We start from the raw sequence: 143,838 nt of genomic DNA on the forward strand, positions 1-143,838 counted from the left end.
ATTGGTGACAGTGAGCAAAAACTGTTGGGAAATCATTCAGGAAAGGAAGATAAAAGCTCAGTAACTGGCATCTTAAAAGCATTTTTCCAGCCTGAATTTGCAGACAGCATAACCTAAGCCTCAGGCTGTTTCTGCGAGGTAAAAAAGTGCAATTATGCTTATTTTATAGATAAGGAAACTGGTAATACTGATTTGGCCTAAGGGAACAGGAGGCAGAACTAGGAGAACAACGTCCTTTGCCTGCCTCATGGCTTTGTTTTTAAGTTACCCTGTTCTTACAGGAACCTTTCTGTGAGGCTAATGGCTTTTCACTGCCAACAGGTATAAAAATATACTTTCAACATCACGTATTTGAAATCCTCTGGCACAAGTTGTATTCACATGCAAAGTCAGTGACTGGGAGACTAGGTGTCCAGCTAAATCTAAATCTGTGCTAGGCCATTTAACAGAGTAGGCACACAACCACTAAGATTTACGTCTGGACAATTTTTTAATATGTTGGCCTGTCTTCAAGGCAACTTCCTACTGGGTTGTTTGTGGGCTTCCAATTGTTACATGGAATGTTTGTTGTTGCAACAGCCTTATAGTAAAGACTCCCATTTCTTGTAAACTGAAAGAATAGGCTTGGCAGGATGACCACTGTGCTTCTAAAGAAACTTCCCATTAACTCTGGCAAGTGGACACTCCTGTGGCTCCTGAACAAATAAGGCAGGTGATAAGTGAGACTGTGCACTTCCTATGATACTCAGAGCCTGGTACTGTTAGTACTGGTGCCTGAGTATTCTTTGTTAGGGTTGAGAGTGCTCCTGAAAAAAGCTATGGAAACTTCTGGCTTAGATTTTAATTTTTCTCCTGGTTGGGCCAATGGAAAAAGTCAGGTTAATGTTGGTAGCATAGGACTGAACACTTGCTGCTGAAATGGGTCTGTATATGCACTGGGACAGTGCACACTGCTTGCAAAGATTGGTGGCAGAGATCCCTGAATTAGTATTGATCAAGTTAGGATGGGTATCAGAGGCTGTTTGCCCCCTCGTCACCACCAACAGCGTGGAGTTCTTCTTCAGCATCAAACTTGCTTTGTAGCAGTATTTTTAAGGGACATACTTTGCTTTTCAGTTGTTTTCTATTTCTGCGAGATAAAATTCCTTTGTATATATCCCCTCTCAACATAAGCTCATAATAATGCTGGCATTTAGAAAAAGTTCTCTTTTCTGAACTCTTTGGTGCCAGGTTTTTCAGTTAAGTAACTCTTTCCCATGTGACTTTAGCAGCTGATCTCAAAGTCCCAGACAATAATGCCTTCTAGTTCTAGAGCTGAGTTTTCTTTCTTATTTCCAAGTAGCTCTGAGGTTGCAAAGTCATATAAAATCAGCTAGTTGTAAAGGAAGAAGACCATTGGCTAGTCAATAATGTAGCATCTCATAGGCTTTTTACTGGCATAAAGCAGAGATCTCAAGGAGACACAGTTTGGGAACATTGCAAAAAAAGATACAGACACAGACACAGACTCTGGAGAGAACACTGATAGTGCATCAGCAACATCAATAAATAGATTGGGAGCTTGTCTCTGTTCCTACTACATCAGCTGTGTTTTACTGTCTAACACCTGAGGTGCCTCTGCTGGAAGGGTAGAGTCTCGCACATTGACATCAGCATGAAATAAAGAGTGCTTTATTGCTTGGTGGTAGGGAAAAGCAGGCCAGGAAGGTGAGTGCCTCCCTCTGCTCCTGTCTCTCCAAGCCTGCTGCCGAGTCACTGACTACATCTTCTGTTCATTAAAGTGCAAAAAATGTGCAAGAGGTTGGAAGGCAACTGAAAAAGCAGTCAGAAGGTCCAAACAGCCCTGACATCCCCTCCCTCCATCACAGGAAGGAGTTCTTTTGCAATGCTAGCAATGTAGGCTGGCATAAAACCTTTCCTGAGGACTTGCTGTGGTGGTGCACTGTCAAACTTCCTCTTTCTTACTGAGCAGCTCAGGGTGATGTAATCAGGGCCTTCCAGAAGCTGAAGGGAGCCTGCAAGAAAGAGGGGGAGGGACTTTTCACAAAGACATGTGGCAGCGTGTCACAGGGGAATGGATCCAAGCTGAAAGAGAGTAGGTTTAGATCAGATATTAGGATGAAGTTCTTTGCTGTGAGAGTGATGAGACACTGGCACAGGCTGCCCAGAGAAGTTGTGGCTGCCCCATCCTTGGAAGTGTTCAAGGCCAGGCTGGATGGAGCCCTGATCAGCCTGGTCTAGAGTAAGGTGTCCTTGCCCACAGCATGAAGATTGGAACTAAGTGATCATTAAAGTCCCTTGCAACCTAAACCATTCTATGATTGTGTGATTCTATGATTTTGGGGAAAGATCTACGTAACACTTTAAATTTTCCATATATGCATAATTTTACAGGGGTGTTTGTGTAGATTGGGTGCTAATATTGTTATTTCCACCTTTTCCCGTTATTTACTCCTGAACAGAGGCTTGTGGCTCTCTAAGAAGTGTCTGGATCCTTGCAGTGTCTTCATGGCAGTGGACACATCAGTTATGCAGATAAGATTAGGTATAGGGAGATGGAACGACTTGCCCAAATCCAGAAAATGTGTGACTTCTTAAATTATTGCAATCATCTTCAGTCTTCTTGGAAATGTACTATTTTCCCTGCCTTTGGGAATGTGTGTAGAAACATTGCAACCTTATTTCAGCTTTCCAGAGGTGAAATCATGTATCATTTATACCTGATGCAGTTGCCAGTGCTCAGAATGCTTTCCTTACTGCTTCTGTTTGTTTTGCTGTGAGATTCCTGCTGTGAGTTCTCAAGTCCTTGGAATTATTGGTTTTCCTTTAGTACCTGAGATAAAGGACAATGAGCTGCTTTGATTTGAAAATCTGTAACACAGCTGGAGCCAGGAGGTTCCACCCCCCGTTCCACCCCCAGCACTGAAGCCAAGTGCCAGGCTCTGCCAGCTCAGCACTGCTGCTGTCACTCTTTCCTGTTCCGCAATGTGCAAACAGCCCCGTGACGTAGCGGGGCAACGCTGTTTGAACAGCCTCTCCAGTCAAGGATTTTTCCAAAAGAAATTGGACAGGAGTTAATGGATGTGCATGTGAGTGCAGGTGGGATGGAAAATGCCATGTTGTGGCAGGAAGGGAGGAAGGAACGTTTTCTCAGCACACCTGGCTGGATGAGCTGGCAGGTGGTGGCAGAGCAGAAAGAGGACAGGCTTTGCAGGATGGATGGAGTTGGTAACATCCTGTGAGTGAGCTGTGGAAGAAGACAGTAAAAGGAGGCCCTTGCTATTTTGTCTCATTTACATTATGCTATTTAACACTGACTGCCTGCCCAAAGGCTCCCTTCCCACCTTTCCTTTTGCTCCATCATCTGTTCCAGTCCTCCAGACCCTCTGCCACTTTGCTGTGCAGCAGTTCTCTCTGCCTGGGTGGGCAGACAGCTGCCTTCTCCTGTGAAGCAAACGGAGCGTTTAATCCATCACACACTGGGCAAAATTAGGGCCTTCCTCACTTTTTATCACTCCGTTTCATGATTTTCTGCAGATTGCTTCATATCGTCAGATCTGTGGTTTCATCTGACAGCACCTTCCATGCTCTGTTTTCTCAAAACCCCCTGTGAAACTGGCCCATTTTGAACAAATCACTGTTGAACAGTTTGCTACTGGAGGAAAGAACTCGTGACTTATTTCTCATGGAATGCTATCCCTTGTGGAGGCTCAAAATATGTTTGGTTTATGATCTCCTAGGGCCTGCTTTGAGAAGACCACCTAGGTTAGGACCAGGCACTTTCTCTCCTCCCTGCATAGTTGTGGACCATGGTGTTTATTTGCAATCTAGGCTAGCAGTGATCTTTGGATCTGCAGTCCTTGGACACTGTGTCAAAGTGGGACAGGAATGATTAATATTTCATCTTGGAGAAATGCCTGATGACTCAAGATTTCTTTGGGATGGATTTTCTGGACTGTCTCTATTGACCTGTAGCACTGGGGATCTGGTTCTGGTAAATTAATGAGGCTGGAACTTCTCTGAAATGTAAGGAAAGAGGATGGAGGAGGAAGCTCCTTCAGAAGAAGAAGAGTGAGACTTCAAGGACTCTGTCTCTAGGAGGAGTCCTGGTAAGGGAAGTTAAATTGCTGCTGTGGAAGAGGGTCCCTCTCTTCCACAGGGAGTTGGTCTGTGCTGTTTGGAGTGTGCCAGCAGGAACACAGGCTTCATTTCTCAAATGGGGTTTCCTTGACACAGGATTACACCTTCCTCAGTACTTGCTCTCCTCTGAGCACTTGAACCCTTGTGTGGGGCTCCTCTTCCAGAAGCCTCTTGCCTTGCTGCCATCACTTGGTGGCCTGGCTGAGCTTGGCAGTGGATCCTACTTTCCCCTAAGTCCTGACTGCACACCAGGAGCAGAGAGTACTGCAGTGGTGACTGCGTTTGCTTGAGGCTCATATTACTCTGCTAAGCCCTGGTTGAGGTAGATGTCCCTGAAGCAGCTCTGTGTGTGCATTCCTCCAGAGCTGGCTCTCCCGGTGATACCTTCATGGGTCAAGGTGAAATGGTTCAAGCCCCAAAATATTCTTCTTTCATATGGACACCTTCTGAATGACCTCTGTTTGTAAAGCAATTCCAGTCAAATGGAAAACACGACCTCTCCTGGTACACCCCATTGAAGTGACCAAAACCATTACCAAAAGGTTATGGAGTCAGATTCCTGCTATATAAAGCAAGTGACATTTTGCTAGAAGCATTGGTGTGAATGGATGTTAAAAAAATAAACAAAGGATTAATTTTCTTTCACAAAAGGAAGGGGGTTGAGTTGGTTGGGTTTTTTTTTTTTTTACAATCTCAGATGATTTCATGAGGAAGATTCCCTTTGAGCTGTTCAACTCAGCTAAGAAGGTAGGAATTTTGCTTGGTCTTTGATATTTCATGGAAAATATTAATTAGCCCTGATGCTTTAGTCAGCCAGAGTGAAATGCCAGCTAGCCTCTATTTTCTGGCTTATATGGCTCCAGTCACTGCAATGTGCAGAAAAATCCCACCCCCCATGTGCTTCCAGGCTGCCCCTGCAAAGGGGACTGTGTCCTTGTCCCTCTGTGTCACTGACACAACAGGTCCCATACCTGGTTCTGCTGCTGGAGGGGTCCTGCAAGGACAGCAGCAGAATGGGATGATGGGAGAAGAGGAAATGACAGATTTCCCTCCACTTGGCATGCACAGACTGTTGATGAACCATTAATAACTCCTGTATGGACACCAGGAATAACAAGGAAGAGCTACTAAATAACCCAGGGTGTTTTGCAGCTACATTGCTACCTCTCTAGATAATATTTTACTTCTAGTTTTAAGTTTTTTGCTGTCCTTGCATGATGTTAAACTGGAATAATCTGTTCTCTTCAGCACAGAAAGCATTCAGGGAAAGATGCATAAGAAATCACAGGAAGCAAGTTAATAAAAATGCTTTCATTTTCAATTCCCAGAAATTCTGTGCCCTCACACAGAGCTGTGCTGTGCTATATGTCACTGGCACAGCAGCCCCAAAACACATGCTTCAGTGAGAAATATGTTCCTGGAAAATGTGCAGGAAACGGCACTGGGTACTGAAGTCCTCAGCTCTCCTGTAAAGCTGACCCAGGGGGCAGCAGCCGTGAAATTTTCTTTTCCCTTTGCTGCCAATGTACCTTGGCTCTGACCCGGGAAAACCTCTTCAGGAGGGGTAAAATTCAGGTCACGGCTCGGCAAGCCCTTCATTGCATCAGGACTTTAGTTTCCAGGGTCTCTCTGGGCAAAGCTTAACCTCCCACACATAGATGAGGCACCCTTTGGTAAAGGGACTGTTGTGCAAAAACAGGCAATATGACATTTCCTTGAACTCTTGCTTGCCTTTGATCAGCAGGTCTCTCTAAAAGCAGCTGACATTGGAAAGAGGGTTAGGAATCTGAGCAAGAAATGAAGAAGAGCTGCTTCAGGGGCTGGGAAAACTATGCTGCTGCTGTCTGAAATAGAAGCAAATACTCTGGATGTGGTTACATTAATTACTGGGGTTCACCATTTGCATAAACAGTGAGGGGGGTAATAATCCATGGGGATATATGTGTAGAAGTTAGGGTCAGCTCCATGCATCAGGAAAGTCAAGAAAAATGGCTTGGTAAAGGCAGAAGGAATTTCCATTAATGGAAAGGGTGTGTGGTCCATCAGAAGGAGAAAGAGTGGGCTGGGATAGGGGAAGGAGGAATCCTGCAAATAGCCACAAGTGCAGCGTCTCCATGGCACAGGCCAACAGTGTCCTCTGGCAAACAAGTGTGCAAGGCTGTCCTCTAGGGCTGGTAAGTGCAGCAGGGCATGGTCCCCTCACAGCCAGACTTACCCTGCGAGTCACCACCCCTCAGGACTTTCCAGGCAAAAGGGCACTGGGAAGAGCAGCCTTGGCACAGCATTTCAGGGCTTCATGGGATTATTTATTCACTGTGTTCCTGGAACAGTTCCAGGCTTCCCAGCTCTGCCACCGGCGTACAAATTCATCCAGTACCCGCAAGGCTCACAATCCCCAGAGGCAAGGGCAGACTGTAGGAAGGTGATTCCTGTTACAAACCCGTGTCTCTGAAGGACTGGCAGGGCTCTGGGAAGACTGAACCGGATCCTCTCCCTTCCCCTCCTCCCCAGCGCTCACTGGGGTGATTTCGGCCGCAGCCGCGCTCCGGATGGATTTCATTGCTGGGGCCATCGGAGGTAAATGCGTGAATTACTGCTTGTTGACCAAAGCAGACAGCTGTGTTTCCTTCTTGTTCAGCTGAAGAGCAGGTCTCAATAGCAGAGCTGAGAGTCTTTTGATGGGGGCTGCTTGTTAAAAGTGTGTTCTTCCTTATTGAGTGGGAAATGTCATCAGAGCAGGTTGGCAGCTCTCTGCTGGAGAGGCAGCGCTGCAGCTTGGTCAGCTGAGGTCAGCCTGCAATCTCCTCCAGTCTGATTGCAGTGGGACAGGGTAAAACTAATAGGAAGAGACAGAGTGTAATAGGTTTTGTGCAGATACAAACCAGCTTGTATAGCTCTGACAGTGAAACCCTCCCGTGTCTGGCATCTAGGGTTTCCAGCAGGCTGCTGGGATGGTGGCTCTGGGGGGCTGAGGATGTGATTCGTGAGACAGGAGGGGAGGAAGCACAGCGTTCTCATCACATTCAGATTATCTGGATGAACGACCTCTGCATTATCTTAGGTTAAGATGTATTCACAGTTGTGATGGTGATCTCAGTGCAGGAGAGCCAGGCAGCATGCTTTGATCTGGAAGAAAGTAGGTTAGCTGAATATAAAAAAAGTAACAGGAGAGAAGTGTGATTAAATTCTAGACATTTTTAGAGCATGTACTGCTCAAACCCATCTTTGTTTTAAACGACAAAATGTTGGTCTCAGTTCTTTGCTGAAATCTTGTTAGATTTAGTGGAGTATACAAGATAATATATACCCATATATATATTTATATATAGATATATTTATACCAATAAATATCATGAGAAAAGCCTTTCGGTCACCACTGACAGAAAGGCCAGGTAAACCTACCTGGTGGCTGAGACATCCAGCCCAAGCCTGCATGAGAGATCTCACTTCGACATTTGCTGAAATTTGGCATTTTCCCTCACCAGGAACAGCCTGTGGTCCTGCTGCAGATGTGTTTGTCCTGGGAAGGACCATGCTGAGTCTTACCCTGCCCACTAATTGCTCATGACCCAATATGTGCAAGTGGGGCGAGGTTTGGCATCTCAGCAGCATCCAGCCCTGGAGGTGCCTGTTGTGCCTATCCTTGGGGTGTTGTTCTTCCAGAGGTGTTGGGAGACCCTTCATGGGAGAGCAGGATATAACCAGCCCCACCATGATAGCTTGTCTTTCTCCTCCTGTTTCCCATCTGACTTCAGAGCACCCTGTGGAGAAGGAAGCCCTGTCCTAGGGCTGGCAACAGGATGTCCATCCCAGAAAGATTAACCAAACCTCCTCTCAGACTTCATGTTCATGGTGGGGCAGAAATGATTGCATTTGTTGCTTGGACTCCTTTTTTAGCACAGTTTGAGACAGGTCACTGAAGGACAAACTTCTTTTGTAAGGGAACATGAAGAGCTGAAAACCTAGTTTGAACATGGTCGTTCACCTTGGTTTTCTGCCCTGGCTCCCATGCAAAGCCAGGGTTTGTGCTGTGACCCTGTGTCCAGGCTGCAGCATCGTGTTCTGCCCAGCCATGCAGCAAGAATCTCCCCTGTGTGCCCTGGACACAGGCTCAGCCTGAGGGGATGCAGGCTGTGGAGATCCAGCTGGGACTAGAAAAGTCTTTGCTTGTTGTAAGGCACTTCACTGACCTCAGCCTGTCAGAGAGCAAGATTTTCCATCCTGTCCTCTATGTCCAGCTCAGAGCTTTTCTAGGAGGGATACTGCAACTTCTCACTGGCTGGCAGAGGTGGGAGCTTGCCCATAGACACTTGGGAGGTACCTTGGCAGAGCTTCTGAGGCCATCATCCTTTCCCTCAGATGGGACAGCTCCTGGGGTTGGACATCTATCCTGCAAGAACTGGGATGGTTTTGGTGCTGAGCTTGTTTTGGGGTTTATTTTTGCTAGAGCTGAAGCAGTTTTCATGTTCCTAAGGAGTCTGTGAGCCCAGCGAAGGAGCACAAAGCAAGTTGAGGCAACATAAGAAATAAGAGTTTTTGTTTAGTAAATTACACTCTCATGACCTAGATCTATTTTCAGAGTGTCTTGGAGAAAGCATGGCTTAAGCACCTCTGAAAATAGCAGAGGTCATGCCCATTCGAATTCCGGCCTCTGGCTGCTTCAGGCTGCTGCACAAATACTGTGCATCACCTCTGGGCAATGAATTCTGTGGCAATGAGATTAAAAAACTCAGCATCTTCAGCCCAAGAAACAGTGATCTGCTCTGGCTCCAGATAGAAAAAACATGAGAGAAACATACTTAGTGACTGTGGAGACTTTCTATACGTCTTTCTGGGTGTTTTAGGAAGCAGTCCTTCCTGACCAGTAAAATTGAGCAGGAGGTTGGACTAGAGACCTCCTGAGGTCCCTTCTGACTCGAATTTTCCTATGATCCCATGCACACTTTCTAGCCCTGCTACAGCAGCAGCCTGGGCCATGGAGGGGATGGGGATTGATGACTGAGGCTGGTGATAACTGCAGCATGCCTTGACTCTTATCTCAGGAATAAAGATCTGGGGAAGGGAAGCCGAGGTTTCCCCAGTGGTGGTAGTGCAGCAGGGTCTGCACCAGGACTGGGTTTTCCACAGCTGGGAGGCTACATGCAGTCCAAGGAAAGACAAAATAGTCCCCCTATAGAAGGAACATGCTGTCTCCTTACAGATAAAGCAGCTCCTGCTAGGGTCACGTGACTGAATGAAGCTCAGCTTGCTTAGGGTCTGTTGCTCTGATGTTCCCAACTCTGCACAAAACAAAGGGTTTTGAAAGTTGCTGTCTGCCCATCCAGTGCATGGACAATGATCCCTGCTTCTCCCTGTGTGTCTCAGCCAAGGCTTGCCATCAGCTCAGAGTTGTTGCAGCCTGGTGGGCTCTGTACAGCTGCCACTTGCTCCCTTGTGATTGCCACCCCACCAGAATCTCTCCTTATTTGAGTTGCTTGCTCAGAGTGACCTGACTTGTGCAGGGACTGTGAGTAATAATCCATTTTGTGCACTCTGTGTGTGTAGGGGATGCTGCAATACCTGGGCTGTGTACCTCTCAATACCTGGGAATATCTCAATAAAGGAGGCATAAAAAATGGCTCACTAAAGTCAAAAAGGTAATTCCCTTGGTTTTGCTGTTTATTTTTGTCACAGCTGATGCAGTGTTACTCAGCAGGAGTCCCACAGGAACCCTCTCCTGTATGCCCACCGTTCATTGCTGGCCTTCTTTGATTTTGCTGTGCAAACAGGGCATGTGTGGGTCATGCTGTCTTAGTCCCAGGCTATTTATATCGTGTGAGGGTGTGCAGAGCCCTCATTCCTCAGCCTTTGATAGGCTTGGCTGAGCTCCTCAGCTCTTGACAACTGCTTGGAGTGCTTTGTGCTCCTAAGTAGCACACTTCATGGCAGGCTGGGTTATTTGGACATTTGGGGGATTCACATCTTTGCTGGGAGCAGTGAAAAATTTACTTTTATGGTCTCCTCCCAAGTGGAGATGTTTGATCCTTATTGGAACCAAGCTGATGCGGAGCCTTTAGGGCTGAAAGAGACTGTTTAGGGCAACCTACTGCGCTGCTGTCTTGGTCTCTTATCGTGTGAACAGGGTGATTTCTCCAGAAAGGAGGTCAGTTCTTGTCAAACACTGACCCAAATCATCCTTGGTATGTGATCTGCATGAACCAAAGCTCCTACCTTCCTTATCCAATGGAGTGAGCCAGGACTTAGCTGTGCATGGTGCCCCTGTGTCACCAGCATCTGGTCAGGCCACGCCCATCTCCTCTAAGGTTCAGGAACTCTGAAAACAATGAGATGTGTCAAAACCTCCCAGCAGAGATGGGGTGCTGGGCTGGGGGACTGCAGCTGTGAGGTCAGCACTGCCATGCTGGCACCGACTCATGTGCTGCCCTTCCCTGGCTGCCAGTGTCCGTGTTTGCTCTGGCTGGTGGCCGGGAACCTGGGACAGCACAGGTGTCCCCAGATGACTTTGTGCATTGTCACTCTCTGCTTGGACCTAAGCCATTGCTTCTCCAAGCCATATTATTGCCTGTGTATTCCCCCTTGCCCTCTCTCTTCCATCACTCCCTCTTCCATCTAGGCTCTTTCCCCCCCTCATTGCTGTTTATCTGGTGTCAGATTTGATAGATGTTTTTGAAGAACAAACCTCAATTTTCTGCAAGAAAGATGCTGTTGGTTGTTTTCCTCTGAGTAATGCACTTTGGGATTGTCTCCTGGTGACTCACAACAGCAGCTGCTGCTTTTCTCCAGAACATGGGAGAGCTTTCCAGAGCTCTCAAGCAGCCATGTAATCAGAGGTGAACACGCTCACACCAATAACACATTTTTAAGTAGCTTGGAGTTTAATTTTTTTTCTTTAAATAAGAACTCAGTGAGAGGCAGTTTTCAACAGGAGAGCCACCAGATGTGCCCTGTATCTCTGAATGCCTGACAGGCTCCTCCAGCACTTTTATGAAGTTGATCTCTGTCTAAATAACTCACACGGACACAGCTCCATTGTTCTCCAGCCTGGCTTCCTCGCAGGTGGCTTGGCAGGTGATGTACTGGGAGGAAGTTTGCTGGTCAGCACCTTTATTACCTGCTAGCGCTTAGCTCAGAGAAATGCAGCGAGGTGAGCTCTGTTTATTATTGCAACAGAGAGAATCCGTGCTGGAGCTCTTTAGCCCTCCTTACTCGCCGTGAAGGCAGCAGCTTTGTCTCAGAGGATTAATACATTCCCAGCGGCTATTTTAAGGCTCTCGGAGTGAGCGGGGGCGTTGCTGGAGGATTGACACCGGCCCGGGGCTGGACACGCTCTCACGGCATGTGATGCTCAGCCGGCCGGGCTGGGCGGGCTCGGCAGCCGCTGCCTCGGGACACTCCCAGCGCTAATCCCTCCCTGCCCCAGATCCCGCCGGGCCCTGAAAACCAAAATTGCTCCAGGCCGTGTGAGTGGGGATGCTCGGTCATAGTTCAAAGATGCTTTAGTGCCTAAGCTGACAGGGGAAACAAACAGAGCCCAGGATCCTCCCTTCATCCTTCGTGGGGCAGTGCTCCCAGTGTCTCTCCATCTCCTCTTGCTCCATCTTGTTGTTCCTGATAAGTTTCCCACACTCTGTTTCCTCCTCTGGGTGAGCCTCGGTCACACAGAGAAATCTGCATTTTTCTCTGTCATTCATGGCTCAAACCTCGTTACTGGAGCTCGAGAAGTCTGGTGCCAGGCACAGCTGGGCTCTGGAGCTGTTTTCTGCTGTTCCCCAGTGCCCTTCTGTGATGGGTGAAAAGCTCTGCTGTGACATGTGCTGATAACCACCTCCGACATATTCTCTGTTTCAGGTGGTCTAAGCACAGCCGTGGGTTATCCACTGGACACAGTAAAGGTACCTGTTGAAGCTTTATTTTTTGACTACAGAACAAAAACAAAGAGGTCCTTTTGCTTTCCCCCTCCTTTTCAGAAAAATAGTCCCATGATAATACTATCTGAATTATATTTCCATATCTCACTGTATTTGGTTGTGTTTGTCTCTAAAAAAAATTAAATTGTTTGGTCATGTTATTTTATGGTTAATTATCTGGTTTGCTGCTATGGCATTTGTTGTTTTATTTCTTTTAATATGATATCTGCATTTTAAAATTGTCCCTGTATTCCTAGGTGAGAATTCAGACTGAGAACCACTACAGAGGATTTTGGCACTGTGTTCAGGAAACATACAGGACAGAAAAGGTGGGTGCCTCTCAGCAGCATTGCAGATGCCTTGTTTCAGAGCAGCAGAGCTGCCTCTGTCAGTTTGGGGAGGATGGACACCAGTTGCGTGCAAGCATCAGCTGGGAGAGACCTCGGGGTGAAATTCAGCTTTGCTGGTGAGCTCTAAGGGGGGACTAAGTTTTGGCTCATCAATATACAGCCAGTACATTTGAGCAGATGCTTTCCCATGCCATTCACCCTTAGAAGTTGCCTTTCTCCTCTGTTTCCCACGAGGTCCGGGGCTTTTACAAAGGGGTGACTGCATCAGTCCTCGCTGTATCAGCGGTTTCCTCAGTTTCCTTTGGCACATACAAGAACTTCCTCGGTGCCCTCTGCAAGCTGCGATACGGGGCTGCAGATGCCAAGCCCTCCAAGCTGGATGTTTCTCTTGCTGGAGCTGCTGCCGGCGCTGCCCGGGTAGGTAAACAGCCCGCAGGGAAAGCACAACAAGACATCTTGTTCACAAGCACAGGCGGCTGGAAAAGCAGGGAATGTTTTTTCGGTCCGGGAGGCCACAGGGGAGCCTGCAACAAGTCTGGTGGGTTTGTTTTTGCAGGGGAGGTCATGCTCTGCCCTCGCTGCCCCTTCAGTGGTCGCCTCCGTGGCGTGGCCGAGTCCTGCTGGGCAGCTCGTGCTGGATTTGGTTCGGAGCGCCAGAACGCTCAAGAACGTGCCATTAACATGACACAGGCCTTGGCAGCACACGCAGAACAAGGAGGAAAACACAGCACAGGCAGCAAACTCCCCCAGTGGCTGCGACGGTGTTTGTGTAAGACAGACACAACTCTGAGTGAAAGCACGGGTCGCTGCTCTCCCAACGACTGCAGGAATGGGCAGAGAGCACAGTGCTGCCTCGCCAGGACTTAAAACTCAGTGGGGTACCGCTGGGAGGTGATGCTGCACGGCAAACCTGCAGGATCCTCGGGCAGGAGCCCAGGCTGGGTCCAGGAGCAGTTTCCCACAAGCAGATGAGGGTGAGCATCCACAGGTGCTGTGAACGTGGTGGAGCTCATCCCATCACGCCGATGGCATGCTGGGCAGAAATGTGTGCCTGGTCACAATCCTCTTAAAGAGCAGTCCAGATGGTCAGGCTTCTAGGTGTTCCCTAGCAGTCAGTGACTCAACACGGGCTAAATTTTTATAGCCTGGAAGGTCTTACTTCAAATACGGATACAAATAAGAGCCCTGATGTATGCTTCCCTATGGCTGAGGACATCCCTCTTTCCACACCCATCTAGTTTAACAAGTAGTTACAGGTATTTAATATCCTGTGTTGATTCTGCTTTGCCTTCGTCTCTGCCCAGAGCAGCTCACACACGTGTCCTGCTGCTGCAGGCAGAGGGGAGGAGGCTGGAGCTTGCTGGAGCTCACAGACAATATTATTGCCTGAAATGCTGGGAGACAAGAATTTACAGGAGGGAGACACTGTTTAACTGTGAGGGTTCAAATGCCATTCTCTGGTGTTGTAGGTTGTGTTGACAAACCCTAGTGAAGTGGCTAAAGTTCGGATGCAGACTCAGAGGAACCCATGCCCTTCCACCACACATCAGCCCGTTTCCAAGCCAAAGTACCGAGGGTCTCTGCACTGTCTGAAGGTTATCATCAAGGAGGAAGGTTTTGGGGGTCTCTACAAGGGCTGTTCTGCATTACTCTGCAGGGATTGCTCTGCTTCTGCAGTATATTTCCTTTCCTATTCTGCTCTGTGCGACTGGCTCACACCAGATGGGAGAAATAAACCAGGTAGGTATTGGAAGGCATCTGGCATTACCTGCAGAAATTGCTTATTTAGCCCCACACTAAGAGGGAAACCAGGCTCTGGGCAAACATCATCCGGTACCCATAAAACCTCCCCCAGATCCTCATGAGGATGCTGTGAGGATTGCTCTGTGTGTGCTGGCTTTGGCCCCAGGCCTAGTGCCAGCAGCCTGCATGTGAGGGCTTCACTGTCCCCACCTTGTCCCTAAGCAGCTCCTCCTCCTCCTGCAGGAGCGGTTCTCACACATTCTGGTGCTTGGAATGTGGATATGAAATCCTGTTAATGCAAAAACAGGGTAACAAGAAATTAAACATGGACAAAGCTCCTGGGAGCCATCATGGAGCTCAGACAAGGGTCAGTCCAGAGCTTGAATATGAAGTTCAGGTGGAGAAGGTAAAGACACTTCAGGTTCTTAGTTGTGATTTGGCTCCAAAAAGCAATTATCCATTTTGAGAAAAGATGGAATAGGTAAGATTTAGCAAAAAAGCATCTCTCCAAGAGTTATAAAAATTAGATCCATCTGAAGAGGGTGTGAGTGCTCTCAGGCTGTACTACATCTAGTTCACATGGTGTTCAAAGTGTCACACGTGCAAAAATTCTCTGAGATCACTGGAAACACACAATTGCAAGAGCCGCACAAAATAACTCCCGAAAAACATGGAAGTTACCAAAGTTTGTTGTCAAATCTGAGATAGCTGTGGCTGAATGAGATGCAAGTGAACTGCCCTTCTCCCTTCATTCTGTCCTGCAGGTTTCCTTGTTGTGCTGCTTTCTGGTGGTTTTGCTGGGGTCCTGGCCTGGGGATTAGCTACTCCCATGGATGTCATCAAATCACGCATGCAGATAGATGAATCGGACCAGCACAAGTACAAAGGCCTGATCCACTGTGTGAGGGAAAGTGTGAGAAAGGAGGGGGCAAAAGTGCTTTTCAAAGGACTGGGTTTAAACTGCATTCGTGCCTTTCCCGTGAACATGGTCGTGTTTGTAACATATGAAGGTGTACTAAGATTTACAGATCATTATATAAACAAAAAATAGCTTGTTCCACTCTGTCTAAAGTGTATTTTATTTATTTATTTATTTTGCAAGACAACAACCACAAACAACTGTTGAATTGATGGGCAGCATAAGAAGCTGACAATTGATGGCTTTGTTTTACTCTTACAGGATTACAAACTCATCAGGGAGCCTTGGCTTCATATAAAACCTCCCTTTTATCTCATTAAGGTATTTAGACTGTATCTGCTGCTTAGGACCTTGAAACATTTGCAAATTTTTAAGTTCTAATAATTTGTTTGTCTGAGCATGGGTTTTGGTAAATCAAGTAATTTTTTTCTACTGGCACAGACAATGATCCTCACAACCACAGGAAGAGCTGGGGGGGAGTTTGTGTAAGATTTAACTCTCCAGCGTGTGCTCTTCACATGCTATGCCTGCACCGCATTCACTGAGTGACTCACATATTTCTGCTTCAGGCTGCAACCTCCCATTCCCAGCAGTAATTTTCCCAAAGCACTCTCCAATTATATCCCCTTGGCAGGAGCTGAAGCAGGAATGTCCTTTCTTTTCGCTGCCGCTCTGCAATGAGTGGCAGCCATGCTCTGTTTACATAACTGCGCTAATGGTCTGGCTGCAGCGCCAGGCGCGGTTCCCAGCAGGCCCACGGGATTTTCTCCCATACAGCACCAGCCCTCTCCCCAGGCCGTGGAGCAGCGGCTCTCCCAGCTTGGCACAGCTTTGGAGGCAATCTGTTCTCATCCTGGAGCAGGAATAGATGCAAAGCCTCCTGGCTTGGCGGAGGAAAGGTTGCCATAAAACCCGTGCGCTGGCGGGGTTAGGCAAGTTAGAAGAGAGCTGCAAAGTTGTAGAGCATAACTAAGATTCCCAGCTTTTAAAAGTGCATACTCTTCTCCCTTTAAATGGTGCTGTTAGGAGCAGCTAAATGTATTTTGCCAAAGGTGCATTTTGAAAGAATTCCAGACTTTTCTATTACTTCTTTCTCATCTTCCTACTACTTATTTTTCATTACTTTTCCCTACTTTTTTTTCATGAAAAAGACAGCTGAAAAAGCAGTGCCCATGCTATTGCTTCCAAAGGAAAATCCCTAAACCCAGAAATGTTAGTTTGCTCATTCTTCCTCATGGGCAGCATATATGCTTTTGGTTTAATCCCTGGATGACAGCACTTGAAGCATTCTGGATCCAACCTCTCAGATTCTGCTAAAAATGCATTGATTGGAGGGAAAGGAGAATACTGTATTTTAAAAGGAGTTTTCATATTTAGGACCCTTCTGGTCAGCAGTCACTGTCACCAGCTGATGACATGGTTTTACTACACTGGCTGCAGTTTTGCAGCAGACAGGACTTGTCAGCTGCCTTTGACACACAGAAAGAACTACAACAAGTTTAAAGAATTCAGGTGCCCTAGACAAGAATCAAGGGAACCTCTTTTACCTCACACAGAGACCACTGAAAAGCTCCACAACTCCTCCTGAAATCTAAGCCTTCAACTGGCCTTTAAAACACGTTCATAGCCATGCTATCATATCAAACAAGCACCTGAGTTCTTTCAAGGGTCCACCCAACTCTTGCAGCTGATGCAAGAGCAGGGTGAAGAGACCAGGCTGGTGCATACTTGTCACCTTAAGGGGAGAGAAATGAAAGACCCAACACTAAATTAGATCCTCTCCAAAATGCTTATGGCCTCAGCAACCTACCACACTGGTGACAGCTTTGGGCCTCAGCACCAAACTTCCTTTAGTCAGAAAGTCCTTAAACCAGAAGATTTAACTATGTCCTTGAGGTTTGGAATTCCTCTTAAGAGTCTACTACCCTCACCTCTTCCTACAAGGGATGCATTTAACTGGGTAGTGCATTTAACTGGGTAGTGATCCCTGCTCTGCCTGGATGTTTGGAATCATACTCCTTTCTGCCATGTTATTCTCAGCCAACCTTGTTCTCAGGCATTCTCTGAACTGAGACAGTGAAAGAATGCCTGCAAAACAGACTAAACAACCATTTATAGTTAGGCAGCACTGATACCATTCATGGTCAGCCCAAGGTTTGGATAATAAATAGCCCATCTTTCCCAGTACACTCATGCACTCAGATAACTAAAAATGTCTCCTCCTGTGGGTGTAACTGAAATATAGCTGATTCCAAGGGAGAGAAATATGAGTGGGAATTACTGCAGAAGCCAGTGCAAGGGGCTGAGAACTCTAAGCCTCAGCACCACATATAAGCAGGCTCTCATGTGGTCTGAACAAATGCTACATGAGAGGCAAATTGTATCTCTAGGCAGCTTCTTTCAGGAAGGTGAGGGCTTCACAACCCATCCTGATCAGAACCCTCTACTGGGAAAAAAACATCTACACAGTGCGTGGGTGACAACCTGAGTAAGAACTCACACCTGATACAAACAGCAACAGGTACAGAAACTGTGAGTGCTGTAGACACGGGCACATGAATTTAAAGCAATTTTTGTTTACCGACAGGACACATATTATGTGCTTCACTACACACACCCTAACACACCTGGGTGTTCAGCTTCTGGTTTTCAGCACTTGACTGCTTTATTTTCTGCTTTGTATTATCTTGACCTTTAGCTACTGTAATGATCACAGAACCATCTATTTTGATAAACTAGCTAGCTGAAGGCCAGCCAACAGAAAGAAGGCACCACATTTGCTGTGCTGATATTGGGTTTGCTTTGCTATATTGACTGCAGCTTGTCATACAGATAATTTCTTTCAGCAACAAAGTTGGCGGCCTTGAGGAAAAAAAACAGGAAGTCACAATAGGATCAGGTTCCATGTTGCTGACAGTTCCTGTTTACTCTGACAATGCTCATGAATATCCCGGCAGTTTCAGCTTTCCACAGTGATTGTGGAAGCTCTTTGGGAAGCTAATCAGAATCTGTGCTTTTGCACAGAAATTGTGAGCGCCGTGTTTCCACTTAAGCACCAATGTACACCAAAACCACTGAGGTGTCACTGCAAACAGGTCTCATTGACCTTCCCCTAACCCAGAGCTGGCTGCTGTGCACATGGACATGCAACATCCAGTCTGGCTTGGGACCAGGTCATCTCTGGACAACTGACTCTTTACTACATCAGTCTGGGAGTGTACCTGGAAGGGGGTTCTAAGGCACCTTGTTCCAACACTTCGAAACAAGGACCAGGTGTATCAGATGACAAATCAGCACCTAAAAAGGTAGGAAGAGAGGTCAAAACCAGAGCAATGGTAATTTAAGGCATAAAAAAAAAAGTAAAACAAAAGTAGTTTGATACAGACTTTTATATACATTTTTATTACAGTGAGATGGACAAAATGAGCAAATTGAGGAAAATGTAATGAACAATGTTTGATAACATTTCAGTGTTTCTGAAAACTGCCTTAACCTTTAAAATGACCCCTGGGACATGAACCATAATTACAATAGAGTCAGGAATCCTTCAAGGCTCCTCTGAGAAACCGTACCATCTCAGAAGCATGTTGGTACAAATTCTTCAGAGGATTTGAAAACAACAAGTGGTTGTTCAGCAGACAAATACTAAATAGTTTTCCTATCACTTTCCTGTCTAAAACTTTCAAAACATATTTCAATTGTTGTTATAAAACAATCCATCTGCTTACCTAGAATAGAACACAGCACCCTTTCTCCTACAGCCTATTTCCCTTTGCTGAATAACAAAATTAATTCTCAGCTAATGAAATAAATCTAGCAGAACAAATCTGCATATATTTTAAACAATATATTTGCATTATAAGTCTGTAAAAGCACTTTTAAAGTCAATTTAAGGCTTATCTTTTATGTATGGCTTAAAGATTGCAAAGAGTAGACTGCAAGAACGGAAGGTCATCCTTAAAGTCCAAAGTAATTAAGACTTAGCTTATTTATTACTGGATTTAAGAAGCTGCTTTTTTCCCTTAAGAATTGCTCCACTACTTCCAGAAAAAAAAAAAAAAAAGTTTTTCTACTCATTATCAAGCCCTTGCTGGCATTGAGATGTTTTGCCTGTGGGTTATGGAGACAGGCTCTGGGAAACATTTTCACTAATTCACTGAAGTCAATGGCATTAGACTAGAAATGTCAGCTCACATAAACTGTAAAGAAAAAGACAAAAGCTAAGCCTTGCTATTTCCAGCACAACTTTGAAACTCATGTAATATGCCTAGGTTTGCCTTGCACTCCTGCCTTTTCCTTGGCTCCTTGAACAAACACAACCAGATGAACCCACCTATGTTACCTACATCAAATAAAACCATCTTTGCTAGGACTATACCTGGGCTAGCAATTTTCTATTCTATACAAGCCAGATCTAACAGTCTGCACTCGGCACTGCTCAGATCAAAACAAATAGCTAATGATTTGGATTTTTCTTCCAGGAATCATAGCGAAGACATTGAAGTTCTTTTGAAGAAAGGAGATAATTCATTATTCCATGAAGTATTTTAACAAAGTGTATTTTCTCACTGGAATATATCCTAAAATAAATAACCTTAGTTTAAACCTCCTGGTGCAGTGAAAGAGAATAGACAGTACTAGAATCTCTGTGTCCAGTGTGACTTCAATTTTCACATCATGATTTAACACTTGTTATTTATACCTAGAAACTAGTATTTGCTTTGCTATACTATCTTCCACCTGAGAATATCAAGGACCTGACAGCTTCCTGATGACCTCCTCCTTCCAGAGGAACTCAGATCAGGTAAAAAGCTCCAGAACAAAAGTACAGTGAGATTTCTGCAACTTGCCCAATGTCAAAGAGGAAGGTGATAGCAAGACAAATCTGATATTCTTTCTCCAGTGTTCAACTCACAGACGTCCACTCTTTCTGTACTGATCCCACTCTGTAACATTCCCCACCTTTTTGTGTGCAGCATGTTCTCAGAAGCCCAAGAAGACATACAATCTAGTAAACCACGGTACACAGTACAAAAGAAAATAGAGCTACTATTTATTACTTTGAGATATGACCTCTTACCAACATATTTAAAGCAATTTCCAAGTTAGCCTTTATCATCAAATGGAAATTTTATTTATATTTTCAACATGAAATACATTAAAATACAATGTTGGGCTGACATACATGCTTTTCTGCAAGAGGGATCAATTCTGTCTTGCATATTCTGATTTTAAATAGATACAAGTCCTATTTTAAACTTTTTCTGTACTCTGCCGTTCATGATAATTTACTCATTATTTATAAAGCACCGATTACAGGCTGTACATAACCAGGGAGTGATGACACACAACAGAAGACAACAATTGGCTGAGGATTATGAAGTGCTAAGTTACATACACATTTCTTCAAAATTCAAAAGCCAGCTTCCTTGGAGTCATGAACTGCTTCACAATTTCATCTGTGACCTGCTTCCTTCTCTCCTGATGAGCTGCTACCAAGGGCTGCATTGTTTCAATAAGTACCTTCTTCAGCTCCCCAGTAAGCAATTCCCCACTGGTGTAGGCCTGTCAAGAAAGTGTTGGTTGCTGAACATGGTGCCATTCACAAAAAGACTCAGTGATCAGTATTTCTTTAAAATACAGATTTGGATTACTTAAAAGTAAGTACATGCCTTAGAAGATTATCTGGTATCACTCTGAAAATGCAACTTGCAGAGTTGCTTGTTGCCTGTTAAAACATTCAGATAGCTGGCAAACTTTGCATGTGACAAGTTATTATAAGGACTGAATAAACTACATTCACTAGTTTAACTAGGAAATCCTGTAATTACTTGCAGGAAACTGCAATCTTTCTCCCCAGAATCCCAGTTCAAATAAACAATTTAAGCCTTTTTTTTTTTCAATAACAGGTAAAAATTCTCATATTTTTCTCTCGTTGCATTTGGTAAGAGACTAGATGTGATTAAAATATCCTTTTTATAGCAAAGGCAGTCAGCATCTATGTTCACACTGTAGTCATATTCACAGCTGGTAATCCATTCCATTGCTCAATACTGAAATGCTTTAGATTAGAAGCACAGGCCAAGTTTATTGGCTCAGCCACATTTAGCAACCATGGCTGGGACAGTTCAGCTATATTTGAAATGACAATAAACATGATTACCTCCCCTCATCATCAAGCCATTTGTAACACCTGCTCAAGGTGTAAATGCTGCTGATGTTCACTCAGCAAGAATAAAATACATTAACAAGAACAAATGGAATTGCAATTTCAGTGGTGTGGTTTGAGGTCTGTATGGGGTTGTTTAGCCTGGAGAAAAGGAGACTCAGAGGTGACCTTATTACTCCCTGCAACTTCCTGAAAGGTGGCTGTAGGCAGGTAGGGGCTGGTGTCTTTCACCAGGCAGCAACTGACAGAACAGGAGGACACAGTCTCAAGCTACATCAAGGGAAATATAGGTTGGACATTAGGAAGAAGTTTTTCTCAGAAAGGGTGATAATGTTCTGGAATGGTCTGCCCGGGGAGGTGGTGGAGTCACCATCCCTGGATGTGTTTAAGTAAAGACTGGATGTGGCACTCAGTGCCATGGTTTAGTTGAGGTGTTAGGGCATGGCTTGGACTCGATAATCTTTAAGGTCTCTTCCAATCTAGTGGTTCTGTGACTTCTGTTATTTTTTTGCTTGTTAATTTGTTATAAAAACACCAATGCTACTTTCTCTGAAAGTGTCCTCTGGTGCTACAGGTGAAGCAGCTGCACTGATGCTGCTACAGTGGGTGAGTTCATGTTTTCTACCCAGGTTCTGAGGCACCACTGCAGCGAGCTGCAAGCTGTGGGCCAGGCTTTGTGCTCTGCAGCACACTTAGGCTGACACTCTTGCAGTGGTTGGAGATCAATGAAAAAAGTCTCTTTAAGTCAAATGTGCTTCAGGTTTTCATAAGGAATTTACAACAGCACAGAAAAGAGTAGCTAGCCAACCCTGCTCTTGTGTGGGAAGGAGTAGAGGGCTGGAGAAGAATCTGCAGCTCTTGATTTTCTTGCAGCTGTTCCCTGCAGGAGAAAGCTGATAAACCAATGTGACATGAGTGTTATCTACTGCAGCTCCTGCCTTCCAGAGAAAACACACCACCTAGTATTGGTGAGGAAAGGAAGGGAAGTGGCTTGTGACCAGCCCTGGGGACAGAAGACTGCCAGACAGGCTTAAAGAAAAAGCAACATATATAAAGCAGTTTTCACCTGGGATCAACGAATCAATTTCTCAGAGCTATTAAATTTCTTGTGATGATGATAGAAACCCAAAACCCAGCAAGCTTTAGACATGAGCTTTTGTAGTTTTGCAGAATGTTTAGGTACTTTACAATAAGGAACAGGCAGAGTGTATTATACAATTAAAACAACACTAATCCCAAGGTGACCTCATTTGAAAATTAGGGAAGATACTGTCCTACAGAGTGTTGGAGATTCCTGTGAAAACACTGGGGATTTTTTGTTTTAAGGAGACAGATTGGCCTGTTAGAAAGAACACTGCAAAGAAACAAACACTGAGATACTGATACTGAAACCTGAAAGGGATGGAGAGCATAAGAATAACCCCAAAATTACCTTCCTGGAGAAGGCCCTAAGGAGGACTGAGCTACATCTCTCTTGAGGGCTGAGGCACAGCTTTGTCCTCAGAGCAGGGAATGAATAACCCTGCCTGCAGTTTGGTTACTCACCTGCTTCAGCTGCTCAAGCCTGTCATCATCTTCCAGGAAGAAAGTCAGGTACATAAAAGACACATCAACGTCACAGTTGCCTCCGTACTTCCTGTGCTCTTCAATGGTGTCCCTGCCCCCTGAGAAGGCGTGCTTGTTAATCTGAAACAACACCGGGAGCTCGGGCTGTAATTCCCACCACAATCAGGATTACTTTATTGCAAACACAGATGTGCCATGATCCTCCAAATTCTTTACTAAGGATTAGCTGAGGAATGAGTGGGACAAGTTAAAGCAGAGCCTCAGGACTGAGAAAAGGAGGTCATTAGAACCCAGCAGGGAAAAATGGCTATACACATACTCCTCAGACTGCAAAATCAGAACAAAAATGAAGTGAAGATTAAAAATAATCTACTCAAGACTCAGTCAAAAAAGTTTTAAGTCCCTTTTGCTGAAGCTGTTGGATAGAATTTGTGCTTACAGAAAATGTACTTCATGTAACAAAAATTAAGATATTTATCAAGAAATGAATTTTGGAAGAGACAAAGAAGGCATGGAAAATCCTGTAGAAATCCTAGAGATAACCTAGTCTCTTTCTGGGGAAAAGGAAAACAAGAGAAAGCAAAGCTAAAGATTACAAAAGCCTGTCTAGAATGCTTAAAATCAGACCAATGCCCAATTGTTCAGTCTCAAAATGGAATATTTGCTGACAGCCTCCCTCTTTTTAAGCATAGTTTCCTATAGGCAGATGAACAGCACCACTCAACAGATGTAATTGCTAATCCCATTCCCAATAAATTCAGAAGCCACTGGCCTATTTTGAGCATTTATACATATGTAGAAGTCTCTGAGGATGCTAATCTTCCTACAAATTTTTAGAAAATAAATTGCTAAGTGGAGGAAAAATATTTCTTAACCATATGCTGAGCTTTCATTTAGCACTTGTATCTTTTGAGATGCTGTTATCAACCTGCCAAGAGACACATTTGCATATGAAGTAAGGGGTTTTTTAGTTCTGGTATCTAGGAGCTGTTATATATTTACAATTTATGAACACTCCTATTATCTGTATAGACTGTCTAGTGCTTTTTTGAATCTCTCCAACCACCAAGTTACAGATGAAGTCTTGTGGCAACAAACTACAATCAGAAATCAGGCACTGATGAATATTTTAAGGCAATGAACTGCCATCTGCCACACACATCTATTCTTATATTGTAGGGCAGCCTGAATAGCTGTCTCAGCATCTGTAAAATGAAGTTTTTACATACTCTTCTGCACTGACCTTCCTCCTTACTAGATTTTGTAAGCCTATATGAAATTCTTTCAATGCCCTTTATGTCTACAGTTTGTGTTCTTCCTAAACAGATGATTAAATACAACATGACAGGTGAAAGCATTTTTTTGTTGAAACACAAAATGATTCCTTTCCTAATCTCAAATTCATGCTTTTACATATTCTGGCATCTACTCATTAACTGAGGGTTTCAGTGACTCATCCATTTAGATGCACTGATCTTTTTCCCCCTGAATTTCTCCGAATCCCTCAATATGTCTGTAGACATAAAATCTAAATAACATTTTATAGGAAAACAAACAAGTAACTGAGTTGGAATTTGCTGATAGGTACGATAAGAACAGTTTATTAAAATGCTGCCATTCATTAGATTACCCAGAATCCTCTTAGCCATTCCCAATATAAAGTAATTTTTTATCTTCCATTACCTGTAAATTTTGAACCTCATTAACTAGCAATGTACCAATAATCTGAAAAATGCTGTAAGCAGTAATTTTTTTTTTTGTCCAGCGTAGCATTCCCTTTTTAACCTTCATTCATAACCAGAAGTCACCTTTCCTAACACATTTTTTTATATATTTTCTATAACAGTATTTGGTCTTTCACTAAAGCTGTATTTCCATAAAGATTTGTTTCTGATGGGCTTCAAAAGCTGAAATAAATCTCAGCTCGTCCTCCATTACTCAACATTTTACACCATATTCAGATTTTTCTTTATGTCTTTTCTATTCCAAGTAGCTAGAATAGTTTTTTTTTTATTTTATTTTAACAAGTAGTTTAAAGACAGTAGAATTAGGAGTTATGACCGTGGATCTCATTGCAGATCACAGGTTACTTGGCAGGAAAAAAACATAGAAATATGTTACCAATATTGCCATTAAGCATGTATCCTCTATTCTGAAATTACAGCTTTTTTTTTTTTTTAAGCAACTTTGTAACTGTGCAAGTTAACAGGAATTATTATAATCCAAACACATGAAAATTCCAATTCTTCAAAACACCACAGCTTGATCAGTTTCTACAAAAGAGAATGAAGCGTTACAGGGTGGCTGTCAAAGAGTCTCACCATAAGAGAATTAATCCAAGCCTGCCCAATAGAAACAATATTAACATATTTTCTTTTTGTTTTGACAGTTATTTAATGTCTTGTTTCTTGCCTATAAATTCCTTCCCAAGGGCTGATTTTCATTTTCTTTAAATACCACAACACAGGTGAACTTTTGCAAAATTACATCATCTGACAGCAGATAAAAGCAATCTTCCTTTGAACTTCGAAACAAACTAGGAACATACTCAGAAGAAAATACCCCTTCTGAGTTGAAATTCAGCATAATGTTTATTTGTAAATTGGAGTTAGCAGATTTCTTTGTGAATTGGCAGCAACAGATTCTCAAGCAGCAGGAAAGGTGTGACCTGTGTTGTAACTAACTCCATGCAGTGTTTGGTGCTCCCAACAAGGGCAGGCAGTCAAGAGATACAGCTCTATATTAGGTTTACATCATGGCCTGTTAGATTTCCGAAGTATGGCAACATAAGATTTATTTTAAGAGCATGAGCCTCCACACCTCTTATTCTTACACCACTGCTCTGCAGGTATCAGAAAAAAACCCTTGTTTTGTACACTGTCCCAGATAATATTTGTACTGTCAGACTAGTTGGTAAGGCAAAAGATCATATTGGATAGTTAAATCTGCATAACTCAGTCAATTTCTGAAGATGCTTTACCACGAAATTTATGGAAAACCTGATTCACACATGTTCAAGGAAAACACTAAAACTGTCACTGTAACCAGAAGGACCTCTGAAGGAAGTGCCAGACAGCTGAGGGGGATATCAAAGGAGTGTCACGTAGGAGCTGTGGGTGAACCTCTGCAGCACTTTCTGATGAAGCTGAGACTATTCTACCAAAAAGGTACTTACAGACATAGCTCAGTGGTGGACTTGACAGAGATAGGTTTATGTTTGAACTCTATGATCTTAAGGGTCTTTCCTTAATGACCCAAATGACTCTATGATTCTATGACCTCTCCTTTTTGTTGCAAAGCTTCATTCCATCAGGTTTCACAGGCCCTTACCTTTGTCTTGATTTGTTTGGGTGTATCAGTGAGGAAGATGGAGGAGTTTGGGTCACTAGCACTCATTTTGGTCTGTGCTCCTTGTAGGGCTGGGAAGAAGACTGAGTGGAGTAAGGCTGGTTTAGGCTGTCCAATTCTTGGTGCTACATCGCGGGTCATTCTAAAATAAGGATCCTAAAACAACCAATAAAAGCACAGAATAAAGTTGAAAAACGTGATTTGAAATCAATTCTGATTGATGCTGACTCATTCACGCCATAAGAAGTGATGCCAAAAAACCAAAAACTGAAAAAAACAAACAATGAAATATTCCAGAACCTACGTTCAATCCAGTTCATTCAGAACACCAACAAACAAAATCCCTTTTTTTCCTTTTCCCTAGGGCTGTACACACTGATTCCCTTAAGTAATAGGCATATTTACAAAATTTTACATTAATTCAAATAGTTGCTAAAACTATGCTTAAAATGCCTGGAGATGGATGCAACCTAAGATGAAAGCTTTCTCCCAAAGCATTTTAACAACCAGCAGAGAATCTGAACTAAATCAAGCTGGCAGTGCTGTGCTGATGATGTGACTTAAACCAAAGTGAAATTTTACTTCATATATTGTGGCTGATTCATATGATTACATCATTTTCCAGTGTCTGTCCCTGTGACTAAAATAGCTAAAGTTTCAGACAGTGCAGGATGTGATTCCTAGAAATACTACTTATTTAAAGGAAAGACCCTATTGCTCTCATTTGTATCTGATGTTCTTTCAGTTCTCCCTCTAGATCTGAATTGTTAAGGTTCTGCAGCCTTTCTGGCAAACTATTTCAGTGCTTCTTTATTCTTACTGAGAGAGGGTTTTCCCCCATGGTTCAACAGAAATCTCTTGTGCTGCAAGTTGAGCTCTTTCCATCTTGTCCAAGTTACCATGGAGATGGCCAAAAGTTTTTTCCTACCCCCATGTCAGTGTGCTTTTGCATAGATGTTACAGTCTTTGCTTTCTTAGACGTCAGCTCAGTGTAAATGGAGTTGAGATCAAGAGAGAGCCAAGACTGGATGAATACATGATTGTCGGGTTAAGCCTTCATCTTTTAGATCTTTCAGTTTCTACCCCAGAAAGGTGCTTGCAGGAATGCTTTACAGATGCCTCGGGACACCACCACCAAGCCTGAATGGTACAATATAAAACCAAATCCATGAAAACCAAGTTAAGCAATATGATTTTCTTACCTGGTCAATAGCACATGGGATAAGACACTGAATATTCTCCTTGCCATTGAATATCTGTGGAAATGATGAACTGAAGGATGGAGCAGCTTGGATAGCAGGAAAGCTGATCTTACCTAAAAAACATGTTTGGAAAAGCTAAGCAATCAACAGTAGCAGTGAAAAATAGAGAGAATTTTTTACAATACGTAAAATGCACAAGTGAATCATCCAAATACTTAGCTGAAGAGCAAGCTCGATCTTTATCAAGCACTGGTGCCTTATCTGAGGAAACCTTTTCACCTTTACCTTCTGCAATGTCAACAAACCTTCAACTGACATAGAAAAGGCAAGCTGTGATCACATTGACTTCAGCAAAAGTTCATCACTGCATACTCTCTTGATCATTGAACTATTTGCCCTTTCCACAGAAACAGAATTGACTAAGCTTTTCATTTTTTTTTTTTCACTTTGTGAGAGAATAGCTACAGTCATCACATAAGCTTCCCTCTAAGATCTGAAATCACTGCTATATGCACTCTGCACTCATGGACCACCGTAGATATGTCCAGTTTTCTTTTTTATACAGGGCTTAATCACAGTGTGGCCAATAATCACAATACCATCTTTCATCAGAGCACTAGTAAAACAAGTGGAAACCTGTTCCTTGGTTACGGTGAAGGCTGAAAGTTGTCACTGGCCTAATTACTGGATGAAGAATGATGATAAATGCTCAGAAACATCCAGGATTTGATGTCATTTTTACACAGAATCTTTTTTCTTGGCCATGTGACAGAAACCTGCAATTGCAGTGAAGTAAATGGGAGACTTGAGTTACCCAGCACCTTGATAATTAGGCTATTCACCACTCAACTTTTTTTACACATGTAAATGCCTAAGTGTATTGATGCAACCTTTTCTGACAAGTTTCTTTACAAATTTGGCATAGAACTTTCTAGGAGGTAAGATTGCCTATAGCTCCAATCACTGTAACAAAAGAATATAAAAGAAAAAGTCGTTCTCTGTTTTGGACTCCTTAACATTGGTGTTTTGTACTTAGCTCTTACTAAAGTCAAAAAGGTAGAAGTTATGCTAGAAATTTCATTGTAAAGTATATTCTATTCGGAAGGAACACAATGACATCAGAATCTGCCTAGAAACATAATCCTCCTGCTTTTCTGCCTGTTTCATGAGTGGCAGACACTAATCTCTTTAAACTATTACTTAAAATAGCTCAATTGAAAGTGAAAGCAAGCACTGTTTGCTGTAACTAGTACAATTTCCTACCAATGCAATCACTGTCTGTAAAGCCAAAGATTCCTTTCACTTGGTTAAATGTGACATGCTTCTGAACTTTGACAATGTTTTTGTAGAATCCAGCACTTGTCCTGTGGAAAAATAAAATGAGAAGAGGAGGAGAGTGTATGTAGAAACTTTGACTGCAAAAGCTGAGAACATCAAAAAACCTGCAGGATTAAGTCTCACAGTTTCAGACTTTTTATGGCCCATTGAGATGATAATTACAGAATCATTTACAAACAGGAATTTTATGCCTTGAAAGTTTAATTTATTCTTCCCTTCCCCCAATAATTACTACAAACATTCTTCTTTAAACTTCACTCAATGCTGTATTATTAAAATAATCGACCAAAACAAGTTGTTGCAATGCCTTCTGTTAAAGCCAATCAAGTGTAAACACATCTGAGAGATTTTGATACCATCTTAAGCAAATCAATCAGGAAATTTCTTGGTGGTTTAGGTACTTTTACATTTCAGCTGGTTTAATATATTTTTCATAATTTACACATTGCACACACAAGTATTTGTTCATATGTTACACAGGAGAATGACAATAATATATTTAAAATGTTAGACAGCAGAAAAAAGAATATGTTTCCATTTCCAGTATTACAAAACTTCTCCTGAAGCTTTCAAATTTAGACACACTTATAAGTGTAGTCAAAGTTAGAGAGTTGAAAAACAAGAATACAGAGAAACAGAACAGAACAGAAATACAGAGAAAATAGACACTTTTTCACTACAATGGCTCAAAAGAAATTCATACTTACCCTAAATAGTCTAAATCCGAAAATATAAAGGTTTTATTGATGTCAAAACCACATGCAATGATGTCTTTTGCATTTTCTCTAGCATATTCATGTGCCTTCTCAATTGTCATGTCCTTCCAAAGGTATTTCTCATCATCAGTTAACTGTATTACCAAGGGAACATCAAATACTTCTTGAAGCCACCTAATAGAAACAGACATGTTTTATCCCAAATTAAGTTGAAATGAAGATGTAAATCATGCAGCTAAAATATTTTTATATATTTCAACAGTATATGGAGAGGTCTGCTCTTTTCCTTGTATTTTTATATTTATGTGAACAGATAAAATATTTTATACAGATGATAATGATAACTGACCTGGAAGAAAGTCTCACACTTACTGTTTCCTGTACACATGACAGAGGTCACCAGTTGCAAAGGAACCAGAATTCAAAGAGATTTTACCTTTCTGAGCCCAATGTCTCAGTGTCCTGCTGCTGCAGGCAGCACCTTACAGAGTAATGTTACTGAGTCTTGTAAGGAACTGGTTTTTAGGAACAGCAGAAATTCTAAGGAGTGCCACATGGCTAAGGGAGGGCTTTATGGTGATAAAGGCATTGTGATCATTTCAGTGAAAAGGTAAGACTGAATTAAGTTTATTAATATTCACTTCACATAATCAGATCTCCTTGCAATGTATCATTTTGGCAGTTTCACAAGCCATGTTTTTAATGTTTGTTTTGAAAAAAATGCTTTGATGAATACAACTGGTAGAAACAGCTTACTTTGTGAACAGAAATGGGATGAGATGACCAACGTGCATTGCCTGAGAGGATGGCCCTCTGCCTGTATAAAGGTAAAAGGGCTTCTTATTTTCATAAGCATCAAGTACTTGGTCCATATCTCTGGAGAAAAAAAAGAGAAAACAAGATACAATTCTTTAGCAAGAAATATCCACAGTAAAAAGCCTTTATTCAAAATCTGAGTGTTTTTAAAGCAAAAACTATTTAAAAATAAATTGCAGTATGTTAAGTCTCCTAGAAATAAAAAAGTTCTTGTTTACTCATTTTTTAATTTAAGAAAAGCATAGTATCCTTCAGTCTTCATGGGGAAAAAAGCAACCTCAAAGAAAAATGAAATCAAACGTGAAAATTTAACGTTGAAATTGTGCAACTTTTAAAATTACTTCACTGGATAATAATGTCTAGAGCCTAGCAAAACAGCCAGGGACCATTTCTCAAATAGGTTCAACCAAGCAGCTTAGCTGACCTCTGATGGAGGTCATGCTCTCAGTCATGCTCAGGCCCTTCTGTGAAACCTGCTGGTGCCACAGCCCAAAAGGCCCTCTGTGCTAACAATTAAACTGTGAAGGTCACTGGCAGGCTCATGCTTAAGATTATTCCCTGAGCCTTTTCTGTACTCCAAACAGATGCATGAAACTGAAACCAACAGTGGCACCTGGAGTTCTCTGCCAGGCCACTGCCTCTGGCTGCTGACACAGAGCCAAAATGAGCCCGCACTCTGAGCACATTTCTTCAGTTGGGGCTCCTGAGGACACATCAGAAACCCACGCACTCAAGAGTTTCCAGTGTTGCCAGGGGAAATCTGCAATAGTTGCTAATTTCAAATGGCACAGTTGGTTTGCCTTGGCATAAAAGCACATGGTTTTTGCTAGTTACAGGCTTCTCCCAATAATTCTTGCAGGAAGTCTGCCCAACAAGACCTTTTGAAGTTCAATAAAAGAAAAACTCACCTGTGGGAAAAAAAGATTCCTCTACGTAGAAAGTGGTGAGGTTTTTGCCCAATAGCTCTTTCTATTCGATTAATCAGATCTGTGTCAATTTTACTGCTGCCGAACCGAACTATAATCAGAAAATGTTAAAAAAAAATTTAAAATAAGCACAGCATAGCTACAACCAGATCTTGGAATGCCAAGAACATACCAATGCAGGCTAGATTAAAAAACACATGTTCAAGTCAAAAAGTTGAATTCAATTTTCCTGATTCTTGCCTGAAAACCCAGCAGTCACCTTCAGTATCATCTCTATGCTAGGAGGCTCAACTCACTCACAACATGCAGTATTTCTCCATCCACAAATTACTTTAATTGCAGTCTCCTTACAGTAGAGGCATTGATATTCCAAGTATTGATATTCCAAGCAAAACATAAGAAACACATTCATATCACAAACTTGGCCTAAGCCATATGATAAAAATGCCTATGAGGCTCTGAACGTTTCTCTTTTGATGTCCAAAGTTTCTGCTGTCAGACGTCTTTTGCTTTCACTCAAACGACATCTCCAACTCCAAATACTCTTCTGCAAACTTAATTCTTCTTTAATAGGTCTATGATTATAGACACTGCTCCCCTCAAGAGGCTTGAAAAGGAAATGCATAATGCTCTTCAGTAAGACCTACGACTTGGTGGTTTAGGAAAGGTTGTCATAGAGTAAAAAGCAGTATTTTCCCTATTCCCAGTAATTCTGGGATCCTAATAATCAGGCCAATGCTCTATGATTTAAATTTGTTTGAAAAAATCTGTGTGAGGATCTACTGCTTGCTACTATTCTGCTCTATTCAATACTAGAATTATTCAACATTGCACTAATAAAATGCCAAATGCATCACAAAATGGAAAATTACAATCTGTATAAATGCTAAAAAGAGTTCAAATGAGCATGAAAATGATTCAGCACATCAACAGCAACTGGTAAGAGGCTAATCTAACAGCAATAGAAAACATGAAAATGCCCCATATTAACTCACACTAGCTACCCTAGAAATATTTGTGTACTGTCATAGAAAGTGATTAGAAAAGCTCTCTGGGGTACAGAACACTTCATTGGAAATGCCTAAATACCTTTATTAAACATTCAGAGGCTGCATAACTCCCTCTTCTTTGCCCATGTTCACCTTTTCTGTTAAAAGATGGGTCATTTTCCCCCACCTATTTCCCCTTATTTGGATGTTCAGAACATCTTAGGCTCTCTGCTCAGAATGAATCTGCCTTTCTGAACAGCTTCTGACAAAGACACAGTCACTGCTCCTAAACAAACTTAAAAAAAAGTCCTAGTGTGCTTTTCATCTCTGGTGTCCTAGCTTTCACCAAAATACAGCTTTCGACTCACTGTGCAGAAGTCCTGAGAACTGCCATTTCCAAAAGCATGATTCCATTTGTTGAAAATTCATTGTGTACTTTTCCTCTTTGCCACTGCCCTGTTATAACTACATAGAAAAATGTATACCCTAATATTTGTCATACAGTAACTCTGGTGACCAGTCCAACCTCGAAGATCTCTGAACAGTCATGACAACAGGGAGAGGCTCCTGGAGGCTGGAAGAATGCAAATGCCAATCCTACCTTAAAGGAGGGCTAGAAGAAGGAACTGTGGAATTGAGGTGGTCAGGCCACTCCACCTCACCTCAATCTGTGGGTATGTGCTGAAGCAAATAATCCTGAAAATCATTCCAAATCATAAATTTCTAGGGATGTTCATATCTACTACTTAGCTGACAGAACCCTTCTTCCCAGAATATCTTCAGGCTGTTTTGTTGTGCTACCATACACTTAAGTGCACATCTAGGACAAGCATTTGACACGAAGACCTCTGTCAATTCACACACTGCTTTCATTTTTTCTGTGTTTGATTAAACATAAGCACAGTGGCAACTTTCTCAGGTACCGCTAGTAACAGATTATAGGTGGCACAAAAATTGCCCTTTGGGGAGAAGCTATCCAATGTAACCAGTTCTTGGACAATACCTTGAATTGTTACTTTTAAAAGGGAAGGAATAAAAGGAAGCTTATCAATATCAACCAGCAACTGCTTCACATCCTGAAGTGGCTAGGCTAGCATTCCTCTCTGAAACATTTCCAACACAGCACTTAGAACAAGCAAAATGACTCATTTATCAAATTCACTAATCTGAGAGTAGTATAAAGAAGTAAAAACCCTTTAGACTAACCCACACTCTGTGGAAGATGAAAGGTCTTAAGTACACAGTTACAGGAGAAAAAGGACATGAACTGATTTATGGTAAGTAGTTTTTAGGAAGATCCTGAGATTGTGCCATCACAATTGTGCAATTCTTCCTTTTCTAAAATGCTCAGGACCCCTCCCTCCAATAAAAAAACCCAAATCACTTCTCTGTAACTCTTATGCAAGTAACAAGATCATGAGAGATCTTTTCCACTTCCAGATTCCAATAATTTTTTTTTCCTTGTCTCACACTGACCTATATTTTTCTTTGCACACTTCTCCCTTCCCACTTTCTCTTTCTCCTGTTACTTCCTGCAGACTCAGCCAATGTGTGCATACATTTGACACAATCTCGGGGTAACATCACAAAGAATTAAAATAATGCTGACACAAGCAACTGTCCCAAAAGCAAATATGATTACTGCAGCATAAGGGTGTATGCTCTATTGTGAGGAACAACTACTAAGCAGACCTCAGCAATGTACAACTGAGGTACTAAACATAAATTGAAGATTGACAATAATAAAAAAAGAAAAACAGAGAAATGAATGAATAGTTCTCTCACTTGTTTCTATGCTAGACTCAAACAAGCTATTGAAACAGCAAACTGTAAAACCAATAAGGAAATTACCTAGACCTCTGTTTCTTAAACTACATAACTTTGCAAGTTTTGTAATAACCCCATCTGAAACATTTTCCATTACACTGCATGTTTTTGAATGAGCTGCAACTCCTTCACTCCTTCACTCCAGCACTTGGCTGCCTGTAAATGTGCCTTCTGAAGAAGACATTACACTTATTAGATTTCTGCATTACTTTTGGATCATTCCTGCCCTCTCTAATCTATAAGCAATGTGAGGAGTGGATAGGAAGAATCCTTCAGCCCGGTCAAAATGCTTTTCTGCATTCCAGCCACTGAATACTCAGTCACAGTGTCTTCATTAGTGTAATTTCTAATAACAGTCCTTACACCAAAAAACAAACCAAGTAAAATTTGGATTTTGAACTTAAAAGTTCCTTGCAAAGTATTTAAATCCTTCATAGGAAATCTTCACCTGGGACATTTTCATCTCTTACAGCAAATTCTTTAGACATGGAAATGCTAAGATTAGACATAAATTAAATGTTACCTATGATGTTTTGATCTGGATTTGTTATGATGCCTTGCTGTTTCTGTGGTCATTAGGATCACTTTACATAAATTCCTTAGTAGCAGTGAAGGAAGAGTTATACCTATGAGCTTGTCATAATCCACGCCTTTAGCATTTGATGTCTGCACATTCCAGGGATCCACTAAATCCTCATCCTCTTCTTTAGTTGTACCATTGTTTATTAATACAAGATCTTTTGGAGGCAAGCCTGCCTGATAATCTTGTCCTGTTGTTGTTTTATATGACAGTTTTAATGATAAGAGCATCCTCACTGCTGCATCAATTTCATCCTGAATAAAGGAAAAAACCCAAACAACTGTTTGCCTTAACATACTTAAAATAGACAATTACATGAATGTCCCAACCTTTCAAAATCCCACATCCATGCTTTGATATGAATTGCATCATTAATAAACCCTAAAGTCTGTTTTATTTAAATGTTTTCAGCATCAATGTCAAGTGGAGAAGAAAAGCAAATACTTATTCACTGCAATATAAATCATCACCATTGCCAAGACATTTAAAGCACCTCTGTCTTGCTTTTCAATTTCTGCCTAGGGAAAAAATGCTTGCTTGCCATTCAGAGGTAAAACAAGCTTAGCACTTTTACCATAAATTTCTAAAGGTATATAAATAAAATATAAATTTACTTTACAATGCTTTTAGTGGCTCACCTTAAAACAATTTATTCATTACAATTCATTGACAGACTGAAAGACACACTAGAACAAGAAGTTATGGTTATGACCTCTCTAATATAAAGCTATTGTAAAATCTCATGCAAGTAATAAATAGAACAACACTTTGACTCCCAGTTTTCAAGGCTTTTCCCCCACAGGCAATACATTAAGAAAACCCAAAGAAAGAAAACCCCACTTTAAAACTGAGCTCTCCTTGCCAAAACAGTGATGACACAATAGGGAACCCGAAAAAAATAGCAAATTACTAAATTATTTAAGGGAGATTAGGAAGGGACTGTCAGTACGGTTACAGGAAGACATATTTGATAATGTCTACAATAATGCCTGGAAGAAAAGATTTTCATGAACCATCTAAAACCAGGGAAGAATAAGTGACATAAATTTACTTGAGAAATAAATGCCTTGGATCCTGTCACATGGTATGCCAACTGGATGAAGCAGACTTCTAAGCCTAGGACTCTGTTCTTACTTCAAGAATAAAAACTTCACTCTTCCCAGTGATTACCTTACTCCAGGTATGCCACAGTTCACAGAATGGACATAAACAGTTTTTAATAAGGGTTTTTCTCACCCCAATGCAAAACAGAATGATAAAATTCTTCAGCACTCAAAGAAATACCTAAACTGAAAAAGAATGGGTTCAAAACATGAAATGCAAATACCTTTGGTGCTTTTCCTGCTTTCAGTGCTCTGACTTTCTCTCCTTGTTCAGTCACTCTTTCAAACAGCTGAAGTGGACTCAGAGACTTCAAATCACAGTTGGGGCTGTCGGCCATTTTGCCAGACTGCACAAAGATCTGTTTAGCTACAACTCAACTGAATTTATCCTCTTCCAACTCTTTGGCTTGGAGATTCAAAACAGCAGCAACAAACAACTGTAGGGCAAAAAGTAGTATGTTTTACTCTTTAGTGTAAGTCTTCAAGATTGGGTGAACAGATTAAGAAAATAAAAACTATACTGATCCCTACCACATTCTATTAATATCAAATTGATAAATGTGGAGACATTACACAGTGAGCTTCAGTTTCACATAAAAATGGACAGAGAGAAGAGCACCAGGTAAATTTAAACATCACTGTTCATGTTGTCTGTCTATGCGTTTAACACTAGAATACCTTTTCAAAGTCAAATTCCTGGCAAAAATACAAATCAGAGCATCTTGGAACAGCTGGTAGAGGCTATCTGATTCCTGATTAGTTAATGTTCCTGCACTGATACCCTGTCAAATTCTGGATAACGAGACTTTCATGACCACAATATGGAATTTTGTCTTGGCATTTGTTTTAGAGTACTTCAGCCCAAAGAAAGACACACAAGAGCAAAGCTTAGTCATCTTCTTTACGGCTTTCCTCCACAAGTTACAAAACACATTGATCATTGGTGAGAAACGTTGCTTTCCAAAGAATCCTTGGGTCAGCAGTAGGCTGTAAATTTGCCTGAGTTTCTCAGAACTATGCAGGAAAAATAGCAGGGGATGGTTAAAGATGAGGAGATGGCTGAGACTAAGAACACAGCAGTCTGCCCAAGCACGCTCTGCCATGCCATGCCCATTCTCACCCAGTGGGAAGCTCTGTGCCCACGTAAAAAACTCCTGACTTACAAAGGTCTTGTCCCGCTGGAGAGTGTCCCTAGCAAATTCCTGATCCACTGCAGTGCATGGAGCACAGATTGAGTGTTAGTGAAAAATATACGTTCTTTTGGCTCCCTTTTCCCAGAATTAAAACAAACAAAAATCCAAGCAAAACAAAGCCTACTAATTCAATAGCTGCGTTAGCTGTTCAGCAGTATTTCAAAGCCTTCCTTCTACAAAATAATCAGCCTAATCATAACCTTGGCTATATGTACATAGTGCTTATTTAAGCTGCTACTGTAAAAAGCTTTCACCTGCCCGGCAAACTTTGAAGGTCGATTTGGTAACCAGGTGGTTACCAAAACATAGCTATCACTAAGGCTTTGTTTGCCAGTCAGCTGCAATATTCCCACATTCCAGCTTCAGTTGAATACCCAGAGAAAGTAACTGAGAAGGATGGATACATCCACTTGTTCATGTAACTTGTTTACTCTATTAGGAATTACCATACTTAGGATTACCATAGGATTACCTAGGATTACCATACTTAGATTACAAAATAATATTTAAGCTTTTAACCTAACTTGATCCCTTATAACTTGACTTTTTGCAGTTCGAAAGTGTAATTAAAAAAAAAAGTAATTTGAAGCAGATCGAACAATTTTTGATGCTTTCCTGCAATTTAATGACATATTTTTATTTGGATATTGCCTTCCTCTTTTTCATGAGCAGAGAATATTTTAAGTTAAGTTAAAGAAAGTATACAATAAATGCATATTAGAAAATGTTTATGAAGATTGACACACACCCTTTCTGCAGGAACATGCCATTTATATTTACTGACTTCAAATTTCACAAAATAATACAGACACAAATAAGAATTTTCTTTGGTGTAGAACAAATTATGACTTGTTGTTTTAACTTAATTCCTTACAGTACAGTCTTACTGATGGATTGCCTCCATTCAGAAAGTCTGAAACGACAGCTAACACTTGGCACATATACTGGAAAGCAGCAAACCAGACTCCTTAAAATGTTTGGAATATTATGGATTTAAGCTGAAAAAAGAATCTCAAATGAAAGTGCATCTTCTTTAACAAGGAGCAAAAGCAGTGGTGCAACAAGACATGAGGATATAGTGACTATAAAATGCAAAACATGTGGACTGCTACCTAAAGGTTATCTCTACTTCAGTACTGCCCCTATTTCCTAGTGGAATCCAAGCCAGGAATTAAGCAATGTGGAACACAGGTCTTTACCTTTTGAAATTCATTAATGCAATTGTGAACCACTAAAAAAAGAAAAATTCTACTATTTATCAGGATTTTGTTTTTCTTGGTTTTTTATTGATATCATAAAAATTAACAGTCCCAGACAGATTACATACCACAGGCAAACAGATCTGAGAGAAAACAACGATGGGAATTGGAGAATGAACTATTAGGATATTTAGGACCAGAATGACCCAGTGTGAACTCAAAAGTCAAGATATATGTGCTTTTTCTACCTATGAAATGCAGGGAACTTATAATAGGTACTGCTCCTGTGTCCACTCCAAAATATGAAATTGCTTTGAGACAAAGCTCAAAAATAATCCTTGGCAAAGGTATCACTAAACTACTGCATCTTTCTCCCTTTCCAGCTGGCTGACCATCACAGATCTATGATCATTTTCACAGTCTGCAGTCTGACTTGGTAAGCTAGAGACCTGAGAATGAAAAAACAGGGTTTCACACCAGGTTAAGAAGGCAAACATTGCATGAAAGTACATTATGACTTTCACAGACAACAGTAATACAACAGTCCAGAACAAGCTTCACGAGCAAATGAAAGAATGTGAGACTAAGTCTAAAAACACTTACATTCCTGAAAACTGTTTTTCCTCCTGTAAAAAAAATCAAAACAAAATAAGAAAAGTAAAATTAAAGTAGCTAGCATCCACACAGGTGTCATGTGAAACAGGCCTTGAGAGGCACTCCAACAGAGGCTGCACTTTATAGCAGACCTATCTTCCCAGTCAAGGCAGACTTCAATTTAAGCACGAAATTACAATAAAAGACTGCAAGACGGTTCCCCGAGATGACAGACAACAAGACCATTCGAAGACTGGGAAGCCCGACATGAATCTTGCCTACGCTGCAGCTGTGTAATTGCAAAGCTCCCGTGCAAGGACCGGCTGTGCACAAAATTACTCCACACAACGCCAGCGCTCCCTCAGCCTGGCGTCTGCAGCGCTCCCTGCCCCGCCCGGGCACAGCACAGCCACCGGCCAGCTCTGCCCATCTGCGGTGGGACGCGCTTTGCAGTGACCGGGACACCCCGCGCTGCCCTTCCCAGGGAAAAGGGCGCTTCCACCTGAACCTCTGGCGAGGCAGCCCCACAGGGAAGGGAGGAAAAGCCCCCGAGTGCATCACCTCAGGGGAAGGAGAAAACGTGCCCGGCAGAGACCCTCCGCACCCGGCGCCTCGCACCGGTCACAGGGGCGGCAGTGACCACCCAACCGGCCCCTCTCCCTCCCGCCGGGGTCCCTCCGCGAGTGCCCATCCCCGTGCCCACCCCGGCTCCTCCCGGCCCGCCCGGCGCTCCTCACCCGCCGCTCCTCTGTCACCACCATTGCATCACCCCAGCCGGCACGGCCCGTGCGGCTCCCGGCTGGGAAACACAACCCCCCGGAACCTTTGCCTCACACGGTCCTCCCTCCTGCTCCAGTCACCAGCCCAAGGGAGCGCTCTCCATTCCGCTCGCAGCGGCGGAAGAGGAGCTTCTTCCCGCTCAAGGAGCCGCGGTCTGACCCTGCCCTTCCCAGCACGCGGCCCCAGCGCGGGGGCTACGACACGCGGAACTGCTTGAGTGCGGTGCCTTGTTTTTAGCCGGCGCGTGTTTAGAAGCGGCGCGGCGGCGGCCGGCAGGTGAGTTCCGGGCGCGCTGCCGGGGGCGCAGGTACCGCGGGATGGGACCGGGAATGGGGACCGGGAATGGGGACCGGGAACCGGGAACCGGGACCGGGAACGGGGAACCGGGCCCGGGGGACGTCGTCCCGGCAGCACGGGTGGCCTCGGCGCCTGGGGCTCTGGGGAGAGGCAAGGGCTCAGCGGGAGAGGGAGGGAGCCGGCCTCAGCTGCCGGGGCCCTCCCGGGAGCCGCTGCCTCGGGTGGGGCTGCTCCGGGCCGCTGGAGAGCGCCGGGTGTTCGCGGAAGCATTAGGGCTGGAAGGGCTCTCTGGAGGTTATCCAGGCCAGCCCTCTGCCCAGGCAGGGCCACCCAGAGCAGGTTACGCAGTAACGCGGCCGGGTGGGCGCTGAATGTCTCCGGACAGGGAGGTCCACGCCTTCGCTGAGCAGCGTGTCCCGGTGCTCTGCCACCCTCCGTGAAAAGAAGCGATTCCTCGCGTTGGGGTGGAACTTCTTGTGTTTTAGTTTGTGGTTGTTCCTCGTCCTGGCGCTGGGCAGCACGGAAAAGAGCCTGGCACCATCCTCTGGGCAGCCGCCTCTGAGACATTTGTATGAATGGATGCGATCCCCTCTGTTCTCCAGACTAAACACGTCTCCCACGGTCTCTTATGAGAGAGATGCTCCAGACCCCTCACATCCAGTGCAGACTGAGCCCTCTCCGGTAGCAGGTTCTTTTCCCCTCGGGGCTGTGGGGCGTTAGGAGCGAGCGAGGGCTGTGCCTCCCGTCCGAGCGCCCCGGGCCCTGCCCGGAGCGACCTGCGGTGCTCTGTGCCTTGTCACACCTCTGCTGCCATCCGCGGGCACTGTGCCTCTCGAGCTGAGCACTCTTCTTCAATGCCTTCAGATAAATCAGTCTTGTGGAAGCCGAGGAAAACCAAAATGCTGCAAACTTTTCTCTTAGCTCAATACATTGCACATCACATCGTGAATAAATTCACAGTCCAGTTACAGGATGGTTCCAGTCAAATGCATTGTGGTTCTCCCCCGACCCTCCATTTTTCTTTGCTTAGGGCATTAGCTCTGCGTGGTGTTTCTTTAAAAACAAAAGTTGATGGGGAGTGTTTAGATGAGAGAGATGCTTTGTTGTTACAAAAATCCTGTTACAAAAATACTGTTTATGGGTGATGAGTGTGGTGGGATGGATTTATGGCGACCAAATCTGATGGGACAGTTTCTTTCCAGTATCTCATGGGAAACATTTTTAACCTTGTGTTTGCAAGGCACTATCTAGCACTTCTGAATCTCTGCTTGGGTTTTTTTTGTGTTAAGCTAAAGTATCTTTGTAAGTGTAACCCAATCCACTTGCGTATCTTAGTTTATAGCTTTTAGCCAGAGGTCAGCTTCTTACTATATTTGTTCTTTGGGCATGATGCATTTGGCTGGGAAATGTGTTTAGCACTGCAGTACAAACAGTAACCACTTGATGCAATTACTGAAGTGAAGCCCTTCAAAGCTCCTGTTTATTTGGTGTGTCAATTTACTGCTAGGAACTTCAATTTACTGCTTTTGAATTGATCTGTTAGTTAAGTTTTCATGAAACACTACTTTTTCTGTTTAAATGAAATATTGTTGTAATAAATGAAGCCATATTATTAAAAATAGATTTTTCCCTTGCTGTTCTTTGCTGTCGCTTATAGCTGTCTTAAACTTCAGATAATGACAAAATGTCCTCTAGAGGGAGATCTTGTTGCTTTTATGTGCTGAAATGTTGGTCACCTTGTTCCAGTTAAATGTCTTGATCCCTTATCCTGGGAAGGATCTGTGATGATGAATGTGTGTATCTTAATAAGTGCCTGTCTTCTGCATCTGTGCTTAGAAATTTGGTAGCAGAATCTGGAGTCATGTAACACTTCTGTAGGTTATGTGAAACACAGTTGTTTTAAATCAAATAGATCTAATTCTGAAGTTAAATTAGTAATCTTTGCAAGTTCCAGAGTCCTACTCCTGCAGAAGTATTTGTAGGGCCTACGTTTGTGGTGTCCCTGCATTTGTGGTGTCAATTCTGCAAATGCTTATGGAGATACTGACTTTCATGTGTTCCCTGTTGTCATCAAGATGCTTTTGAGGGCAGTTTCTTTGCTGACCTGATCCAAGAATTTCAGCAGCCTGTCTGAAAGTGTTGTGGGTTAAATCTCTTCAGCCTAATGAGTGCCTACAGCTTGGCAAGGAAACAAAGCAGTAATAAAATGTCACATTTAATCAATCTTGCCAGTACTTGTTGCCTATAAACAGCAGAAGTTGAAATATTACTTTGCAGACACATCAGTTGTTTGAATGTGGTTAACTCTATACTCCACATACTCCATAAAAATTGTTGGAAATATCTTGGTGGGATTCTTGTGAGGGTGAATTGTTCTGCACGTTACAAATGCAGTCTTGACAGGAGATTTCTTTCTGCTGGACACATTGAAAAAAAACCTTATTCCACAGTTGAGGCATCTATGCTGTCATTTTTCTGTAAGTAAATGCAAACAGTGAATTCATTGCAGCTTCTGGCATGTCTGATCTGTAAAACACATGTTCCACGTGTGGAACATGCTCCGTGGATGTAGTTGGAAAATTTCCTCATACTGCAAGGCTGCTGAAGGGGTCAAAAATGCGTTTACACTTTTACTGCCAGTTGAACCCCTACACACTTCTGTCAAGTCATCTGTAGTGTTAAGAAATAGATATTGTTAGACTGACTCCAGAAGAGTTGTAGTATTTGTATTCTTATAAATGTACATTCAAAACCACTGCATAATTAATTAATTTCTTCTCTGTGTGTGGATGTAATGCTGGAAGTAAGGCAAAGTAATTTGCTGTATTTATATTGTAAGGTTGTTTTCCTTTTCATCCTCATTGTCATTGTTTTGTGGTATGCAAATAAACCTCTGCAATGCATTAAAAATGTATGCAAAGGGCTTGGAGGCAAATCGTGTTGCTTAATAGAATGTACAGTGTGTTGTAATAGAGGAATAAATTCCATTAATAAACAGGAATAAGAGGTATGATTTTTTTTTTTAAGAAAGGCATATTTATATCCCTAAGTTCCTCAGATTGTAGACTCTGTAATTAATTGTGCTCTGAATGATCAATTCTTTATTTTAGATCATAATTTTGGAGGATTGCAGCACTGCGATCTCTGGAGTCTGCTGTGTCTAGCCATAATGAGTTTGGTTGCTTATGAAGATTCAGACTCCGAGACAGAAACTGAAAAGACCGAAGCCCCTGATGCTTCTGGCAGACAAACAAACCAGCTGAGTTCTTCTGTGAGTTGTGTTCAGCACTTTGCACCTGGTAGTACAAAATCTACACATGAAATGCACCCTGCTGGGAGCACTGGCAGATCTGGCTGGAGCAGGGTTTGTGGAGATCCCCCCGAGCATTATGCACAGAATAACAACACTGACTTGGCACCTCCCTATTGTCAGAGGGTTTACTCTGGCCATGCTGCAGTATCTGTGGCTTACAAAAACTATGAACAGGCTTCGAGCTCTTCAGCAAATTCTGGAAATGGCATTTCCCAGAAGAGAACACATAAAGACAGCGCTACTACCCTAAAAAAACTTAGACCATATATCCCGAAACGATTGCGTCAAGAACATTCCAGTAAGCCTGAAAAAGAAGAATCTGACCAGAGAGGTAGCTCAGATTGTGATGTTAAGTTAAGTGGATCAGGAGAGCAGGCTTTGAGAAAGATCTCTGAATTAATTAAGCCATATTTGGGATCTAAATATAAAGTAACTGAAGTTCCCAAAAGCTTAATATTTTACATGTCTAAACACAGCGGCCCTGTTAATGAAATCCAGTGGTGTCCTGTACGGGAACAAAGTCACATGCTTCTCTCAGCTTCTATGGACAAAACAGTCAAGGTAATGTAAAGCAAGATGCTCTGTGGCTCAATCATCAGACTTAAAAATATTGTATTAAACAATTTTCTGGAAATAACATCCTTGCTTGTGTATTTAACAGTTCCAACACACTCAGAATTTGAGGAGATGCTTTTTAAGATTATTATAAACTTGCAGCCCAATCCTTCACTATAGCCACAGTTAGTTCCATTTAGTTCCATTAGCTTGGAATTTGGCAGGAGGTTTTTTTTTTTTTTCCCATTTTTTTTTTATTTTAGTCATGTCAGTGTTTTAGACCTTCAGAAGAAAGATTTCTGCTAGGTCATTTCTCATGATCTCTACCAGTGTTTTATCACAATGGCCATGAGCACTAGGGTATGCACACGGATTCTGCCATGAGTCATTAAGCAACTAACTGCCAACACTGGAATAATATTTTGAATTATTCTGACAGGCCTGTGTGACATCTGCTGGAGGCGGTAGATCAGGTCAGATGGATTTTGCATCTCAGAACTGTCTTGTCATGACCTAAGGGTTCTTCCCACTTTAATTTGTTTCAAGGATTAATTGCTCAATACTCAGAGTGAGTTTTCCTCCTAGCTTTAATGAATTTGTCTTCAGTTCTTTGGCAATTTAGTTAGTCCAATGAGGCTTTTGTTTTTAAAGGGGGTAATGAATATATGCTTTCCCAGATATAGGACTGATTGTGCCTCTGGGTTCAAATAATAGTCTTCTGAAGTGGCCTTGCACAGGAGCACAGCTTTGATAAGAGTGCACAGAAGGTGTCCTTTCTGGTGGGAGACGAGCTTTATTGCATGTGACATGTATTTACCATGGCAGGCACAATTATTTTCCTGCTTCTAAAATTTAGGACTTCAGTAAATCTTTAGAAGAACATCCCTTGTACCAGCATACCAACATAGTTCCTCTATCTTCTTTACCAGGATTTTGAAACCTCTTTTTGCTTAAACATTAAATGTAGGAAAAAAAGTACCTTTGTTTCTCCTTGCGAGTTGTCTTTAGTATATTTGTTATATCTTGGCTTTTGCTTGAAGAACAGACTTAGGAGGAAAAGGCTAAGATATGCAAAAAGTGCTGATGGATGTTTCTGTTAAGCAGCAATGTAAATTTAGATTTCCTCTGGATGTCTGAATTTGACCTTTTGTCTTAAACTGTCACAATGTCTGCTTAATGTTTGTTGACTATTCTAGAGCCTCATTTGTACTGACAAGTGAAGTTATGGATGTGTTGAATTTGGTATGAAAATCTAAAATCTAAGTTGTTACTGCAATATAAAATTATTAAAAAGTTGAAATAATGGCCGGTCTGGTTTGTATTCTGAGCAAAAAGGAAAAATATTTTTCTCAATCAGTGTTACCATGCCTGCCTGGAGACAGTCATTAACAGTTAAGCTGGTTTTTGAAGAAATCTGACTATTTTAGGTCCCCAAACCTTGGAAATTCAATATAAATGAAGTATATTAGTGTTGGCAACACTTCAGAGCATGTGGGTCTAAAAAAAGAAATGAAGGAATAACGTAGCTCTTAGGAAGTATGTGAATCCCATGTTCTGGAGGGCAGCTCGCAGCCAGCTATGGATGCGCCTTGCTGTTGTTTCTTAGGGAACCGCGTCGCTGTGGCTCCGTTCCACGCTGGCTGTCCTGGGCAGCAGAGGGCGCGGTGACACCGAGGATTCACTGGGTGTTAGGCTCCCAAATGCCCTCCGTTTCTGGGATCACGAGCACATAAGTCCCTGGTGACTGTGGCAGCACTGCTTTACCTTCTGGGAATTGATTTTGGCTGTCTACTGTTGCCTGAAGTTGTCAATTTTCCGGTATAGGCATAAAACAACTGATTGAAAATGCAGGTCAAGTCTTCTTTTTCCTCATCCTTTTAAGTTCACACAGATTGTATATTCCCCCCCCCCCCCCCAAAAAAAAAAAAAACCACCTGCTTGGAATTGCTCAGTTAAATCCAGGCAGTGGATGTGTGTCCTCTTTCCCTCTAATGGGAATATGCAGGCACTCAGGATGTTTGCATGGTTTACTTTCAACATCTGATTTGGGTAAAACTCAAAGCACAGATAAAAGCCTAAAATCTCGGTATGATCAGAGAGAAGAGGCAATTCAGACCCTCGAAACTCTGTACTTTCAGTTAGTCACAGGAATAACTGGGACCATTTTTAAGAGTAAATGTCTTGGATTCAGTCCTTACACCCAGCCTATGCATTAAGACATTTATATTTTGAAGAGTCCAATATTAGTGGGGATTTCTCAGAACAGAGTGTTCTGAGTTGAGATGACTGTGGTAGCTTAAGTGGTGCTTAATCCAGAGCTTTATAGTTGTACTCAATTTGTGTAGTGTTTAGCCACTTTTGTATGTTTTATCTGTTGTTATAATTTCCTCTTAATAGCTTACTCTTTCATCACAAACTAAGAATTTTCCTTTGTGGGAAAGGATTTTCTTATTTCTTTCTTTTTTTTTTTTTTTTTTTAACTTGGCATGGAGAAGGAAGAAACGCTTTATTTTGCTTAGCTTAGTGATCATAATTTTTAAATTTCTGTCTAAATTATGATAACTAAGTCATTCATATCACACAGATTTATGTCTAAAATGTGTATATGGAACTGATTATGTGTTTTTTTTTTTTTACTTTTTAAGTATGTGTATGTATCCTGTTTAGATCAGGAGAAAAGAACAGTCTTCCATTTATGTTCTCTCAGGTTGAAAAGTGCACTTTAACACCTTTATGAATCATTGTAAGTTGTGATAAAGTATTTACAATAAATGAGTTGATGTTTTCAGTTTCTGTTGTCTGAAGAATAACCTAGAGCTGGAAGATCATCAGGAGCATCTAGTAAAAATAACTTGCATAGTTAGGAATGAATGAACCATGTTTCTGTGCATTTATGGTTTTCTTTAGAAGTATTTGATCTGATTTCTTTTGTATTGTTGCATTTAAAACACCTCAAACAGTTATCAAGTGGTGAAGTTGGAAAAAGTATCAGTTTTTAGCTCAGGGGCAGAATTCTTCTGAGTAACACTCGTGCCAGCAGATGGGGCACCTCAGCATATTAGAAAGGGATGGGAACTAAACTGCCTCTGAATGAGGACTCAAAGACTCAATATTTGCCTCTGTGTTGTGTGTTGAAAGAGCCGAGTTACAAGTTTATGCATGTGTTGCTAAATGTGTAAGAAAACCCCTGAGTTTTTGAAGAGACCTGAAAATAAGATAGAGCCTCATCTGGGAAGTGATATGTAGTGCAAATTACCCACAATTCTTCAAATCTGGAGCATTAATAGAAGAATAGAAGAATATTTAATGCTAAATTTTAAATTTGTAGGGAATGGGGAGCTCTTACTGTGGCAGTGCTGCTCTTCACGGTTACACTGTAACACTATTTTGAGTGGCTTATGTTTTTAGCTTAGGTATGTATTTTAAGGACTGTGAAACATTTTTGTCTGAACTGAATAAATTTGTTTTCTTTGAATAACCCTTCTCTATCTTCTGTTTGAATAGCTGCTGTAAATGAATTTTAGGTATCTACTGCCATTTTTGGGTTTTCCTACTTAAACACCAAAATAGTATTAATTATTTTAATATCTCATCTACTGTTTGTTTTTGTTTTTGGTTTTTTTTTTTTTTTTTTTTTTTTTTTTGCATAAATTTTGAGAGTTATCACTGCTGTTAAAGGTGCCTGGTTCCCATAGTGTGGATATTCAATGCTTTCTGGACATCAGATGTTGTTTAGGTGTTTCTGGGTTAGAACCCCAAATACAGAATCCAGAATCACAAGTTACCTTTGAATACAGCTTTTTGCCTTCAGTAGCAGAGAACATTAGAAAGTGTGTCTTTATCAATTGCAGAAACCAAAATGCTGCATTCACATTGTCAGTGTCTTTTGTTTGGAAGATCTTGTCATTATACAGAGCCACACAGATGTTAACATTTTCACTAGTTACTGGTGCTGGACTTAGCTTTTAAACAATTGTTCATAACTTCAGGCTCCTATACCTTTATTCTGTATTTCCTAGTTTACCTTAAAATTAACTGAAGGTAATATCTTTATATAATCAACTGCTAGCTGTTATTTTGTGTTTCTCATATTTTATTTAGAGCATCACAGCAGGTGTTATGTTCGTTGCAGAGGATTTCTTAATTTTCAGCACTTTCCATTGTTAAACAAGATCAAGGAAAGAAAGTGCTGCAATTCTTGAGTATGCAAAATGTATATTAATAGCACTTTGTGTTCTAATACATTGTTGCAAGTTTTTCTGATATATTTTGTTCCCTGCTGGCCTAGTTGACTAGTCATTTAGTTACAGCTCTATAGATACAAGTAAAGTAAAATTTTTTTAAATGAGTTTAATAATGTAAGCCTCTTGAACAGGGGCGTTGCTGACTTCCCATGATTAAGAACTTAGCAACCACTCTGGTCCAGACCAGGGGTCAGTCTCTAAGTGGATGAGTAAAGAAGAACAAGTCAAAGGTTTGCGGTGCCTTTAAGTCCTCTTCTGCTCTGTGCTTATTTTCAAGTTGGGATTTCTGAGCTCCTAAGTAGTTAATCTTTGTAACTTGCTACCTCAAGAGATTTCTTCCAGATACGTCTCCAGTCTTCTGAGACTCTTTTGTGATCATTAGATTTAGAGTGGTATGTTACTCATTCTCATTAAATTTAATGTACAGATTTTGGTTCCTGGAGTGTGTCAAATGCCACAAGAAATACAATTTTCAATTATACTTTCAAAGTATTTCATTATTTTGTGATTTTGTGTCTGTTAGGAGAAAGGTAGCACAGTAGTATATTCCAGGAATTTTATTATTCTTGATCCTGTTGTATTGGACTGAATGATAGAAGAGGATAGCCTCAATCCATAAACTGTGTGTGGCACAGATAGTGACAACACAAATTTCCTAGATATTGGCCATTACCCTGTCTCAGAGTAACAAATGCTAATACTTCTGCTTTCAACCATTCTGTACACAATTCACTTGGAATAGGCAGTGTTTCTTGTTCTGTCACAGGTGTGTCTGTTTGTTAAGAATAAATTTAAGCTGCCAGCATATTTCCTGTACACTCAGGCATGGCTGTGAGGGCTGTAGCCCTGTCATAGCTAGGCTGGATTCAAACTGTTCACTAAGCAGAATTAGCTATCTTGCTGCTAGTACTTCAAGTAGGGCAACTCTTAGATTGATTTTTAAAATCTAGTTGTGGCAACAATTGTTCCTTTAACTATAAGTGACAAACTGGGAAGTCATCCTATTTGATGCATATGCTCTTTATTTGAAATGTTTTGAAGATCTCTGTTGATACATTTTTAATACTGTATATTAAAAATAACAAGTAGTTCTCCCCATTATCTTGGAAGCAGCAAGGAAATGCTACTGTTCTGGATATCGTGAGCTGTTTACCTAGATGTGGGAAAAAAACCATTGTTTTCTTGTTGAAGAGACTGCTAAATATTAGCAGAAATACTGAAGCAGAGCTCTCTTTATGAAGGTTCTGGCCTTCTTCCCTTGTCTGTTTAGAACTGTGCATGTTTTTTCCAGTGACTTTAAGACTGCTGATTTTTAAGATGGCAGCGCACTTATGTGATAGGCACGTGCATGGTAATACCAGCCTTTTTTGTATACCTTGATCATCTTGTAACAAAATTATTTCATACACTTCAATGAGAAGTGTTCTCCATAATGCTTATTTATGTAAGAAAAGGAACATCATGCAGGAAGGAATGTACTCGACCATCAGTGAAAGCTGCTGGCTGTGCCATGGGTAGATGATAATCCAGGTCAGGATGTAATAGATAGCTCTCACAATTGTTCTGCAAAAGCTGGTGACACGTACCAGCAAAGAACAGTTCATCAAAGAGGGGAATTTTGGTCTCTTCATCCCAAAGGTTTGTGTGGGTAAGAGTTGTTTCACATTTGGTATTTTAGTACCTTGATAATGTTTAGAGAGTGCTGTTAGAGAGATATATTTTTTTAATTATTTCCTTGTTTCCAGTGATGCAGTTGTCAAGGAAACAGAAATCCTTGTAATGCCTTTGTTCACTTTTTCAGAATCCACAGCTGGAGATGACTTGTATAGTTTTTATTATGTTCTGAGTGTTTGACACACTCTTAGGCCTCAAAGGATTTTTTCAAAGGAGTATGTTTCTTTGAGTATAAATAGCACCATCCTCATCTCTGTAGGGTTTGATAAGCCATTGTTTCTTTCCTTCTGCACTAACAGGAAGTAAATTCAGTACTGCTTTCGATTAGAATTTCTCTTAACTTGTATGAAGACTGACATTTGAGGAAAAGGGGAAGGGCAAAAATGCAGTGAACTGCTCAGCTTCTGGGTGAGGTTTTTAGCTTTGTGATGTCATGAGTTTTTTCCCACTTGGAAATGACTCCTGTCTTAGGATTTCCTTGAAGAATGCAGGAGTGATACCCCCAGTGTTCTTGTGAAACATTTTTTGACTGCTTTATGGCTGTGTGAGAGGATGTGGCTGTGGAGGAAAAGAATGGTATGGATATTTCACAGTGTAGCTAGTATGCCTGTGTTCCCCCTTGCCCCTGCAAAAATAAATTGGGAATTATTTAAAGAAAAATTTTGAAAATGAAAGTTCTTCCAAGAGCAGGGAAGTTACTGAAGCTTGTCTGTATTTTGAGTCTGATTACAAATCCTCTTCAATTTTTTTTCTCTGGAGCTTCTGCAGTGTATTTTATTCAGCTGCTTAGCACGATTAAGCCTTGGGGGAAAAACACTGAGGCCTTCTGTACAATTTGGTTGACAATGATCAACAGGTGCAAGGTGGCCACAGGTGAGGTGCACAGGATAACATGGTTGTTGTGACAGTATTATTTCACAAACCTTTTTTCTCTGGAAATCCAAAAGCATTGAGACTGACTTCTAAATATCCTTAACAGTGATGTGGAAGAAAGGACTCTGTCCTCTCATGTTACCTAAAAAGAGTTTTGGTTACTTGTATCATTATTTGCAGAAGTATGAGGAATTTAAAGTGTTTATCTGACTTTTTTCTTAGCAACCTATCTGTCCAGAATGGATGAGCTCTGCACTTCCTTTCTGCTGGGAGCTCTTCCAGTTGTTTCCTGTGTCTGTGAAGCAGCAGAGGAGAAAGCAACCTTGTGCTCCTGCCAGGGCAGAGTCAGGGCTAGGGATGTCAGTGGGCCAGTGGCTCTAATGCAGCTGAACTGGGAATGTCCTAAGGGCAGCTCTCCAGTTACACCCAGCACCTGTGTGGGCAGCTGCAGGGCAGGCTAATGGCAGAATGTCAGCTGAGTTGGGACAGATGAATGATGGTGTTATCCCCATTCTGGGTGTGCCAGTGAGATTGCTGGTGAAAAAGTCAAGATTTTGGTACTTGGGAAAAAAATGAGGTGGAGTAGTTTTAAGTTCTTAAGTGACTGTAATATATTATGGGAGTATCAACTTTTTGGTAACAGTTAAGAAATTCTGAATATTTTTGCTCTTTGAAAATATAAATAAAACCAATCTAACTTTGCTTCTTTTCTAGAAATCTGGCTTTACAGCAGCATCTTGCATACTGCTATATATTTAAAAAAATCTGCTAACAAACCACAAGGCATCTTATGACTTTGATTCCTTACCCTTCTTGGTTTGTCAATGTTGTCAAGGAAACAACTTTTTGAGAAATTTTGCTCTACTTTTTCAGGTTCTATAGAAGATTACTTGTGTAGGATTTATCTGGCATCAGGGCTAGGAAGAGTTTTCCTGAAGTTTCTATTATTTTCACTATGTTCATGTCCTTGCTTCTTTTAAAGCAGATTTTATTTTTAGGATGTGTCATATAGCTGCATCTTTAAGGTCATAATACCAGTGAATGTACCAAGGATTGCTGACACTTGATCTTGAAAGAATTTAATTGATGCCTTTGCTATATATTTATTCTATAAAAACAACTGTTAGTTATAAATTCCCTTTAATTTACAGGAGAAAGAAACATTAGAAAACCCCTTGTTCATCAAAGAACTTGCTTCATTACTATGGAACTAAGGACTTATAGTCCTTTATCATACATATCATGTTTCATTGCAGTAATTATGTCTCTTCAAAGAAAAAGCATTTGGTGGCTGGTGTGGAATTGTGTTGGGTTTGTCTTCCAGCTCCCGTGTGCTGGGTGACAGGCTGGTTAGATTGTTAAGGCTGGTCTTTACCTTCACTGTGCTTGTGGAGGCTTAATTTTATATTCTTTGTAAAAAAACTGCTGTTTTTCTTCTAGGACATACCTGAAAATGTTATAAAAAACTTCCACCTTTCTCAGATGTATCTGTTGGTTGGTGAATTAAGAACACTGGGCATGATAAAGAAGACTTCATGTGCTTGTGTGTTGTGCCTGTGCCAGCTGTGTAACACCTTGCTTCCTGAAGTCAGAACTAGGAATCTGTCCTTTCCTCTGGTCTCCTTTCCTCTTTCCAAATTATAGTTTACTCCTTTTAAAGAATTTTTCTCATTCTGAACATTGTGACTAGCGCATGGAATTTTGTATTTTTATCTACTAAGGGAGGGACACAGCTGGTTTTCTGTGGAAAGGATAGGAGTTAGGGGTGCAGGTGGTTAGGGCTGACATAGTCATATAAACATTTTAAAGCTAGCACTATGTTAACAATGCAGAAGAAATTAAAATTAATTAGGTAGTTCAATCTTACTTCGCTTGCCGGTACTGAAATGGTGCTAGTTAAGATGTCCTCATTGCTAGCAAAACACATAGCTGCTTGACATAATTAATAGTTTATTTCCATAATTAAATAACTAGTTTTCATGTTTAATACTGGGTTATGTCACTGACATCAGTGGGATTAGGATTGCATCTATGTTTTTCAGAGAAGAGGATCTTTAATATTTTGATTTTTTTGGTTTTTCTCTTTGTTTTTGTGTTTTGTGTGGTTTTTTTTTTATTTTTTTATTTTTTTTTTCTTTCCCCAGTTATAAACATTCTCAATAGCCTTGGGAATAATAAATGGTTTATTTTTTAGTTGAAAGAATGAAGTTGTAGAGAAAATGAAACTAGCCCAGGCTGACTGATAAATGCAAGATTCATTATAGCTCAGGTTTTCAGTTAGCTGTTCTAAATCACTAACTGTGTACTGCCTTTCAGATATTACTCCAAATCAGGGTGGGCAGTAAGACTCCAAAAACTACTTCTTAAAATAAGAAAATCACCTGGTTAACACTGGGGATGGACAGAATTTGCTTGTAAATTTGGATTAGGTAATTTCTTCCAAATAGAAATTAAGTCCCTAAGTACAACTGTCTACCATTATTTTTATTTTTAGAGCTGCTGCAGTGATGGGTTACTCTGTGCCATTGCACAAATACCCTCTCAGTGGATGCACAGTTGGCAGTGTCCAGCTCTGTTGTGCTGATGAACAGCCACCACTCATCTGATGGCTGGGTCACCAGAACTTGTCCATAGCTGTTGTCCCTGCTGTGCCAGGTACTCCCAGTGGATGATGTGCAAGAATGAGACAGATTTAATTGCTCCTTTTTTGTTTGTTTTGTTTGTTTTGTTTGTATTTTGTTTTATTGACTGTGTGGAGAAGGTGGTGTCTGATGATATCTGATTTTATGTATGTACATAGATCAATATAAAGCTGTAAAGCATGAGTAGCAGTTTTATATTAAAAAAAGTATGATAGTATTGAGGTACACTACAAACAGCCATGATTTGAATTTTGATACCTACTGTTTAACTGAAGCTTAAGAAAAAAACTCATAAAACTAAAAGGAATTTGTCTATGGTGGTTTTCTCCCTCTTGTTTTCAGAAATAAGTCACAGGCCATCAGGAGTAGACACAGAGTGTTTCAGAAGCTGGGAGTGCAGTTGCTAAGACTTGTGTTGTGAATAGAACAGTGCTTCTTACACCAACAGTGGATGCTCCAAATCTGTGGGATGCAAGTGTCTGTGGCATATGCTTGTGAAAGTAGCCAGTCCTTCCTTACCTGTAGGAACTGAGGATACTTGAGGCAATTTGCCTCCAAAGTGCTCTAAGTCTGAAACTGAGGTGTCTAGCACTTATGAGGAATCTCTGCTTTTAATAGAGCATAAATGTTTGTGACTTGAAGAAGTGATTGATGCTAATGAATATGATTCATAGAGATGAAGGGGAAACCAGATTATTTAATAAATGGCTATAGTAATTTAGATAATTATCTCCTGGAGAGCTGCAATACATTTGAAGTTCTCCTTTGCCTGCTGGTTAGATCTTGATTGCTGAAGTGTTCTCTGGGCACAAGTTCTGTCTGCTAGGAACCACTAGTGGGTTTGTGCTTTTAGGTGTTGTGAGCACACATGTGTTTTTCTTAACACACTACTACACACATTACACTGCATTCTGAAGCTGATGAGAAGCTGCCAAATGTATGCCATGTTCTTCTCCCACAATAGGGGCAGCAGTAGGGAATTTAGTGGTTTAAAAGTAATTCTTAATAGCTACCTGTCATTAAATGTATGTTTCTCTTGAATTACTTGGATATGTGCATCAAACTGCTCTGCTTGAACCATGCCATCCCAAACACACCCACTGCTGTGTGTGGAGTAGCTGATGTATCTGAAGTACATTTTTGTGGATATGTAGTGTTCAGCAGAGGTGGGGATTTAAGTATCTTCACTATACTTAGCTTTGTCTTATGCTAAAGTAATTCTGATTTTTCATCTTTTAGAACAAACTATAGCTTGAATCACCAGCTGATTTGTAAGGATATTGTAACTTTTCACTTCTGCGTTTTCCAGGAACTTGCCATTTGAGGAACATCCACAGGGTTAGCCATAGTGCAGTGATTAGTCACAAAACACTTAAAGGTTAACTGCAAACTAGATGGGAATTCTTCACTTTGTTTTGGTGTGTGTGTGGGAAGTTACTCTCTTGCACTGTCTGCCTAGCATGAATGTACAATTGCTATTTTGTAGTCACTCTCATAACTTTTAGCTGGCTGAGAATGTGTTCTGTATGAGCATATTCCTTAGAGTCAATGGTTTATGGAAAACTTGTGATTAGCTTCAGGCGTAGTTGTCCCAGAATCTTTCTGCACAATAAAGAACATGCTATGTTAAAAGATGACAATTGATGGCATGGCAGAAACACTTTACTGTTGGGAAGGATAGAGTCCTCAATAACAGATGATTTTAAATATCTGCATGTATACACTTATGTACAAATCGGGTTTTTTGTGAGCATTGTGTATAATATAAAGGTTGTCTGTCTTCAGAGTGAAAAATAGTGGTTCTCTTTTCATTTTCCCATTTTCTCTCTTTTCTCTCCTTGTCAGCTTGCCGTGTTACTGTTTGGTAAGCCCATCTCTCTTGTAAATAGTGGGAATTAGCTAAAAAGGTTGATTGATACAGATGACTAAAACATCAAAGTCTCTGTTGGTCTGAATCTCGCTGTTTGGTCTGACTTTGCTCAACTCTTTGATATTTTGACTCAGAATTTTTGATTTTTCACCTGGGCTACCTAATACATAGGGTGTTAATTTCTAGGCTTCTTTGGTACAAATCTCTGCAATAATTCGGAGGACACTTAATTTGGATTTTAGAATGGTTTGAGAAAGCAGCGTACAATAATCTATATGTTATGGTGCATATGGTCTAATACCATTATGCTAGCTCTGTAGAGCAGATGAATTCAATTGAAAAACATGTTTTAAGCTGTTGCTTTCCTCTTAATTTGCTGTAAATTCAGTGATGAGCATAAGAAACATACATATTTATTCCCCTGAAATGTCTAAAGACATTATTTTGTCATACTTACAACTATAATAGGAGAAAATACCAATGGCATTGTTTTACTTTTTACTTATTCCTGCTATTCCTTGGTTGTTTTGTTATGAAAAGCAGTAACCACTGCTCTGGGGGATTTAAAATGTCCCGTAGCTTTGAGGATGTGCACTAGAGCTGTTGGCCTTCAATTAATGCCAGTTTGGCAACCTGGCTTGCCTTCGGGCTCACCTGTAACGCTTGGAGGCAGTAATGTTGGTGTAGCAGTGTTTAGTGTAGTCTAACCTCTCACAGGCTATTTTATTTCGCTGACCACTTTATATAGAAACAGATAATTCCCCATGAAACTTGCCAAAGGTCACTACTAAATGACTATAAGAAAGTGTTTCAACAGGATTCCAGTGTTCTTGCACAGAATAGGGAAAGGGAAAGGAAGATCTCTAGTAAGTTTTACTCTTCTCCTGTATTTCTTCTTTTGGATAATCCTGAGTAGGTTGCTTTTCTCTGAAACATGCTTTGAGCTCTTGGAAGAGAACTACAATTATGATTGTATTGATTAGTTAAGTTGAAGATCACTTTTATCTTTAGCCATGTTTTTAGTAGGAGTGCAACAACATGTTCGTAATTCTCACTGTTGTTCATCTCCAGAGACTGTAGAACACTTTTTTTCTTCTTGTTTTCTCAGTCTATTTATAGTTTAAGGAAACAGATCTTGGGGAAGGTGGGTAACATGTAGATCTCTTGAGGAGATTCTTCGCAAGCCTGGAATTGGTTGTATGAGATGTGTGCTGTGTTTGGGGTCAGGTGTTCTCCTTTCACTGCTGAGAAGGGACCAACACCTTCCTGGAGGATGACACCCTCGTGAGTGAAGTCCAGCTGGCTGCTGGTATGAGCAGGGCGCTGGCTGGAGTTAATGACCTGTGGCACAGAGGGTCACATCCCCTCTGTTCTCCTGGCAGTTGGCATTGCCAGTGCTTGCGATGGACTTTGAAGTAGAACAGTAAATCTACACTTAATGCGGCCAGGCAGCAGCAGGAACTGGCTTTTAGGCAAGGTCAGGAGTTTCTTGGCACTATGCACCTTAAGAAAATTTAATTTTTCTTTTTTTAGAAAGATTTTGCCTTATTTTTCTCTTTAAACGTAATCTTTGATAAAAGTTTGATCACGAAAGAGTTTTCTGGCATTGAAAAAAACTGCTATTCAAACTGGGCTGAGAGATACAGACCAGTAGGATACCCTTAGAGTACATAATAATTCATGCTGTTGTTTTGACTGATTAAAAATCCTCTATGTCAAATAATTGGAGAGCAAAATTTAACCTTTTGTACTTTAGAACGCTGTCTAAATGTTTCTTCTCCATCTTGGAGCACATTATTCATTAATCTCTTTTCTAGTGGAGAGAAGCTGACTTTACTCTTAAAAGAACAAAGGACAAAACACCAAGTCATGACTCTTTTGACATTCTGTTCTTGGGGTCATTTTATTTCTATTTTCAGAGTTTATTTCTCCAAGAAGGTCTTGATCAAGACCAAGATCAGAGTTGATGATCAAAGACTCATTCTGCCTCTGAAGAGTAATGGTTAAAACTTTTTTCCAGGTGAATGAAGTCAGTACATTTTCTGATTTTCACATTTTAACATTATACATTGTATTTCATCCCTGAATTTGGTTGCATTTTTCTTTTTGTAGAGAAATGGATCTAGCTGTAAAGAAGATGGAAGAAAGTATGCAACCTAACATGAATAGTATCCTCAGTATGTGCATTGGGGTACCTTTGACTTGATGATGAATATTTTCAGTCAAGTATGGCTCACATCAGTCTTATGATCTTGAGTTCAGTTAGGGAAACTCAGAAATTTTTGGTTTTGTTTTCATTTGATGGTGTGAGGAATTAATTTTTAATGGTCCCTTCTGAGAAAACAATCAGAATTAGTGTTATTTTTTTTCTCAGTGTTTGCCTGAAGGAGAGTTTCTTATCAAAAGCCATGTACTGGCATTTGAATACATATCCCAATATAAGCAGGTAAGCAAAGGTATGCAATTTTCCTGAGCAACAAAATACTTGATTACAGGTCTAATGATAGTTTAAGAGGTGTTTTCAGATGTGCTGAAATCAAGGACTTGAAGCAGATGAACTTAATTATCTTTGTGAATATTCACAATCACATTATGTGCTTTAAATGTCACATTTGGAAATAGTGCCTCATTGCTAGTTAATTAACAATAATTACTCAAGGTAGTACTTATGTTTTTGGAATCTCTTACCTACTGTGAAAAATGTATTTTGCGTCTAACGGTTTCTCAGTATAAAATCCAGATTTTATTTAAATCATTCTGAAAGTGTTGCAGTTGCTTAGGCCTTCTGTACTCTTTACCTGTACCACCGCAGCACAGATAATCAGGTATTTATTCCATTTGGTTGTTAACACCTGAACTGTGATGTGTATAATATTTTTTTTTTTAAAAGCAATCAGTTGATTTTTTTTTCCGTTGGCAGCATAAGAAAAGAGAAGCAGTAGCAAATTAGACTGGCAGGCTAGATCCATCATGAGGTGTTACAAAGGTGTGTTGATATCTTCAGCTAAAGAAATCTGGCTTATGATAATACCAGAAGGGTTTTTTTTCAGTCATAGCACTTATGCTCTGTATGATTTTCTCTCTCTAAGGATGTTTTTTCTTGGCAGAGAGCATTCCACAGCCCAAGAGAGCTTACACTGCAACAAAAAAAAAGCCTCTCATATATCCTAGAAAATCCTCCCTATATTCTAGTTTCCAGGTTCCCTCTTCCATCTTTCTTCTCTGCTTTTCAGGTAGAAACTTAATAGAAATATCCAAGGATTCTCTTCTTCTCTTCAAGGTTTTTCCATTAAAATAAATCTTCAGTAGTGAATCATTCTTTTGACTTGTTTGCAGCAGTGTGCTTTATGTGTGCTTATGTGTATGTATATTGAAAATATATAGTTATATATAAAAAGAGCCTTTCATTAGCAGAAAACCTCTATTGTCAACTACTTTTACTTACAAACTGCATATTCTCTTTGTCTGTACATTTCATTAACCTGTGTGAATGAAGAGTCCATTGAAATCCTGGTAATAACCTGTAGCTTACATTTTACAATAATATTTTTCTATATAGTACATGAAATACTTTCAAGTTTTTAATTCAGGACAGCACTTACATGCTAAGCAGATGTTTGATCTCTCAGACATCAATTCCAAACTAGTTTGGAGAACAGGAAGAAAGGCTACTAAATTTTAGAAACAGTCATGAAGATTAATTAAACTAATTATCTGTGCTTTGTGCAGTGGGAGTGGAGATAACTGCAGGTACAGGAAGGCATAACCAAGGGGAGAGATGAAAGTTTTTTTTTTAATAGTTAAAGTGATGGCAACACAAATGGAGGAGACATTGAGTAATAGGAAGCTAAAATGATAAAGTGAATCTGATTGTGGAAGGGTCTTCAACATGTTATATGAAAATTGTGTTGGAATTGGTAAGGACTTCATTGGGGAAACTTCCCAATGATACTTTTTCATCTGTAGAATGACTTGGAGGAAAAACGTTCACAACCACCAGGTTTTGATTTTAAGTATTTAGGTAATGTCATAGACCATTCTAGCTGAATGGTCTGGTAGTGATGTCAAAAAGCTTTCACCCATGTGTCTGCTATGACAAAAGGGGTTGAAACAAAACATTTTTTGCTTACTTTTTTTCTCCTGCCTTTATACATGAAAGGCTCTTATTTTCTTTGAGAAATCTGCTCTTGGGTATCTCGGTACAGAGTCTGGATTATCAAAAAACTTGATATTCATCTTATGATATTCCATATTTCTTTTAGAAATAATTTACCTTTATGTGCTTAAATAGATTTAAGCACTCTTGAAAAATTTGGTCAAAACTGGTCACTAATCTCTTTAAATTTGTGCTAATATATAGTAGCCTACAATACTATTAGAATTTTCAAGTAAGCCAAACCCTAACTATTTGCATTAACTTCTAATTTTGAAATTCTTCATTCTGTAAGTCTGCAGTGGCAGTGAAGTAAATGCCGTGAAATATTTCTAGGTGAAGTAGCACTTTCTGTAGGTGTGTAGTACTGCTGCTGCTGTGAGAAATGCTGAACCTGAGGCTGCGTTGTTTAAATGTTTGCGTTGCAGTGGTGCCAAGGAGCTGAGCTCTCTGGGGCCTGTGGTGGACCTTTGGGTTTATGTACGTGTTCAGGGCTGTGCTGCCCAGAGCAATTGAGCCAGCTGGGTGTCAGAGCTGCTCAGTGGGGCTGGTGAGATGCTCTGCTGGGATACACAGGTATTTCCCTGGGCTGAGTTTAACTGGGATTTCTCATGGTACCCCTGCACTGATGTGCTGATCGAGTAGGTTTGCACTATGGGAATGTAATCAGAGGCTGCCCGTCCTGATAGAATACCACACTTATTCATTATTGCTTGCTAAATGAAGTGTGTTCATCAGGCTTTAGAGCAAAACAGGGTAGGGCAGTGGTGTGCATTTTACAACAATCTAAGTATTACATTTATTTCTCTAGTTAAAAATAATTGGGTCCTTGGTGTACACCATTGCCTGGTGTAAATGCCAGGCAATGTTTGCAGGTGTCAGTATGTTCATATCTGCTCCTTGATAACTCTGTCATTAATTCATGGTTTCAAGTTAACATCCACATTGGAGAAAGTTAGCTTTTAATCTGGTGGTCACAGGGTTTTAGCAAGAGCTACTATTTTTATTTCCAGTTGCAAAGGCATGCTCTCACAGTAGCTGTAAAATGAAAGTAGCGATACAATCTCCATGATATGACAAGATCACAACAAATATGCAAGCTTGTTACCAATTTCTAAACTATTGCTGGAGAGCATAGTAGATACTTTTTAACATGTAAAGTTCTGAGTATTTATAGATGCTTCCACCCACACTTGTGTAGCAGGACTTCTCATTTGAGCTGTACTCCTAGTTAAATTTAAAATGTTGGTTACATCTGGAAACTAGCTTTGAAACATTTGGACTACAGTAATAATCTTGCTTTGAGGTACAGCTTCTTGTGTCTGAAATTGCTGTAGTTTTTCTTCAGCTTATGTTATCTAGGTGAAACAAGTACAAAATTTTTATATGCTTATTGGCTTTAACAAAAAAAAAATGTATTTTTAAACTGAATATTGTGTCTGTGTTAATGCTTTGGAATTTATTGTTAAAATAAACAGCCCCTGACCTATTAATAAAGAAAAACCTATTTACCAAAGTATTGTGTGGAATGTAAAAAAATTAAGTTGCTGTTCTTTTAAGGGTATTTTTTGAATTTTAAAATTTGATGCAAACTGTTGTGCTTTGTATTGATGAAAAATATAATCGAAGATCTCTTGTTCAACTTCAGGTGGGCTGTAACACTGTGCTACATTGTAGGAATGTAAGTGAGCATTGAAAACCCTCTGCTGACTAGATGTGCATTAGATTTGCAAATTACCTACCAATGCCCTTTGGGACAAAGCTCTTCATGAAATCATTGTCAATAACTTTCTGTTGGGTTGACTTAAAGAATAGGTTGTTCTTCCAGATTTCACAGGAGAGAGATTAAATGTTATAAAGTACAAAGTACAGAAACTCCGTAGGGCAATCTAAATGATGTTATAGGAACTGAGCTATATTACAAAGAATATGAAACATATTTGCAATCTTCTCTTATTTGTCACATGAATGGCAGGCTCCTTTTTGTCTAGTGGTTTGCATGGATATGCAAAGGAGGAATAACAAAAGCTAGTCAGTTTTGTTTTATGTAAAGCTGTTAATACGTAGGTACTTGAGTTCCCTAAAAGAAAAAATAAAAATCTGAGTATTCTAATGATGCATGTTGATGCTGTGTAAATTGCTTGGTGAAGAGGAGCTGCTGTATTCACTTCATTTGAAAAAGGAATATACTTGAAAATAGCATGACACAGCCAGTGCTGTTTATCTGTGCTAAAATTAGTGTGAATTAGTCAAGTTTCAGTGTACCTGAGACAGCTGGAGTAATGCTGGCGGGGGAAACAAACCGGAGCCATCCCCCTCTTTAGTGTAGAGACACATGGATATGAAGGGTGGAAATGGGTGGGAAATGCTGGAGATACATGTAGAAGTGAAATACATTTATTATGAGCGATATAACATGTGGGGAAGCTGGAAGGGAAGATGAAGCAACTGTTGGTACAATTAGCATGGCATGGTGACAGCCCCGCACTGTGCCTGGCCCCATGTCAGGGCCAAGGCTGAGTTATGGTGATGGCTGTGCTGAGTGAAGAAAACTGAATTGTGCTGTGTGCTTGGAAGGAAGCTGAAAAAAAAAAATTAAAATGGGCAAGTTTTTTTTTTAGAACTTTTCTAGATAGCTGTGTCAGAGCAGGATTTTTTTCTATTACATTTAAAAGACAGGAATTTGCTGAGGATTAATGTGTGTGCACTGCTGCACACTAGATGGCCATCCCCATCTGTGGGGCAAACTGTTGGAGTCAGCAGATCTTATGGGAGGCACTGAATATCTTGGTGGTCAAATGTGTGACTTTGAGAAATCTTGATGGGTTTGAGGTGTCTGCCTCCTATGCTCCTCGTGAATGACCAGGAAATGCAAATATCCTTAAATATAATAAATCACTTGAATCTCACCATGTTACTAATTCTTTGATGCTCCTCAGCTTCCAAGATTTAACAATATTTTTCACAGACTTCATAATAGATAAAATCTACCTTCACACATCCAGTGGAGACCCACCTGAGCAGGAATTCCTGCTGCAGAGATTTGGACCTTGTTGAGATCTCCCTGTGAGGAATTGTCATTGAGGATTATGGGAGGCAGCCTTGTGTTAGGAGCTATGTGGAGGCTCTTTAATTTCCATAGGAAGCAGCAATTCCCATTCCCATGCAGCAATTGGATGTGCGTGTTAGAAGGCAGAACATTCACAGCACAAGGAACAGTTTGTTCCAGGAGAAGTGGGAGACCAAACCTTGCACTGAGAGACCTTTGTCACTTGGACCATAAACTTCTATGTTTTTCCCATTACTTTCCCCAGTGCTTAGAGACACATAAGCATCATAATAATTCAGTAATGGTACAAACAATTGTAGTAAAGCAGAATGTTTTCCTCAGGAAAAACGGGAAAAGTTCTCAGTCTCAGTGACTCTAGTGTAGCTAGAACAAGTGGAGGTCCCTATATTGTACATCCATCCTGCTTAATAACATCTTATGCAGAAAAATCTTGAGAAGACCTCAGCCAAAGTTTATCCCTGCAGCCTTCAGGCTAGGTGTATTCTTCAAAGCAATTTAAAAATATTCAGTTTAAATTAAAAAAAACTATCAAAATAAATGACCTATTTTTTGGTGCTCTCTTATTGTTCTGGTTAACCTGATTTCAGTACAAAGTCATCTCTGCTACACAACTAAAATTTAGCATTATCCGCAGTGTCACTTAAATAATCAAACTACTTGTTGTATTTATTAAAATGTATTCCACTCTGGGTAAGGAAAATGTCTGCTCTTACTTCAAGACCTTTACTGCAAGAACTTAATCAAAGAGTGGGCTTGCAACCATCTTTTCTCTCCACCCCTGTTTCTGAGCTGCAGGATAAGGCTATTTCTGTGGAAACAAATCAACATGTTAAAGTTGTACAGCTGCCAGAGGGGGCTCTGATGTTTCTCCCTCTGCAGGTAAAGATGACTCCAGCTTATTTGTAATTGTGCGATATAGCTTCAGTAAAATGCTACCACAAGCTGTCCTGGGCAGCCCTGCATTATTGATTCATTTGGACATTAGAATATGTAGCCAAAGTCAAATGTAAGATAACATGGGTCCTACACCTTAATATATCTTCAAATTTTTGCAGTTCTTGGTGTGTCTAAATTAGTGTAATTTTCTGAGGTTGCATCTTCCAGGCCTCTTAGAGGCATCAGCAAGTGTTGTGTGTAATGTGACTGATTTATTCATCTCCACTTGAGGTCTTGGTGTTGCAGAGTTTGTGCTGAAGACAGGAGTGAAGGGAGGGGCCAGTACAGAGGATGCTGAACTGACATCTCTGTCCAAGGGTGTTTGCTGCTGGCTCTGCTGCTGTCCCACAAGTCTTGCTGGCTTTTAAAGGACTCTTAGGCAGCAGGGTTCTACTTAGAGTGGTCTCATATCAATGAAAAGCAAAGTGTTTCTCCAAATCTTAGAATAGGGGAAAGAATGCTGCTCTTAACACCTATTGCATCTCCATTCCTTTGGAATCTTTCCTTTTCAAGAACAAAGGAGAACTGGGAAAATTAGCTGTTTGCCAGAATAAAAGTCGAAAGAATGATCAGTGTGTTTAGAGATCTTGATCTCATTTAGTGAAGACTTTATTCTGTGAATGTCTGCAGTTTTCTAGTGTCTTTTAAAAATGATACATGTGGTCTAAAACATTCCAACAAACAAATCTGTGCTTTGTAGAAGGAGTCAATGTGTTTTGAAAGTCTAATGGTGTAATTTATTTCCCTGAAGTTTTTAAAGGAAAATAAAATGGTTTCAGGAGAATTTTCTTACTAATGATATTTTGGTTCCAAGGAAGGAAGCTAGAACTACGAAGATTTCACTTGCCAATGTAGAAAAAAGACTACATAAAAGTAATGAAAATAGGCATGTCAGTTTACTTGCAACTTAATACTGTCAAGAAATGTAACTAATAAAAAAGGCTAGCAGCTGTATGATGGCTGCGTTTGACAGTTTTATACTGTAGCTTCTAACTGACATTTTAATTAAAGCTCTAATACTTATTACCAGAAACTAGGTTGCTTTTTCACATCCCTCTGTGTCTTTGCCAGCTTGATTATATGATTACAGTTGACAAAGTTGATAAAGTTGGATAGTTCTTAGGTTCTTCAGCATGTCTCCTCAGTATTTTGGTTTACATTCCGCTGCTGGAGTGACAGTAATTCCTGTAGAGAAATTCAGATAATATCTAAGGAACTCTGAGTTGTGTTAGTACTTCTCTTCAGTTGCCCACTTTCCTGGAATTATTTTTAGTGGAAAGATCATCTTACTGAGCGTGTTTCAATATTTTTTATTTTATTTTAGTGGGGGTGAACTTGTGCTGCTGGTAATGTCCATTAAACAAGTAAGATATATAGCTCCTGCTGATTTTAATTTGTTTAAAGTGGTTTTGTTGCTTTGTAATGTGTTCTTGTTGCAATACAGATGTGCCTACTATTACATTGTGATACTAAAAATAAATGCATATTTGAAACTTGTAACCCTCATCTCTGTTTAGAAAAACAAACTTCTCTGCCAAACACACTGCACTGCAGTAAACCTTGTGCCCCTAAAACTCAAAGCTTGGTGCCAAATCTTAACTAGATGTTCACTATGCTACAAAATGCTACGAAACAATGAAATGGCCCATGATTGTGGCACAGAGCACATTAAAAAAAAAACCCAACAAAAAACCAACCAACAAACAAAAAAGCCCTACCCAAAACCCCCTCAAACATGGTTTTATTTTATAGATTTCACCCTGAACTTGTTCATACTTCAACATGAAATATTTCAGTTATTTTCATAGAGATATTAATTTTAGGTAAACGTTCTTTATAAACAAACTCATTTTAATCTCTAGCTTCAGTTTATAAGAGCAGCAGGGCTTACTTCTGAATAATTATATAATATTCTAGCACTTATTTACTTTAATCAAGTGTTTGAATAGGTTTCTAGTATTTTGCTAGTCGGTGTTACTGCATCCTTCCATGCATGTGTTACTCGTGAGTGTTTAGCGGCGTTTCATCTCACACCAGCTGTGTGTAGGAGCTGTGCAGCCCTTGCAACTCTGAGAAGGTGGTGAAACACTGGAGGATTCAGCTTGTTTGTCCAGAAACTGCAGATAATTAACAGGGAAAGAATATTGACACCATTGAATGGAAATAAAGTCTCAGCTATCCATTTCATCTTTCTGTCTGTAATTCCAGCAGAAATTGTGTTAAGGATGGGTGAATGAAGGGACACACAGACTCTGATGTCTTCAGAAGGCAAAGCTGAGTTTATTAGACCCACATCCTTTTAATAGACAGTTCTGATAAAGCTGGACCTGATTGGTCCTTAATCAATATCCCTCACACCATTGGCTAATTAGGAGCAACACCCTCTTGTACACCTCTTCTAAGTATAAAACACCTTCAAAACACCAGCTGCAAAGATTAGAGATCGTTTTAATTCTTTCTCTGAACTTTCCCAAAACTTCCCAGGGCAATGCCTGGGAAGGTTTACCTGACTTTCTTCTCTCACCAGTTCTCAGCATCCACAACAAATGACATCCAAGAAATAGGAATTCACCAGAGTCCATGTTTTCTTTACTTTTTCCATTTCTGAATCAAATGATTAAAAAAAGAGTTTTCACAGATGAGAATAGTGTGTCCTGAGGACACTTTTGATACAATGGGAATACATAATTTGCAAATTCTTTAACAGAAATGTCTATGAAATATTTATGTCAGTATTGTTCAGTGTCTTACTGTTACCATTTTAACAATATTATTTACTTCTTTCTGAAGAGTTCTGTTTGCCAATTTTGACTTGAAAGGTTCCATGGAGGCAACATTAATTATTTATACTGGCAAAACCCCAGATAGTTTGTATACTTTAAAATTATTTATGTCTTCATTTTTCCTTGGTTGATTAGATTTTCCTCATGATACAGGTTAACATTTTAAGTAGGAAATGGTTAGGTCTATTTAAATGAATGTAATAGCTCTTGTTAAAGCTATACCAAGAATATTTCTTTATTGTGTGTAATCAGATGGGCAGCTCTTGCCACAGTGGTGTGGAGTTTTTGTTTCCTTTCTACAGAATTTTATTTTCTTTGTCTTGTCCCTCCTTTGCCAACTGAAAATGTCAATGTTTTATCTTCTTCCATTAGTGTTTTCTTAAAATAATTGTATAGGATGCTGGCAGCTCAAAGTGCACTTTTTTGGGTTTTTGTTTTCCTATTAATGGGTAAAGCACCCAAACAAGGTTTCACAACTGATAATTATGGAGCCTTCCTTGGGGAAAGGGCTGCTGAGTTTCTGTGGGATGGAAGATTAAAATAAAACACCAAATAATTGGAAATGTGTTTCATAGGCTTGGTTGGCATGAAGCTCATGTTGTGCTTATACTTAACCTTTGCTGGATTTTCTAGGATTAAAGCTTTTTTGACATGTGTGCAAACCAGTTTTCATACCACTGAGTAGTTTCTAGTAGTAGTGCCAACTAGTATGCCACAAGTATTGTAACTTAAAATGCTTCTGCCTGAATGATGCCCCCTACAAAATTAGAACCATCTTATGTCTAATATGCTGGGTTGGTTTTGGGATTAGTTTGAGTTTGTTTCTGGGGTTTTTGTTTGTTTGCAGTTTTGTTTGTTTTTGTTTTAATTTTTTCTTTTTTTTTGTAAAAGAGTAGATTTTATGCTTCATTGATTCGATTAATACACTTGCAACATTTTAAAATTAATTTTTTAAAGGAAAAAATAACAAATTTGGATCTTTTGCTGGCTGTCTCAGCTAATTTAATTTATTACGTTTTTCTACTGTCCATTCTCCTTGTTTCTACAGTAGTAAGGGTTGTCTAGTAATAAGCTACCCAAATAAAAATTCTTATTCTCTTATTCAGATATCAAAGCAATAATAAAGTTGGTTCTTCCCTTCAGTAAGATAATTGTATTTTGAGTTACAACTGCTGCAAGAAGAAAACTAGTGGAAATCTGTAAATGTTCAAATGACAGCATTGATATGTACTTCTTACACCATGTCTAGATTAGGAAGAGGGATGTCATTTAAAATATGTTCCCTAGAACACTTTAAACATTCCTGAAACAAGTGTTCAACACATCTGAAAATGTGTTAGCTTTATCTAGCTATACAGAATCCTGCAGAAAAACTCTTTTTTTGGGATAGTTGGTTTAAAAATTATGCTGGTATGTTCAAAATGTCATCACTCATAGTCCATATAACAATGTGAGCATCTATTTACATCCTTCATGACTGTTTGAAAATAGGTTTATTAGCACTTGAAGGTTATGCACAAAGTGACCTTAGCTCACAGTGGTTTTTTGAGCTTAATTTGGTTTTCACACAGTTTAAATGCGGTTTAAACAAAAGATGTGATTTCTTTCATAGTTCTTTCAACAATTTTTGCTTTGTACTACAACAGTATTATTTAGCTCAATATTTCAAGAAGACATGAATTGGAACAAGCATAAAATATTCTACATATTCCTGTAGCTACTTTAGGAATTTATATATACTTCATGCAAGATCAGACTTTTTTGTAAGTCATGCAATGGCTTGAGAGGCTTAGGCACACCTAGCAGTTCTAATGTTTGGCTATTTATTGTTTCCATTCCTGGCACTTTCTTGTCTCAGTTCTATGAAAAAAAAAAAAGAATGTACCTCTTTATGTAGCCCCTTATCCTTCTTGCTGTGTGTTAGAGATAAACAGGGGGCACTTTTAGCTCTTGCAGTCCTGCCCAAAGCTGCACCTCATCCAACTGGGGAGTCTGAAGAAGTAACAGCAGGAGATACCTTTTTATAATTTTTCCATGAGACTGTTTCTGCCCTCTGGCCCATTGATTTTCAAAGAAGTACTTTTAAAGTACAGATCAGAGCCTGCTTTGAAAACTAGAAAAGACACTTTTTGTAGATAATTTGGGGCTTCCTTCTCTACTGTGTTTGTTAGAAATTGCATGTTAGCAGATATGGCATATCTTTCAGACCTGAATTCAGTTCTGCAGTTAAAAAACAAAGTAAAGAACTGAACCAGTTTTGTCTCCTTGAGACACATGAGGGAGCAGTGCTGTTCCAAAAAAAGGGACAGGAGAGGCTCATGTCTTCTCAGATTCAGGAGTCTGTGGAACAGCCTGAGTGCACTGTGGAGTGGAACAGAGTCTATTCTAGTCAAAGCATGGTAATTTCTTCATGCATCCTGTAACTCAGTACTATCCCACATCATCCTTGAACAGGGCTGTTTCTTAAATGCCACGTTTATATTTATAGTAATTGACAAGTATGAAATGATTTCTTACTGTGGTTCATTAGGAGCCTTTGACAGAGGAAGTTGGTAACAAAACTTGGCTAAATTGAGGGGGGAAGAGTTCTTTTAGAGTGGATGTTATATTGAAATGAACATGGATCCATCCATTAAAAAACTTTTTAATTCTGGTACACATGCTCCAGAAATTGATTTATTGTTTAGTATTCTTGACTGGCTCTGCTGTAGTTCCTCTATGCATGCAAATTCAAAATGCATACAACTTAATTCCTCACTTGCTTCCAACCTCTAATTTGTCACAATTGAATCATTGTTCTCAGGTTCACTGTGCAATTACTGACTGCCTGCTTGAATAGATGCACCTTTCTGTTTCTTAAAGTCAGGCTGCTAGGTTTTCTTTTCTGCAATCTAAGTTGGAGGCAAGTGCATCATGGATAATCATAGCATGGCATGAAAGAGATGTGCTCAGTTCCTAATTTATCACTCTTGGTGTGCTTGATGAGTTCTCATATTATTTTGATTACTCTGCTTATGTTACTGTGTCGTTTTTTCTCTGGAATGAATCCCTAGTTTGTAGGATCAGTAAGATAAAAGCCTTTCTTTTGTGCCTTATGAGCTGGTTGATTGTGCAGCAGACCCCAGAGCATTATTCTGTGACTGCTGTTTACTTGAGTATCAAGTGCTTACCCTCTCCTGCTTCCTGCTGTGGCTTACCAAGAGTGTTTTATCTTCAGCCCAAACTGCTTTATTTTCCAAGGCTGTTTTCCTGAAAGCAGAAAATAGGATCTGAAAACATATCTATAATAAATCTCATCTCTTACATTGTGTAGTTGCTTATGTGCTTTGTGAACTTCCAATCTCAAGGGCAAGGAGGTCTGGTTATGTTACCTCAAATACATGTTACAGTATTTTCATAGCATTTCTAGGCTATACAGGAAAGCAAACAGCTTCTGAAGCCTTTATTTCCAAATACTATGGAGAATGTGAAAGAGCAATTGAATTACAATGTGCCTCAGAGAAAGCAAAAGGAAAATTGCTTTTGTAAAGAAATCACTGGTATAATTTGTCACTTTGCTGTTTGTACCTGCCATTTTGGTCCCATATATTAATCCTAGCTGATAACTATGTAATCACCATAATTTATATAATGGGAGAGGAAATGAAATGAAAACAATTTATGGAAAAGAAATGGATAAATAGTGAAGCCCAGAAGAGTGAGAAATAGTAATGAAAGATGAACCAGTATGATAAATTAAAGTAAATTTAAATAAAATTGGAAAAAATAAAATTAAAGTTGTCATGGTACCATTATGCCAGAAATAAGCATTGGCTGTTTATTTCTTTCAAATACTGTATAATTAGTTAGTTAATAATTGTAGATTTAGAGGAGGCAATATGATAATATGTGTTATTTTTCTAATAACAGTTGCATAATTCATTGTTTTTGTGGTTCTTAAAAGGGAAAGGATGGATTGGTTACTGTTTATAATATATGACATTATTGCTTGAGTGTGTGGCAAAAAATAAGTATTTTCAGAGTAGCAGAATGAAATGTGTGCTTTTAACTTTTTATCTCAGCAATTAAAATCACAATGGCCATCACAAGATGAAAGATCAACCTCAGGTTTAATGAGAATTCAGTATTCAATCTAGAAATAATACTGAGTTTCTGTGAGAGCTGAATTTTGAAGTCAAGCTACAACACTTAAAGCAGTTGATCTCTTGGTAAAAATAATTTCATATAAATGTGCCTTGCTTTGGCAGATGTATAATAATTTCTGGTCTTAGAATACTTGATACATGTGTTTCAGTGCCTGTGAATGAAGATTTATATATATCTCATTCTCTTTATTTCTCAGTGAACTATTTCCCATGCCCAAGTAATTTATTCTGTACTAAATATGATCTTTTTTCCATGTAAATATCAGAGTTTCTTCTACAAATGCTACTTGTAAAGGTATTTATTACCAGGTTAAAATTTAGCACCTTTTGGTATTTTAAGTGAAATTTTAAAAATAGTTATAAGACACTTACTTTATTAAAAAAAACCCACTCTGAAATTCTTGAAATCATGATTTAGGTTACAGTGTTGTGGCCTTTATCTTCAGCCTTAGACTGGTTTTGAAAACAAATCCTTTTTTTGAGTTCATGTATAGATGACACTCAGAAGTATATGCCTGGGATCCTCTTCTGGTAAAGAGGTTGTAATTCATCTTCCTTTTTTTGCCAAAGGCAAGATTCACAACATCAGTTACTTGAAATAGGAAGCTTTAATGGCCCTAGTTCATAGAATTTGGAAGAAGTGAAGAAAAAAAAGATTAGAAAGGCCTTTATTTCCACACAAATTCTTGACACACTTGACTCTCTCAGTTAAAACTGGAAGCCTGAAATGCCCTTCAGCCTGGAGAATGTGCTGATGTGACATCAGAGTCTCGGGCAGAGAGATGCAAACTCAGATGCAGAGGACTCATCCTTTTGCAACCTCTCCTTTTTTCAGTGATGGTGGCTGCCTGCAGGCAGCCAGCTTTGGACAGAGTACAGTGGAACTCTCTCTCCCATGAGCCACATTTTTTTCACTTACCACAGGTTAAACAGTGGAAATACACAGGAATGGGGAAGCACTTAAGGGGCTCCCTAAGGAAATGCACACATGATGGTGGCTTTGCAGTGATCCTCTGATAGCATTTTCCTTCCTAGTGAAATAGAGAAGATTCTCCATTTGTGCATATAGCATGGTTAACATCTCTGTCACTTGGAGGCACAGCCTGGTTGCTTGTCACCTGAGGCAGACACGTTCTGTTACAGCTGAGCATTCACTGCTTGGCTGAGCATTTCACCATGATGCCCAGTGAAAACTGATGGAGCTGGGTAGGAGCAGGGGGAGAAGCACTGGTCTGAAGTGGGATCTGCCAGGGGAAGATGCTCCCTAAGTGCTTGTTTAACTCTTGGTCTTTTTTCCTCAAAAGGTTCTGTAATTAAAAGTTTACATTAACGGGCAGTAAACTAAGTGAATTTCCTCAGTCAAAACTGCCTTGCCCATGCAACTCTAATTCCAGAAAGCATTGCAACACCACCATTACCTAGGCAAAAAAGAGCTGATGGAAAGTAAAGCAGTGGAGAGAAATGTGTTACCTGGTAAATTGCCCCTTGGGTGTCGTCAGTGGTTTCATCCAGAAGAGTGGATCACTTGTTCCAATTCATATAATGGAGGGAAATGTGCAGCTTTACGGATGTGCTATTTCCAATTATGTAGCTTTTTTAAAACGGAGCATAAACTCAAAAGTGCTGTTGTACTTGTTTTACTTTACCTTTCTTGTGAAAATTGAGGTTTTGTACTTCATCTCTAAAACATGACAGAAAATATCGGAAGCATGTACCACCTGTTTTTCCTTTCATCCTGATTCATTCATTAGCTTCCTCATACCAAAAGCCCTCCAAGACATAATTAACCCTTTTTTTGATACTGTGAAGCTTGGAACAATCATTAGAACTCATTAAGAGAGAGAAACTTACTTTCAAAAGCAGTGTAGTATTAAAATTTCCCTGATTTTTTAAACTTGTGATTAGGGAAGAATACTGAGGGTATGGCACTCACAGTTTCAGTCTTTACTGGCTAGTCAAGTAATTAATGATAATTGGTTGCTTTGCATTGCAGAACTGTGCTTCATGATAGAAAATCTTTTGATAAAATAATTTTCTTTAATGGAATGTTGTCTTCTTAGTGTGCATTATGTAATGATACCGTCAGCAAGTCCTTTTTGCCCAGTAAGAAGAAAACATAATTGAAGATAAAAGTACATTACCCAAAGTCTTGCTTTTTTTCTCCCTTTTCACATTTTAAGCTCCATAGGTACTATATTGTACAACCATGGGATATTTTATAATCCAGTTTTTACTGAAGAGGAACGTTTATAATACAGTAGTTTTGATGTTTAGCCTTCTGTCACAGATCTGATCATACTGGATTTTTATATGGGTCAGTTGTTGCTAAACTTCTAATTTTATCTTAAAACTATGACAAAAATAGAATCATGAAAAGCAAATGCTTTTAATTTTTTGTCAACTGTACTTGGTAACTGAAGTCAAAGTAGTTGTATTTCTTCAAATATATTACTTGGAAACAAGTAACATGTTGTATCAAGTTACCAACTTGATACAGCTTCAGAATGCAAAGCTTTCTTAACTACAGTGATTTGCTGTAGCAAATTATTATTGAGAAAAATACTGTGATTCTTTGTAAAGGTGTCCTTATCCTTCTTTTTAAGGTTTGGGATGCTGTAGATACAGGCTGCTGTTTAAAAACCTACTCCTGCCACTCCTGTGCTGTTCGAGCTGCCCGGTGGTCATCCTGTGGAAGAAGGATCCTCAGTGGGGGCTTTGATTCCATGCTGCATTTAACAGATGTAGAAACAGGTAAAGGCCATGAAGAATGCATGATAGCCATTTCTTTATTGTGTGCAGATAACCTGGAATCTTGCTAGCCTTACTCTTCTAAAACATAGACAAATCCATAGATGAAAGTTAGAATTCTGGAAATGTGACCTTACTTAAAAAATGCATTTTGGCAATTAAGAGTAGTTGGAGAAGTTTGAGAAAATGGAAATATCTTAAAGTTGACAATCACATGTAATTTCTGTTGTCAGATACTACACACATGAATGGAATGAAGTGTGTGTTTTTATGCTCTTTAACCATCATTCATTAAAGTGTTTGACCAGCCTCTTAAGACTGACTTCAGTAACATTTATACATATATTTAGTTTAAACATAGGCTTGTATTTCATTTTCGGTCTGGTTGAAGTTTGTGCTTGAAGTTAATTAAGTGATTTTTTTTCTTTTTTCTGAATAGGACCTTAATTAGGAATATAGAAACTTAAATTCTGGTATGAAACTGTGAGACTAAACTTGTGTTCCTTTGATGCATTTTTGAATTTGATTTGGGATTTGATTGTTGTAACCTTAACAACTAATTTCCTGGATGCTGTGTCTCCTCATGTCTCCTTCACAAACTAAAGTGCTTCTGTCAGCTATATTCCTTCTCTCCTTAATGTACATTTCCAACATCAGCAGCATTCACTGGGGCTGTGCATAATAGGACATCTCTGTGTGTGTGTATGAATTAGATCCAAAATGAGACATCGTCAAGGGAAGAGATGCAATTTTACATTTCCCACTTAGTTTATTTTAAAGTGTTTAACTCCTGCAAAGGTGCAATATTTTTTGTAAGACTACAATGGAAATCCTTACAAAAATTACAAGCAGTTTTTGTCTAGGAGGATTTTCTCTTGCATAAAAGCAAGAACTACATTGTATGGGAATATCTGGAAAGCAGAAGTCCTATTCTGAGGAACTGGGAAAGCAGCCAAGAAAATTTTTAAATATTGTTCACATGAGAAAAAGGTTCTTTTTCATGCTCCAAGAATTTATTTCTCTCAACAATAGTTGTACCAATAGTATTTGAATTCAATGATGGCTGGAAGGGAGCTGTTGCAGAGTAGGAATGCAAAATATGTTACAGAATACTGATGTTTTGAGAATATTCAGCTTTTTTAATGGGGAAAGGAGCTTTATATACTTGGTGTAATAGTACATGAGGTTAGTATACCAAGTCATTAATTTGTCAGACTTCTACTGCAACCTTTCTAGTTTCACATATAACTGAATCTTTCTAATCCAAGTGGATTTACTTTTGTCTGTAATGCTTAAAAATTCTAAATGGAATGGCTATCTTCATAATGGGATTTATAGCAGCTGAATAGATTTTGTGTCTGAGTAATTTTTCTCTACTCTAAGAAAAATCTCATGAAATCATAGGGAAAATTCCAAAGAAACATAGTTTAAATAATATGTGTTAATTTCCAACATGTCTTCAGCTTAACTAACGAGTAATGGGTCAGAAGTCTGGATTAAGTTGATTACAGTGATTCAGTTATACTTCTCTAGGAAATGACAACAATAGCAAAATATATTTACTAAATGTCAAAGCAGGTAAGTTTTTTAAATGATTCTTTCCTTACTGACTTGTGAGTTATACAGTGCTTCTAGCTACTTAAATAAATTGTATGTGTGAAATGAATGCTTATATACTTGGAAATATCAGGTATTCATTACTGTCTTATTTAAAGAACACAGAATTCCTTGTAGTTCCTCTGAACTGCAGTTGTGATTGGACTTTTCACACCTCATTTGGAAAAGCATAAGAGTGATCAGAAATTTACTCTGATTTCCTATGTATGCAAGCCAGTTTCTGAGCTCCTTCCCTGTTGTAAAGTTACTCTTCTTTTCATACATTTCAGTCAGTTCTGTTCAGAGAGACAGGGCAAGCAGTTTGCCTCTGGAATCCAAATCAATTTGATATAAAAAGCCTCATTTCCATTTGAAAAACACTAAGGCATCTATAAGATTTTGATTTACATTAGTTCACTGAATCATTCATTCCTCCTCACTCTTCATCAGTGCTGAGATGATTTCTTCTTTGATTAACTTTAGATAGATGTTAGAACTGTTCCTTCACATTGGACTTTGATATACTTTTTTGGACTTCAGCCGTAATTACTTTCCATTGCTAGAGTGAACTAACTACCAGTGTGTTTAAATGTAGTAAATGCATGCCAGTGGGATTTTATAAATAATAGTGCTCTCTTTCAGACTCTATGCTCTTGTATATTTTGTTCTGGTTCAACATTTTCCCAGTAGTTTCCCAAAATCCAATCTTTCTTGTCTTCGTTTTCAGTATACGTTTTGTGTTTTACATCTCTGTTATAAAAATTGCTACATGTCCCCCACTAAAAGAAACCTAATGGTCCACATAGAATGACTTAAGAAGTTTAAAAAAGGTTGCAAATACAGCTTAGTAAATGTATGGTATTGAGCTGCTGAGTTGTGGGGGATCTTTTGTCATTTTCTCTTGGTTTTCTGTTGGGAACATAGTTTCTGCCCTATTAAATTGAAATTGTAGTCTGGCTAATTGTTCTGGGTCTGATGAAGGCTACTTATGATATTGCTCGAAGGAATGTGTCAGCAATTTTTTAACAAACAGCCCTAGAATAAATTCTTCAGGAAATTTTCTTTCTAAGATTGGACTTCAGTTTGGGTATCCCATGTGCTAATATATTGCATCTTCTGGAGTGTTTTTTTCCCCTACCTTTATGATCTGAACAACATCAGAATAGAAGCAAACACTAAAATCTCATTAAACATGAAACAGAATTTTTGTTGTTGGCAGAGAAATCCTAGGCTAGAAGACACATCCATGAAATCTTACCCTGCAGTTTTATACCATCAAACCTCTTGCCCTTGTCACACGTATGAAATGAAAGTTCTTACATATAAAAAGATCTAAGATACTGCAAGCATAAAAAATGAGCTGATAGGAATCTCAGGAAGTTCAACAAAGACATGCATCTGGAATGGAGTAATCCTGTGCAACAGACCAGGCTAATGCTAAACTGGTTAGAAAGAAACTTTGCAGAAAAATACCTGGAGGTCCCAGAGCTGAATGTGAATCAGCAGTGTTCTCAGCAGCAAAGGAGGTCAACATCATTCCAGGCCAGATCAGGAAGTATTTACCTAGTCTGTAGAGAAAATGATACCAGGCACTTCTCAGAGATGTTCTGTTAAAGGATAAGAGGCAAAGGAAGAATGTAGGAACATAGGAGCTTGTTGGCTCAGCTCAAGGGTCACCAAATACTGAACCAGGCTGTTCAGAGAAGCTGTGGAGTCTGTACTTGGAGATACCCAGAACTTCAGTGGACAGACCCTTAAGTAATCTGCTGCAGCTGGACATAATTTGAGTAGGATTCAGACTAGATGAACCCTGGAGGTCCAACCTACATGATACTGTGATGAAGAACAGCATAAGAGAAGAATTCAAGTTAATGAGGTACAAGGTAGTTTGGATTAGAGATAATACTGGTTACTGTGGTTTGGATAAGAGATAATAGATGTTGCTGTGCAAGTCTTTTTTAAATTCAATTTTTTAAAATCATCATTTATTATCTTCAAGGGCCATCCAGTGCCTTAACATCAGGATATGAAGCTAAGACTCTCCACAAATATGGTTTTCTTAAAAGCTGTTGTACTCATTCAGTGTGGGTTTGACCCAAAATATGCATTAATTTTTAAAGAAGTCAAGGTTATGCATGAGTCATTCACATGAGTGGTTCTGTGATTAGTTGCAGTTTGCATCAGGCAAGTGCATGATGGAGATTCATGAATATTGGTAGATCCAAAACCTGCAGATTTACTGCCTGTTACTGGTTAATATTTTTTTATTATCCTATTTTAAATACATTATTTCTTTATAAAAACAAAGCCTTTTGAATATTTTTGCAAATATGATAATAATGCAACACTCTGAAACTCCCTGGTTTTGTTTTTTCTCTGATAACACACAGTCATTTTCTATTACTGGTAGTTCAGACATGTTGTTATTTACAGAGTATTAAATAGTGCCCTAGTCTGAGAGCACTGAAAAAAATGCTTTTAAAATGTTCTAGGTCAAATACATTTGACATTTAATTCTGTTATGCCCAGATGCAGTGGAGATGCTCTACAAACTTTGGAAGGGTAATTGTATTTTTAGAATTTATTTATAACTGTTTTATTTTTGGAATGCATGTTTTATTAATCAGTAGATTTTTCATTAGTCACAAATGAATTGGTATAATAGCATAGGCAGAACATTGGCTGGGTTTTTTACTATTTGCATATTGTAGATACTTTTCATTTCTTTAATATTATGACAGAGGGAATGTTCCAAGAAATTTTAGCACATTTCCTAAGTTGCCAAATGCTGCAGTTGTATTTTAGTTCATGGACTGAGCTTGCTTTCAAATATAATTTCCTCAGAGTTCTAATGAGAGGGAATTTCTTAATTGAACATTTTGTACCTACCAAGAGAATGGTTCAAATTTTCTTTTCTATATATTTTTTTCTGTTCTAATTTGATAGTCCTATAGATATAACATGACTATTTTTAATGTACTCATATTTGTTCACATAGGAGTTGTAGTTCTCTTACCTTAACATCACCCCAGGAAAGCTGTGGCATTCCTCTGTTCCTCCTTTTCTCTCTCAGTAGTATTTAGAGAGTGTGTTTTAATATGCAGAAAGATTTTATATGGCACCTCAGTAAAAAAAGCCCCGTTGATTGATAATGTTTTTGTTTGCTTGTTTATTTTTTTCTTTCGAGTGTATGCAGGCACCTTAGATGTGAGGTCAAAGGTTTCCCCCAAGATTCAGCAGTTTTATGAAATAAGTTGAACGTAGCACTCTCCAGCTAGGAGGTAACAGCATTTTACTTTTTATGCTCACTGGTGTAAAGCCTTGCTGAAAAGTATTTATTATGGAGACGTTTCAAAAGTTAAAAGAGAAAATTATTTAATATTTCAAACATCTTCACTTGCTGTGAACCTGTGAAGATGTAGGGACAAAAATTAGGAAAAAACATGTAATCAATATAACTTTGTTTCTTGAGAAAATAATAAGGCTTCATAAGCACACCAAGAATGGAGAAGAGACAGCATTGATTTGTTAAGAACAAATGAAGTCTAATCAATCTAATACGTTTTCTCACTATTGTGCATGAGAGGGACTGTGACTGTAATGAAATATTTTTGTATATGTTGTTTTATGTCTTTTTCTAAACACAGAGGGAAATCCATTCTGCTAAGCAAGATTGCTCTTGTGTCCTTGTAAGCCTCAGGCTTCATCTTTCTTTACAGAAAGGCAGATTACAGATTAGAGTAAGGAAGTAAATGTTTTAGGGTTATGCAGGTAGGTGTGTGAACCTGAGGACCACTAACCACAGTTACAGAAGCAACCTGTACTGACCAACTGTGCTGATGCTCTGTGAAAAATCCATAATGTTAAATAGCCTTTAAAACATCTGATTTCATAGCTGAGCAGTTTCACAGTAGGCTGCTGCATAAAGAAGCAGAAACATATATTCAAGATATTTGTAAAGATTTTTTTCTATATTGTGCCTGTTACTATTATGTTACTGGCAAGACTTTAATGCTTGGAGAATTTAATTAAAGCCTTTAAAGAACATAAAACATGCTGCAAAAGATATAGTAGTAGATATTGTTATTGAAATTGTGAAAATTAAGGATTAGAGAAACATTTGATTTTTGCTTTGGAATAACAACCCCTTATAAAGGAAAATGATATGTGGTATGAATTTACCCTCAATTAGCCAAAGACATTTTCAAAAGGCCTAATTCTCTAGTCTATGAGTTGGTTATGCTGCCTTTAGGAACTAAAATGCAATAAATATATACAAAATAAAGGTATACAAGCGTGCTGAGTTATACCTGTTATGGATAAGGGGATCTTATCCTCAAAGGCCATCTTTTTCAATATATAAAATAGGACTCCCCAAAGGTGAATATTTCATTTTAATAAAGTGAATAATTGTAGAGAAAAAGATGGGTAACTAAAAAAAAAAGATTTCCAGAAAGGTGGAGGAGGATCTACAGCAAACACTGAACCTGGATTTCCCAAGCTATGGGGTAGGTTCCATCATAGCAGGATTACAGCCTGGAAAGAATAAATTCTGTTCATGGTAGTACAACTCATGAAGCCAAGTTTGTACAGAAAAAGGCTAAGAGTTGAGTTCATTGCCTCAAATTACTGAATTGCATGAGCTAATATGCCCCATGTCATCTTTTGCATTGACTTGTTCCATCTCTCAGATGGATATTTTTCCTCAATTTCTGAGTGAATTGTGAATAACTTTTGGTTGTGACAATAAGAGGGTTTCCTTTCTCTAACACCTTTTAAGTTTGTTAACTGCTGCTGTTCAGCCTACATTCCAGTCTTGCTCATTTTCTGTGACATGGCAGTAGAATGGAATTCCTGTATACATCTAATAACACCAAACTCTTCAGAACACTGCTTACTCAATTCCCAAAAAGAGATGTTTGATTGAATTTCACTTTGAGGAGACAATGAAAGAGGGAGGATTGGCTTTCAAAGTGTTAACTGGAGAGCCTGAGCTTTTAGGATTAGTTTGTTGTGATTGTTTCTGACTTAAGTAAAGAAAAAGTTAATATTTGCATCAAATCATAAGGTGGCAGCTTAAAATAGGAAAAAGAAAGAGGTTAAAGAGTATAGAGGTGAATAAGAGGCTCAGGTTGTTTGCATTAATTTTGTTTGTTATTACATTGTAATATAGAATTCATAACACTGAGATTATTATGGTTTAATTATGTTAGTGATTGTCACTGAGAACTTTTGGATAAATTGCAGCCTCTAGAAGAAAAGAAAAGGGCAAATTCAGTGCCCACTTGTCTTTCAAATAAGGAGATTCAGAGTGGGGAACTAGAGCATTTTAGTTTCTGAAGAAAATATCAGGCAAATTATTAAATTACTTGGAAGCAGTAGGGAATGAGATGGAAAAATTGACAAATTAATAACAAATTATGTTAAATCAATCTTTCTGTGGGAACAGTAACAGCTCTTGTAGTTAGTAGATGAAATGCATCTTGAACTAAAGGCACATCTTTTTGCCTGTGTTTTACCTGACTTTCTTGTGTCTTAGGCTAGAGAACACAAGTATTTATTATAGAAAAAGCAGTTTTGAGAAGTCTTGTGGAGGTAAACACATAGCAAAGCCAGTGATTGCCAAAAGCTTAAATGAGGGGTTCCACTGAATCAGTTATGGATATGTCTAATGCCATTTGGACAACACTCTTTGTGGAGGACAGTGATCACTTGATGTGTCCTTTATAAAGCTGTGTGACAGGATTAGTACAGGTAGGCTGCATTTTTGCTAATTCCTGGCTGCAGTCCCATTGAAAACTTGTTGATTATACTCCCAGAGTTTTTATTAAGCTGGGAACTAGTAAGAAACAAATTCCTTTGGGAGTAAAGTGCTATTAAACTAAGTAGTGGGCCTCCATGGGGTAATTCAGTATTTTCTCAAGTGCTGTGGGTGAGAGTAAGATGCCTGTGTATGTGGCTTTTGTAAAGCCCCCGCAAATGATGCCTGGTAGTCGTGTACATGAGAGTAATATCTTGTTGCTCCTATAACTGATGATTTTAATACTTTCTTCCTTCCCTTTGGAGTCTTTTTTGTTTTTTTCCCTGTAGCTGTTGAGATTCTGAAAGCTCCCATGGCAAGGGATGGTCACAGATATGACTTGTGGAGAAAATCTCTGCTGCCCTGATGACTTTTTTGTCCTTTTGGGGAAGGAACTCATGGACAAAATTAAGTGTTTCACTTAGTGGTGACAGAGAGGCCCTTTAGATCTTGCACTGGCAATTGGTGTCGAGTAATTTAAAAAAGGACAGAAATCCCCTACTAATACCAGAATTTACATAGAACAACACTCACCCCTCCTTTAGGCTCTCTGTAATATTTTTCCCTGTCTTTTCCCTTGATGAGCATGTGTGATAAAGTAAAAACCTTTCTCTTCTTTAAACTGAATAAATAAGTAATTTTACAAGTCTTGGCCTATTGACTGTGTAAGTTGAGTTCAATAGATGAGGAAAATGGAACCGATGATGAAATCAAATAAATCAGGCCCAGAGAATGAAATGAGCATAGAAAAATCTGTGTGAATGATTTTCAGTATTGTACACCTAACTGCAAGAGTTTACATCTGTCAGTAATGCTTTTAGCTGAAAGTATTTTCAGTTGTTTAAAAAAGCCTGTTTTAAGATAACCCTCACTTGCATAAAATGCAAATTAAAGAATATTTTAAGAACCTTTTATCATCATATTTTAAAGGATTTTTTGTTTTAATTCTGCAGTACCTCCTTCACTGTTGCTTACAGCAGTAACTTTATTTAATGTAGATCCTTATATGGGATATGTAGAACATAAATCACAGTTGTTATTGTGAAAGTGAGCAGATATATTTATCTTGGTTCATACTGCTGTTCCAAAAATTTTATTTCAGTGAATGTACAGTAATATCATGAATTTGTTAGGATGAAAGGAAGCAGCGAACTGTGGAAAAGTCCTATAAATTAACCTAGCTGAATTCTGTTGTGTTCCAAAGTGCAGGCAATCCAATTGATACTAACCACAGGATCCTGTGGAGATTAGTGTGTACAATTAAATGTTGGCGACAGTGTATCCATGGGAACAGCTATTGCCTTCATATGGTGGTTTGCAAATTATTTCCTACTTTCAAGATTAAGTTTCACTCCTACCTTCACTGAAAGTTAAGTCAACAACTCAGGAGTTGTAATATAGATTGGGATGTGGTATTTCTGTACAGACAATGTTTTGTTGAAGTTATTTTTGTCTCACTGAGAAGAAAAGGACTGGCATCTCAGTAGGGAAACATTCAGCCATTAGATTTGTAGATTTCTTCCTGCGTGTTGTCTGACCTCAGTGCAGCTCCTCTCCTCAGTGTGGGATCCATTTGTTGCCTCCTTTCAGTGGGAAGCAGTCAGTGGTGCAGAGGCCCATGAGCAGGAGCAATTTCAAGTGGGTAGAAATTAGTGAGTTGTCTTTTATTTTCATTAAATTAGACTAGCCCCAGATATTTGAAGTGTGTTATTATAAGCCTGTTCACTTTTAACCTTGATATTTTTGAAAATAGGTATAAATGAATAACATATTTCATTTTCTGCTCAAATTTTAATGTCCGCTTGTCACTTGATTTTAGGGAAGCAGATATTTAGCAGCAAAACAGAATTTAGGATCAGTGCACTGAAGTTCCACCCTACAGAGTCAAATGTGTTCATTTGTGGAGGATTCAGCCCAGAAGTTAAAGCATGGGATTTAAGGACTTCTAAGGTAAAGCAAATATTTTTTGTCTTTCTCTTTCCAAGTGTTTCCTAGGTTGTGTTATCATGCTTGTGTTATCAAGGTCTGGTCATTCATTGAAATGTCATTCTGAGGTTTTTTGCCTTTGTCGCTGTGTTCCTATTCATTGATACGAACCTCTGCAATGTGTTTTAAGTGCTATGAGGAACACTGTACAGAAAAATAATATTTTTTTTCTTTCTATAGATATAAGTAACATCTAATTGAATTAAACAAAGTAAATATCTCACTTGAGGATCGTGAAAAGCAAAGAAACGGTACAGCTAATTTGCTCCTCAAGCTCTTACATGTGGGTCAGGATCTGTACTTATGCCTGTACCTTTTGTATAGAGGCCTGGAGCAATTTTTACATTTATGAAGGGCCACAGAGGTGTGAAATGCCTCTGCTTTTACTTTATCATGAACCACAAAGAGCTATGTGCTCCCAGCTGCCACTGAGCTCAGATGAGACCAGAGCTGTACTCTGCCAGTGGAAGTGTAAGGTAAGCAACATCCTCATTTACAGAACAGCTCAAAGAGAAGTAGGGACTGAGGAACTGTAAACTGATTAGTTCTTTGTTTTCCTTTGAATTTCTCTGTGGGTAGATCCTACTCATCATAGTTTGCCATCTGTTTGCTCTTGAGGATGGCAGAAGGGACCTGAACAAGATAAGATAGCATAGCACACCTTGTCTCTGTCTGTGATGCACTAAGAATAATAGGTGAGAGATAAAGGAAGATGCATTTCAGGTATGAGGGCTCTAACAGGAGATCTCTGAAATCATTGTGGTAGTTGCTCTATTGAGGAAACAGAGTATTCTTGTGCAATTAACAATCAAGTTCCTGTGCTGCAGTTGCATTTGCCACCGATGTTTGAGGAAAGCATTTAATTATGTAAAATCTCTACCACATCAATAAATTCTTAAAAGAAAAACATTAGTAAATACATATTGAGACTGCCACATGTGAGGCTACTCTGAAAATAAAATTACTGTGAGTTTCAGAGTTACAGTGTTAGTATGAAAACCTTTGTAAAAGTGGATGGGATTTATTGCATCTGTGGTGGCTGGTTTTCCCTCATAGGGATGTGAAGAGGTTCTCAAAGATACGTCTGTGAAGGAAGATGGTTCTAGTTTTAAATTGCAAAATATAAGCACATTTAATAAAAAATACCTATGTAAATTTTTAAAAAGGAAATTAGATTTTCCGTTTTCACTGTTCCTCCTGGCAGTGAACTGAAGAAGAAAGACTAATAGAAGGCTTTTCTCCTGAAGAGCAGGATCAGTGGTTTCATAGCAAGGAAATGACACAGCAAATACAGTTTTTCTTCTTGAGATTCTCATAACAGTAGAACTTAATTGTGGGGAGGAGGTGCAGTCTGTAATTGAATCCTTCAATGTCCTTTTTAACATAGAGAATCCATTGTTATCGTGGTATGCTGAACTGCCTTTAAAGGTGCTTCAGGAACTAAATGGGTGTCATCTTTTTAGGCTTAAAGATTGTTAAATGTTATGTCAAATTTGAGGTCTTTGATTGTAGTCCAGGAGAAGATGGCAGATGTAGGTGACAAAACATTCTTCCAGAGATTTTCTGACTTGGTCCGATAATCTTTTCTGGAAATGACACTGTAGTTATACACAAAGTCAAATGATAGTCTGGCTGTGTATAAAGCCAGAGACATTATTTCACCCCATGTCATTTCTTTATGATGGATTTTGCACCTGTGCAAATCTTTGAGCAACCATCTATGAGAATCTGTGATGATTTTTCTCTAGATTTGAAATCAATTGTGATTGATGAGCATGGTCATGCCAAAACTGGCAATGCCTTCAGCTTGTGTGTGTCTAGAGTGCCCAGTCTTTTCAGATGGAAAATGATAACTGATTCTGTTCCACAGTAACCAATAGCTGAAGTCACATGTTGCAAAATGTGCCTGTCTGGGCAGTGCTCATGTTGTGTATGGTTGTTGAGGAACATGTTAGAAATTTTTCACAAATGGTAGGACACAATCTCAAATACTGGTAATGGAGAAGGCACTTCCATTCCTTCAAGGAAATAGAAGATTCGTTTACAATGGATATTTACAATCCAAGACTTATGCTTGAATAAAACTTTTTTTCAGCAATTCTGATACCAGTGATTTTGATGACAAGATCTGAAGACTGCAAAATTGGCATTGACTCAAGTAGAGCTAAGGGGCTAGAGAACAGATGTTAGTGCTTGTGCTAGATAGATTAGTTCTGAGTTGTCTCCTGAGTCTGCTACTCTTCTGTTGTATCTCTGCCAATCTGCAGTAGTTTTATCTTTGAGCAGTGTTATAGTGTCACCAAGACAAATGGCTTGAAAAATGCTGTTCTTGGCCCTTCCCCCCACTTGTGAATCGTCAGAGCTTCAGTAGTGCTTTCCCTTGGCACCAGACAGGGTATCAGACAGTATTCCAAGCAATGATGACAATAAATGTGTTTGTCTCTTAAAGCAGCTCCTTCCTTTTAGGTTTTAAATTCTGGTGGTGCCTCAGTTTAACCACAGCTGAACTGTCAGTTGATATTTCTGGTAAACCTGATTAAAGATCAGACCTGCATAAAGGTAGATTCAGAAAGCAGCTCCTTGTGAAGTGGAGCATATGATGCTTAACCTGGACAGAGCCATCAAAGCACCACAAGCATCCCAGGCTGTGATTGCCAACTATTGCCAGTCACCTCAGCCTGATGTTCTGCAGAAGGCGCCTCCTAGAGAAATATGTGCATCTCTGTGGACTGGAGTTTGCTGTTTGGCTGTCTTGCAAAGTGTTCTCAGTGAAACTGTTCCTGAAAACTGGCGGGAGAGAAGCATGTCCTTCACCAATGAACAGCGTGGCTGCAACAGGGACAAGGCAAATAGAGAGGGGTAGCACGGTTTGCATGAGGCAGTAAGGAGAAGCAGACAAACATCTGAGGCGGAGGTTAGTCTCACCTGTGCATCATTACTGCAAAATATTGTATTTACATTTCAAACTCTTGGGCATAGAACGAAATGTTGGTTAGGCATGAATTATCAGTGTCATCAGTATGTCATGTCTGCCACTTCCACTTAGTTTTGGGGGATTTCAATGGATTCTTCAGGTATTCCTGCTTTCAGTTTATATTGTTATCTTTATTCACATATCTTTTCCATCTTTCACAGTTATAGCTGTAGTTAAAAATGGAGAGTGTCCTAGCCAGTATTTTGAAATTTGTCCTGTTCTAATAAGTGTAATTTTCTCTTAACTGAAATAGATGTCTGAGGCCTCATGCCACTTTTGTTTCAATTTTGATACAAACAACCTTTCTATCTTTAACCTTCTTTCATCCTAATTCATTACAAGATTTTCCGTTTTGCCTGTTCTTTCAAGTGTGTTAATCTGCCATTCAGTTTGGAATGAGGTGTGGGTGAACTAATGATTCTTTTTGTTTCTATCATCATACTCCTGATAGCCTTTTCAGGCTTTGCAGCATATTTTGTCAATAGAGAGAACACCCTAAATCAGGCATCTGAATCTTGTTATCCATTGCACATTGAAAACTCAATTTCAGCATGTGCTGGTAATTCAATTTCAGGGGTCATTCTTTAGGATGTACTCCTGTGTTTTAACAAACCATCCCCTTGCACAACTTAAAATTAACTGTGAGGCAAAATGATAATTTTATCAGGAAATAAGGGGTTTTTTCCTGGAAATTCAGAGCAAAACATTAAGCATAACAGAGAGAGAGAATGAGAAATTGCAAAAATGTTGTCCATTTACACATAAATGCAGTGATTTAAATGAGCTGCCTTATGGCAGTGTGCTACATTGATGCTTTCTGCTGGTGGAAAATGACATAGAATAGCTCATATTGGTATTTTAAAAAATTAGTACTTCTGACCAGGACCGTGAATTTATGAGCATTAATTACTCATATTTATTTGTGATTTGGATGTGGTACAAAAATTGGATTTGCAAGTCCCAGAGAAAATGTATCAAGATGGTTTGAGGCATCCTCTCAGCTACTAAAACACCAAAAAATTTTAGGGGAGCTAAGAGCATCCCTGCTTTACATAATACAAACCTTGCTGATGCGTATTAATGAATCTTTTCAATTCAGTTTGACAGTTCACTCATGGTACAGGGGAAGTGAGTGAGTGGCTGCGTGGTCCTTAGTTGCTGGCTGGGTTTAAACCATGACAGAAATGTGCAGTAGGCCATTAATCAGAGAGGCAGATATTAAAAAAAAAAAAGAAAAAAAAAAGGAAGGGGAATGTTGAAAGATACTTTTTGCTATCCCTGTTCTGTTGAGCAAATAGGCAAATAGGAAAAATAATTTCAAATTTAGCATTAGGTGTTAAGCAAGACAAAGAATGAAAAAACAATAAATGAATTTAAATCGTTAAGATAGAGCTAAACAACATATTTCAGAAAAACAAATGGATGGGACAGCTTGTTAACCTCTCAGTGAAATGTAAAGTATACAGGCATCTCAAAATTAGAGACACAAGTAATCAAAGCCTGAAAAAAAAATAAAAGAGACAGCTGAATAGCCTATGGAGATTTATTGTAGTGGTATTTCTTTCTGTTTGTGTTAAACCCAGTTGTGTCTCTCTGGTAAAGAGATTATTCTGGAGATTTTATATTATTGTATAACAGATTGATTAAACTTATGAAAAATTTGGAGAATGTTTATAGAGGTTTTATGAAAAGACCAGAAAACCTGGAAGTGAGCTGCTGTGTTTTAAAAAATAAAACAATCTGCAGTGTCAACCAAGGAGGGAACATCACATTGAACAGCCCCCATGGGATCTTTGGACCTTGGAGCTGAACCTAGATAAACCCCATAAAACCTTGCAAAAAGAAATGTGCAATAACCCAAGACCTTAAAGTAGTTATGCATTTTAGGGGTATTTCCTTTCTCTGAGCCGTGGAAGAATTTCGTAAGGTGTTCAGCACAAGCCAGCGCAGTCACCCTTCATTTTGGCTGATCTACATTAGCTTTTCAGACAGGATACAGTATATATTCCAACCACTTATTCTACCTGAAATTTTAGTATTCCTTGAAATACCAAAGAGAAGAAAAGGTTGAGACTTGTATCCTTTAACCCAGCAATAAGGACCTTATTGTGTTCATTAAAGTAAATATGACTACAGATGGGTTTTTTTTGCCTTTTAATTTGGGTTTCTAAGCTTACACAAATGTACCATCAGAGAAAGACTACAACTGTAGCTGTCTAAAACTGGCAATACTTTTAAAGGAGCTGAAGTTCATTATATGGTGAATGGTCAAACTGCATTGAACGATGTATTTACATGTGTCAGCAAGGTTTGCCTAGAGCAGGGATGCTGTTAGCTCTGGTGAAAGGATGTACATCAGTCAAAGCTTACATCTGAATGAACTCATTAAAGTTTCTAAATGTATCCATTTAATTACTTCTCAGATTTGCATATTTTACCTTTTATTTATATTCTGCTTCGATGCAACTTAATGTTTTGTAAGCATTCAGGAACTGGTTCCTTACTGCGTCCATACAGAAATGTGGGGGACTTGGTGAGTGGAGATCACTGAAAACATTTTTTTGGACTCTATTAAAAATAGAGGAATAATTTACTCAGCTGTGGGATATAGTCTCTCTTTGATCTCTTGTCTGTTGATGTTCACGTGTCCAGTGTCACGAGCTGGTGAGGTCTGTTGGAGCTTTGGCAAGTGCTATTTGTGATCACTGCCAGAACAGCAAGTCCTGATGAAGCACCACACATAATCTGGAGAGGGAATAAGTGGAAGGTGACAGGGCTGTGGCTCAGATCCTAAAGCATTATTTGAAGCTCTTAGACCTCCATAAATGCAAATCCACTGATTATGTTAACAAGGAGGGAAAGAGAGGAAGGGAATCAGGTGGAGGAGACCCAGTAAAATATTACTGGACAGTCACAAAAGAGACTTTGAAGAAAAGATTAGTTACAGATATAAAAAGAAAATATATGTTAAAATATCATATTATTTAAGGGAAGGTTGATTGCGTGAAGTTTACTTGATGTCACTTTATGATGTTGGACTTGTATAGAGCAATGAGAGAAGCTGGGAAGGAAGGAATTAACCTAGCTACTGTATAATGAGAAAACTGGCTAAAACAGATGTCTCAAAAAAGGAAACTGGCTTGGAGGAATTTAATAAAGAGCTTCAGGTATGACACTAAATGTAGACAAAATTTCTTACTTTATTTTTGGAAATATTTGTTACAGAAAGTCTTGTGCTAGCACAATCAATAAAAAAAGCAATAGAATATTATGCAGGAAAAATAGAAACAACTTACTAGAAATTGAAAGAGTACAAAGAAATAGAAAGGTTCAACCATTTGGGATTAATAACAAAATTTTGTTGTGGAAAGTTTAAAAAAAGATTAGTATAAATTCAAGGCTAAATTAAGGAAAACATAGAAGATTTACACAGAATTCCCCATTTTTAAAATGGAGATCTTATGAGATATAGAACAAATTAACTAGCAAAAAAAATGGTGGAAGCTCCTATTTCAAGCTTTTAAAATAAGTCTTGAAATGAACTGTAAAATTTTTATTAACAGCAGAGTTCAAGGCAGAGTAACAACAGGATTTTTCCCCTCCCCCCAGTCTTTGTTTATTACTCTGAACATTACTTAGCCAAAAAATTGCAACTATCATCTACACTTATGCTTAAAAAGAAAAAAATTGAAGAGATGGTTTTTATGTTGGTGAGCTGTTTCTCCATACTTGAGTTTATAAAGAAATAAGCCCAAGCTGTTAAAGCACAGTTAAAAAAATTAATAGGTGCAAATGCACCACATTTGTTTCCTTGGAAACATTCTATTGCAATTTCTTTCAGATGAGATGCAGTCATTTTAAGTAGCATGTATTTAGGAGACCCTAATGAATTTGTCTCTGGGTAGCATATAAATATGAAAAAAGGCTGTGGAAACTGGTGGAGCTGCTTGCACTTCTGGTTTCTATAGAAACAGCCAATACATTGTCATGTACTGGTGGTATCAGGAAGAACAAGGTAATTAAAATAAGATGATTTATGCAGTGCTTTAGAAAACTCAAGTTATTCTTCTCAGAGAAATCCTTCCTGAATCCATGGACAAATGTTCAAAGAAATATGGTGGGGGTATATTTGCACTTGCATAATGGCATGTGATTTTTATTGTTAACATTCAGGGGTTCTTTCTGAGTGTGGAGGCAGGTGTTTTGTGTCTGTGGCAGAGGTGAGCAGTCTGCTGTGCTTATTTGGGAGCCTCATATACTGGCATTGCAGATGAAAATCCGACACCTGTCTGTGTAGGACATCATTCCTATTCTCCCAGAGAGACTGAAATGGGCCAGGAATGAAGCATTCCTTCTTTTGGAGTGAGAGTGCTCACGTGAGAGGCTGTCAGGGAATGGCTGTTCCAGTTTCAGTACATTTCTAGACATGTTTTACACCCCCAGCAGTGAGCAGTACACTTTTGAAGAGCAAGAATAGAAAAGCCTAGCAAATGTCTTCATCACAATTCCCAGCAATGGTTACCTAGGCTTCTCTAACTTAGAGTCTGGGGACTTCCTGCCTCTTTCTCTTTCTTGCATCACTTTGAGTTTTCACACTGTGGAATTGGTTGTTCTTGGTCTTTTTACATCTGCAACTTCCTGTAGCAAGGAATTCAGTTTAAATGTGTAGTGTTGAAGAAGCATCTCGTTCTGTGCATTTTGAAGCTGCCTTCTGCTCATTTGCTGTCTGAAGTCTTATAATGGAGGAAACCACTTGCCTTCTCCATGCTGCTCAGACTTTATTTCCAATTCTTTCAGATCCCCCTCAGTCATCTCATTTCTGTATTAAGAATTCCTTGTTTTTTGTACCAAAAGCTTTCTGTGAGTTCCTCACAGAAAAGCCATTCTGTATCTTTCTTATACGTGGATTTCACTTCTTATCCTATTTGAGATGGGGAAATAAGTTTATATTAAAAAAATCTGATGGGAAAATAATTTTTTTTCTCATAAATGGTTGATGACTTCCATCACAAGATTCTTGTGCCTTTTCAAGTGATCTAAAATTGACTTTAAAAAAAGCCAGTGTACATTGTTCATATCTGAAATCTTAGAGAACAATATCAGATTAAGGTTTACCACTTCTTCATCTTAAAAAGTCGTTCTTTCCTTTTAATTATTCTCAAGATCCCTTGATAATGCTGAGCTTTATCTCTGAAAACAGAGCAGTTACAAATGGGAAAAAAATTAAATAATAAAGAAAAATAGGGTTTTTTAACTTTATGAAGAGAAATGCAATAGATTGACACAAATGGTTTGCACTACAATAGATAAAAACCCCTTCTCTTTTGTGAAAGAGTAAGCTTTTCTTTAAGTTAAAATGTACTTTTTGTTACTGTTAATGGTGTAGTACTGTTTCACAGGGGAAATTTCATCAATCTCCCATTGAACTAATTACCCAGCATGTTAGTAGGAAGAGGCAAGTCCATGCCAAATCACACAATCTAAAAAGATAGGACAAGAAATGAAAGAAAAAATATGCCATATTTTACAGGTTGGAAGCCATGGATATCACTGATAAGGAGTTTTTTCTGATGACCAGCCATATTGCCTGCAGTCCTGTTAGATTCGTTTTGAGACCTCCTCTCCTGATGGCCCAGGACAAGGAATATAAAAGCACATTTCTTTCTCATCACTGGCATAAAATTTGAGGTGTTTTTTTGTAAAGTGCATTGCACACAGCATACAAGTGACCAGCACAGACTTGGGGCAAACAGCAGCTTCTGAATTGCTCATGTGGAAGCTTTGAGATTTCTTGACAGATTACCAGTATGTGCATGGCATATGCTTAATGGAGAGAAGTATTGTAGAACACCCATCTGAAATATATGCCTTGAATTCAGCATCACAGCTTGCTTTTCAAATCACCAGAACCATAAGAATCTGTTTGAAGCTGATTTAATTTGCTTAAATTACCTTTCTTTTTGAATTCCTGCAGCCATGAGCTCTTGCCGTATTGAAGCAGCTTTGTTGTTATGTTGGATTGTGTTTGACACCAGGAATGATTAGTCCTTCCTTTGAAATTAATTATTTTATGCCCATAAAGTTCTTAGATTGAAGGAGTGAACTGTGGTTTTCCAGTGCTGATAGGTGATAAATCTGCAAGTAGGAAAAGAGCAGAAGTTGTTATTAACAAACTAAAGCCAGCAGGGTTGGGCAAACTGGTGCTTTCCCCAGACAAGTTCCTCAGGCATGTAATGAATTAATTGCCTAAGGTAGAACAAAGCAGGTTTAATTATGAGTACTTTCCTGAGCAGGGATGTTGCAATTAGTTATTTTTGAAAGCTGTCTTTATGGGGCAATTGAAATACTATGAATATCAAGTTCACAGCTGCTATTCAAAGTGTTAATTTACTGTTCCCTAAGTCAGTTCCTACTGTGTGGTTTGAAGATAAAACAGTATAGTTTTTCTGAGGTATGTATCAAACATATAGAAAAAGAAGGCATTTTGTGCTTATTTTGGATAGGCAGTTCCCTGTTGCAAAGGTAAGGTACACAGGTAATTTGGTTAAATATTCTTTTATATAACAGACAAACAAATATTGTTTAATGATTAGAGGTGAAAATGTTTAAATTGATAGTAGCAGTTTTTGTAAGAGCTCAACAGGTTTTCAGCAAACATTAAAAGTATTTGCACATTACCAGCTTCACAGTATCTTCTTTTTCCTTACCAAGAGACATCTCTTGCTTCAAAAACTGTTAAAAGCAAGTCCTAAAACCTAAACCCTTTACAATGCTGGACACAATATATGGCTGGATATGTACCCACATTTCACAAGTTTGGGGCTATTTTTTCGATAATGAAGATGTAAGCAGTATGTCTGTGATTTTCACCTTTAAAATAAGAAAATATTAAAAATTGCTATCATGAATATCCATTTGGAAGTTTGTTGTCATTTATTGCTCTATTTTGTTGTTCTTCATCTCCCAGCACCAACTGGCCTTTGTTTGTGGCTCTTTGTCCCTGTTTTTACTTGTGCTGCTCCATGCTCTTGCTCCTGCTGACTCTCTGGTTGGACTTGTCACTTCTGAGAAGGTGCCTGCTGCTAAGTAGCTGCCTCCTCAGGCTGTCAGGGTGGCTCTGCCTTTTGTGTCCACTCCCCTCAATTTGACTTCATTCTTCTCCTGCCGTTCCTACAGCTGTCAGGTTTCTGTATGGTTTTCCATTTCTCATTCCAGGCAGCTATTATATTTTGTGGTTTTTTTAAGTTTGGGGTTTTATTTTTCATTTTTGCTTCTACAAAATAGCCTAATTTTCTACTTTACTAACGAACTATAGACTTCCTTTTATAACTCTGTGAAGAAATATGCGTGGTGATTTCTCCATAGAGAAAGTGAAGGATATAAATATGGAAATATCCCTTTTGGCTTTACAAAGTTTAATTGCTTTGTATATTATGCAGATTCTGAGGCTGTAAAATCTGATGAGAGCAAGTAACACATTTGTATATTCACTATCTTAAAAAAGCAGGCACATTGCTGAGAGATGTGCAAGTTTTTGAGTGTGCAGGTTTACATCTTGCTGCTGTTATTGCAGGGTGTGTAGGGTGCTTGCATGCCTAAGGTTCTTCACCAAATGCAAACATGATCTGTCTAAACTGTGTATTTCACAAAACCTTTGAAAAGCAACTGGAGCAGCTGCTGCTGCCATCCTTCTACATGCTGAGATCACAGGAAGCAGAGCTGGAAGGGACCTCAGGACATCCACAAGTAGATTCGCCCTAAAGCAGGATCAGCTTTCTGAACATTTTCCCAACAGTCATAGATTTTGGAGTTTGAGGCAAGAAATCAAGAAGTTCTCATGCTGTGTTTGGTACTTGACATGATTTTTCTTTTATTGGTGAAAGTGTAAAACAGGGGTATAATTTAGGATATTTCACTGTGACATCTGCAAATTGTTTGTTTGGTGCTTATAAAAAAAAAAGTATCTGCAAATGGTCTAGGGCCTGAAGTCAGTAGTCACTGGGTATGTAAGGGGTATCAGGTAGGCACTGAAATGCCTCACAAAGTTGGGAGTCATTTCAGGATAATGCTTCAAGCACTTTCTCCACTCTATTGGTATTCTAGTGACATTAGAAGGACTAACCTCTGAATACACTTTGGAAGTGCAGGCAGCTATGTTTTTAGCTATCTTGGAGAGAGAGAGATTCAGATATTAATAACTAGGAGTCTTCCCATGTCCTAGTTTCAAGGATCACCATATTCAGAGAGATGTTTTGCTTTGATCTGGCCACTTGCCTTGAAGTTTCTCTTCACTGGAGGCAGTCAGAGAAAAAAGAAAGCAAAATTATTGATTTGCAAAATTCAAATTGGACAACATAGATACAGAATTTCATGAAGAAAGATGGAAAGAAAGGACATTCAAATTGTTCATGTGTTCCTTAGAATAATTAAAAATATCTTACTTTTTAAGATGCAGCTTACAGGCTGTTAAAATATGCAGAATCCTGTGGCTGATACCCATTTCTGCATGGATCTAACCCACTTTTTCTGTACAGTCAAAATCTCCCCAGGTGAAACTTGCACCAATGACCCCTCCTCTTTTCCACATAACTCTTTGTAAGAAGGGAGTTTCCATCATCTTTGTAGCCACCCTTTAAACACTGGAACCTGGTTTCCCCTAAACCTTTTTTTCTCAAGGCTGAGCAAGCTCAGGTCTTTCTGCCTTTCCTTATGTAGCAGCTTCCCAGTCTTTTGAGCATCTTCACTGCCCTTGTCTGGTCTCTCTTTAGCCTGTCCCCATGTCTTTTATATAGCATGGGCAAAACTGAACACAGTGTCCCAAGTGTGACTTGAAAAGAGCTGACAATAGTGGGACAATGACAATCTCTGCTAGGCATGCCCTTGTTGATGTCCCCCAGTACCCAGCTGGATTTTTTTGCTGCAGCTGCATGCCATTCACTCATGTTGAGCTTGTTGTCCATGAGGATCTTCAGGTCCCTTTCATTTTCTGGCTGGGAACGCAGCTCCAGCTCCTCCTGGTTGCTCCCAGGCTGTGTGTGTTGGTATGCAGACACCTGAGGTGGTTGCTTTGCTGGTTTTCATCTTGGGAGGCAGCTGAGGAACGTTTGTTGCTGCTCTGGTGGGCCTGGCTTGTCCCCAGTGGGTTGCAATGATGAGTTTATAGTGTTGCCACTTTGGACACTCCAAACTCCCTGAGTCCTTAATTTTAAAGCTTGGCTCATGAGTGGGACAGCTTGCTGCCAAGGATTCTTTTGCTGCTTCTAGAGTAGCTAGAAGAAATCATAATATTAAAGGGAGTTTGTGTAGACCCAGCTTCACATTGTGTTGTCTGAAGCTCTTTCTGGATCTTACTCTAATTCCTTGGTAATTTACAAGAGACACTTATGGATATATAAATATAATATATAAATTGTACAAACTGATGCTTTTAAAAATATAGTTTAATTTTCCTGTATATTGATTCTTTATATTCATTGATCAAGCTATTGAAAAACACTAGTATGTCAATATTTTACACTGAGTTACCTTTTGATGTTTAAAAATAATATGTAATTTAATGGAGTTTATTATTAATACAAAGAGGGAAAACATAGGTTATCATGTTCTAATCTGTCAAAAAATAACAAACTCTTTTGTCCAGTAGGTGTTGAGAGTGTACAAAGCTGCAGTACAACAGACTTTGGATATACTCTTCCTCCCTGAAGGAAGAGAATTCCTTACCAGCACGGATGCAGTGAGCCGAGACTCAGCTGATCGCACCATCATTGCGTGGGACTTCCAGAGTGCTGCAAAAATCTCCAATCAGATTTTTCACGTAAGATCAACAACTACTGTTGTTCAGGTCATGGTTTAATATTTCATACTTGTCAGTGGAGTTAAAAAAAAAACATTTGATTTTCAATAAGGTCTTGTGATGTATAAGATACCTTTCATGTAAGTTGATGACTTTCTTTGTTTTCATGCTTAACACTTAATTGTTATTAAAAAAATAACCTTGAAGGCTGAGAGGTCTCCTTGTGTTTAAAATATTTACATTTCAGTGCTAATTCATTGACATCTAAGCTATATTTAGGCAAGGACTCTGCAGTGTCATTGTGGTTTGCCAGTGGTGCATGGCAGTAGCTGCTATAATGCAATGTTTCTTTTCCCACACTTTTTCATACATTTGTCATCAGCTGCAATGAGGGCTATTGACAAATTGAGTTTAATATTCACAAAGTAATAGCAACCTGATATGTGCATATACATACCTAATACAGAATAATCACAGAGGCAAAATTTGCATTTATCAGTGCAGGTGCAGTATTTCTCAGTCATCTAACCAAGCAAAACATTTAATGGACTAAATTGTCTAGAAAGGCTGACAGCTTCAAAGGAGATTACCAAGGCAGTTAATAGAAAATTTCAACTCTCTGGGTCTTTTTTGAAAACCCAAGTCTAATATCCTATGTAATGTAATATGATTGGATTGTATATAGATGCTTTTTGGCTGAAATGAACAGCACTCTGCTGACAAGAGCACATAGTTGATGATTTAATGGGATTTTTTTTAGTGTTTAATTTCCAGAATTGTGTCTCTGTACAATACTGGATCTATCAATACCTTGGATAGACAATAGGAAAGGAAAAAAGAAATAACTGTGAATGTATAAATTACAGACCAGAAAGGTTCAGCATCAAGGAGTAACAATCAAACATGACTACAGCATCTCTGAAATGGACTATCTCCCCCTCCCCCACCACCTTTCTGCACTGTGAATAAACAAAATGTGGTGATGACTTTGCAAACTCTGCTTCACTTTTCTGAATTTCACCTTTGAAACCTTTGAGGTGGGAGTGAACCTCACAGATCTCTGTTTGCCCTCCAAACACATTAGATCCCAACAGGACTTGATCTATTGCTTGTTTGCATTAACAAATGAATATAACAGCTCTAAAATTACTACAAAATTACTACATTACTACAACATACCCAGCATGACAGCAGCATGCTCCTGCAGGTTGTGTTGTGCTTTCCTGTCCCATACTTCCAGACCAGTTTCTCTGCAGAAACATGCAGTTGCACTGTGCCCAATACTTTACAGTACCCAGAAGTTCCTTCCCAGTCCTTCACTTCCAAATCATGCAACAAAACCAATCTGATGTTCTTCCAGCTCTACCACACAGCCCATGGTGGCCAGTGGTCACTGTTATCCTGGTGTTCTTCACATGCAGATGGATCCTACAGCCAAAGCTCTCATGGCATCAAAACTCAGGAGTCTTTAGATCAGGCTGAAACTAGAAGATTGGACCTGGTGGAAGCCTTGTGAGAGCAGTTGATTTCTGAGGGAGTCACCATGCAGAGTTTTGAAAGTAATCTTAATTCAGTCCTAAATAGGAACTGTACAGTAAAGCCAAGTCTTACTAATTACTGCAGATATTTATGAGTTTGCAGCCAGCAGCAGCCCACATCACTGTCATAAGGAGGCTAATAATGATCCTTTATTTTTTATTTCTTCTTCTTTTTTATAAGAGTGGGATGGGGAAAGGTGTCTGTTTCAATTACATGTTTTCTGTTCCTGTCAGTCTGGCCAGAAATGGAAGGAGGGAGGATTTCAGAACTGTACAAAGTAACATGGAGAGCACAGTATGGTTGTGGAGGAAGGGATATAGGAAAAGAAGATTCACTTCCACATCCAAACTCTGGATTTATCTTGGGCAGGAAGAGGATGATGGAGAGCCATCTGACTGGAATTACCTTTCTGCAGCTGTTCTGCAGTATAATTATGGCTCAGATGAGTAGGGGATTTTGGTCAATATCTAGGAAAACAAGGTAGAGGTTTGATTTAGCATTTTTCCTGATGCAAGGCTTCCAGTGGTTTGTAGTGAGTTAAGTATCTTTATATAATGTATATATGGAGATGACTTGTCCTTCATGGGCTCTCAAATATGTCAAGAGATAACTTGAATCATTTGAACTAATCTTCTGCTTGATACAACAAAACTTCTTTAAAATCATTTTCAGGAGCGTTACACTTGCCCAAGTCTGACCCTGCACCCGAAGGAGTCTGTGTTTGTTGCTCAGACCAACGGGAACTACATGGCTTTGTTTTCTGCCCAGCGACCCTACCGAATCAACAAAAAGAAAAGATATGAAGGACACAAGGTATCCTTCCCCACCAGGAGCTCAGTATCCAATTTGAAAATGAAGATTGATAGCAAAGCACCTCTACTTTTTAATATGTCTGCTAATAGTGTTTTTTTATAAATCAGTGATAGATATTAATTGGCTTCATTTGCTTTCCCATGTGCCAGTCTATTTTGAATCATATGCACTCTGAATAAAATAGTTAGAAGAATTTATGAATGCTTAATGTCTTGATTAAAAAAGTTTTTGATATAGTTGTGTCTTAGTAAAGACCTGGAGAAATCTTTAGTGTATATTTATTTAAAGACATGCGAGCTTTGTACTATATTAATTTTCAGCATACCACAATGAACTTTTCTAATCAGCATCAAGAGTTACTCTGTTATTGTTTTTCACAGGTGGAAGGATTTGCAGTGGGCTGTGAATTTTCTCCAGATGGAACACTTTTGGTGACAGGAAGTTCAGATGGCAAAGTGTTTTTCTACAACTATCATACTTCAAGGATTATTCGCACTTTGTCTGCACATAAAGAAGCTTGTGTGAGTGCAATATTTCACCCAGTCTTGCCATCGCTCCTTGCAACATGTGACTGGGCTGGAGAAATCAAGGTCTGGCAATAACAACCAGAGTTACTTTTTAGGATGTCTCTCTCCTGTTAGTCTGTCAAAGACTTAGGAAATAAGCCAGAGTATGGAATGTGAAATTCTGTTGGGATGTGTTGTAAGCAGGAGAGAGACTGTTGTCTTTTCTTCTATGACCTCTATGTTTATGCTTTCATAATGCAGTTAAGATGGTTTTGTGGTTAGCTGTTGAGCAAAGAAGCAGTCCTACTCCCTCCCTCAACCCCGAAGACAAATTTTTAACCCTTTTGTGTCAATCTTCTGGTGCTCATTCAGTCCCATTCTGCTTTGAATGAGCACCTAAATTTAAGAAAATTATTGCTCTTTTTATGCATCTTTCAATGCAGCTTTCCTAGACCAGGGTTTATCACAGAATCATAGAATCATTTAGCTGGAAAAGACCTTTAAAAGCATTGAGTCCAAGCTTTAACCCAGTACAGCCAAGTTCACTATTAAACCATGTCCCACAGTGCCATCTCTACAAATCTTTTAAATACCTCCGAGGATGGTGGTTCCACCACTTCCCTGGGCAGCCTGTTCCAATGCCTCACAACCCTTTGGCTGAAGAAGATTTTTTTTATTATCTAATCTAAACCTCCTCTGTCAGGAGGAGACTGTTTCCTCTTGTCCTCACCAAAAGTTGAGGGCACACTATTTAACAGATGATGTTCAGATCAGTTAATATCTATTCCATCTTCCTGAGATGTTTTATCCCAATTTTTTTAGCTGTTTAGCTCTCTGACCTGATCACTGGAGAGTTAGAGAAGTAATACTGTAGTTCAAGGGAAAACAGCTTCCATGCACAAGAAGGGGGAAGGTCACAAGGCAGGTGGGACTGCTTCTTCTGAAAATGGACAGTCTATTATCAGCTCAGCTTACTGTAAAATGCCTTCTGAGAGTTCCAGGGAAAGGTGTGACAGAGAGCTTGAACCTAATTTTGAAGTCAATGCATTTGTGTTTTTGAAATCCTGATGTTCAGACTTGAGTTTTAAGCTTACTTTTATGACTGTATTAAAAAAATGAAACTATGTATAAATATTTTAAAGGAAAAAATAAAAATTTTTTTAAATACATGCTATCTTTGTTTACTACTTTGCTCCTGTTATTCTTGACAAGATAGTACACAAGCTTATAATGGAATTGATGCTTGGGGGTGAAAATAATTAACATTACTCTAATTTATTGCAAACACATATGCATTTCTCCATAGTTGTTGATGTTGCTTGGACACAGAAAATTGTCATCATGTTGTTCAGTGCAGGGGAGGTTCTTCAGCACTCAGACAGGAGCTGGGCTATTCTTCAGCTGATATAAAGTTCATTAGGCCATTACTATGTATTTACATATATAGAGATTGTTTGTAAGTGTACTTTAAATTTGTGTTCCCTGCGATTGTATTTCTTGGTTCTAGAAAATATTTTATGTACATGTGCATGTATATGTATGAAAAATAATATGTCTGTGCATCACATAAGCCATATGTACTCCTAATCATGACTCCATATGTTTATATGTATTTATATGTATTATCTTGTACATAAACATTTATATGTTTATATGTATTGTTTTGTGAGTGAGTGCTGTAAGCTTGTCTTGTCTTTGGTCTGGTTAGTCTGTAAAGGTGTTTTAACATACACAGGATAATTGTGCTGAGTAAATTGTCTCTATCATGGAATCCAGAAACTGTGTATGGCAGCAACTTCTCCACTGTAGCATTTTTTGTTCTTCTGATTTTTCATATTGGCACAAATGCAAGGGGTTTCTATCCACTTTTTTGCATGCTCAGTAAAAAAAGCTTTTTCAGAGAAAAATTTTCAGAACATCCTTGTGAATAGCAGATTTTAATTAATTAATGAGCATAATGTACTCAATTGGTTTGTAGTTTATGTTCCTTATTGCCTGTAGTAAGAAATAAGCCTATACCAAGGCTGTGGGTCCAGTTTGAAGTCTGGACCAAGATATTGAAGCTATATGATTTTAATCACCTTACCAACAGCTATGGCAGGTTTTAACATAGGGCATTAAATTTAAGTGAGTCTTGCAATGAAAAAGCAACTTTTTCTTTGTTTCCCAGACTGCCCTTTATTTCTTGCTTCCTTGTTCAGCAATGAGCTGTTTAACAGGAGCCTGAAGTTTGCACTTTTCTTCACTGTGCCTTTAGTATACAAGCCAGCTGTACCTTTAAATAGAAACTTGTTCAGTGGTTTTGAGTTACTCCTAATTCAAGCTGTGGGATCCTCATAAAAGTCAGAAGGAGGTCAGCTGGAAGTGGAGTAGCCCTTGCCTGTTGCTAGGCAGGCTGAATCCCAACTGCACAGCCTTTTCCAAGGGGGTGGCTCTGTGTTCTTCCCTCCTGGTGTTTTAATTCAAAATGTGCTGTTACCACTTAAAAACTTTGGGCAGCCAGGTGTGTCTTATATGAAGGATGGGCAGCACTGTAATTGTTCCTGTTACAACCTGGTATCTATCTCCATGGGAGATTATCTGTTATTTTGTTAAGTACAGCCTTGAGAAAGGCCTCTAAAATAAATGTGAGCTCATGGTAGAAATGCTTCATGGGAAGAGGCCTGAGCTGATGTGAACACTTCATTCTATGTGAGTGAGCTCTGAGCACACTCAGCTTCAGTGAGAGCACATCTGGATAGAGGGAAGGGCCTGAGACAGCAGTCTTTGGGAATCATTGCCAAGAAAAGTAACTGCATTTTGTATGATTACTCATGTTGTTGCTTAACTCGTGTACTGAGATGTGATTCTGGTGTCTAGAATTTATCTCTCCTGAAATTATCTTGCAGGTATAAATTGTAGACTATTTAAGAGGTGGAGAAGGAGGGAAAAGCTTAAATTTTATTAAAGGTAGTACAGAAAATAAAAGAAACTTGAAATTGTATAATCTTAAAGAATATTGACATTGGAATTGCGTTTGTGTCAGATTTCTGGATGGCTGGAGTTTAATTACTTAGAAGATCCAGTCAAAGATTTTATAATGCAATGAAATGCTTTTCATAGCATTATCTTGTTAAAATCTCTTTCTAATATAAAACTGATTAAGACACAGACTGAAATTTAGTCATTGAAAATACTTCAGAAGAGTGATGTCAATTAAGTTTTCATTATGATTCAAACACAAATTCTTCCTTGTTATTTTATGCAATGAACTGTAATCAAAAAATATCCACATTATTCCATCACTCTGCAATTACCAAATACTGTTTGGGCTGCATACAAGGATTATTATGGTCAGATGAAGCTTTTAGAATGTAATAAATTGTTGGATAATTAATTTTATTCATAAAATTGTAACGTACAAATTTTTGTATCTTGCTTTAGGAGAAATTCTTTTAGATTTATATAGGGGTCTCTAGGGCATCATATGTTAGAGCCAAGACAGAGTTTTCCAGCATTTTGAAATGGTCTAGACTGTGCAGATAAACAAGCCAGATTAATTTTAATCTATTTTGTACTGTACCAAAAAGTAATAATGCCAGTCTCTACCACTTTATTATTTGCTACTGGAGCATTATTAATTTGGGGTCTCAGAGGATGCAAGCTATTCAACTGTCTTTATCTCAAAAACCTGCTAATTAGCAGACAGTTATTAGAATCATTGTGTTCACTCAGCTGAAATACTGTTGGTGAGTCACTATATTTCAGCTATTGGCTTCATCATAAAAATAAGGTATGGCATTACAATGGGATTACCCGTTCTGTAGGGGACAGGCAAATGTAAAGGTACACTACTACAGCAGAACAGAACAAAGCAGGCAGATCAAAAATTGTGGGATCTCAAATTACCCATTATCCTTACATAAGGGTTTGCCTGCACTCAACTGAAAATATTTGCTCTTCTTTCTTCAGCTAGCCTTGATCTCAGTCTCTGAATCCCAGCTCCTCCTAGTCACTGCTTGCATCCTCACCATTTAAAATTCATTTTTTCTCTCCTTGTCTCAGCACCTTGTCTTCTGCATTTAAAGGTATAGCAGTCTGTGTGCTTACACTACATTCATCTTCTCTCTTTTTTTTTTTTTTTTTTTTACTGTGCTCTGACTTGAGACTTTCAGGCTTTCATTCCAGCTGTCATTAGAAAGGCAGGCAGAAATCCCAGAGCACTCTGCACTCCATTCTTGCCTGTTTTCCAGTTTTAATGAGGCTTATTATTTTATTATTTTTGGACAGTCTCCCCTTTTCTTAGCCTCTCCTCTGTCTGCTTCTCTTTCTACCTTTGATTACTGCTTTACAGTCTTGCAGATCCTTTTTATCATATCAGTTCCTACACGGTTTACCTTGTCAGGAGTGCACTTTTGTGGAAAAAAAAAAACCCCAAAGAAACCTCACCCACCAACCCTCAGAGTTATTGCCACTTAGAGTGCTTTAGCTCACAGAGTGCAAACTGTGTTGGCCTCAAATGAATTTAAATGAGGAGATGTGCTAACACCATATTGAACATGTCCCAGCTGGTGAGACTAAACTGGGGAGAGTTCAGAGTATCCCCTAGTCCCCCAGATGCTTGTAGATTAGGTGCTGTGATTTCAGAAGTGAGACAAACTACACATTTACTGCTGTTGGGCCTTACTACTTGCAAACATGAATGTAGCCTCAGGAGCTTCAAAGAGTCTTTGGTGCTTTCCCCTTTCTTTGATAAATTTCTCACTGCTCTCTTCATTACTCACCTCTCTGTGCAGAGTGGCCATAGTCTGATGTTTTCACACTTCAAAGAATTGAAATGCAGGGAGTTAGTTTATGATGGGGGGAAAAAAACCCCCAATTTTAGAGGTGCTTGATCTCCAGTGGCAGTAAGATGAGCTGGCTCTGCCCCAGAGCCCGATGAATCCTGCCACGTGTGCAGAATGACTCCCAGCTGGGACAGAGCAGCCTAGCATGGATGGGAATGATGGGTCTCTGGATGGGGGTAGGACTCCCTGTACTGGATTTAGGTGGAGGTTTAAAGGAACTCAGCTTCTTCACCTCCCTTTCCCAGTCCCTGGCTATCCTACATAAGCTTATTTAGAAGCCTACTAGAAAGTGCCTAGGTACTGCACAGAGATGATAAAGTTTCATCCAAAGGTAACTCTCACTACATTTTCACAATTTTGCATAAGTGCCTCTTAAAATCAATCTAAAAACTCTTTCAGGAAGACTTTGGAGAAGGTTGAAGTTCACCAAGGTTGAAAGTGCCTGAAGTTATGCTCCAGACAGTTTCAGCTAGATCCATTTGTCTCCAATTTCCATCAGCAGGGCAGAAAAACTCAGGTATCATTCTCAGGAAGATTTCTACTGAGAAATTGTTTGAAGTGCATCCTTAGGAGAGCAGCTTATGTAACAACTTGTGCTTAAGTGTACTTTCTCTAGTACAAACCAGCTTACATTGAGAAAGCAATTTCCCTATGTTCAGATTAGTACCACTTGTTTATAACCAAGTAGCAAAGAATTGCCTCTGAATATAATTTAGCTTTATTTCACCATGAACTATGTTATTTTTATGTTTTATTGTGTAACCACCTCCTTTGTTGGCTTGCTGCTAAGAGCTGTGAGTATATTCCAGAGCTCTTCCACCTCATGGTCTGCAGGAAATTATTTAAGTTGAATATGAGGGAAAGAATGTCACAGCTTACACATGTGTTATAATTTATATATATGTATAATAGAGCAAATAAAATATTTTGATTAATTCCCTTTATTTGCTTTTTTAGTCCTTGCTAAGGCAAGTTCTTTTTTAAAAAAAAAGACTTTCTTATAAATCAAGATAAAAGATCTGGATGGTTGTTTGCAGTCTGGATGGTTAGTTTGCACATATTTGCTATTTGTTTTAATGCATGGAAGTGCTTGAAATGCAGACATTGGTTCACATATTGCTTTCAGTACAAAAATGAAAATGTTTATTATGCCATTAATATGAAACATGCAATCTGTGAACTGTAGGCATGTCATGGACTAATTTTTCTTTGATGTAACCTCAAACAGGTAATGTTTTGACCAGATCCATCTCCTCAGAATTGGAGCAAAAGCCATGAAGTGAAATCCTAATCATATCCAAAATCTCATCTTTACCTTTCTCTGGGCAGCAGCCTGGTTGAGCAGAGCTTCCACTTGTCAAAGTGTCCCATCACCACCTAGGGGTAACTTCATGGTCCATTTCAGATGGAGAAGCCTTGCTGCACTCATCCTGTGACCTTACCAGAGCTGTGAAGCTGCAAGGTGGGACTGGGACAGCCTCTGGCTGATAAACCTGCCTCTCAGCTGTGTAATTTGCTCAGGCTGCATTGCCATGCTAGCCACAGTCAAGAGCTTTTCTTTGGCCTGTACTGCACTTCTAAAAACCAACATAAATTTGCTGTAATTTGTGGCTGAGCTGGCAGGACAAGCTCTCAGCACTTTAGTGTTCAGTCTGTAACTCTGGCACCGCTGCAGCAGTCTGGTCACGGCTGCTTCAGTGACAGGTGAATTGCAAAATTCACCTGAGGAGCTGTGTACTTCCTTGGGTAATTGGCATTTTTGAGCTTTACAGAGGAGGCAGTGGAGACAAGGTGTCATTATTAAAATAAAGACAATGCTTTTGGGACTCCAGATTCTGGTATAATTTACATTTGGACCTCTGTTTCTACTTCAGAAGTGCAATTTTAAACAATCTTTTTATTAATGAAGTATACAATGTTTTCCTTGTTTTTCAACATAATAGCTGAACTACCACATTAATTATGCATCTTTGGGGATTTTTGTTATTTGGTGCATTTTGGATGCCCTTCAGGGAGAGGGAGGTTTGCAAGTCTGGCAAGGTTTCTCTGAGGGAATAAGAAATTGCTCCTCATACTTTTCCAGTTGCTTATAAGAAGTTGAATGCTGTCTTTGGTGCAATTGAACTAATTCCACTGGAGCAACAGAAAATGCGTCCTTTTTTTTTTACAAAAGAAAAGTGTTATCTGGACCTAGGCTTAAATGCTTGCATTTTGGCCAACAGTTATGGGTCAACATTTTCATACAAAATCCTGAGTTCAAATTTGGATGTGCTCACAGAAATGAGTCAGGGGAGGCTTAGTTTACATATCAGGAAAAGGTTTTTCACCCAGAGGGTGGCCAAGCACTGGAACAGACTCCCCAGGGAAGTGGTCACAGCACCAAGCCTGACAGAGTTCCAGGAGTGTCTGGAAAATGCTCTCAGGCCAGTGGTGTGATTCTTGGGGTGTCCTGCCAGGACCTGGACTTGGTGATCATGATGAGTCCCTTCCAGCTCAGAATATTCTGTGACTCTATGAGTCTGTGTGATACTTGGCATGTGAAGTGGCTCCTGGACTTGATGTTCCACCAAATGAAAACTCCTACTTTCCTGGTTCGATGGGTCTGTTTAGGCCTTGGCACTACAGAGATTGCTTTGCTCTTCACCTTATGTTGCTGCAGGAACATGTAACAGGGAGCCCTGAGCCTCCTTTCCCCCCCTGTTCTCTACCCTCCCATTTCCATATATTTTAAAGGATCTTAAGCATTCCCTTGGGAACTGCAGTCCTAAAAAATGAGGATAATGACCTTTTCATTGTGTTTTAAACTGCCTTTTACTTAGGTGTCTGTCAAGGGACTAATTTTAGAGAAATTGTATTCTTCATAATCTGCCCTGAGACCTGATGGTACCACTTTAATTTGAGTTAGGAAGCCTAGCTGAACTTAGCTTTTCACCAAACTCCTCTAGTTTAATAAACTCACATTTAGTTTTGCATTAATTATTCCTGAATCTGAGATCTTCTTTAAAGGTGACAACTGAATGAACAAATACAGAACAGTTTCATCAGAGAACTTGTCTAAGGAAAATTTTGGCAGTAATTTGAGTAAATTATAGAAAAAATATCAATGGACTCTTCAGATATTTTCTAGAGGGATGTTATTTTTTTCATAACATAAGGACTCATAATTTGCTTCTGAAATTAATAGCTCTGTTTTTATTTTTAACATTCATAATTAGACATTAATTTGCTCTCTGAATGCTTACATTTCAAATTCTACAATCATTCCCTTTTGAGCAAGTACTACTCTGAATCTCTGGGAGAAAAATTCATGACTATTAAGTATATTTGAAGTATTACAACATTATCTGGGTGATTTATTTTTACATTCACGTGGGACACAGTCCCATCCATGAAGTCACTGTAAGAGTGCAGGAATTCCAATAAAGGCTTCCAAGAACATCACTGTGCTGGTCTAACCCTCACAACATCCTACACTAACCTCTTCTTTCTGCTTTTAAATTTAGCTTTTGCAATAACATCTCCAGCACTGTTTTTGACTGCCTCATGTTTCCTTGGGTGTTTTTCCCCTCTGCTTGTTCTATTTTTTCTCTATCATTCCTCAGTTACCCCCAGGACAATGATTCAGGACATCTTTGAATGCCTGTGGTGCACCTTTTCATGGGCACAACCACAAAGAAACCTGAAAAACTTTCAGCCATCAGTTTTTTTTCTGGCCTGTAGAGAACATGCTGAAGTGTGGTGGAAGTATTTGTGGCTGGAACATTGTTAAGTACATATCAACACAAGAGTGACATCCCTGATCCATCTGTTTGGAATGCCATCTCCCATCAAACAAATAACATGATTTGTGAAGCAGGCGTACATGAAACACATTCTTTCATGTTCAAATAGGTGTGGTGCCTAGTTTTTCAGAAAGTGGCCTGTCATCCAGGCAGCTTTTTAGGAACATTCTCCTGTGTTATGACCTGTGCAACCAGTGATTTCTCTTTAATACCTCTGCTACCTATTGGTGCATCTAGTATGTAGGTGGTAGGCTTGAACCTCTTCTGCTTTATCCCTGTAACACCCTGTAAAGGTAAAAAAAAATGTATTTTTAAAATTGGATTGATTATATAATAAGAAGTTCTGAAGTCTTGCCCACAGGACGCCACTTCACAGGAGAAGGTATCAGGGTGAGAAAAGCATAATGCAGTTGCCACTTGTCTCTACAGCTTCCCAGCTGTGGGGTTTCATTTCAGATCCCATGTGCTGGAAGGCTGAGTGCCAGAGCAGTGTCCTCTTACCAGCAGAGCCAGCTCTGTCTGAGCAATCTGGACAGCTCTCACAGGGCTCCTCACCGTTGTGCAGGGGGAAGTGGGAACCAGAGGAGGCTGGAAGGTCAACGTTTGAGTGTTCAGCCCTCTCCTGCACCATTAGGTGCTGAAATATCCTTGTGGTGGCTACAGGGGAGATCCTCCACTGGGCTGGCCACAGGTGTTTGTAATTGAAAGTCTCTGCTGCATTTGCATGGGATTTCTCAAGGTTACTTTGGAAGTTGTTCTTACAAGGTTTTGGAGAATGACAAGAAGGCTTGGGTTGGAAGGGACCTTAAAGCCCATATAGTTCTACCCCACCCTGCTATGGGCAGGGACACCTTCCACTAGACCAGATTGCTCAAGGCTCCATCCAGCCTGGCCTTGAGCACTTCCAGGGATGGGGCATCCACAGCTTCTCAGGGTAACCTCTTCCTGTGCCTCACCATCCTCACCCTCTAGTAAAGACTTTACTCCTAACATGTAATCTAAATCTCTCTTCTTTCAGTTTAAAACCCTTGTTCCTTCCTATCCTATCACTGTAAAAAAATGTTGTTCTCCCTCTCTTTTATAAGACCCTTGTAAGTATTGGAGGGTCACACAGATCTCCAAGGAGCCTTCTGTTCTCCAATCTGAACAGCTCCTGCTTTCTCAACTATTCCTCAGGGGCTCCAGCCCTTGGAGAGTCTCCGTGGCTGTCCCCTGGATCCACTTTCACAGGTCTCTGTCTCTCGTGCTGAAACCAGGACATCCTCCCCACTAGCTGTGTAGTCTGCAAGATTCATCTAAGCCTGTGACAAAACTGTTCCTCTGCAGAAATGCAGGGAAGCAGAAAAAAAGGTACTATTTGGAGAAGGAAAGCAAACTGCTATACACTTTTGTAGGGCAGTACTATTTTCAGGAAGTGTTTTGAACACTGTAGTGCAATAAATAAAAGAAAGAGAGCTAATAGGTTGCCTTGAACCTCTGTTATGAAGAGGGAAATAATAAGCAGATCTCATATTCCAGGAGACTGAATACATCAGATGTCAGCCTGACAATGACATCTCTGCTGTGGGCTGCACTGTCTGAGGCAGGAGTGCCTCCTACAAAGAGAGCAGCATCCAGGGGAACCAGTTCTTCATCTTTCAAGGAATTACACTGCTTAACAGACACATTTGTTTCCCACTGTCGTGTTATTGTAGTTTTCTGTACTGATTATTTTCGATGTTTAAATTGAGCTTTTATTTGTGTGTTAGCAGTCTGAATTTAATGTCTCTTCTGTGCCTGGGGTAAGAAGTGTATACCTTGCTTTTATAATGCAGCCAATTCACCTCTCAGGTTTCAGACCAAATGCTCTTGCTGGAGGATTGGAACTCATCTAAATTACTAATAAAATAATTTCAATCAAAATGAAAGTGTCATAATGTAATTATATAATAATATATATGTATAACTATTGGGAATAATACATATACATTTGTGAGCTGTATGGTGAAAATATCTTCCTCCTATTAAAGATGTGGGCACACATGCAAAGATAAATGACTGGCCCAGCAAAAATCTCTGCTGTTTTTCTAGGCAAACAATCCCAACACAGCAGTCCAACGGAAAACCATTTGTTAAATGGAATTCAGAACAGGTCACTGTAGCTGCTGGGAGGGTTATGCTGACAAGGATCAAGATCAGTAGTTTTTCTACAGTTTGTATTCTAATTTGTCTAAATTCCTGAATAATTTCAATGTTATTTTAATGTGTAAGGCAATTAAATGTGACAGTTCCATAGCCAGAGAGCACAGTCTGTGTGTCTTCAGTAGGTTTAAAATGAGCCCTAAAGCCTGTATAAGACTTGGTGTGTGGGAAGTCTCTAGAATGGCTAGAGGCATGAATTGAATGTACTGTAAATAAACTGTGGCATGAAAACTTTCACTAGTGCTCAGGGAGGAGAGAAAATGCTGATGAATGTTGAAACCATAACATTTGAATGCAGTGGGTAGCTCCTGCCTGACACACAAAGGGCTAGAGCAGAGGAAAATTGATTAATTCAGCCAGCACAATGAGGGAGAAGCCTGACTCTGACACTGCCATTAAATAATAAAAATTTTGACAGGTAAGTCAAGTTATGCTATATGTTTTTTTCATCACTGTTGTCATTTCTGAGGAGCTGCTGCCCTGCTGCCTGCTCTGCAGATCTGGTTCTGCAACATCAGGGAACACCACGATTTTCTAATGGCCTGCCCTGTGGGCCCACTGGAAAACAGAATCCTCTCCTGACTTTCAGGCTCTATTTCTTGGACAATGGGAAGCAGACTCAGCAATTATAATGGCAAACTGTAGCCTTGATCCTGAAGGTCTGGGAGGTTCCCAGACTTGGTTGCTGTTTCTCCCTTATTTTCCGATGGGTCTGATTTCATTCTGTTGTCCGTTTGTCGCTGTGCAATGCTAGGCTAGGATTGTGTACCCCAAGACATGAAATGGAGACACGCCTCTCTCTCTCTCTCTTGTGTTCTTGCCTTACTTTTTACCTCCTCCCACCCCCACCAAGTATTCACATCTGTCCTTTGCACTTCACATGCCACAAATTTCAAAACCTGCCCAGACAGCCCATGGAATCTCCATCACTGATGTAAAGAGGGAATGCTGCTGTGTGGATACAACTATTCCTACAGCATCTGTATAGCAACTGAGAGCCTTAAAGGCTGAGACTTCTGCTGGTTCAGATGGGATCAAAATCTGACTGTCACCAGCCTCTGAAAGAGTAGCTGAGAAAGAGACTTTGCTAGTTGCTGTCTGCCAGCAATGTTGCAGTCATGAGGTTTCTCCCAGGCTCTTCCAGCTGTGCAGCTCCTGCAGAGAGTGAGCGTGCTCTGCAATGAAGTGGAAAGCCTTTCTCAGGTGGGGGAGAAAGGCTTCCTTATCACCTCCTTAGCAGCTGCACCAGTCCAGTCCAAAGGGCTCTCTAAACAGTCCTGCTTCTTTGAAGTCTTCCCTGTTTTGTTTGCCTGCATTATTTTTCTCCAGTAAGAACAATTTCTTTCAACAGCTGTGTGAAGCTTTATCTGCTCAGCAGGAGAATATCCAGAGCAATTCCTAAGTATCGGTATCAAGCTAGTGTGGATGGCACTAATGGAAGAAGGTGCTGATGTGCCAAAGAAGTTTGTGGCCAGGATGCTTTTTTTTGAATAGAACTTTGTGTGAATTGATAAATAGCTTTGGCTTGCAAGTGAGTATAAATATAAACTGCAGAGTGTTCAGAAATATGATACATGCAGTGTCGGTGTCTGTGGAAAAATGAGGTGGATCCCAGCTGTTCTGTAGTAATTTCCAAATACTGTATGCTGAGGCTTTTGCTCTTTCAGTTTAAGAAGCTTTGCAAGGAGAAAGGCCTAGCAAGGGAAAGGGAGAGCCCAGGGTAAAGGACTTTCTTCAAGTAGTCCTCTTCATTTCTCTGTATGAGGTGACATACATAGGTGTGAGGTGAGGTATTGTAGCCCAGGGACTGACGTGTGAATAGGAAATGTTAATTTCACATCCAAAGGGGGAAAAAATACTAAGGGTAAGAAAATATGGTATTTGGTCATGGTAGGCAGGTAAAGCAATGTGCATGGCCTATGGAATTATAATCAAGGGACTATTCTGTCAAGTACTGTATAATCAAGTAATAAGAGACAATCTATCCTTCATAAGACAAAAGGATAGATAGATAGAAGAATTATCCTAACTTTTTATAAGGATAAAATACAAATGTTGGACAAATTACCTATTTGGAACGGCTTGAGGGTTGTGTGTGCATTTTCATGAGTTGGAAGTTGGGTTGCTTGAGTGAGAACAACACTTTCTCTCTAAACAAAGCAGAAATTTAAAGCTCAAAATAAAGTAGTCTTAGAAGTCAGAGACAAGTGGAGTTATGAGCTGAAGCAAGAAATCAAGTTTAATTGGTGTCATATAGAGTGTCAAAAAGTGCATTTCATCTTCACCATCAATAGAGAATGAAAGAAAAGTAAAAGGCAGTCCAAACCTATTTTAAATAAAATAATTGTTTGGGGTCTTTGCAAAGTGTGACTTCACTGGATTTGTTGTGTTCCCACACCTCGGCTTTCTGGACTCTGAAATCTCAGTAATGAGCTGTTTACTGACATTCTTTTCAATTAGACCATTTCTCTTTGAGTAGCAAATGTTATTCTGTTAAACTGATTTAGTTTCAGGATTGTTTTTCCCTACTGACACAAGTCAGGTCTTTATAGGCAGGACTGACAGCTCTAGCAAAAACCCCCATATCATCGCAGCTTGCAAAACATGATTTTTTTTCTCTTTAAAAAGAGGTGGGGAAAAAGGACAAAATTAGATTGAAAGAAAATAATCTGCTTCTAAAGTCCGTTCCTGGAATGTTTTCATAATGTACCCTAAAAATATGGGGAATACAGTAAATGTTGTGACTGGAAAGTTTTACTGCATTTTGTGCTGACAGAGCAATCATCCTTGCTCTGCTTCTATTCCTTTATCTATCCTTCCAGCCTGCCAGGAAAATCCAAGTTGGTTCAAAACAGCAAGATGCAAGTTCTCAGCTCAGCTACATACTTTCTTTGGCAGTGTATGTATTCTCTAGGCAAAATATGGAAAACCCCAGTTTTATTGTAGACAAGCATGACAGTCTTAGAAGTAATTTGGCCTTTTAATAGTTTGGATGCCCAGATTAAATTTTGGATTTTCTTTCTTCCAGTGTCAGCTCTTTCCTTCCTCACCTTCAGGCTATTGTGGATGCTGAAAGCACAGGTAAGTGGGGATGAATCAGAAAACAATGATTCAGTTCCTGCGCTAAGGCTGAGCTTGAGAAATTGAGCTTTCCTTCTTAACTTTTTCTCATGTTTATAGCATGAGCAAAAGGCCTTAAAGAGCCTTAAAATCTGCTGAAACTAAAATAGCTAACTCCTTACTATCTCTCCAGGATTAGGCATGTCATCTTAGTGTAACTCCCAGGGCTTTGGGGATAAGAGCATTTCCCTCATTTTTTGGAGGATAAAAACTGTGAAATGCTGAAGGTCCATTGATGTAAATTGACAAATTTAAGTCAAGTGAACATAAATCCGGATTTACCTCATTGCCAAAAATAATCCCACCAGAGTCAATACTCATGATTTATCAGTTAAAAGTGCTGCTGCTGTTGTCCCTACTTCCTCAGGTTGGTGGCACAGTGATTTCTTGAGGTGAGAGGTTTTGTGCTGTCTGGACATTCAGTGTAGGTCTCCTTCCTCATGTCACCCTACACAACTGGTCTCCAGATTAAGAAGATTTCTACTGTAACAATAATAGCTCTACTTTGACAAAAACCCTCTTGAGTGGAAACCTGCTGAAATTTATAACCCTTACATGCTGAGGATGCTTTTATTCTTTGTGATCTGTTTTTCAATGTCACATGTGAAAACCTGGAATGGGAAAGGATGCTGGCTGACATTGGCATTACAAATTTAATTATTCTGGGATTTGCTGTTTTTTCTGTTCTTCTAAGTCATAGAGCTGTCATTGCTCGGCTGGGTGTAGTAAATAGTGCTGTGGCTCTGCAGCTCGAGCATGTCTGCTCTGACTCATAATTGCAAAACAAAAATTGAAATGGGTGAATATATTTAAATATTCATTCATTAGAGCTAACTTTAAAAATTAGAAGTTTTCTGAATAATCACAGAGTATTAATGTACATCTATCATGACGGGTATGTTGACAAGGAGGCACTTAACTCTCATCAGGGATATTTTCCAACAATTACATCTTGTATCTACGCAACTTGTTTTGGCCTTGCAGATGAAGTTGTTCTCCCTGCTCTGGGATAGAGTAACTGTCTCCAGGGATGATCCTTACCTCGGCAAGGAGGGGTGGGAGGGGCTTTACCACTCCCCACAGGTGTGGGATGTGGGGCTGGCAACATCCTTAAGGAGCTCCTATCTGGCAGAAAGCAGAGTACCCTTCTCTGCAGCACAGGGGCTGCAGGAGCCCGGGGAAGAGAGAGCTCAGGGGCTTGGAACAGCAGCCTTCCAAAACCTTAGTGCCTTGGGCATTAAGCTGGTGTCTAAGACCTTGAGGGGTACAAAAGTAGCAAAACCTTTCATTGCATGAATATCCAAATTACTCTTTTTAACTGCAGCTAAACAAAACCTCTCAATTACCAAAATATAGTAAAAAGAAAATACCAAAGAGAAAATAATGAGAGAGATGCTGGAATGAATGACAGGTTGTCAAAGAATAACTGAATTGCCAGAGCTGTTTCTAGCAATGAAGTTTGTTTTCAAAGACATGGAGGAAAGATTGGGAAATCAATGGAAAACTTCTGGTAATGTTGATATAAGACCATGTGGACAACGTGCCATGGTTTGATGCAAGCAGATCAGAATGGAGGGTCTTTAGAAGCTGCACTAATCTGTGCAGCCCTCACCTTTCCTTGAACTGCACTTTGGTACAGGGGGTTGGAACAGCTCCCTGCTCATAGTAAAATGTTGAGGTGTTCAGCAGCAGAAAGGTGAGGAGGATGTTCCTTTAAGAGAGTAAGGAGCAGTTATTGTCCTGAAAGGAGTGTCTTCCAAGAGAAAATTCTCAGATGACTATATCTACACAATTTAAGCAATATTTAAGAAGTAGTCTGTAAAGGCTACAAGGTTGCAAACATGAATGGAGGGTAAGAATTTTATATGAGAGTCCAAAGGATGTCCATCTGTACTTTAAAATTAAACAAGGGAAAATTAATCTAAGTAACTGCATAATCATGCTCTGTGATAGATTATGGATTCTTTTTAATTAAAAGTGCTGGAAGGGGAAAGAATTAGTTTGATTAATTTTCTAGTTTGGGTGAAGAAGTTAGAAATTATTGAGTTAAAAATGACCTGTGTTATGGTTTGCCATGATATAAACTTAAAAATTTTAGCTATTTCTAGACTTTGGGAAAAGTTTAATAAAAGTGACCTGCCTTATTCATAATTATTGCACCTTTTTTTAAAAGATTAATTTGGAGTGAGAAAACATCTCAAAAATGCATTTTCTTTCCATGATTTCATAATAGTTTTAAACTGTTATTCCTGGTGAATTAGAACACATATCCCTAGTAACATTTTTGTGTTCTTTTCTGTTTTGAATATGTGATTCAATATGCCTGACTCTGATCTCTTTCAGCCCCCTTTGTTTTCCCCTTGATCAGTGTTGTGTGTCATATTCATTCTGCTTTTGGTTTTCATCATTAAAATTACATTTTTCATCTTCTGCTTCACTGCACTGTTGGGGACTTGCCACTTCTTTTACTTGCCCTTTCTGTTCTTTCTCATGGGAAATGAAATAATTAATCAAAAAAGAATTCCTGCCATAGTTACCTACAAATCCTGCATATGAAATTTGACTTGGAAAAGTGATGTTTTGTGGCAGCATGGAGCCACCTTGGCATTCTTATAATACTTAAGAGAAAATTGAACATTTTCCCATTCCCATGTCCTTGAGAAAAGTTATTTCATGGCAAATTCTCAGCCACTGCAGTGGAGGGGTCTGTGGCACTTTGGCTGAAGATCTGTTGTTTTACTTTTTGGAGATACTTGTAATTAAATGAACATAAGAGTAGAGTTTATCAAACCACATCTACTTGAATGAAAAGGGGAAGTCAGCTCTTCTGAGAAGGATCTTCAGGGTGCTGTTCTCTGTCAGAAATGTCCTACAGAAGGTAAGTGCTCTGAGGAAGGTGGTGGCAGACAGATCTGCTACTCCTTTTATCTGGGTTCAGGCTTATTCTCTGCCTTTGTCTCTTTTTAACAAGGATCAATCTCCTAAAATCTCTGCGACTGTAAGTCCGTACAAAGAGGTTGTCTGAAGGCACAGCAGAACTCAGTTGGGAGTTTTCAATATCTCCAATGACATACTCCAAAACTCATCATGATTTTTCAGGATTAGTTCCTCCTGGTGTGAAAACTAAAGGCGAGTAAAAATTAAGACACTACCACAAAGAAAATTTGAATCTATTGAGAAAACACCTATCATCGTTCTGTCCTTACGCTTCAGATCCCTCCCTGTGGTTGTCTCGATAAATCTAAACTTATTGTGACAAAATTAACCCCAAAATCCCAGAAATGAATCCTTTATTATAATATTTCAAAGCTATTTTTGAAAAATTCAACTAAACCATAGTGCATCCGTAAATCTGAGAAAATTTTGGTGAATTACTGGAACTTTTTCTCATGTTCATAGGAAATTAGCAAACTTACCATCAGTTTTTCTAATTAAGGAGAAATTTAAATCAACACATTAAAGCTGAAGAATTTTTATAGCTATTTTGATTGATTCAGTTGAAATTCATTACAGGGTAATATATTGCTCTGTAACAGAATTCATTACAGAAAAATGTTACAAGGTTATAGGCTATTTCACAAAAAAAATCTGTACTAATTGGCTGAAAAGTCTGGGTTCAATCTATGTATTAATGCACATAAACTGAGAAAAAGAGTGAAGTGAAGCATAGAAGCAGACTTTGAAACTGCAGTAGTATGAAAGAATAGAATAGAACAGGATATTAAATAATCAGAGATATAATATCTAGAAGAAATGTAATTTTGTGTAATTGCCAAAGTAGCACTTTAGGTCAAATAATGAACAATATTATAAAAGGATTAGTCTGACACTGTGTTCCAGTTCATAAATGACACAATTTACTGTTTCATAGCTTACATATTTTCTTAGGTGAGATAACAGTTAATTTTCACCTCTTCCATATAAATCCTTATATTCATTGACCAGAGAAATTAATGTCTTGCCTTAGGGATTGGCTAAATTTTATATACCTGAATGAGTCAACAGTGAGGTTTTTTTCACATCTGTTTTCTGTCTTGGTGTTTCAAAGGGGAAATAACAGCTCTTGTGGATCTCCAAGTCAATTTACTGCAGGTCACATCCTGCCATAAGTAGCTCTTGGCCTTTGGAAACCCCATTGTATGTGTTTATTATCGACTTCATGGAATTATTTGCAGCCTGCCCTACCTATCACACTCACTGTGAGCAAGTTTGGGAGCATAAAATCACAAGGCATGTGACAGCTTTGTACTGAAATGAGCACCACTTTGGAGCTATCTCGGGCCTTACCTGTGAGACATTATTTGTGACTGCTCTCCACGGGGCTGCAACAGACCCTGGAGGAACTGCAGGGACTTGATGCCTGGTCTTCCAAAGAGCACAGCAAGTACTTGCACACATCAATAATGGACAAATTTTATATTATACATGGTGGAAATAGAGAGCAATGGGAGTTATTCATGCCAAGTGCACTGAATTTGTGGCCCCATGATTGAAGATACTTATGTGGGGAATGAACAGTTCTGTAGTCCTGATTTGTAGTCAGTTGCCAGGTAACTGCTTTCAGAGAATCAGCAGAAAAAGTATATTTTCTTAATATCTATTGAGTAGATCATTATTTTAGCTTTACAAGGAGCTAGTTTATATTTCCACAGTGATCCTACTGATTACTACCACATACTGCACTAAGCAAGGTCTTCCCCCACACATGAGCTGTCAAGAGTCAGTATTTTAAGTGCAGGATATGTGAACATGACTTAAAATAATTATAAAATATTTATTGTTGTATTCTACCTCTCACCAAGCAGGAATACTGAAGCTGGGAAGAAAATCTACAGGATTTCCCTTTCCCTGCTTTTTGTTTTTCTCCTCCTCTTGTTTTTCTCTCTCCCTTTTCCTCCTGTCCCAGTTGTACACTCCATAATGGTGAAATGGTGAGAAACAGAAAAATTGCTGGAGGAAATGCCAGAAGTACAGGTAAAAATACATCTCCTAGGACTCAGGAGTAAAGGCTACAGATTTTCCTGACTTTCCTTAGGTTTCAGAAAAATCACTGTTAGAAATACCAAGCTATGTAAGAAGAAAGGGCAGCTGTGGAATGTAACAGTTCTAAAGGCATAAAAGATTATGTCAAATATGTGAGTAATAGAGGAGGAGGAGCTTACATCACTGGTTTTTGAGTAATTTTCTGTTCTCATTCAGTATGCAGAACCCTGTCTAGTGAATTCAAGACTGAGGATAAACATTTTTTTTTCTTGCTTCCTTTCAACAGGCTGATGAGAAGTCATCCTCCCACACCCAGAGGCCATGGGCTGTGAACCTGTTAAACTCTGGAGCTTACAGAGAAAGACAGACTCCTTTAGAAAGCAATCCAGTTCAGGAGCTTTTGTCATTAACTTTTGCTGGACTGATGCCCCTCAGAGCAATTCCATGTTCTATTGAATGAAGGGAAAAACAACCCCAAAATATATCCACTGGTGTCTTTTATTAAGTTATGCAAAATACAGTATTAATTATGACACTGCATGCATTTTAGACAATATAAATGCAAGCCTACAGAAAATGTGACAAAGAAACCCTCAATTACTTTTGAGGTAGTATACAAGGAAAAATAGGAAAGCAGAAACACAGTGGATTAAAAGAACAAAATATTAGTATCACTTTGTGCATACATTAGTCACTCATAAATACATTTGTATGAAATAACTTAAGATACAATTCCATTCTTGTTAAAAAATATACTTCTTCAAATTCAACATTCTTATTTTTTTTTTTTTTGATTTCACATGACATTTTATGGTATTTTATCAGGTGGGTTTATTTTTTTTTGTCACTGTCATCATGATTTTACCCTTTTCCTCCAAGAATTTAGGCACAGATGGCCTCATGCACAAAAATAAATAAGAAACCTGCTTGAAGGGAAAAGAATTCTGCTCAAATAGCTTAGGATAGTCTAATAAATACATTTTTGTTTATAAAAATATTTCAGGTTTATAAAAGAGGGGAGGGGACAGTCTCCCATGTGGAAAGGATGTCAAGTGAAAAGTGCTGTATAACGTTTTTGAAGAGATTTTGTTTTAAACATATAGTACCGTTATGAATATATATTTCATAATAATCCTGTTTCTTAGAACCTTATTGTCCACTAGAAGTATCAAATGCTCTTTTCTTCCTTTTGCTTGCTGTCTTATTGCCATTTGGGGAGACGCCTAGTTCAGAAGGGTTCCGTATAACTGTGCTTTTGTAAGGCTGTCCTTCCGACTCAGACCAGTGCTCCCAGTCCGCTGGAACTGCGGCTGTTTGCTGTGAACACCCGAATGGCTTCCTTGATCCATGGAAGACTGGTGGATTTCTGGAGCCTCGACTGAGCTCTGATTGAGTGACTCTGCTGAGCTGTTGGGGCTCACGTCCACGTATTCTCTTTTCAATACCGGGCTATTTTCGATGTTTTTGCTACTGCATAACTGGACAGTGATCCTTTCGTTTTTTTGGTCTCTTGATTCTTTTGTTTTGTAAGTGGGCAATTTGTCCTGTTTACAGCTTGTGCTGATGTCAATGTTCAGGCCACTGTCTGTTCTCAGGAAGCAAGAATCCACAAGTCTGCTTTGGCAGATGTCATCTCCCTCTGAGCAGCTGTCTGCTTTGTAACTAGCATAGATGGGGCTTGTTCGACTGTCCCCCTTCTTGATGGGGCTGCTGTAGTACTGCTCTGAGAAGCTGCAGGGTGACAGCCTGCCAGCGTTCCTGTAGGAGTACGCTCCAATGTCCTCCACGCTCAGCTGCCTCCATCGCCCTGGCAAGTCTTCTTCTGAAAGGTGGGTGCTCCTGCACTCGTTCCTCATTTTCTGGTTTGCCAAAGCCTGTTGTGGTGTTATGGCTGAGAAATGAAAAGGTTCGTTTGCATATGGAGGCAGAGTCCTGGTAAAAGTGGGTGAGTTCTCGTTGTCATCAGCAAGCTCCATGTGCTGCGCGGGTTTGGGCTTGGCAAACCTGGGGCTCCCCTGATGCTCGTAACCCGCGGGTGACTTCCTTTCAAACAGCTCATCTCGGTTGCTCATGTAGATTGCCTGCTGTGAGGCTGTCAGAGTGTTGGCTTGGGCGTTCTCCTTCTCCTCAGACGTGACGCTGAAGCTGGAGTAGGAGCTGGAGGTTGGCAGAGAGGTAATGTACTCTGGGAAGGCTTCGTGGGAGAAGCTGGAATGGAAACCGTCCTCTTCCACAGTGCTGTCCGTGGAGTTTTGGGACCGCAGGAACCCCACGTCTTTCACCTGCGTGTCCACACTCTGCCGCCTCTCCCTCCTCCTCTCCTCGGGGCAGTAAAGGGCCGTGTCACTGCAGTAGATGTCGGACTTGTACTGGGGTCTTTGTCCGACTTTTCCAGCAGGGTCCTGAAAATTGAGATCCCTTGTGGATGGGCTTGACAGGTGTGAGGACAAGCTGTGTGGGTCTGGTTTTTCCAGTACTTTGGCAATGACGCAAGTGGGTATGGTGTCGGCATAAGAAGTGTGGCACAAGGGGACAGAAAGGCTGCACCCGTGTTTTTCCAGGTGGATGCTGACTCTTTCCTGAAAGTCAGTTGGCAACTGCAAGATAAAGAGACGGCAAGGAGAAAGGAGAAAAGGGTACGTGTCAATAGAAGTGTAAGATGAGTGCTGTTTATGACATTACATAGCTCACCATTCCCGGTTCTTTGTGATGGCCACAATCTTTGTGCATTTCTGGAAACAAATGTAATCAAATGAATTTTGTTTGTTTACTTAACATTTGTACATCTTCATCTGCTTTTGCTCATAGGTAACACTGTGAAACTGAAATGTTTCCTTCCAAATTAATTCAGGTTGGATAGGAATGATCATAGAATTGCTCAGGTCAGGAGAGGCCTCTACACTCCCCAAGTCCAGCCATTAACCCAGCACTTCCAGGTTTATTTTACTGATGTAAATAAAGCATGTAGTAAACAACGATCTTAAAAAGGCAGGAAGGGAATTACAGCCTACAGCAACACTTTCCAGACTGTGTGCTTGGGTGCGATTTGCAGTTGGAGTGTGGGTGTGCAGAGGTCTCTGTGGGGGTGAGGAAGGAGGAAGAGATCATATCTATTCTGTTCTTCTTTTGTCTTTCCTCAAGCTCATCTTTCCTACAACCCCATGCCAAATTGGCTCCTGCCCTCCAGCATCACCTTTGATAAACAATGCTGTTTGAAGATGCAGAGAAGCTGACTGACACTTTTAGAAGAGGGGCTGGCTGCTGTGACAGGATTATTCCTGTGCTGGGAAGAAGCAGATCAAGCTGGCTTCCTTGACCCTTCAGCTGGACACTACTTGTCAGATCAACAGTCTACATAAGCCTCAACACACTGACAGAAAAAAGCACTAAGACCTGAATTCACATTGTGATTCCTGTGACAGAATTTATCAGTAAGTCTGTTGTTTATCAGAAATCATATAGGGTTTTTTTTTTTTTTAGAAAATAAGGACCAGGGCTGTGGATGATGGTTTCACCTGCCATTCTGTCATGTGGACCAGAAGAGAGAGAGAGATGACATTCCTTGGTGGAGCCTACTCAGGTATCACTAAGCACGCTTTCCTGTCAAATTTTATCTGCCTTGCTCACTTGAGATCTCTAACAATGGCCAGAAAGCAATGTGAGAGAGGTTGTCTCCTTCTATTTCTTGCTGGAAATCAGAATTTTTGGATTCATGTTTGGATAAGTTTTGAGTTTGTGATTTTGTTAGCTCCTTTGATATTCCTGTTGATTTATGCCACTTGGGAATTAATCCCTTCGGTGGTGCTGGGCTGAACTGTGATTTACTCAGCACTTTCTTTTTATACCTAGAAATCAAGTTCCTCTTTACAAATCAATGAATAATCAACCTTATGACCTTAGCAATCTCACTTCCTCCTTAAATTTGTTCCTCTAGAGGAGAGTATACTACAAATACCTGCTGTTGTTCCCCTCCCCTCTATTTTTTACAAAGAAAATTTAAGTTACCTGCTCCTTGTCATAGCCTCACATTTTGTAAGATATGGAGATCCTCTTTTAATTTAATTGGGAGGTTTTTAAAGCTGTTTTAATCCCCAAATCTCATTGTGTTCAAAATATGGCATGTAGTGAAATGACATTCCTGTTATTTGTAGTAGGACGAGTGTTTTTTCAACCAACAGACCTTCCAGGATATTTTAGATTAATCATTATATTGCTAATTAACTCATATGTCCTCCATTGGAAATAAATGATATTGCCAGTCTGCTGGCAGGCAGCGACATTAGTCATAGTAAGTACAGATGCAAAAAAGATTGAATAAGCAGGTTGTAAAATAGGCCTGGTGTAAATTGCCATAGAAATGAGGAAAACAAAATACAGTTAATTTAATGTGAAAATGCTGTATGGGGCAGCTCTTATTGTAGTATCCTGTAGCGCCACTGTTTGATCTATTTTATACACGTTATTAAGATTATGAAATGTGTTAAAAAAACCATTGTTTTCTGGGCACTGCACTGGAAACTGGAACTACTAAAATGATACTGCTATCACGTTACTATATTTTGCTACAGTTAAGGTTCCTGGATAACATACAATAGTTTATCAGGCAATATTTGCATTTGTAAAGAATTTATTGGCTGTGACAGCACATTCACACTTGCTAAATTAATAAATGCTTGGACTAATCAGTGGAGACTGCCTATTTAACTGAGTATATGACAGTCTGGGAAATTGGGGGGAGATCTCACATTTGTGATAGTTCTCTGCAAACAAACAATTAAATGTTTTTAAGGTACTAATTAGAACAGGTAGGGTGCTTTCAAGTGTGAGGAATGTAATGATAATTCCTCAATACAATTTGCTAAAGGGAAGTCAGTTAACAGGAAAAAGTAACAGGACCAAGATAATGGTAAATTTGGAAGTTCTGTCTCTGTTCCATATCATCATCATGGTGGACAGAAGAATCTTGCTCCATCTTTATTTACCAGGGTTGTTCAGTGCTCTGAAGCCATTTACTGACTTAGAGATGGTTTGTACATTCCAAATTTAATTTTGCAATATTCCACTGCAGAATTGCACAAGAGGCCATCTGGGGGGATGTTGACCTGATGGGATGGAAGAAGGAAAGGTTATTCCCTGTAACCTTCACTGAAACAATACATGTGAGGAAGGTGCTATTGCTTTGTGCAGGGCCTGCCTCCCTAAAGAACTGTCTTCTTTACTAAGATAATATTTGCCTCCCCTTCATGGAGCCTATTCCTCAAGCCTCGTTTCCTTGGAAGCGAGGATTATTAATTAAAGTTTACACCTTGGAAATCAATCATTCGGTGCTCTGGTTTCTTTAGAAAAAGATATTTGTTCTGGCACTCCATTTTAAAATTTGGGTTTGGAAACTAGCTGGACTGGAAAATAGCTTCAGGAGGAAAATTGATTATATCAGAATCTCTGACGCCTGTGGCTTGTCATTTCCCTGCTCTCACCCCACTGCTCCTGCACAGCATTTTGCATTCTGGAGTTCAGAGCATTCAGTGTTTTACAAAACCTTTGCTTTAGAGGCAATTGGTCGGGCCCATTCTACCGGACAGGAGAGGTTTGGGGAAAGAGAGTTCCTTCAAGTTCCATCATGGGTGGAACAAAATCACATTGGTTCTGTGATTTTGTCAGTACCTCCCTCGACTGCACAAGCACCAGCAGGTGCACGAGGCCTCCTGTGGCTTAAAGGAGGGTGCCTGGAGGAATAAAAGCCTTAAGGGCAAACAAGTTCTGGAACTGATACATGCAAAAAAACCTGTTTCCCATACAATATTTATGTCATAGAAGAAGTTTGGTCACATTACCTCTGAAAGTTTATGTGCCCTGTCATAGTTCTTGCTGCACTGGAGAAGCTGAGCAGCTAAATTGCAGTCCTTCCTGTAGAGCTCCTGCAAAAACAAAAAATAACCTCTTCTTTAAAGTTTGCAAAGCGCTTGTGGCTTTCAGCCTTTCTCCCGTGCCTTATCAATCTTTTCAAAATTCACTTTGGGGAGATTTGGAGCACACCTTAATTTCTAAACAAATTAAGATACTTTGTTGTTTCTTGCACAACCTAGAGATATTTCCTCCTTTGCTCTGTGAGGGTTAATAAAATTACTAAGAATAAACTTTTGAGACCTGTTACAACAGAACAGTAATCTGCATTTCAGAAGATGGATACGTACCATGAAGAACTGAATTTTATACTGTTAACATGCATGGTATTGTGAAGGCTAAAAACGATCTTTTAAGCAAAAAAGAAAATTTTTACTGGGTATTATCCAGATGAGCACTAAAATACTAATTTAGAAGGTGCTAAAACAATCTTATGAGACTGTGGGAGAATTAATTACAGAAATATACATTGTATTAATTTTTTTAAAAGGGAGACTTTTTCTCCTTTTGATATTTCTGGATGGTTCCTGGCTCCTTTAATATCTTGCAGAATGCAGCTATAGAAATATATTAAATCTCATTGCAAATATTTGATGCTGCAGAATAGAATATTTTTACTGGGCAAGAAATTACCGTGAGAATTCCACACAAGGAAGGAGAGAATTTAAGCAAGCTTCTTATACTATCTTGGTATTGAATGGCTCCCACAGCCTATTTAATGGGAAAATTCAGCACACAGATTTGCCCTTCACTTAAATTTGATTTAGCACACATGACTGTGTAACTGTATCCTTCAACCAGTATCTCTGGCTCCCTGAAGGTAGGAGTCGTATTTTGTTTTTCCTTTTCCTTATCTAGTTGCATTAAAACCAAGGTTGGCTTCAGAAGCTGACTTTATAGGTGGGCAGAGATGAGATATACAAAGCATGAAAATGCTATGGGCACTGGGCTGTGTTAATCTGTAAAAATTAGTATGTGTTTGTAGACAAAAGGTGTGGAATACTGATATAATTGGATTTTCTCTGATGTTAATGTAATCATTTTATTGCATGCCAGTTTTTATGGCTACATTAATTCTCTTAAAAAGTCATAAAAAAATTTTCAGTGAAAAAGAAAGTTCCTCTGTTTTAAAGGACAATTTTAAGGTATTCTGTAGTAAGAGAAGCAACAAGATGTTCTTGTGAGTTTTTCAGTGATGGGGATAGTCGTCCTGTGAACATTAGTTCATATTTTTTCACATTCAAGGACCTTTAGACACTTTTGTTTTGTGATTTTTTTTTCTCTGTCGTTGTGAGGTTTTACACAAGCCCCTTTTGCTTCAAATGTACTGTATTCATTTATGTGGGTCTTAAATTTTATATTAGGACACACTGTTTTCATTCCTGAAAAGGAACCCAAGAATTCAATTTAGAAGTAAAATCTGTTGCATGTGCATGTGACTTTGATATGTTGCATATACATGAAACCAGTATATATTGTGGCACAGTGTATAGCACAGACAGGTACCCTGAGTCCCATACGGCATTTCCAGGCACACAAAAATGATATCTCTCCAGAACCTGATCCTTTCTTCAAAAGCTCTGTGCCTCTCTTTCTGCTCAGTGGTTGTCATGGAGAGCACGAAAAGCATTTCTGACACTTTATTTTTAGCAGCTTTAAAAATTACTACAGAAAAATTACATGTGAGCTACATGTGCCACGTGTACTTTGTTCTCAACTTGCTGGGCCAAGCCATGTGACTGGAGTGACCTTCTCTCCTTTAATGTTTGCCTGAATGGAAACCAGCCATATCTGTGGCAACTGGGACAATAACTGGCAATGAATGCCAGAAGTGTTTCCCACAGTTTAAAATATGTTTTTGTATCCAAAGTTTCATTTTACATTTCTGTCAGAAGAGAGAGGGAAAATATAATTGAAGAAAGAAATATTGCTGAGACAAAAACATTCTCCCCACATAGCATTCTTCAGTTTATCACTTCTGTACTTATTAGGTATAATATTAGTGGTTTGTTTTGAAGTCCTTTATTTTAAAATTTGGAATATAACCTTTACTCTTACTAGTGATACTGCGCATAATCATAGATTATCCTGAGCTGGAAGGGACCCACAAGGATCATCAAGTCCAACTCCTGGCTCTGCACAGCACCATCCCCAAGAGTCACACCCTGTGCCTGAGAACATTGTACAAACACTCCTTGAGCTCTGTCAGGCTTGGGGCTGTGAGCACTGCCCTGGGGAGCTGCTCCAGAGCCCAGCCACCCACTGGGTGAAGAACCTTTTCCTGACATCTAACCTAAATCTCCCCTGACTTAATTTCATGCTGTTTTCTCAAGACCTGCAAGGGCAGAACTTTGTCCATGGGCCAACCTCAAGTCTGAAGAAGTGGTACTGTTGTTTGAGGCCTCTGGACCACATTCTTGTGCTCAGAGTAAAACCATGAGTACTGAAAACGCCTCAAATGTGGGTTCAAACCTGACTCCACGAAGTAGTATAAATGCACGCCTACTTAAAGGGAGATTTCTGCAACTTTCTTCCACCTCTATTTTAAATCAAAAATAACTCCACTGATTTCAGGAGAATTAGTCTGGAGGTACACCTGTGCTTCCAAAACCTGGATGTAGCCCATTACTTCTACCACACTCCATTACTTATAGCTGTTAGAGTTCTAAAGTAACTCTTTCAACTCAACTTCTATAAAAGTTAGGGGTCAGATTGGGAACTTTTTATTTCAGTTGGAAAGCTGTTAATTGCACAGGCAGAGTTCACATCAACAGGCGTTTTAATGAGATTAAATGCTCCCAGCTATGATTAAGAGTTCATGTGAAATATGGGAAGATTGAACGTAAGATGCTGGAAAATAAGTGCTAACAGAAACATGTCTTCTGCAGATGAATTTTTTATTAAATGTGGAAGGAATGGCACAATAATGAACTAAATGCCTGCAATATTCCTCTCTTTGCTGTCTTTGTAGGTTTGTCTCAGGAAGGATTTAATGAGCTTCTTGCCAGCTGCACTACTCATGCCATTTTTCAGCAGTGTTTAATGAGATGGAGGGTGACAATTGCCAGAGATGTTCCCTGTTTTGTCCCACACAGAGACAGGTACATTTTTACACATGAACAACTGCCAGGGAAAGCCTGGCTCCTGCCCCCTGCAGGAGTGGTCTGAGTGACCAGGCTGGGTCAGTCCTGCCTTCTGCTGGCATAGCTGGCTTGTGCTGGGCTTTTTGGTGAACAAAGACCAAAAGATCAAAGAATTGCAGGAAATGTAGGGCTCTACTCTGTGCCCAAAATCCTTCTGATGAGTCCCCACTCCACACGTGTCCCTGCAACAGCTCTCACCACGTGCTTGCACCAATTTGCTGTGCTGATGGCAAAATCAATGTGGGAATATTGCCATCTCTTTGAATATTTTTTCATCAGTTTCAGGCTAGACATAAGGAAAAAATATCAATGAAAAGTCTCACCACAGCCTCGTAGCATAAGAACTGGATTTACAAAATGATGGGAGTAAACAAACAAACATGGATTTTAACTGTTGAGGTGACAGGTACATTTTGTACAAACATAAAATACTATTCCATAATTTCATGGGAAGTGCAAGACTCAATTTGTTTCTGAATATAATCACAAAATGAACAATTAAATACTTACATTGTCTTCTGACAACTTATCTATTGTCACCTTGGCTTCTATTAAGTGATTATTGAGTGCAATTATTTCATGGCTCAAAGCCCGTTTTTCCTCTTCGTAATGTTGACCCTGCGTAGAAAATGGAGTAGTCAGTGTTTTTCTACTGTCAGAATATTTCAGATAAAGGTCCACTGGTTGATGTCATTCTCAAATCCAGAGAAAAGCACAACAGACCAACACTTCTTTTTTTTTTTCTTCCTGCCCCCCCTCTTATTTATTTTCTCCATTATTTTGCCTCGGAGATGAGGTAAAGTTCTTTAGAACTATGGAGGTCAGACTGAGCTCATGTCAGAAACCTTCACAGAAGGCTCCAGTTAGCCTGTGCAAAAGCATTCTACTGAGCATCAATCAATGCATCCCTTCTTAGCCACAGGACAGGGTCTCTAACATGGAAGAGACTGGAGCTGCTCTTTTACTACAAGAACATTTCACTTATGCTATTATTCCCCATCCTCAGAAGGAAGGAAGAACGATATTTAAAAAGAAAAGCAGTTGTATTTGAGCCAATTTCATTTTAGCTGTTGACTGTTCTGGCTGATTTAAAAGCTGTGATTAAGGTTGTTCATTTCTCAAGGTGAATGTTTACCTGATTGCAGGGTTAGCACTCATTAGCAGAACACAATCCACTGTGGCATATCAGGAAAACAGTCTGATTCAAATTTCTTTCTGCCCACTAATTTAATCTTGTTACCAGAGAGATGTAACTCTTTATTATAAATGCAAAGAGATCAGGGGAAAAAATGAAATGCGACTGGCCCTTCCCACATTTTGTTTCATTTTGATATGCAGTGCTTATTGTACTGCTTCTCGTATCAAAAATCATTGTGTACCAGTCATTTATAACCCTGCCTCCAGCCTTCCCCTGGTGTTAAAAAGTATGGCAGCTTCTGGGTGCTCTGAGATCAAGGCGTCTTCTGTGCAGTCAGAGCTGCAACAAGAAAGTTTGAAAATTATCTCAAGGGTCTTTTAGAAAGGTACATTGCCATAAGAGCAGAAAGAAGGGTAAACCCTAATACACGTCTTGTTTTGTTTAGTGAACTCAATCCAGTGACAAATTCCCAGTCTCAGTGGTGCTGAGCAATAGGACAAGAGGCAACAGGTGGAAACTGGAACATGGGAAGTTCACCTGAATATGAGGAAGGACTTCTGTACTGTGAAGGTGGCTGAGCAATGGAGTAGGGTGCCCATAGAGGCTGAGGAGATATTAAAAATCACCCTGGACACAATTCTAAGTAAAGTGTTCCAGAGTACTCTGTTTGAGCAGGGAGATCGGGCTAGATCTCCACTAGAAGTGAAGTGGTCCCTTCCAACCTCAGCCATTCTGTGATTCTGTGAATGTCGCTTCCCATTTTCAGTTGTGAAGGACTGAAATTTCCCAAATGCCATATTGCCAGGGTCACACAAAAATCTTCTATCAACACACACTTGACATTGTCAGCTAATTGACAGCAATGGGAATTGGGTGTTTTGAAGTCCAAATGAATATCAAGGTTAATTATCCAGCTGCAAAGCACCACCCTGTATTAGAGGACGGTGATTAAATTGGAAGTGGCAGCTCTCATCCTAAGCTGCTATTTAAAGAAAAACACCTTCTCAAATGGTCTAAGCAAACACACAGCTTGCTTTAAACTGTGCAGATATGATTGAAGTGTCTTTGTGAAGGTCTGGACTGGCCTATTTTAGTGTCAGTTTTCTGTGGACTGTCTGTTCCCTGCTGATGCCAGCCCTCTGTCCTGACAGTCTAGGTCTGGAGGCTGGCTCAGACTTGACACCTCTCCTCTTCTTCCCATTGATCAGGCACTCCTGCTGGGGGACTTCCTCATGGAAGGCCAAAATGCAGCTTTGAGAGCTTGCAAGGCTCCAACCTTAGTGATTTTAACCAGACACAGGGCTATGTTTTTAATTAGGCAGAGCAATGTGGTTTTATATGAGACCCTTAACTCTCATTGATTTTATAGTGAACTAAACAACCAGGCACTTTCTAAACCTCCTGGCCATCTGTGCACCTCTAAAAATCTGTCTCCTTTGAGACTGTGACTGAAGATTACATTTTCAGTGGTATTTAGCTGTGTAATGAGGTAGACAAGTGACTACTTAAGTACCCGCAAAGAAAATATGTCCCCTCAATTTTTGAAGTCACTTCATGCTTTTGAAGGATCCAGGTCCACTGAGTACAGACATAATCTTCCAAATAGCCATTTGTATGGAAGATTTTATCTGTCATTGTATGACAAGTTGTCATACCAGGACAGCTGATTTGTAGAACTCGGTCGCTCTAAATATTTCTTATCTCAGTAGCTGTTGCTCTTGCCTAGCCAAAGTGAACTTTACTCATTCTATTTTGCAGTTCAGGAGAGAATATCTGATCAAGGGTTTATAGTTTTCAGGAGAGAAATTAATAAGGCAGCAGATTCAGGCATTGGAAGCACTACTTTCCACTGCATTTGAGTAATGCTGAATCTGGCTGAATTATGATTTCATTTTATTTCACTTATGATAACATTTGGATGACGTTTCCCAGACTTTTTATCTGCTCAAGTGTGACTTTAAAAGGTATTCTATATTTGTTGAACTGTAAAACTTGCCTCAGTTCAAATTTATACTGTACAGGTCAGCAGGTGGACACCAAGGTAATAAACACCTCAGTAGCGCTGCGGAGAAGAGGGAATAAGAAGGAAAGGCCAGTCCAAATCTTCTCCATCATTATTAGTTCACATCTTTCTCTTGAAATCAGTGTCATTGACAAGAGCAAAGAGTCTGTTTCAATGTGGCAAAATGAGGTAGCCTAAAGGTGGGCAGGACACTGAAATCCTTTGGCATATTGGCCGCACCCTCTGTGTCCATCTTTGGAAGTTCAGGGCTTCAGCAGGACATTATTGCAGTACAGTGGTGGCAACAAGAGGACAGAGGCTCAATCCTGACACCACCTATGGCAGAACAGTGCAGCTGGAAGAGACACTATGGTAGTGTTGGATCACTGCATTAGAAGCATTGCTGGCCACTGGGGCTGCAACTTTGAGCTCTCCACTTGCAGTCAAGCAATCATTTTCAGCATCAGATTTTCAGAGAGGCATGAAAGGAGGATGGGAATCATAATATCAATGCTATGATCATGAGTTACAAATATAAATGCCTATTTTATTTGTAACCACTTTTGGCAGATCCCTCTATTTCTGGTAGCTTATAGAAGCTTGGTCCTCCTACTCTCCCATAAGGCTTGTGACCCCTCCTCCCTCCTTTTGGCACTGCTTTCAGCTCTGCAGGTGCTAATACCCTATCTCTCAAAACTCAGCAGTGAATTAAATCAGTGGTCTTATTGACATGCCAATAGCTTGCAGCTGGGCTGAGGTTTCCTGAAGTCCACTCCAGAATACCAGAGCTACAGACTACAGTGGGCTGAGTGGCTGGTGGATCCTTGTTCAGAAATCTTTGTTGAGTCAGCTCTGTGCATCTTCTGCCCCCCTCATCCCTTGACACAGAGCCAGCACACGAGAACACAGCTCTGTAGTGTCTGACTAACACAAGAGAACTACAGTCATGTGCCCACATCTGAGTCAGATCAAATTTGTTCTGCTGGGTGAATGCAGCAGTCACAGCACCCAGGCTGAGGGCACCTTGCTCCTATCCTGGATTTAGCATGACCCTCAGTGCATCCTTATCAGAACTGAGGAAGGGATTGAATATCTGTTCTTCAAAGGAACCAAATTACATAATAAAATATATAATATCTGTCTGGAGCCATAGGGCCTTTTTTATAATTTGTACCTATCACAGATGAAAACATCTCTCATATATTTATAGATCCATAAAAATATAAGTTGATGCTTTCAAAAGTATTTGGTGCCATCTAGTCCCTACATCTAAAATCTGTGATATAATTGGGGTGAAAAGAATTTTGCTAGGTTGATTCAACATGAAATGACTAATAGATAAGTGTATTTTTAAAAGTAACAAAAGCTGGATGAAAAGATCTGCTTATCTTGCATATTAGTGGATCCATAATGGTTACTACTCTAGTCCTGCAGCAGAAAAGGGCAGGCTAGAAGTTCTCTCTCTCTCTGCTAATCTTTCACTCTCCCTTCATTGCTTTCCAGCAGCTGGAGGGTGTCCTACCATAAAGCAGTGTCAGCCCATTAGTCAAGGCTTGGCTGCTACCTGAGGTCTCTGCTGTCCTGTGGGACCTCTGGTGTGCAGAGTCCTTTGGAAAGCAGCTTCAGATTTGCAAATGGGAAGTGCTGGTCTGTGGAAATGTCAGACTTTTCAAACATGGCAAAGTAAATCTTGATGTTCTTGTAAGGAACTTTTCTGAGGATGCAATTTCAATGCTACAGTGACGATAATGTAATGGTAGTGCTGACCAGCAAGGTATCAGTGGCCAGCAGTATTCCTTTGGGAATACTTCTTAATAAGTAATGCCCAAATGACAGACAGAAAGAGAGGGAGAGACTTTTTCTGTTACAAATACCATCAGAGTGACACTGGTATCCCATTCTGAATGCCTTGATAGAGGTTTACTACAGTGTTTTTTGGATGAGGAATACAGGCAGAATTTTGTTCCCTTTTTTCTCTACTACTCTACTTGCCCAGGAGGAAAATAATACTCTGACAGGAGAAATTCCCCACCTTTGTGGACCAGTGTAACACTGTTAACTCAGTGCTTTCTCGTAGACCAGCAGTCACAATCCTTTCCCTGCTCATGCTTTAGGGTTCTGCTAAGAAACGCCGGGGGTTGACTGTCCTGTGGATTGTAGTCAGCAAACAAGTGCTGACTGTACAAGTGGGGATATACTTTCAAAACAAACTCTGTATGTTTTATGTGATATTTTTTAACCTCACTGAAATCATGAAGGACAAAACTGAGCAGCTGAAGACAAACTGGGAGGAGTGGATGGTACAGCAGTGGCTGGTGCTGCCCTCCACAGGGACCTCACAGGCTGGAGAAATGGCCTGGCAGGAACCTCATGAATTCCAGCAAGGAGAGGTGCAAAGTCCTGCGCCTGAGGAAAAACACCCCCTTGCACCAATGCATGCTTGGGGCCACCCACCTTTCCAGAACAGGATTGGGAGGTCCTGGTGGAAACCAAGTTGAGCACAAGCCACCAGTGTGTTTCCTGGCTGCAAAGAGGGCCAAAGGTAACCCTGGGCTGCATTAGGCAGTGTTGCCAGCATTTCAGAGAGATGATTCTTCCCTTCAGCACTTCTGTGGCCACACCCAGAGTGCTGTGTCCAGTTCAGGTTTCTCAGTACAGGCAGATGAAGACTTACTGGAGAGAGCCTTAGAAATGGCCAGGAAGACAATTAAGGAATTGGAGCATCTCTGTTCTGAGGAAAGACTGAGAGAGCTGGGACTGTTTAGCCTGGAGAAAACACAGCTTGAGTGGGATCTCATCAAATGTAGATGAACGTCCAAAGGGAGAGTGCAAAGAGGACAGAGCCAGGCTCTCTTCAGAGGTGCCCAGTGACAGGACAAGAAGCAATGGGCACAATACCAGAGGCACAACACATGAAACTTCAGCAGTGCCATCTGAACGTAGAAAATTCTGAAACTGTTGAGGGTGACTGAGCACTGAAAAAGGTTGCCCAGAGATATTGTGGAGTTTCCACTCCTGGAGATACTAAAAAACTGTCTGGACATGGTCCTTGATGACCTGCTGTAGGTGTTGGAGTAGGGAGTTTGAAGCAGATGATGCCCAGATATCCCTTCAAACCTCAACCACTCTGTCCTCTTGTGAGTTCTGTAATGTATGGCTACCACATCTCACTGGACTGCTGGGATCACTGGGGTGGTTATGATAGTTTAAATTTCTGTTATTAGCAAATGCTGATATTTGCATATAAGTTAATGCTCTTATTGTTATGGAGAGATGATTTAATAAACAATTAATACATCTCTAGGTCCTAATAAAATTGAGAACAAGTATGCATGGAAGTTCACTTATGTTTTTCCCTGGCATTCCCTCAAGACTTCAAACAGACCCCAGATTTGACTTGGTATGTGTGAATGCATGTCTTCTGGAGTCAGTGATGCAACATCTAGTTATTACTGATAATTACATCAATCATGGAGGACGTGAGTGTGTTATCTATCATGAAGAAAGGGCCCCCAGATGCCCTGTGCATTCCCAGTGATGGTTCAGTGACAGCACTTCAATGATGAGTGAGGATGAATTTGTTTCATAGCATCTGTCAGTACATATCTTGTGTTCTGATGAGAATTCAATAAAAATGACCATTCTTTGTGGAATGGAAGATTGGGAGATGATGCAATGGTCTCTCCCACCAGGTGTGGAAACTTTTCACTCTTACAGAGGGTTCTAATGTGGGTTCGTTCAAGTTTAGCACTCTTCCTCCCATGCAGGTGTGTCAGGGTCTCAGCTGAGCAAGGCAGTGCTCAAACCAAGGGACCTCTTATCTTGTAAGCAGAGTCTTAAATAGAAACATATGTGGTAGTGGGCCTGGCTAGGCCAGGGTTATAGCCAACAAGGCAAAGAAAAAAAGAATGACAAATGTGGTGGAAATAAAACCTTTTTTCCTCCTGTAACTCTGAAAGTTAACAGCTGCTATATTTGCAGTACTCCTGCAGACCATATGCATAACTTGTTTTATCAATTGGCTCATAAAGAAGCAAAAGATGGTTTAAATTTGCAGGAATTACTGGGTATTCTCTGCAGTAATTCCTGATTTGAAGCTTGTTAGTTTCTGCTCTGCAGATCTTCATGTTTTTATGGCAGATGATGTGCAGGCAGATGTGTCTGTTTATGGATGCTCTGTGTGAGTTTATCTGCCAGTGAAGAGCAGTGGATATCCCCTACTCACACTCACTTGCACCCATGGGCAGGAATTGTAATAAAAAGAGTGAACTGACAAGATCAGAAGAGCAAATAATAATGAAAGACTTTTCAATGAATAATGAGACTGTATCAACTGATACCAGCTCACTACATCATCCTTGGGGTGCAGGATTTGGTGCTGATAACTGCAGCATGAAAGCAACATTTAATATACATTAAATTTTTAGTTTTACTTCTTTGCATAACAATCTTATTTTGGTTTAACAGTAAAATGAGTATCCAAAGGAGCTGTTCACTTACAGATTCACTGAACCCACAAGTCTATTTAAGAATGTGCATCTTTACAAGCAAAAGAGGAAAAGAGCCAAATGTTTAGCAGATTTATGACGTAATTCTTTGTCAAGTTACAAACACAACTGCAGCAATGTGTAGGGATGTAGAGGCTGTGGCAGCATCCTGACTGCACTTCATCATCTACCACTGTCTCTTCTTTGCTTCCCACTGCAGTAATCCCCAGGACACCCATGCTTGTCTCAATACCTCTTCAAAATGCTAATAGAGCCTGGCTTTCAGGAATTCTGCTAAATTATGGTAAGGAGCAATGACTAATTCATTATATTTATCCTACAGAATATTAGATATTTATTTAAAGTGATTCTCTGTTGCCAAGCTGCCAAGGTTGCAGTCAAGGCTGCATTCTTCAGAGACAAATGTATGGCACCAGGGATTTGAAAATACTCATTTTTATGGGCAGGTCAGAGAAAATATGTTGTTGATGTGTCTTTTGCCTTAGGCTTTACCTACTGCAAAAATCTATGTCATGTTGGAGTTCTTCCACATAAAGAAGATAGTGGCAAGAACATTATTCCAATGTGACAGGCCTTTCTTATGATGAACACATGGGATAAAAGGAAGTGACAGATGTATGACTCCTGGGTTGGCTCAGGAAGAGACTGGATTGTCTGTCCTTGCCCACAGCTTAATTTTTTTAAATTTTATTTTTTAACTCCTTCTAGGAGCTCAGAAAAACAATTTAAAATAGTTACATGGCCATAGTGAAATGAAAGGAATGGAAACTTCAGCTGAGCTAGTGGTAAGGAGCAAAACGTTTTGCAAAAAGCATAAGAAGTGTAAATGGGTAGAAAAGGAAAAGTTCCTCTGCTGCAGGCCACGCAAGGTAGGCTCTTCAGCCTTGTAGCTTGAAGCTGTCACTCTAAGGACTGATTGTCTGACACTCAAACTTTCCAGCCACAAAGGCTCTTCTGTAGAAATGGAGAAGTTACTGAAGACTGGATACTACTTAAATAAACTACTTAGATGGTCTAGAAAGAGGAGGTGGCATTAATTTCTGGGAGTAAAGAAGTAAAATGATCTAGGAGAAAAAAGATCCTGTTCTGAATTTTGGAATATTCATTCATATTAATTGCTGATTATTTTAATATGCAAGTGAATTCTAATTAGAGTTGTAACCTAAACAAGGACAATTTCCCAACAAAAAAAATAGTAAGGGCTAGATTATTTACAGTACTTTACCCTTTAATAATTTGTTCTGCTCTAGGAGTTTTGAAATTCACATTTCCTGTCACCTTTTGACACTTTCTTTTAATTATTAGTTGTGTAGAAGAAAACTTCAAGTCCCTTCCTTTCCCCCTGTGACTAAAGGAATGGTTTATCTAAATGCTCTCTTGGGAGCTTTTTTTTTTTTATTATTATTTTTTCATTATGTCTCTCTCAGAAGATTTTTCTCTGCTATATCACAGTCCTGTGGCAAAGCTGACTTCTCTCTGGGTTCATCCTTGCACCTGAGTGCACAGAATCTCTTCTTGCAGTGAAGACCTGAGATGAGCTGGATTTGTGCCCAAGCCCTGCTTGGACCGTGCACAGCCCAGAGCCAGCCCAGCAGCTCTGCCCTCCCCAAGAGCTGGTCACAGTGGCAAACCTGCTATTGCTGCATCATTGCTGTCCCTTAGGCTTCTCTCTCCTCACCACTCCGCATCTTGGGCTCTTCCTCGTGTGGATTTTGATCTTTCTAAATATGTCCACGTCCAATGTGCGCAAGTCTTTATATTCTGTTCCCCTAACCTCTTGTATCTGTCTAATGTACATTGAAACATCCCCTGGGATATTGATTGGGAAGATTTGGTAATCTGTCTGAAAAATTGTAAGTGCAGTACAGGGAATAAGCATAATATACTTTTGTCTTTTCTGTGTGAATTAGCCTCTCCTTTTTTTTTTTTTTTTTTTTTTTTTTTTTTTTAAATAAGATATATCTCTGCTATTTACTTTGTAAAATCTCGTATTGGGTAAAGGTATTTAAGATTTGGTTTTTCCCCCCCACCCCAATCAACCCCAGATCCTTGAGAACATTTTGAGAAAATCCCTATAAGCTCTTTTCAAGGCAAAGCAGGGGAGATGCATTAAAATAAAATACTCTGTTCAAATATCCAGCCCCTCAGACCCTGTTAAATAGTGTCTTTTTGGCAGCATCCCAACTCAAACTGCCATAACCACGTATAATGACTACATTAAATAACTATTAAAAAAAAAAAAAGCATAGAAAAGGAAAAGCTACTATGCAAATTCCTTGCACAAAGACAGCATTTTGCTTCCAACCCTGCTAGTAGGTTACTCAAGACTTTGTCTCTTAATGCAGTTTGGGGGGTTGGTGTTGTTATTTTTAATATGAATCTAATTGTGGCTGTTTGGAATTGCTGAGGAGCCCTGCAGGGAGGGACAGGTGGGACTGTGCCAGAGAGCTGGAGTGGTGCTTGCTGTAGGCTGTGGTCACAGGAGGCTCTGCTGGATAGAGCCACATCTGATTCCCACGGGGGGGACCCTGTTTCTGCTCACCAGTGCTGGAGGAGTAAACTCTCCTGGCACAAGGAAAGGCTGCAGAAGGGATTGCTTGCTGTAACTGATTAAGTTTTACTATAAGGGAAGTGCAGCACTTCCTTCCCATCTGACTGCTGGGATCAAATCCAAGGAAAATTGAAGATGGATATATTTTTATGAACAAGCAGATAGGAAGCTCACTGCAGTGTGTTTCTTGTGCTGCTATTTAGGATGGTCATTTTTGCTGTTGCCCCCAGAGTTTGTGTAGATGGGAGAGACTACCTTTTGCTCAAGAGAAATGTCATAACCTTTGTTCCATGTCGTAAGATCAGCTGTCTTTAATCAGCACTCCTCTCCTCGGTGCCATTTCAGAGCTTTGCTGAAATTTCATTTGCCTCCTTAACTATCCTGAGTTATATTGTAACTCCACAATCTTTTGGTTTTTTTTCAGTAGTGAATCTGGTTTAAATCCTTTGCTAACACACAACAGTTCATGGCCCCATCAGCTGTGCTGGCACAACTTTAGCCATCCCGAAAGCCAGACTGACCCTTTAAAATTGAAAAGCCCTTTGTTTGGGAAAGAGATATTTTAAACTATTTTTTCCATTAAGAAAAGTGTACATGGATTCAATATCCTCAGTATTTCTCCATGGCATTCAGAGATCTGGCTCACAGTTTAAATATTTTCCAATCACATCCCAAGATTCAGTTTTCTTTTGCCCTGGAGCCTGGCAAAAATTTGAACACTGTGATTTCTTAATTTCATTTATTATAGCTATTCATATATTTCCTAATAATAATAAGTCTCTCAGGTATTATTTTCACAGCAGCTTAGAAATATTAATAGCCTCTTGAGAAGAGGCTAAAGCAAACCTTCCCTTATTTATATGTCAGGGGTGTCATTGTCCAGTTCTAAGCCAGCCACCTTCCTGCCTTCATTCAATCAGCACAGAGATTTCTTCAAAGCATGAAATTTCTCATTGCATGGTGGCTTTTTTTTTTGGAGGAGCTCTCCAATGGTGCCTGCTTCTTTCCACTGGCTGATAAAGATGCTGAGGATAATAATGCTTCAGACATACACATGCAAAATACACATCTAGCATGAAAATATCTAAAAGCAGGTAAAATGAAGTTTACTTTGAGTAACTAGCTGAATGACACACAAATCATGTTTGGCAGAGGCAAGGACTGAATCCATATCTGCCAAGACATAAATCAAGTAATTCATGGGATGTTTGCTTTTCTGGGTCTGTAACTGTCCCGGGGAAGAGCAGCATGAAGAGATTTTGCAACTAATGTGACTGTAGCTGAGACAGGCTTTCAGTAAGTTGATTTTAACAACCTGTTTGATGGGAAAACCTCAAGAAATGAAGAATATGCTATTTCCCTGGAAACCAGGAGCTCTATGCCTCTTCATGTGCTAACAGCTTTCTCCCTTTGAACAGGTCTGGATCCTGAGTGTACTTCTTGTTTTGCCTGATTAAAAAGCCGTCTGATATTTAGCATTTTCTCTCTGTGAAAACATTTATATTAGACAGTTTTCTTTCTCCACTGCACTAAACATGTGATCTGCCTGAGTCTCTTGCTGAGGCAGCTTCTTTGCTTCTCTATCTTTCCAATTTTCAGGCAACTTGAATGATTCTACAAATCGTCTAAAAATTGTCAATATCAGAACTTCAACCACTGTGTTCAAACTGGCCTTTCTTTTGTCTGAAACTGTGGCAAAATGATCATTCTGCTCTATTCACTTCTGTTATACAAATACTACTTTTGTTATTTCTGTCATGGCTTGCTGCTGGGTGCCCATGTGGAGTTGTTCAACCAGCCTGACTTTCAGAGTCAGTGACTTTCCTGAGTCCCTCCTTTCCAGAGCACAACCCACTCCCTTTACTTCTTCCTTCCCTTTTTTTGCATTATGGTCTGCAAAGCACCCTCATAGATTTCATACTTTTAAATGTCTGGTGAAAAACATCTTTTCACTGAATGGGAATGTCTGAATGGGAACTGCTCATTTGAATTGATTTGCTTATCAACATTCAACAACATTGCTAATCTTTTTAATCTCATTTTATCAGCAATAATATTGTGTTTACTGTTAGGACATTTTGAAAACATAAGTTTGTCTTGAGACCTGTACCAATCACTGAGCTGTCCTGATCCAGTCCTCTGAACAGACTCTTTTAAATGGAAATACCAAGGTGACTGCTACTTTTTGAGGTGACTTTTACTGCAACCCTTCTGCTAACTGCTTTTGATATTATATCATGTTTATTTAGCAATCACAATCATATGAAGTGGTACTTGTCAAGTCTTACTATCCAAATATATCTACTCAATTGCCTTTGCAAAAGAAATTGTGGTTCACTTAATGATTTTTTCCTAAAAATATGTTGACTTCCATTACTTATACTCTTCTGATTTAATTTTCCAGTAGCCGAACAACATAAACAGCGAGTTTGTGTTTTCTGCAACCTCTATTTGCTCCATTCTATGCTTGACCTCTTGCATGTTGGTACAGTTGGTTCCGAATTACCTCTACATTCAGAATCTTATTTAAAAATAACATCAGCTTAACACATTAGAATGTATTTCTAATTCAGTTTGGAGTAGGAAGCTGGGAATCTGTCCAGCTGGTTCTTTTATGAATCTTAGGTGGAAATTTGTGTAGGTTCCTGTTTTTTATAAGAAGGATTTTGAAAGTGTTTGCTAAGACACGTTGCTTAACATTGTCTGTAGTTTCCATTGAATTTGGAAGTTGGGTTGCAATCTGTAGTAAAAAAATATTCAGCCTTAAAGCAAAGAATGGCACAAGGGCTCTGCCTCCCACCAAGGGCAGCCAAGGGAGGAGGGAAAGGTGCTCATCTGTTTTCTGGCCGTGTGGCAAGGACTTGAAGGGCCACTAATGGCCCAGTTAGGTCAGAATGAGGCATTTCCTTCCAAACCTGGTGCAAGAAGCACGTTAAAGCTACTGTGCACTCAGGAGGGAGCTGCTGCATGTTTGGACTACAGAGAGCCAGAGAGAAAATAGGGGAGATCTTTGCCCAGCACAATTGTCTTTGCGGTTTGAGGTACCCCAACAGCAGAAGCATTTAGTAAATCTCTGGGTGCTGCATAGAGAGATTTTGGAAATTTCTTCTGGAAAACATCAGAGATTAAAACTGGCCATAATGAACTTCTCTAATTTTGGTCCCCTTGATTTCTTTTCTTAACTGTGGTGTCTGTCAGGTGCCATTGATTTGAAAGTTAATTGCTGCTTATAACCAATTACTTTACTTCTCAGAGACAGCTCTCCAGAAAAAAAGAAAAGCAAAACCCAAACCCCAAAACAAAATGAAAACCACAAAACTTCCTGGTAAACTCACAATATTAAAATTAAATTTTTTTTTCTCTTTTGGTAATTTGGGTTTGTTTTGCACTTCTTTAGGGAATGGTCCTTCAGTCATGGACACTGAAATAATTTGACAACTATTTCCTTCCTGCTGAAAGAATACAAAAAGCCCTGGGAGCCTGGTAGGTAAACTGTTCTCTGCCATTAAGAAAATCAGATTTATTGCCTTAACCAAGTCCTCTTTCACCATGAAGAATACAGCTTTACTGGTTTATGGAAAACATAAGTATTGGGCTGGATGTCAGGCCCCTGAACCTGTCAGAAGAGGAAGGAAAAAGAATAGACTCAGAGTTGTGAACACACTGTTTAACCCTTAGGGCTTTGATCTTAGGAAGGAACTTTAGAGAGACTCTTTTTAATCATAGTTGAAGATGAAATGAGAAATATGTGACAGTGAATAGACCCTACAAAACTGAAGATTAGAAGCCAGACCCAAATGCACCACTCTACAAAAGCCCTTATCCTTCTGGTCCTGTTGTTTGTCTTCTGTTTCCTTCCATCTCACTGTTCAAAAGTATTTCTAGGAACATAATTTTAAATTCAGTGAAACTTTTAATCTAGTTAGTCTGATTTTTGTCCTCAGCCATTTGTTTATGACTTGGTTTATTGGCTTTTGTTTTCCTTGTATTTACACTTTGTTCTGTTTGAATTTATCCTCTATGCAATGTAGTACATTGCACGTACTAGTTGTCTTCAGAATTGACATCTAATTTACTGGTCCTTTTTTTAATGCTTCCTGTCATAACATCTTATGCTTGAAGAGAGCAGATATAATTTGCTTTTCAGCTTCTGAGGTTTATTTATTGAGAGAAATGTGCTAATGTGGATGGACAGTGAAGAGCTCTGTTGATTCTCATTAGTGATAAGAAATTTATGTCAAGGCTTTAGAGAAAACCTCTGATTGTTAAAATGGTTCTTTTATCCCAGTTTTTAGCTCCATCTTGGAATCTTAACAAATATCCTTTCTGTTCTGCCACTCATAAGGGAATGAATACTTTCCCCATCCATGAGTATATTTTGGGTGAGTAAGAGGCCAAACTTCAGGTAACCTGACAGCTAGAAAGCGATATTGAATGCCTCTGCACTAGTCTCAAGTTTCATCAGAAGTCATAAGAGCTGTACTAAGAGATAAAGAGATCCTGTTCCTTCTGAATAAAAACTTTTAAAAATTTCCTTCTGTAACCTGCTGTGGTAAGGACACCTCCTGGTGTGCTCCAGAATGTAGCTCCAGTGAATGTGTAAAGTCATCAGCAAAACAACAGTTTGGTTCTCTCTCAATTAATCTTAAACCACTGTAGGAAAATATAACTTAATATAGATATTTAAAATTTTTGAAGTATATTTTAATCCACATAGGTAGGAGGAAAAAACTGCTTTCATTGAAGGCAATAGAAGAGTTATACTATTTAAACCTCATCACAGCCTGTGCTAACTGGTTTTGGTGCTAAAACTAGGCATTACTGGAAGGTACAGAAACACTTCCTACCCCTCTGGCAGGATTTCAAAGTCCATATTTTCCAGCAGATTAGATACAGAAGGTTGATTATAAGCAATGTCTTAATTGCTGTTTGATAGCTAACAAAGATGCAGCTTAAGAGCTGGCAGGAGATGCCATGGCAGATTTTAGGTTCTCTAGATCTGCCTGTGTGAAGATCCAGGCATTCATGAATAATTTAGCCAACCCAGTCAAAACAACTTGTTTTTTAATAGTTTTTCTGTACCAGCAAGAAGACCACTGTGGTCACTCATCTGATCATCTAGCTCATGTAATAAATATTTCAGTCAGCAATTCCTGTGCTTGAAGAATACATTTTTTTTTTTTCTACTGGTAAGTAACTGCCAGAAGAACCTGCAGAAAACTGGCTGACACTTCATGAGGAGATTGCTGCCTAGCTGGAGAAGGCTGAGACTGACACGTGTCCTCTGCATGTCCTGGCTCTGTAAGAACCACTCTGGAGGCATCTCAGTGCTCCACGTGGCTGAAGGTCATCACCACTTGTCCAGTCATTGGGCTTGGCATCTTGTGAGATCTTTGAGCTGTGGTGCTCTGCTTTGGATGGACATATGAGTCTGTCCAGTCTTCCCTGGGAAGTCCTTGTCAGGGTTTACCCCATTCCAGCCTCAGACAGAAGAAAAGCTGCCCTTGAATAGGGCCACTGTAGGAAAATATAACTTTGGTCTTAGGTTACTCAGGTCTTTGTCATGCGGGTGGATGGGCGTCTGAGGACTATAGGAGGAATGGAAATGAAAAATGCAAGTGAAACAGTGAGACCTTTAAGCTGTACAACATGTCATTTTCACTGTTTGTCACTGTCAGGTGACCACGGACTTGTTAGAAGCTTAGAATTGAAAACCTTAATGCAGTCTTTACAGGAACAAAAGCCCCTGAATTATGCAGCAGCCGAAAATGTTCCTACTACAGGTGACTCAGCTTCTAGATGCATTATTTAAAGAATCATATGATATCAGTCTGCTGCTATGGAACTGCAATCTATACCTCCTTTTTTCACTGGCGAGTCTTTACAAATCCTAAATCTAATCACTATAATTGAAAACAGTCCTAGAGAGGGACTTCTGCAGTTTGCATTCATCTTCATCCACCTTTGCAGCTGCCTCCAGCAGTGTTTTCAGTATACCCTAGAAGTGATGCTGACTCCTTTCTAATGAAGGCTGGAACCATGTTTGCATTTCTAGTCTATGAAAAGACATTTCAAGAACACCTAAACTCTGCTGAGGGATTGTCTGGAAGATGTGGAGCAACATCAGGACAGCAGTTTAAGATGCTCAAGTGCTCTGTGAAAAGGAAGGAAGAGGTGGAAACAGAACCTTGCAAGTTTGAAATATATGCCAAGACAGAGCCCTGTGCCTTGTCTCAGGTCAGGGTTTTAATGATTATGTCATGCAGGTGCAGCAAAAACAGTGTAAAATATGGCTTATCTTCAAGATTCAATCAGTAAAGCACTGAACAGAAGCTACACCTCTTATATCACTTGAGCAACTTCTACACCTCTGGAAGGTCACAGAAATGCCTGGAAGGAACCTCAAAGATCATATAGAACAGATGTGTATTTCTTTTTGTTGTTGTTGTAATGTTACTTTAATAAAGTGGCCTGAACACACTAAAATACTCAGGGATTATCTCTAAGGCTAATTTTACATTATTAATCTGTTACTATGAGGGTTTTGTCAAATTGACATTAGAAAAACTCTGATCTGTATTTCAAAATGCAACAGAAAGATCAATTTTAAAACAGAATTTGCTTTCCAGGTTTAAAACTGAAAGTTATTACCCCGTGCTTATAGCATGAATGAGATACACCACATTTCTTTCAAGAGAGGATTGCAAATCAACAATCTCATTGGGATAAATTATGGTGCCAGAACAGAGTTGATGGGAGAACCGTTTTATTATTGTACCACTTGTTTTGAGGATGAACAGGAATTTCCAAATTAAAGAATCAAGAGTGTGTGTGAGTAAAATCCCTCCAGCCTGAACCTTTTCATAACACTGATGTTAATTTCCCTCTTCTCTCAAATTTCATTTTTAAAGTCACTTTTAATGGCACTCCTTAAAGTGGAAAAAAATATGACTGGCTATTTCTACAGTGATTGCAGACGATGCCACCACCTGACTACTGGGAAGAAATGTTGGATAAGAATCAGAACTGAAAAGTGAGTCAGATCAGAAAATGTGTTCATTTTTCAGCTCCCCAACTACATGCAACAGAACTTCTTGATGATATTTACTACCAGGCCCCATTCTCAAAGTTACTCTAAGTTACTCTGTGTATTAATCTAAGCAGGATCCTGAAAGCCCTATAGCTGCCCTGGTATTTCTAACTATGGAAAACCAAGGGTTAACGAGCATTGGATGTATTTGGAAAGTGAATGGCATGAGAGTGCAGAGGAGCTAATTAATGCTCCTATCTTTCAATGCCTGTTGAGATCAGGACAAGAAAAATGTGTTTTGCCCTTTAAGAAAAAAATGAAAACTATGTCAATTATGACAGTAGTATTGGAAGAAAAAAATCAGGTGCCATATGGTGTTATGGCACATACAGGCACTACGAGGATGATTGTTCACTAAAATGAATAGAAATTTACTTATGGGATGTTACTGCTTTCTCTAGTATTGCAGTAGTGCTTGGGAGATTTATTCATGAATCAGGACCCCAGTAAAGAGCAAAATGCCATGTAGAGAAGAAAAATGAATAGATCCCAGGTTCAATGGGGATTAGCCTAAACATACCTGAGCCAAATCCTATGTTCTGGTAGAAAGGAGCCTGGGTTTGTTTGTTAGGAGAGCCCTTTAGGACTTGTGCTTCTACATCTGCACCATTCTTTTGAATTCTTCCTCAAAACATGGCTCTTGCCAAAGACAGAGAATTTTTTGACCTCCTCAGCTGCTGGAAAATCTGTCAGGTTTCTGATATGTCAGCTGATATTTATACATTTTGTATGAACAGAGCTCAAGAGTGATAGGTGGGGAGTGCTGCCTTGCATAGGAGATCTGTGCTGTCTCAGAGATGCTGGTGCTTATCTGTGTGTGGTGACATGGGCATGCTCAGAAGAGGAAAAATTTCTTTTTGTGCTCTATTTTAAGCATTTCTCTGTCTTTGTCTGG

The 143,838-nt window shown here is 39.6% G+C and overlaps 4 protein-coding genes and 1 long non-coding RNA gene across 20 annotated transcripts in view; 3 read left to right on the forward strand and 2 right to left on the reverse strand.

Moving 5' to 3' along the window:
- The first annotated feature begins 5,319 nt into the window (after positions 1-5,319).
- On the forward strand, positions 5,320-15,200 carry SLC25A47 (solute carrier family 25 member 47). Of its 2 annotated transcripts, XM_038137553.1 has the most exons (6): positions 5,320-6,717; positions 11,989-12,032; positions 12,305-12,376; positions 12,632-12,814; positions 13,867-14,137; positions 14,905-15,200. In XM_038137553.1, exons 1-6 carry the CDS (start codon positions 6,690-6,692, stop codon positions 15,189-15,191), a joined length of 885 nt encoding a protein of 294 aa, XP_037993481.1. In that variant the 5' UTR covers positions 5,320-6,689; the 3' UTR covers positions 15,192-15,200. The 2 variants fall into 2 exon arrangements, with proteins under 2 accessions (XP_037993481.1, XP_037993483.1); XM_038137555.1 differs by lacking the exons at positions 5,320-6,717; positions 11,989-12,032; positions 12,305-12,376; positions 12,632-12,814 and adding an exon at positions 13,083-13,371.
- A 3,233-nt stretch (positions 15,201-18,433) lies between these two features.
- On the reverse strand, positions 18,434-39,457 carry WARS1 (tryptophanyl-tRNA synthetase 1). 2 transcript variants are annotated; one of them, XM_038137551.1, is made up of 12 exons: positions 39,363-39,457; positions 38,635-38,657; positions 35,864-36,076; positions 34,583-34,790; positions 31,123-31,231; positions 30,155-30,274; positions 29,390-29,572; positions 28,608-28,708; positions 27,345-27,457; positions 26,125-26,298; positions 22,774-22,914; positions 18,434-20,624 (listed from the first exon to the last, which is right to left on the reverse strand). In XM_038137551.1, exons 3-12 carry the CDS (start codon positions 35,975-35,977, stop codon positions 20,466-20,468), a joined length of 1,422 nt encoding a protein of 473 aa, XP_037993479.1. In that variant the 5' UTR covers positions 35,978-36,076; positions 38,635-38,657; positions 39,363-39,457; the 3' UTR covers positions 18,434-20,465. The 2 variants fall into 2 exon arrangements, with proteins under 2 accessions (XP_037993479.1, XP_037993480.1); XM_038137552.1 differs by lacking the exon at positions 38,635-38,657 and having other exon boundaries at positions 39,363-39,418.
- Positions 39,458-39,533: 76 nt separating this feature from the next.
- Positions 39,534-101,888, forward strand: WDR25 (WD repeat domain 25). Of its 3 annotated transcripts, none has more exons than XM_038137548.1 (7): positions 39,534-39,681; positions 42,813-43,576; positions 72,564-72,711; positions 81,924-82,054; positions 94,708-94,878; positions 97,069-97,209; positions 97,590-101,886. In XM_038137548.1, exons 2-7 carry the CDS (start codon positions 42,872-42,874, stop codon positions 97,809-97,811), a joined length of 1,518 nt encoding a protein of 505 aa, XP_037993476.1. In that variant the 5' UTR covers positions 39,534-39,681; positions 42,813-42,871; the 3' UTR covers positions 97,812-101,886. The 3 variants fall into 3 exon arrangements, with proteins under 3 accessions (XP_037993476.1, XP_037993477.1, XP_037993478.1); XM_038137549.1 differs by lacking the exon at positions 39,534-39,681 and adding an exon at positions 39,696-39,712; XM_038137550.1 differs by lacking the exon at positions 39,534-39,681 and having other exon boundaries at positions 39,743-42,973; positions 97,590-101,888.
- Positions 101,889-117,087: 15,199 nt separating this feature from the next.
- The window catches only part of BEGAIN (brain enriched guanylate kinase associated), a 158,818-nt gene continuing 132,067 nt past the window's right edge, over positions 117,088-143,838 (reverse strand). For all 12 annotated transcript variants that reach the window (XM_038137986.1, XM_038137987.1, XM_038137985.1 and 9 more), the window contains 3 exons: positions 126,165-126,272; positions 122,442-122,525; positions 117,088-119,204 (listed from right to left, as the gene is read on the reverse strand). In XM_038137986.1, coding sequence (XP_037993914.1) covers positions 117,831-119,204; positions 122,442-122,525; positions 126,165-126,272 — 1,566 coding nt within the window. In that variant the 3' untranslated portion in view covers positions 117,088-117,830. The remainder of the gene's footprint in view (positions 119,205-122,441; positions 122,526-126,164; positions 126,273-143,838) is intronic.
- The window catches only part of LOC119701370, a 58,165-nt gene continuing 50,080 nt past the window's right edge, over positions 135,754-143,838 (forward strand). The window contains exon 1 of the long non-coding RNA XR_005257069.1: positions 135,754-139,336. This is a non-coding gene — a long non-coding RNA (uncharacterized LOC119701370). The remainder of the gene's footprint in view (positions 139,337-143,838) is intronic.

The sequence above is a fragment of the Motacilla alba genome, chromosome 5, assembly GCF_015832195.1.
Source record: "Motacilla alba alba isolate MOTALB_02 chromosome 5, Motacilla_alba_V1.0_pri, whole genome shotgun sequence".
Lineage (NCBI taxonomy): Eukaryota > Metazoa > Chordata > Aves > Passeriformes > Motacillidae > Motacilla > Motacilla alba.

What these genes read in the sequence shown, in the direction of transcription:
- SLC25A47 (XM_038137553.1), top strand. Translation starts at nt 6,690, where the DNA reads ATGGATTTCATTGCTGGGGCCATCGGAG. An exon ending in CATTGCTGGGGCCATCGGAG is followed by an intron (nt 6,718 to 11,988) that starts GTAAATGCGTGA and finishes TCTCTGTTTCAG; the next exon opens with GTGGTCTAAGCACAGCCGTG. An exon ending in AAACATACAGGACAGAAAAG is followed by an intron (nt 12,377 to 12,631) that starts GTGGGTGCCTCT and finishes GTTTCCCACGAG; the next exon opens with GTCCGGGGCTTTTACAAAGG.
- WARS1 (XM_038137551.1), bottom strand. Translation starts at nt 35,977, where the DNA reads ATGGCCGACAGCCCCAACTGTGATTTGAAGTCTCTGAGTCCACTTCAG. An exon ending in AAGCAGGAAAAGCACCAAAG is followed by an intron (nt 34,791 to 35,863) that starts GTATTTGCATTT and finishes TCCTTTATTCAG; the next exon opens with GATGAAATTGATGCAGCAGT. An exon ending in CCAAACAAATCAAGACAAAG is followed by an intron (nt 22,915 to 26,124) that starts GTAAGGGCCTGT and finishes GTGTTGTTTCAG; the next exon opens with ATTAACAAGCACGCCTTCTC.
- WDR25 (XM_038137548.1), top strand. Translation starts at nt 42,872, where the DNA reads ATGAGTTTGGTTGCTTATGAAGATTCAGACTCCGAGACAGAAACTGAA. An exon ending in TTTAACAGATGTAGAAACAG is followed by an intron (nt 72,712 to 81,923) that starts GTAAAGGCCATG and finishes ACTTGATTTTAG; the next exon opens with GGAAGCAGATATTTAGCAGC. An exon ending in TCTCCAATCAGATTTTTCAC is followed by an intron (nt 94,879 to 97,068) that starts GTAAGATCAACA and finishes AATCATTTTCAG; the next exon opens with GAGCGTTACACTTGCCCAAG.